At 44.9% G+C, this 110,000-nt stretch overlaps 5 protein-coding genes across 5 annotated transcripts in view; 1 reads left to right on the top strand and 4 right to left on the bottom strand.

Moving 5' to 3' along the window:
- Positions 1 to 10,202, bottom strand: part of usp15 (ubiquitin specific peptidase 15) — a gene marked incomplete at both ends in the record, with an annotated part of 24,902 nt that extends 14,700 nt beyond the window's left edge. Inside the window, 7 exons of the mRNA XM_080537584.1 lie at positions 2,987 to 3,076; positions 3,564 to 3,625; positions 5,257 to 5,402; positions 6,023 to 6,149; positions 8,179 to 8,309; positions 8,953 to 9,080; positions 10,114 to 10,202. Of these exons, the coding sequence (XP_080393710.1) occupies positions 2,987 to 3,076; positions 3,564 to 3,625; positions 5,257 to 5,402; positions 6,023 to 6,149; positions 8,179 to 8,309; positions 8,953 to 9,080; positions 10,114 to 10,202 (773 nt within the window). The remainder of the gene's footprint in view (positions 1 to 2,986; positions 3,077 to 3,563; positions 3,626 to 5,256; positions 5,403 to 6,022; positions 6,150 to 8,178; positions 8,310 to 8,952; positions 9,081 to 10,113) is intronic.
- A 1,975-nt stretch (positions 10,203 to 12,177) lies between these two features.
- LOC308164197 (sodium- and chloride-dependent GABA transporter 2-like) lies at positions 12,178 to 25,103 on the bottom strand (the record flags this gene model as incomplete). The annotated part of the gene is made up of 15 exons (XM_080538340.1): positions 12,178 to 12,342; positions 12,623 to 12,793; positions 12,881 to 12,981; positions 15,849 to 15,951; positions 16,472 to 16,609; positions 17,052 to 17,164; positions 18,925 to 19,049; positions 19,679 to 19,782; positions 21,373 to 21,507; positions 22,024 to 22,156; positions 22,387 to 22,474; positions 22,667 to 22,807; positions 23,109 to 23,243; positions 24,166 to 24,363; positions 25,097 to 25,103. 15 exons carry the CDS (start codon positions 25,101 to 25,103, stop codon positions 12,178 to 12,180), a joined length of 1,857 nt encoding a protein of 618 aa, XP_080394466.1.
- Positions 25,104 to 27,959: 2,856 nt separating this feature from the next.
- On the bottom strand, positions 27,960 to 62,437 carry kdm5a (lysine demethylase 5A). Its single transcript, XM_080537388.1, has 27 exons — positions 62,191 to 62,437; positions 61,112 to 61,189; positions 60,551 to 60,673; positions 60,050 to 60,220; positions 57,905 to 58,093; positions 56,961 to 57,039; positions 56,289 to 56,380; positions 55,777 to 55,944; positions 50,701 to 50,820; positions 49,781 to 49,939; positions 49,239 to 49,420; positions 48,855 to 49,017; positions 48,248 to 48,367; positions 47,688 to 47,882; positions 47,026 to 47,207; positions 46,322 to 46,446; positions 40,872 to 41,022; positions 37,181 to 37,301; positions 36,447 to 36,802; positions 35,320 to 35,458; positions 34,938 to 35,117; positions 33,737 to 34,456; positions 33,078 to 33,206; positions 32,567 to 32,711; positions 32,142 to 32,362; positions 31,391 to 31,864; positions 27,960 to 28,604 (listed from the first exon to the last, which is right to left on the bottom strand). Exons 1-27 carry the CDS (start codon positions 62,335 to 62,337, stop codon positions 28,251 to 28,253), a joined length of 5,283 nt encoding a protein of 1,760 aa, XP_080393514.1. The 5' UTR covers positions 62,338 to 62,437; the 3' UTR covers positions 27,960 to 28,250.
- A 1,978-nt stretch (positions 62,438 to 64,415) lies between these two features.
- Positions 64,416 to 70,032, bottom strand: LOC308164622 (aldo-keto reductase family 1 member D1-like). Its single transcript, XM_080538693.1, has 9 exons — positions 69,804 to 70,032; positions 69,152 to 69,319; positions 68,880 to 68,996; positions 68,693 to 68,770; positions 66,451 to 66,573; positions 66,053 to 66,162; positions 65,463 to 65,628; positions 65,164 to 65,246; positions 64,416 to 65,057 (listed from the first exon to the last, which is right to left on the bottom strand). The coding sequence occupies exons 1-9, from the start codon at positions 69,894 to 69,896 to the stop codon at positions 65,015 to 65,017; spliced, it is 981 nt and encodes a 326-aa protein (XP_080394819.1). The 5' UTR covers positions 69,897 to 70,032; the 3' UTR covers positions 64,416 to 65,014.
- Positions 70,033 to 70,446: 414 nt separating this feature from the next.
- Positions 70,447 to 101,052, top strand: LOC308163766 (transcription intermediary factor 1-alpha-like). The gene is made up of 18 exons (XM_080537954.1): positions 70,447 to 71,167; positions 71,748 to 71,866; positions 74,836 to 74,983; positions 75,463 to 75,595; positions 76,554 to 76,670; positions 77,178 to 77,292; positions 77,591 to 77,737; positions 87,576 to 87,690; positions 87,978 to 88,429; positions 88,930 to 89,067; positions 89,437 to 89,566; positions 89,790 to 89,847; positions 91,181 to 91,322; positions 97,308 to 97,738; positions 97,839 to 97,962; positions 98,187 to 98,261; positions 98,368 to 98,523; positions 99,293 to 101,052. Exons 1-18 carry the CDS (start codon positions 70,897 to 70,899, stop codon positions 100,226 to 100,228), a joined length of 3,807 nt encoding a protein of 1,268 aa, XP_080394080.1. The 5' UTR covers positions 70,447 to 70,896; the 3' UTR covers positions 100,229 to 101,052.
- Positions 101,053 to 110,000: the final 8,948 nt, after the last annotated feature.

Genomic DNA, 110,000 nt, shown 5'->3' on the forward strand with positions numbered 1-110,000 from the left:
AGCTGATCAGTGATTCCAGCTGAGGCTGCAGTCTGCACAAGCAGAAACACCCTAATATCTAATATCTTAATAATGTGATTAGACTGTAAGAATGTAAGCATGGGCGGCAGGCCTAGGACAAGGAAGGAGAGCGTAAATAAGTAAGTGATCTGCATAGGCGACGCGTTGCAGACTTGGTGAGAGAGAGAGAGGGGGGAGAGGGAGCGAGATGAGGGGGGGGCAAATTAAATGTATTCTGAAGGTCATAGGAACCGCAGAATATGCAGCACAATGATCTCCGAGAGATAGAAATAGAGAGAGATAGAGAGAGGCCGAGAGAGAGAGAGAGAGAGATGGAGAGAGAGAGAGATGGAGAGAGAGAGAGAGAGGGAGGGACTGTAGAGAGGAGGACTGCAGAGTCTAGGGACTCTGCCTCAGAACGGATCACATCTCAGAGGCTATGATAGCCTCCGTCCGACCTGCTAGCTAGCTAGCTATCCCACTTGAAAACAAACAAGCCAAAAAGAAACAGCTCTCGTTGCGTAATGCTGAAAACAGTCCACGTTAAAAAACAAGCAACCGACGCACAATTCGATCAAGGGTGATGCCCTGGCGATACAGAGTGGGGAGGACAGGACTGTCCGCAGGGGGATCGAATTCCCCCATCAACCAGGCCTACAGTAAGCTCCACAGATCATCCGTTAGAATCATATGCCATGACAACAGCCCCCCGTGGCAAAACACAACACACAGACAAAAACCGATTGCCCCCAAGAGTAGGAACAATAAAGTTATCTGCATCTGAATCTGTATGACGGTGTCCACAGTGTCCGTGTTTGAGACGCAACTACAATCAGGGGAGGCTGGTGGAGGTCGTAGTCGGGAGGACGGGGTTCATTGTCTAATGCACGGGACGGAATTAGGGATGGTATCAAAACAGGTGTTTTCATACCGTTCCTCGTTCCGTTGCATGCACCCTACGATGAGCCCGTTCTCTCCGATTTCGACCTCCACCAGCCTCCCCTGATTACAACGGTAGTTCCCACCAAAACATTGTGATGCCCACAAGAGGTAGTGCCCAACTAACAGAGTTGAGAATGGTATAGAATTCCATTTCTATATACCTCCCACATCGGATACTTCATGTGTGCTGGGTTGATAACATTTTTTAAATAATAATAACATTTAAAAAAAGCTGAGAGCATGCCCTGACTCTGGTTCAGCCATGAATATTTTATCAATAAAACACTACTCGGGAGGAGCATTAGGCCATGGTAGTTTGAGGGTATCCTTTTTTCCGCATTAGACACTGCAATATTCACACACACACACACACACACACACACACACACACACACACACGTCAATCTAACAGGATTGAGGGGAAAAACAACTGGGGGAAGAGATTTTGACTGAAGGTAACACTCCTGGCATGCAGTGGTTAACAAGCTGTAGTACAGTAGGAGAGAGACAACCACTATCACTCTACTAGACACCACAATCTACACACAGCTAGGGCCGCGGCTCTCTACCGGTGGCCTGGAGGAGCTTCTGGGTGACGCCGTCACCATAACGACAGCTCTTTGTCTTATTTGGATATGGAAAAGGTATGTCAATTGTCGATCAATCGATCGTATATTCAGGGAATAGATTCGGTTTGATTTTGGTTTAACCGTGACAAGTGGCAGTGTCAGCCAGCCTGCAATACCCAGAAGCTCCTGAAGGGCGGGGTTAGAGAACACAGCCCGAAAGTGACAGACGCAAAAGATAAGATCCACCCCCCCCCCCGCCCCACCCCCAAGGTGACCACCTCAAGACCCCCCCAACTCAGAACCATAGATACACACAGCTAGCCATCATCCATGTTGGTACCAAACATTCCAGAATAGAAACAAAATAGAACATAGAATGGAATATATAGAATGTGTTTTTGCTTCTTCTTCTTCTTCGGCGTATGGGTAGTTGTTTTTCCTCTCCACTCCACCAGGCTCGGGGCCGAGGGGCTACCCTTTTACCACCCCGAGACCTGGTTGAGGGGCTCACCCGGGCTATATTTCTGGACACCCCTCCAGAAGCCACGTCATCGTCTCGTCATCTAATACCGACAGACCATGCATCCCGTTGGGTGGGTGGTACACCGGGCAATCCAGGATAATATGGTCTGCGGTTTGGTCCTCTGCGCCACACTCGCACGACGCATTTGGGGCCAAGCCCCATCTGTGCATTGATGAGCGGAAACGCCCGACGCCGGTCCGGAGACGATTGAGCCTCACCCAGGATAGCCTTGGCAAGTCCATCCCGAGGGGCTCAGCGCCGGCGACTGGGATGTGGTCGCGGAGTTTGGAGGTGTTAGCTTCCCACTCCGCGCGCCACATATAATCCGCCCATCCTACCACACTGATGTTGAGATCTCTGCATTGCTGCCTGAGATCCTGTGCGGCAGGCACAAATGGGTGTCTCGACTTGAGACGCCGGGAGGGCTCCGCTGTTATAGTGAGCCTATCATGGAGCAGATGGTTATTAAGCTCCACGGCCCGGCAGGCGAGACGTGCTGTGGCTCCCATGCGGCGGAGGCCTGCGGGCTGGATGCCTGCTAGGATGGGAAGGTTGTCCACGGGGGTAGGACGCAGGCATCCTGTCACAATGCGCAAGGCTTCGTTTATAGGCGAGTCGATGAGGCGGGTGTGGGCACTCACTAGTTGAATAAACGAGGGCTAGGGCTGCCGTGCGCAAGGTCCTTGCGCCGGCGCCCCAGCCCGAGCCAACCAGTCGCCTCATCAACGCCACACGAGCTGTGTTTTTGCTCTAGGACAGAAACAATGTAGTGTTCTATTCACTCTTTAAAATAGATGCAATGGGAATGCGCCGGAATGTTTGGTGCCAAAGTTCTCCAAACATTTGTTTGCAGAACTTTGTCTGCTGCAGTGCAGTGCATATGTATGGCTGGAGCCCAGGGCCAGCCCAGCCCACCGCCCCCGCACGCTACTGGGTGCCCACTAGGCCTTACTTCCTGCTGTTGAAGCTGCTGTTATGATTGTTTGTGAGAGATGAAGGGGAGATCTTTGGCAAAGCAGAGAGATTGGAAGCACCAGATGACCTTCAAAAAGATAAGAATATCATATGAGTTAGAAAACAAAGGCTCTCGAGACTTAGAGAGAGAGAGAGAGAGAGAGAGAGAGAGAGAGAGAGAGAGAGAGAGAGAGAGAGAGAGAGAGAGAGAGGTGTGTGAGCGTTGATTCAGAAACCATTGGTAATGGGTTTAAAATATATATAAAATAAGAGATATGCCAAGCAGGAGGATAGATAGAAGCAATATTGACAAAAAAGGATGGCATAATTAGAGAGATGAAGGACTGAAGCAAAACAGTGGCAAAATGATATTTGTAAAGGCTGCTGAACAGAGAAGTTAGGAGAAGGTATGAATGTAAAACAACCCCAGCAGAACTGGATAAAGAGAGAGCTCAGCCTTAGAAGCCGGTCATCTTTCTATCCCCGGCCAGCGACTTCCGCCCATCAACACACACACACACACACACACACACACACACACACACTTTAACGCCACTGAGTTGCCCGACACTCACTTAGGTGCGGTGGAACCTCTCGGCCAGGACCCGTCCTCGTTCTTCTGTTCTATTACTAGAATCTGCCCAGAGAAAAGAAAAACACACACGATAACACCCGTCGTTTAGGATAAAGAAACACATGGTCGCTGTATTAATTAACCAATGGTTTGACAGTGTTGTACAGTACAATGGATTGTATTTATTTATTTATTTATGTTTTGCTCTAGATAACAGCACATTAAAGGGACACTCCACTGTGTTTTCCGTTTTAACCTACTGGTGCTGGAGATCATGAATTTGAGTTTTTTTTATTATTATTATTATAATTGGGTGAAGTGTCCCTTTAATGTGCTGTTATCTAGAGCAAAACATAAATAAATAAATAAGATAATAGAATAACCCTAACCTCAGGTATGCTACTTGATATTACTGCACTTCGAAAGCCCTGTAGTATGAAACAGAAACACGGGAAGCTGCCTCATCATATCTCTGATCCACTTAATAGGCTTTGTCCAAGGCAGGCTGAAAAGCCACACAGGAGACATGAGAGGCCTGCAAATCCTCTAGAACAGCTGCTGCTCAATGGACTGTCCCCTCCAGCCCACCAGTGAACCACTGAACCATTGTGACCAGTTGTCTAGATAAATCCCACGTTAGCCACCAGCTAACTCCCGGGGGGGGTGGAGGGGGGGGGGGGGGGGCTACGACTCACTCACACTAAGACACTTAAGATGCGGGTTATTCAACTTACGCCGTTTTAATAAAGAAAATGTGGGGGAACCAAAAACACAGTTTAGTTAATCTGGCGGTAACAAACATGCATATCAGTGTTTCCCCTAGGTTTGCTGCCTTGGGGGGGGGTGGCATGGACCCTGCGACATACCAGCGTCAGGTCCAGGGGTGTACTAACTTGTACATTAAGCCGCCTCACGCTACTGAAACAGGAGATAGGCTCCTGCCCTATGGGCCATTAGGCTGGAGAACCATCGGTTCTTAAGGCTACTTACTTATGTGGTCTTGACTACCTGTCCACTTTCTCACCTGGTTCTTGCTCTCTCTCTCTCTCTGGTGCACCATCCTGCTCTCTCTCCCTCTCGCCCTCCCTATCCTCCTCTCTCTCTTTTGCAGTCAACCAAAAAGCAAACATAACAGCCAGAGTATTTATAATCTAATAAGAGGTATACATTGAATTCATATCAAATCATAACATAATTATAATTGAATATTGGATTACTGTGGGCAATGCAGTCAGATAATGTCAGTGTTTCCCCTACCATTGCTGACAAACACTGACAAACGCTGCCCCCCCAACGGAACCACCCGCCCCCGTTAGAAAGAGGAATTATTACGGACGTAATGCGAGACTACTGGCGGACTAACGTTACCAACGAGCACATGGGCTTGCCACTCGCCAGATTCGGGTTGGGTGCATTTTAAAAAACGCGGATATTTTAGCCTACTTGTCAGATGTTTGGTGTCTACGTCTGTAATAGTTCCTCTTTCTTGGGGGGGCGGGGGGTTCCGTTGGGGCCCCAAGGCAATGCTAGGGGAAACACTGCATATAGAAGTAGCACATACAAGCCTATAGCCGTGACCAACTTATTTTTTATTTATTTTTTACCTTTAACATGGGGTGCAATTGAACACCGTGGAGAGAACTCACCAGTGGAGACAGTGGTGGAGGAGATGGATACGAAAGCCTATTCTGTACCTGGCCTTGATAGAGTCCCGCGTCCTGGATGGTGCTGTCCGGCTTGTTCAGAGGCTCAAATGTGTTGCTCATGTACTTGTTCCACAACCGGGTCTCCTTCTCGTCCGGGATACTGAACAGTTTACGCATCGCCTTCTCAATGGTGTCTTCAGCACAGCAGGCATCGGGGACCCCCCAGGAAAGGAAACGTATCAAATAATTAAGTCAGATACACTTTTCTTTTTGTCTTTTTTTTGGATGACTAGAAGCAATTTGATGACTTAATGAAATCTTTGAAGCCTGTTTAGCTTGTGGAATACTCCCAAACACACACTTCTGTAGGTTGTTTGATCACTGAGTAACACAGCCTGCCCCCGGGGTGGGGGGTGTGTGTGTGTGTGTGTGTGTGTGTGTGTGTGTGTGTGTGTGTGTATGTGTATGTGTGTGTGTGTGTGTGTGTGTGTGTGTGTGCCAAGGCGCTTTTGGGGAGCACAATTTTTGGCAGTTCTTGTGGGAACACATTCTTCCTCTGAGGCCAAAGCACAGTTAGTTTACAAGCAAGTGGATAAACATTTTCAGAGAGGACCGAGTTGGTAACAGTAAGCTAACGTTCTCCTTCGCCTTAAGAGTCGAAATCATGCATAACAGTATCTATTACTAACACGGTGAACCTAACCAGCTAGTCTACACAGTCAAAGGAGACGGAACACACGTGAACAGCACAAGTCCCGGCGGTAAAGCAGGTAAGGGAGCATGGAGGCCCTGCGTGGTGAGAGAAGGTGCCTACCTATCGTGTCTGCTTTGCTGAAGCGTCGGGTGACGGCGTTCTCGATGTTGGTGTCTTCGCACAGCTTCAGTTCTGTGAGGTACACCTCCACCTTGCAGTGCTTCACGAACATACCCTGTTCGACAACCTGCAACAACATGGCGACAAACAGCTCGGGTCATTCACGGCACGATAACAAAATGACACGATGTCAAACGAAGGCACAATCGTAATCGCTAGTAGACACTGACTCACTTGAGTCACGGTTTCACAGACAAAGGCTTAAGCCTAGTCCAGGATTAAAATCACACTTGCAATGGAAAATGCTTTTTAGTCGAGGATTAGGCTTAATCTACGTCCATGAAACCCAGCCCTTCATTTATTCATTGTCAAGTATGAACTTGCCTAAACAGAAGCAGTTCCCCAGACATTGAGATTCCCGGATTGAACCTAGTCCTAGATGATTAGGCCATTTTAAATAGAGTCAACATTGAAAGTGTATTTTTGCCCTTTAAAGAGTGAATAGAAAGCCATTCAATTCATGAGAACAAGAATAAAAAGAATAAAAGGCCTGAAAATAAGACATTTGAGATTAACCTATTACCCGTGGTAGCCCAACAAAACAACCAACTACATTAATGTGGCAACAACCAGTTTCTCAACACAGAGTTGCACATTCGACTCATGTGTATCCTTTGATATGAGAGAGTCTCCTAATTTAGCACCAGCACGTAGAGACAGCTGAAGGGTCCCATCCTATTTATTTCACAGCCCCTCCACTCCTGCAGCCCCAGAGCGTTGGGTACAGAACTGCCCCCCCCCCACCCCTACACACACACACACACACACACACACACACACACACAACTCCCTCCCCCATTGCACAGTGTCCCATGTGGTTCAGACAACACAGAGAACAAGACAAGCTCTTCACAAATGCTGACAGAACATTCAAAGTCCTCAAACAGACATATTATAATCCTAACACCCCCCCCTCAGCACCCCCATTACACACCACCACCCGCTTATCTCACCCTCTACCTCTCCCCCCCACCTCTTAAAAACTCTGACGCTATCATTTGACCTCAGCCAGCATTCCTGCGCAGCAAAAAACAAGGACACTCTAGAACCGCTCCCCGAGATGACAGCCTCAACGCAAAGACCCGAGGAGAACCGAAAGTCAGAAAGCCCGGCGACAAGCCCGATCCGATCCTCCGACAGCCTGACAACTCGAGGACAAGATCCCCCCACCAGAACGAAAAAGACTTGAGAAAAGGAAAGGAGAAGAAGAAGAAGAAGAAGCACCTCCTGCATGTTGTGTCTCGTAGATCGCTCCATGTTGCGTTTCGGTCATCCAGAGCCCTCTCTCTGAAAATAGAACCGCCACTGCCATTTGATACCCCCCCACGACATACATGGAGAAAAGGGGAGGATCGATGCGGGACAGAGAGAGAGAGAGAGAGAGAGAGAGAGAGAGAGAGAGAGAGAGAGAGAGAGAGAGAGAGAGAGAACCCACTGACTGCAGTGGCAGCCATGGAGCCATGATGACTGGCTAGATTTGAAAATGCCCCAGCTATGCCCAGGCTTGCGGAAGTACAGTAGGGCCTGTCCAGTCAGAAATAGCCTCCATTAAAACTCATTTGCCGCCGTATGCTACAGCATGTTACAGCCACTCCCATTGACACTGAATTAAGAATATGGACTTATTAGTACCAATGAAGCCCGTGGTAAGAGAAACAGTTGCTATCTGTGAGATCAGTTGCTATCTGTGAGATCAGTTATGCTTGAGATTCAGTTCACAAGCTTGTGGGCAAAGATATCGATCTAGAAAAGGAGCAAACTGACATTCTGATCAGAGTTCTCAGATATCATTTTACACCAATTTACTCCCAAAGTACATTGATCCTCCAACCGCAGCAGAACACAACAAGAATTCTAACATTGAGATTGGATCCTTACATTGAAACTGTCCTATAACATCATCCCAACACGAAACATCAACACCAACCAAATCAACTTGAGCTCAGAGATGCCTCTCTCCATTGGTTTAGACTACAAGTTCCATTAGCAGTACCCACTGCTAATTGGTTCTGCCATTCAAGCAGTGGCCATGTCGGCAGTCTATTGTGAGTCTAGTTGATCCAGTTCTAATCGTATGCGAGTGATGGTACTGTTACCTTGCGCGAGATTGGCTCCTGTCCATCTTCCAGTCCGTACCAGCTGACTAGCTTATTCCAGCCTTCTGTTGGGACCAGGATGTAGTCAAGTTCATCAATGAGGTGTTCTTTGATGGCCAGAACATCAGCATCTAGCAGAGAGAGAGAGAGAGAGAGAGAGAGAGAGAGAGAAGGAGAAAAATAGAGAGAAAAATAGAGAGGGGAGAAATAGAGAGAGAGAGAGAGAAAGAGAGAGAGACAGAAGAGAGAGAGAGAGAGAGAGAGAGAGAGAGAGAGAGAGAGAGAGAGAGAGAGAGAGAGAGAGAGAGAGAGAGAGAGAGAGTCAGTGGGGACAGGGTTCCTAAAGGCACAGTGTGTGAGCGTCCATCTGTCATAATGGCCCTTTCATTAGGGACAGCCTCACTGTTGGTACCCATAATGGCTGTTTCTCATACAAATACACACAAAGACACAGGGACACAGAGAGCTTTCTATGGCCACCAACATAGGTGGGCTAGTACAGATCTCTCTTTACCATTTTCCAGCTATTCCCTTTCTCATATATCGATAGATACATACAACCATCTCAACATTGACATTATTGATTCCTCTGAAATGTACTTGCGAATCAGACATTAAATGTATCAAATAAACACATTGTTCAGCTGTTAACTAACCGCATACGGCATGCAATGGCCAACAAGTTGACTTGTTAGATGTTGTTCTATAGTATAACCTATCTGTACACAGCATGGCAGTTGATTTATCTGCTCGTATGAGTGTAGTCTATCTTACCTTTGAGAAGGCCAGAGTTGTCCACCGATCCTGGGTAGGCACTCTGGTCTCCCATCTGGTGCTTGTCCCAGCTGTCATAGCCCACATATTTCTTCCACTGTTTGAACCAGTGACAGTCCACTAAGTACCTGTGCAGAGAGAGGAAGCACATTGACGGTTCAGAATTGCATCCTGATCTGAAAAGCTTTGCTGCAACAGATGATTTCCGATGAGCGCTTACTCATTGTTACTGGCACTAATGTTGCTTTGATGGTATAATAACAAAGTGAATGGGTTGGGGTTGATTGATTTACCATACAATAACATAGTAAGTATGGCCTAATTGAACATGATCTGGACATATGTGAAGCATATGGAATTGTATTAAAAACATGACTTATTCTGAGCACTACTACCTGTTTGCGTGATTGTTTCGGTTGGGATCAACAGTTGCTATCCACTCACAATGTGCTGACGTTCATTAGTCATAGTGAAAGAAGGTGCCTAGTTAGCTGCCTTGACACGCTGAGACGGAGCTTGGCACTAACAGTGCAGATCTCGTCATATACACCCAAGATGACTCACATGTACTGCATGAATCCAGTACATCTGGTACTTGTCAATTTCACGTCAGTTGACTATCTTACTGACGCGAATGTTGTGAGTGAAGCTCCCTGGTTAGTTAGCTGGCGAAATAATTTTGACAGGTGCTTTTCACGACTCACGCCCTGATACGCCGGATGAGCTCACTGGCAAACCACTTGAAGCCTTACCGTTAGTCAGCCAGCCAGCCGGCCAGATTGACTCGCCAGTCCCATGTAGGCATGTATATTACGTTGGGAACGATCATGGAATCAGTGGACGTGCCCTACAATTAGCTACGTTAACAAGTTAGCGAGGTAATAAATAGAGTGCCATATTGACCATAAACAGCCGATCGCTGAAATATGTGGAATATACAGCTAGCGAGCTAACATTAGCCAGTAGCGGCTAGCTGAGTAGCTGTCACGAGCTGGCTGACTGGAAGAGGTCCCCTGTAACGGCAACTCTCAACTGTCAGTTAGACGTGTTGTCAACACGGCCAGTCACACCAGATTTCCCTTCGTTTGGGACTTTGACAGCCGCGACAGACCAAGCCAGTCGCCGCCTAACAGGTTCAAAAAGTTATTGTCAAACTATTACCAAGTGTCTCCCTTTCGTAGCTGTGTTTTCAGCAGTGCTGCGACCTCTCCTCTCTCGACATCCAGATAATCCGCTCCTCCTTCCGCCATCTTTCCATAGACATCACCCGCTGCATGGTGGGATAGAGGAACGTCACTGACGTCATGCACGCGGAGCAAAGGCAGACTTTTTCAGCCAATCATCGACCCGAACTGCAACACTTGACGGCTCCATGTGAGCATGAGAAGTGTGACCCCTAGCGGTTATACCTTTCTATAACACGTTCCTAAATTGCTTGATCATTGTAGCGTGACACTATGTTTTTTTTCCCTTCAACCTAACGTTGTGCGATGGGAGATGTGAGAAAGCACTGATGATATAGTATGCCATGGATACTATAGTATCCATATCCATATATATCCAACTATATCCATGGATAGTATGCCATGGATACTTCCAAACAATGTTTTGTTTATTTCAAATCACACAGTGTACACGATTCACATTTATTTTGTACAGTCATGCAACACAGAAAATGAAACTAAAATATCATACACTTTGAGTATATTCAATGTTTTGTTTATTTCAAATCACACAGTAGGCTATACATGATTCACATTCATTTTGTACAGTCATGCAACACAGAAAATGAAACTAAAAGATCATACACTTTGAGTATATTCAATGTTTTGTTTATTTCAAATCACACAGTATACATGATTCACATTTATTTTGTACAGTCATGCAACACAGAAAATGAAACTAAAATATCATACACTTTGAGTATATTCAATGTTTTGTTTATTTCAAATCACACAGTAGGCTATACATGATTCACATTCATTTTGTACAGTCATGCAACACAGAAAATGAAACTAAAAGATCATACACTTTGAGTATATTCAATGTTTTGTTTATTTCAAATCACACAGTATACATGATTCACATTTATTTTGTACAGTCATGCAACACAGAAAATGAAACTAAAATATCATACACTTTGAGTATTAGTCCTGCTGTTAGCTTTCGTGTAATTACATTGGCGCAAGGTGATACAATACCTTTTAATCAATTAGCAATGACCCACGTTATAACTAAATCAAAGATTCTTCCTCTCTTGTGTAATGTACATCATTATTTTCACCATAATTCCAGTAAATACAGTAAGGAAAACAGAAACAATTGCTTACCACTTGGCCCTAGACAATATACAAATGCATGTGGTTTAATGTCCATTGAACAAGGAGAGAGACAGTAGTGGAGAGAACTTTGTAATGTAAAAATACAATACACAGTTCTAATCTGTATTGATTGTATTTCACCTGGGTAAAACATCCCCTTTATTTCCCCTACAAAATAAAAAAAGAAACAGTCCGATAAAACCTTCAATTCTCCTGTTTCCAAAAGCACCATGGTACTGTAAATGCCACATTAAAGTGGTCGACTGAACACAAGGCTGAACAAGCTTATTAGGAACGCTGGTTCTGTCCTCGGTGTCACCCTGGACACAGTGGAGGAGGTGGCCAATAGGAGGATGAGGACCAAACTCCTGGCCATCATGGACAATCCCTCCCATCCCCTACATGACACTGTGGCAGAGCAGAGAAGCTCCTTTAGCAACAGACTACTACAACCACGCTGCACTGAGGAGCGCTATAGGAGATATTTTCTGCCTGCCACAATAAGACTGTACAACTCCTCCTCCGGCTGTCTCGATCGGGGTGATCAGAGTCAGGCTGGGGGATGTTAATTCATACTAGACGGTTCTTATTGTATATAATGTTTCAGATGTCTATTTTATTTCATTTTATTCTATTATTCTATTGTCACTTTATTTTGTTGTTATTCTTTGTGAGCTGCTGTAAGGCCATCATTTCCCCTTGGGGATCAACAAAGTATCTATCTATCGGGACTGCATTGTTCCTCTCCATGTCATTGTCTATCAGGCTGCCATAGGAGAGGGAGAGGGACTGTACAGAGGGGCAGAGAAGACACAGACAGGCTGAGGTCACGTGAAAGTGATGTACTGTAGGTGGATGAATTGATAGGTCAAGTCCACTTCCGCGTCATTGGGCTCTCCTTTTTCTAGCAGTTGGTGTCATTGTCGCGCACCGGGAGGTAGCCATCTTTGTTGGGCACCGCTGGGTCCATGGCGATGTGACCCTCGGGGGCGAAGATGGCCAACATCCTCTCCTGCTCTCTCTTGGTCTTGGGTAAGTCATCCGAGGGCGTGGTGAGGATGCGAATGCGCTGTGGGTGCAAAGAGAAACGGGATGAAACTAACTGGTCATAACATCAAAGACTGGGTTGAAATACTTACGTTAGTAACTAAACTGAAGTGATGCGAAAAACCAAACGTTTACAATAACAATGTTTTGTTCGATTCAAATGACTTGCTAGCTTCCACTCTCAATCGGAATGAATGCTTGTCTTACACATCAGCGCTCTCTCCCGTTCACAAGAGGGTACTGTATATGCACTGTAGTACTAAGACAAGAGGGACTTCGGTGTGCTAAAACCCAGTGTTCACCTCTCTCAGTGTTCCCTCGGTGGTTAAGATCTTGTAGAGCATCCACAGAGGGATGCAGACCATGGAGGTGAGTGCCAGTATCCAACCCAGGAAGTAACCCCACCAGGGGTACACATACTCATTATTGTACTTCAGAGGAGTGTACTTGATGAGGGAAAACGCAAAGGTGCCCTAGAGGGAGCAACAAGTATTCAGTCAGCCATGAGGATAGAATCAAATAGAAAATCAATCGAATTCAATAGAATTGAATTCACTCACAATGCATGTGGCTGGGGTAAGGTACTTCCAGCAGTATTTGATGTAAGGTCCTGGCCTGTATCCAATCATGTCTTCAATATTATCATAGAAGCGGTCAGCACCTGGAACAACACAGAGAGAGTGAGAGAGAGTGGGAGAGAGAGGCTCAGCAAAAACAGAGCTGTGACAATAAATGTCAACTACGAGGACAATAAAGCTGAATCGAAATAGTGCTTCTGACCCAGATTACATAATCTAACACATAATTGTATATGGAGAGTCTGACTTACTGACACTACTTAACTATTGGTTCTTTCCATGAAGAATGGGGTGCTGTTTTGATTCATATGTAGTACCCGCATGGCAAGGCAAGGCAAGGCAAGGCAAGTTTATTTGTATAGCACATTTCATACAACAGGGGCAATTCAAAGTGCTTTACATGCATTATTTAACAATACAGCAAGAGGAGCATAAGAAAATAAAAATTACAATGAATAAAAGCAAATATAAGAAGTAAATAGACAATAGTTAATGGAAAAAAGACATTGATAGAAGTGTTTGTGTTCAATCATAACTGGTGCAAAACATGAAGGTTTTTAGCTTAGATTTAAATATTTTAAGGGTTTGGGCCTGTTTGATTTCTTCAGGGAGTTTGTTCCAGGAGCATGCAGCAGCGTGACTGAAAGCTGCTGCACCGTGTTTTGTTTTTACTCTTGGAATTATTAGCTGATTTGTCTCAGCTGACCTTAGGGACCTTGCGGGAATATAGGGTGGGAGGAGATCTGATATGTATTTTGGTCCAAGACCATTTTGTGATTTGTATGTAATTAGGAGGATTTTGAATTCAATTCTCTGAGAGACTGGTAGCCAGTGCAGGGATCTCAGGATTGGTGTAATGTGTTCAAATTTCTTTGTTTTTGTTAGGACCCTAGCAGCGGCGTTTTGGATGAGCTGCAATTTACGAACAGCTCCTTTAGATAGGCCTGTTAGTAGACCATTACAATAATCAAGTCTACTCCAAACAAATGCATGGATGAGTTTTTCAAGGTCTTGCTTGGACATGAAACCTCTCATTCTTGTTATGTTGTTCAGGTGATAGTAGGCTGATTTAGTTATCGAGTTTATGTGGCTGTTGAAGTTTAGATCGGAGTCTAGAATTACACCAAGATTTCTGACCTGTTTTTTAGTGTGAAGAGAGAGAGAATCAAGTTTTGCACTGACTTTCGATCTTTTGTCAGGTGCACCGAATACAATTATCTCTGTTTTGTCCTTGTTTAGTTGGAGGAAGTTTTGTGTCATCCAGGCGTTTATTTGCTCAATGCAATTACAGAGATTGTCAATGGGACTATAGTCGTTCGGTGAGAGGGCTATGTGGATTTGAGTGTCATCCGCATAGTTGTGGTAGGCAATTTTGTTCTTTTTTATGATGTGTCCCAATGGAAGCATGTAGAGATTGAATAGAAGGGGGCCAAGGATTGACCCTTGGGGAACCCCACATGTCATTTTAATTTGGTCAGATACAAAGTTGCCAATGGAGACATAGTAGCTTCTGTCCTGTAGGTAGGATCTAAACCAGTTTAGGGCAGTGCCCGAAAGTCCTACCCATGTTTTTAGTCTATCTATTAGAATGTCATGGTCTACAGTGTCAAAGGCAGCACTAAGATCTAGTAGTATAAAAACTGAGATTTTTCCGGAGTCTGTGTTTACGCGAATGTCATTAAGGACCTTAATAAGGGCAGTTTCAGTGCTATGTAGGGGGCGAAAGCCTGATTGAAAGTCATCAAAGAGATCATTTAGGGTCAAATAATTGCTAAGTTGTTCGTGGGCAACCATTTCAATAATTTGTCCTGTACAGGGAAGGTTTGATATGGGTCTGTAGTTGTTTAGTACAAATGGGTCTAGGCCGTTCTTTTTTAGTAGAGGCTTAATAACTGCAGTTTTCAGGGCTTCAGGGAAGATTCCTGATGAAAGGGAGGTGTTAATTATTTGTATTAGTTCGCCTGCCATGCAGCTAAATATGTTTTTAAAAAAGCTTGTTGGCAGGACATCAAGGGCACAGGTGGATGGTTTAAGACGTGACATGATTTTATCTAGGGTCTTGTAATCAATGGTGTTAAATTGTGACATGGTTGTTATGTCCGCCCTATTTGGGGTTGTTAATGGGGACATGTTTTTCATGCCTGACACAGAAGACCTAATGCCTTGTCTAATGGTTTCTATTTTATTGTTAAAAAAAGATGCAAGCTCATTGCATTTACTAGTTGAGTGAAATTCCTGAGCAATGGGTGTTGGGGAATTTGTTAGTCTGTCAACAGTTCTGAAAAGGATGCGGGCATTATTGATGTTATTGTTTATGATCTTAGAGAAAAATGATTGCCTGGCACTTCTTATTTCTAAGTTATAGTTTTGAAGATTCTCTTTATAGATATCATAGTGGACTTGAAGGTTTGTTTTTCTCCATCTGCGCTCTGCTTTACAACATTCTCTTTTTTGGGTCTTTACGGATGGGGCAGTTCTCCAGGGAGCTTTTTGCTTACCAGAGATGCATTTGGATCTAATGGGTGCAATATCATCAATGGTTTTTGTGATTTTTAAGTTGAAGTCGTGTAGAAGGTCATTTACTGAGGTTGGAATAGAAGTTTGGGGGGGGGCTAGGGAAAAGGCCTGTGTGAACAGTGCACTGGTCTTTTCATTGATATATCGTTTGGAAATAGTTTTAGACATAGTTTGAATAACAGGAAAGATAGATACGTCAAAAAATATGCAATAGTGGTCAGACAGGGCAATGTCAGTTACAACAACATTTGAAATATCTAGGCCTTTGGTGATGATAAGGTCCAGAGTGTGACCTCGATTATGAGTAGGGAGGTTCACATGTTAACAGAACAGAGAGTTCTTTGTCTTTGTTGTCCTCTGAGTTATCTACATGAATATTGAATGTTACTACGGTACTTTGTTTCAATGCCTTCTTAAAAAGAACCAATCTTACCATAGACCCATGCAATGCAGACAGTCTCAAAGATGGCCATGAATAGGAGACACATTCCACTGGCAGCATAGTAGTCCATGAGCTGGAAGACATACATTCCACCCTACAAAAAGACACAAAATCCCAATCAAAATCCAATAAATGACGCAATGGCAACAACATTGTTATTCTGCCGTGAGAAATGTCAAACAAGTAATTAAGGACCATCATTAATCATGTGAATAATATGTCACTAGTTGTGAACCCCAACAGACAGGGTGGTATTGTGTGTGTGTGTGTGTGTGTGTGTGTGTGTGTGTGTGTGTGTGTGTGTGTGTGTGTGTGCGCGTGTGTGTGTGTGTGTGTGTTCCGTTGAGATGGGGGGTGGGGTGGTCGTGGTCCGGGGTGGTCGTTGACCACTCTGATGTGGTTTATTTTCTATAGAACAGACCAGGCTGCGGTGGTTGTGATTGGTCTCCCCAGGTGTGACCCCTGACCCCTACCTCCATCAGCATGACCAGGCCCATGAGGAAAGGTCGTTGACCACTCTGATGTGGTTTGTTTTCTATAGAACAGAGCAGGCTGCGGTGGTTGTGATTGGTCTCCCCATGTGTGACCCCTGACCCCTGACCCCTGACCCCTACCTCCATCAGCATGACCAGGCCCATGAGGAAGGAGACAAAAGCCACGGCCAGCAGGAAGAGCTCCCTGCGGTTCTTGCGGCGGAACGTAGCGGGGTACATGTCCACCATGGCCGTCACCAGGCTCTCTACACACACAAACTGGGAGGGAGGAGGGGGAGGGGACAGAGGGAGGGAAGGGGGGAGGGGGGGAGAAGTGGGGCAGAAAGAGAAAGGGAGGAAGAGAGGGAGAGAGAAGGGGGGATGAAAGAGAAAGGAAGGGAGTGGAGGGGGAAGCGGGGCAGAGAGAAGAGAAAAGGAGGGAGAGAGGGAGAGAGGGAGGGAGGGAGAGAGGAAAGAGAGCCATTACTCTTTTTTTTTTTTACAGACACACGCAAACATCAAAAAAGAGCAAAGATCTATGTTGACTTATGGTTCCATAATGAGCCTGTCTCAGAGAATGTGCTGTCTTGTACACTGTGTAACATTAGGACATAATGGGCCGGTTTCACAGACAAGACCATTGAAGATGCTTTTCGGTCCAGGATTAGGTTGAAGCCTTGTCTGTGAAACTGGCCCCAGGGCTACCATAAGAAGGGCTTACTTGGCTGTCCAGACCCAACAGGACGATCATGATGAAGAAGAAGCAGGCCCAGAGTGGAGAGAAGGGCATCATGGATACAGCCCGAGGGTAGGCGATGAAGGCAAGTCCAGGTCCTGCAGAGAGACACCTAAACATTTAAACAACTCAACAGTGGAACCACAATTTATACACATGACTTAAGAAATCTATCTATCTACAGTTATGTCCAGAAATATTTGGACAGTGACACAATTTCGAGCATTTTGACTCTGTATGCCACCACAATGGATTTGATTTCAATTTGAAATAAAACAATTGAGATGCAATTGAAGATTCAGCTTTAATTTTTTTCAAGGGGGGTGGAACAAAAATGAGTGTGAAACGTTTAGGAATTGCAACCATTTTATACACAGTCCCCTATTTTCAGGGGCTCAAATGTAATTGGACAAATTAACATAATACTAAATAAAATGTTCATGTTTAATACTTTGTCGAGAATCCTTTGCAAATCCTTTGTCTGGAACCCATGGACATCCCAAAATGCTGGGTTTCCTCCTTTGTGATGCTTTGCCAGTTGTTGTTTGTTCGTGGGTCTTTCTACCTTTAGTTTTGTCTTCAGCAAGTGAAATGCATGCTCGTTCGGGTTGAGATCAGGTGATTGACTCGGCCATTGCAGAATATTCCACTTCTTTGCCAGTATGTTTTGGGTCATTGTCCATCTGTACTGTGAAGTGCCGTCCAATAAATGTTGCTGAATTTGGCTGAAATCTGAGCAGACAGTATATCCCTGAACACTTCAGAATTCATCCGTCTACTTCTGTCTTCTGTCACAACATCAATAAAAACTAGTGACCCAGTGCCATTGGAAGCCATGCATGCCCACGCCATCACACTGCCTCCAGATGATGTGGTATGCTTCAGATCATGAGCTATTCCAAGCCTTTTCCATAGTTTTTTTCTTCCCATCATTCTGGTACAAGTTGATCTTAGTTTCATCTGTATGCTGTTCCAGAACTGGGCTGGGTGTTTTTAGATGTTTTTTGGCAAAGTCTAGTCTGGCCTTTCTATTCTTGAGGCTTGCATCTTGTGGTGAACCCTCTGTATTTGCTCTTGTGAAGTCTTCTCTTTATGGTAGACATTGGATAATGATATGTCTACCTCTTGGAGACTGTTCTTCACTTGGCTGGATGTTGTGAAAGTTTTTTTTTCTTTACCATGTAAAGGATCCTACGATCATCCACCACTGCTGTCTTCCATGGACGTCCAGGCCTTTTTGTGGTGCCGAGCTCACCAGTACGTTCTTTTTTTCTCAGAATGTTCCAAACTGTTGGCCACTCCTAATGTTCCTGCTATCTCTCTGATGTTTTTGTTTTTGCAGTTCACAGCAACAGCATCCAAAATTAAATGCAAAATCCACACTTGGAATCAACTCAGAAACAAGAAATAACAAAGGAATAGCTCACACAGGTCAATGAAACAGCTTTTGAGCCAATTGTCCAATTACTTTTGGTCGCTTGAAAAAGTGGGAGCTAAATATTAAAGAGCTATAATTCCTAAACCTTCCTCCAATTTGGATGTGAATACCCTCAAACCCCTAAAGCTGAGGTGCATTAAAGCTGAGCTGCATTTTAAGCCCATATTCATTATATAACTGTAACTTGAATATGTTTTGGTAAAGAGCTATCTATCTATCTATCTATCTACTGTATCTACAGTATCTATCTATCTATCGATCCATCCATCGATCCATCCATCGATCCATCCATCCATCCATCCATCCATCCATCCATCCATCCTACTACTATATGAAGCTTATCAAGAGAACATTCAGTATATGTCACATGATTTTCAAACCACAGTTCACAGTGGATGAACACTATAGTGGCAGACTGACCGGACTCTGCCACCTCAGAGATGGGGACGTTCTGCTCGTAGGACATGAAGCCCAGGATGGAGAAGATGGCGAAGCCGGCGATGAAGCTGGTCCCACTGTTGAGGCAGCACAACGCCAGGCAGTCTCTGTAGCACGACACACACAAACAAAACACATTCAAAAGAGGGTATCAAACTGAAGAAAAAATATGGGGGGGGGGGGGGGGGGCTAAAGGTGGTCTAATAATGGTCTATAATTGTAGTTGTGGTTCATCTTCACCAAATCTCTGTTTTGTGTACGCGTGTAATGCGCGTGTACACAGTGGCGGCCCTGATCTGAAGTAGTCAAATAACTTCTCGTAGCACTTGTTTGAAACCACTCCTCATTCCATTCCATGCATTACAATGAACCCGTCCCCCGATGTTTGCCTCCATCAGCCTCCCCTGATACAGTACTGAGTGAGTGAGTGTGTGTGTGTGTGTGTGTGTGTGTGTGTGTGTGTGTGTAATAATATAATATAACATAATGCCATTTAGCTGACGCAAGTTCATACATTGAGTGAGTGCATACATTTGTCAGTACATATGGTCCCAGTGGGAATCGAATCTACAACTAAGCCACAGAGGACCACAGTGAGCCCATCCTCCGATGTCTGTCTCCTCCAGCCTCCACTGATACAGTACAGTGAGGATGTGTGTGAAGTGTGTCGTCTTTAGTGTACTTGAGTGAGTGTGTGTGTGTGTGTCTGTGTGTGAAGTGTGTCTCTTTAGCGTACTTGTAGCAGTTGTTGTTGTATTTGTTGTAGCTCCCCAGGGCTGTGAGGCAGCCCAAACAGATGGCGTAGGAGAAGAAGATCTGAGTTCCAGCGTCCATCCACACCTACGGTCACACCCAGAGGAGACACAGACGGGCGGTCAGGCACATACAAGGCAGACAGACACAATTCTTGAGAGGTATTTTCCCCCCCTGAAATAAAAAAGGTACCATGTCGCTTATTCCCTGAGATGTTTTTGTGTACTGTAGTTACATCTACACAACACATGAAGAACGAGCTTCTTTTTAAACAAGTAGGAGAGATGATAGAGAGTGTACATTTAATACGTAAGTTGGTTCACTGACTCATACAATATAAAACATGTTGAACACATCCCAACAAGGTATATTGTGGGATGTTTTGCTCAGCTTGTTTGTTCATCAGCCAATCAGGAAGGAAGTTGGAAATGTCTGAACAAGGGGAAAGGCACACGTGCTGATGGATAACAACACACAGCCCATATTCATTATATAACAATATACAGTCGTGTTTGGAGAGGCAAGCTGGTTTTCAGTCCCTCCGGAGTTCAGTACAGTACAGTAATCATTAAGTGAACTGTAAGTGAACTGTAAACCAGTTGGTTAAATGTCTTGTGGTTTCAACATTGATTAACCCCCCCCCCCCCTGCTTGAGGATGGTGATGGGAATGGGGGCAGAGGGTCTCTAGATTCTGCAGAGTACCTGTCCTAGGGGGTGGGTGGGTGGGTTTCGAGGCAAGGTGGGTGGCTGAAACCTGCAGTGTGAGTGCCTTCAGCCCCATACACTCACACGCACTATAGACAACCACTAGACTTTAGACGAGGTCCCTCAGCAGCAAAACAAACAAACAAAAAAGCCCCAGCATGACAAAGAAAGTACAAAGACAAAGACGGGGCTCAATCTGTCAAACCCTGCCATCCGCTTTGCTCTATTAGTCACACAGCATACAGGTATATTGACCCAGAAAGTTCACCCACTGCAATGTATTATTTGTCTCTAAACGTAAAGTTAGTTTCCAAAACGGTTTCTGCAATGACCCATCTTAACCTTATGGAGCTTTTTGTGTGACCCAGAATGTAAACAGACCCAACAAACGATCCCAAAAAACTTGGATTAGTCGCGTCCCCACCGTGCTCTTACCCGCCATTTGGGAAGCATTGCTGCGAGCTGAACCTGAGAAGACCCCTCTGTTCCGGACCGGGCTGAGCCAGTTGGGACTAGAGCTCCGAGGAGGAGCCTGGGCCCCGATGGACAGTGTTTACAGTCTCTGCGGTGTCCTGCCCCTCTGCGTGAACCCAGCACTCACAGACCCTTTCATGGGGTCCAGATGGACCCAGCAGACAATAAACCCTCCAGGCAGTGCACCCTGGGATAGCGCAACTGCACCTGGAGGACCTTCAACCAGGGGCGCAACATCCCAAACCTCCTCTTAATATACAGTATCTATCTCCGATATTACAGATACAGTAGTTTGAAAAGACTCCTAATGCCTGGACTGGACAGTTCCACTTCTTTGTGAAATACTTGAAGAAGGTTTATTTGATGGCCCACAAATGGATCGAAAATACCACTGTACTAACGTCACGCTCACGTGAGAGTGTGTCGTTCGGTCAACGGGGTTTCCCTGTGTGAGGGCCAGGGGAGGGAGGGAGGGAGGGAGGGGTTTGTTGTGGTACCTGTGGGTCTGCGAGGCGTCCCAGGTCAGGGTACAGGTAAAACTTGATGCCTCTGGCTGCTCCAGGCAAAGTGAGCCCACGAACCAGCAGCACCATCAGCATCAGGTATGGGAAGGTAGCCGTGAAGTACACCACCTGTGGGAGCACAATCACATTGAGAACGGTAGCGGCAGTTGGATAGGCTTAGCAAGGATGTGCAATACAACAGATAGACCTATAGAAAGGACATCGGTATGACGTGAGCTTAGAATTATAATTATGATAATAATAATAATAATAATAATAATAATAATAATAACTTTAATTTATATAGCGCCTTTCAAAAAAACCAAGGACGCTTTACAATTCAAGGGAATGATCAGACAGACAAAACAGAAAACAAACAAAGCAAAACGTATAAGGTTCTATCTCCGTTTAGGGTAGTTCAGAGATATTGAGGGTCAAAGTGTTTACATTCCATTATGTTTTGTGAGATGGAACCTTTGTATTTTATGAATTACTAACTCAAAAATGTTAACATTTTTAAAATAACACCACACAGGCATTAATAAACACCTAATGGATCAGATTATGTTAAAAAAAAAAAAATTGGACCAAAATGGAGATAGAACCTTATAATTCTAACGTCACGATGAGGAGATCCAAGCCCACCTTTCCGGTTGATTTGACCCCCTTCCAGATACAGAAGTAACACAGGACCCAGGCAATGAACAGACACAGGGCCAAGTCCCAGTTTAAGGAGCCCATCTGGTCGATGCCTGGGGAGATTCTCAAGGCTCTCCTCCTGTCGAGAAATGAAACACAGGGGGTCAATTCAATTTAATAGATAAAGCTAATCATTGAAAGTGCATCATAAACATTTTCTATAATGCAGTGTTGCATTCCTTGACTGTTTTCAAATGTTTTAATAACTCAAACAATGTTTCAAAGCGTAATGTTTAAAAATGTGTAAAAGTGACAGGATTGGGAGGTGTTGAATAAAAGCTTAAAAAAGGAAGTGGTTTGAAAACGTACTCCCAGAACTCAAGGACAGGGGACGTGGCGTTGACGTGTTGGGTGAGGTTAAGGGAATCATTTCTCCTCTGAAACTCCACACAATTTTCTTAGAAAAAAACAACATTTTGTGTCATTATCATCATCATCATCATCATCATCATCATCATCATAAATCTGGCAGTAAAGTAACATGACACCAGACAAAAAATGTATTACCGGTACACAATAAAGTGTGGTAAATACATTACATGTGATCCATCAGTTTTCCACTGAAACTGACATGGGGCCCAGATCTCACCTGTGTTCCAGGTGTTGTTGCAGAGGGACCAGGGCAGGTCCCAGGAGAAGGAGAAGGACAGGTAGAAGATGCCCCAGGCCAACACGATGATGTAATAGAAATTCAGCAGAGCCACGATCACCTGCGTCCCGTAACCAATACCTGGACCCAGAAACGACAGAAGGAGACAAAGAGAGAGAATCTTGAGTGTGTATCTTACGAGAGACCACTTGCATGCCTTGTCTTACATGCATATACAGTATCACAAGTGTATTAGCCTACTATGCCGAAACAATACATTAGAATCTCATTACAATAGAAAACTGCATACAGATACAGCTATGCTGTACAGATGTGCTATGGGATCAAGACAGACAATTAAACAAAGCTAACAGGCATACTGGTGGCGGATGAAGCATGAAAGACATGACACGTATGATAGAAAAGAGAGGAGTTGGGGTACCCTCAAACAGGGGGCTAATCTTCCGCCAGCAGGTGATGCCGCCCTGGCTGGTGTACTGGCCCAGAGCCGTCTCCAGGAAGAACACAGGAACGCCACAGGTGAACAGAAAGATCAGGTACGGGATGAGGAACGCACCTGTTCAGAGAGGAAAGGGATGGAGAGAGAGAGAGAGACAGAGAGAGAGAGACTACTTAATATACAGTACGTATTGTTATGTAAGTATTATATGTATATGTAAGTATTCATTATATTATGTATCAGTGTTGTGTGGATTATGAGTAATTAATATGGTTTTAGTATGCAAATATAAAACTACTAGTTTGCCGGCTATCCACCATAGAACATTTCATAGTGTTCAGACTAAGTTTCAGAAATCTAGCTGCTGTGTATATCTAAATCAACGTCAGACAATCTTCATTTGGAGTGAATGAGGCATTCCTACGACCTTTGTCTTGGTCCCCCTACATGCGAGGATGTTTGTGGTGCTCAGATTTCCGCAGCACCACAGGGACAGCTGCTGAAGGCTTGTGAGGACGGAGAAACAACAGCTGTCTCATTCTCTGAACTTTGACCCCCTGACCCACCTACCCCACAGGGAGAACCGGCTGATATACCACCTACATAAGCATTTCCCTAAATGCTGTTTCCTTTAAACCCTCCTCTCCTTATCCCAGAGTAAAATAGTCACACTGTCCCAATATATCCCAAGCAGTGTTAGGGGTCAAATTCCATTTAAATTCAGTCAATTCTGGAAGTTAATTGAAATTCCAATTCAAAAATTGTCTCATTGAAAAAATATTGAGAAAATTACGAATTTGAATGTTAGTTTAGTTCCTGAATTGAAACAGAATTTACCATGTATTTTTCTCCAATAACATCAGTTTATTTCCAGTGTTAAGTCCTTCTGTGATCATCATTCCGCTTTGTGAAGCAGACCTGCGTTTGCTGTCTGACCTGTCACATTTCTACTCATCAGGTGTTGCTTTTCATCTAACCATAAAACACCAAGTCAAGGAGAACAGATGTTGCTTTTAAACTAGGGGCCTGGTTTACTGACCTCCTCCGTTCTTGTAACAGAGGTAGGGGAACCGCCACATGTTCCCTAGGCCGATGATGGAGCCTGCCACTGACAGGACGAACTCCAGCTTGTTGCTCCATTGGCCCCTCTCCTCCAGCTTCTCCTCCGAGGGAGGGAGAGCCACCACGTCCGTCGGTCTGCCTTTCCCGTTGGACAGGCCTGCTTTGGAGGCGTCTCCTTCAGGGAGGAACACAGAAAAGAAGGGCTGGGTTCTACAAGCACAGCAGTGATGATGGGAGATTCATTTTGACGATATTTTTAAGATATCCGCCATCTCCAGCACCTGCTGAATGTGTTTCCTTGAACCTGGTACGATCACCTGTATTGGTAAAGACCAATCATTCCCAAACAAAGTGTCGTTGATCACGAATGGGCGACGATAACCATTACTCACTGAGTCTACATGCTTGCATACAGTTCTATAAGGTCTTTGTATAGGTTGACTTGTTCTCCTGCATACAAACACACACACCTTTTAATAACATAAGCATTGATTTAAAAACCATGGCTAGGCCACAGATTCTAAACTTGTAGTACATTCAAGTGTCCACGAATAAATGTGACCAATCAGCTATTAGATCCACAAAAATAAATAAATAAAGTAAATGGAATAAATACACATTTGACTTTGCAATTTAAGTTATTTAACAATGTTTTTGTTCCCCAGTAAATCGGATGAATGTCCAGCAAGTATTCCCACTGTCATAAATGCCCCTGTCTTAGATGCCACTGTCTTAGATGCCCCTGTCTTAGATGCCCCTGTCTCAGATGCCCCAAACACACTACACCAGAAGCCGCTGTGATATTTCATGCAATTGGATACAAAATCAAGACTTAGAACGCTAGTAAAGTCATATACTATAGACCAACATGAACCAACTAAGACATCTCAATGTAATGTTGTACTTACCATTCATTGCTGTGTGAAACTCTCAAAGTCTCCAAGCTGAGGCTGAGTCTGTGGATTTTGAATCGGAAACGTTCAAGTTTGAGTATTTAACGTGGAGTGGAAATAGGGGGCGGGGGTTTATAATGTTAAGCCTCCTCCAAGTAACCCAGCCTCCACTGACTCCCCCATCATGCACAAAGGCCCTTCCTCCCTCAGCGGCTGTGTCTCCATGCTAAGTGACTTGCCTCCTCCTCCTCTTCATCAGCGTTGATCAGATTAAGGTGGATAGGTGAAAGCAATAGGGGAGAGTTGCTTTCTGGGGATTTAGTTTCCCATTATTGAGCTTATCCTAAGATAAGGAGAGGAGGACACTAGAGTCTGTTGAGATATAGACTATTGAGATCCTTTCTGACAGGCTTCATTGAGGAGGAATGTCTCCTGGTGGGGGAGGGAGAGGCATCGAATAGGACATCAGCCTGCAAAATGTCTGCAGAGCCTTGTTAATTAATTATGTAACTCAGACAGCATGACATGGTGAAACTGGATAGAAATCCATGACCAGGTATCTCTTGATTAATTAGGCCGACAGTGCAACACAAACATGAAGATTGAAAGTGGGAGTTTGTGTTCTGCACAAGGGCATCAGATGAGCTGTTGTTTCATAACAATCATTTAAAAATCACCTCAAAAGAATTGCCCCATTAAACAGGACTAGCCTATCAAAGAATCAGAGCAAAATGTTAGGATTATAGGGTTAGGTCAGGGACAGGGACAGGTCACACCAGTCACCACATGTACACATTTACAAACATTCCTGAGTGGAAGGATACATACTTAGCATGAGAGGTCAAAAATGGAATACTATGGCAGGGTGTTTGTTGTTGATTAATCACTGTACTTGGAGCGACAACGATGACACTGAAAGACACTCCATGTTGTAGAGGCAGCAGCTTGCATAATGATTTGATCAGTTTACACATTTGTACCTCTGAAAGCACCCTTTAAACTGAGGGGCCTGTGAAAGCACCCTTTAAACTGGGCCTGTGAATTGAGTAATGGGAATTTTCCCCCTGAACTGTCAGATATTTCCACTTATTGAGTCCTCTTAATATTGATTGATCAGAGTTGAATTGATTTACTGTAATCATTTTTTTACTGAATTGACTGAAATCAATTGAATTGATTTACGGTACTGTAATAATCTGGCATGTAAAAAAAAAGAAGAAAAAAAAAGGGGAAAAAAAAGAAGGGAAGAATAAAAAGAAAGAAAAGGAATTACATAATCTGTAAAAAGATGATTCCAAGTTCCTCTCAGTTAATCATCAAGTGCTCAGCCATGATCTCTGATGTCCCCTGCTTGCATGTTTTCACCTCACGCCTTCCTCTGGTTAGCAGGGACAGGTGCGGGGTCAGATGGATCGGAAGCAGCTGAGGTCAGTTCAGACTGGATTTGGCTTGGCCTGGCCCAAGTGGCTCACCCCCCCCAGCCCCCCCGCTATTACAGCACAGAGGACCGGTTTGGTGTGTTACAGAACGCTGCAGTCAGGTACCGCCGAACAGTAAGCACAAAAACTTGGAGGCCGTGTTTGTGTGTGAGTGTGAGTCGTGCTAGGACACTGTAGGATTTACTACGCCTCTCGTAATGGGTTTAATGAGTGACACCGGAGCTGTGCAACCTGATTAACAGAACGTCAGCCATTTTCTTCTTTTTTTTAAAAAAAATCAAGCTATATATAAAAGACTCCATCACTATCTGCAAGTCATTGTTAACTTAAGACACACTTGTGACGAGACACATCATGTCAAGCACACACACACCTATGTTAGTGTTTCTCACACACACACACACACACACACACACACTCCTATAGGCCAGCGTTTCACACAAAAACAACAGTGCCCCACAGCGTGACTCATTTGACTAGGAATTGTTTATTAAAAGGTGAGAAAACAAAAAAACAGCCAACAGCCAACAACAATCATTTAATTGCTTAAAACCTATATACATTATAAATACGTTCACTACATACAACCATTGTTCCTAGTCCTACATATTGAGCTGTTATTGTACTGGGGCCAGGCAGAGAGGGGGGGGGGGGGAGGACAGTGTCTTAACACCTCCGAGGAGAACCACGATGTTTGACTGAGGAGGGGGGCAGCTGGGGGCTGTGATACTGTAGTAGGACTGAGGTGCGACTGAGAGCTCCACGCTATTTCTGAAGACTTAATTTCTCTTCTTTTTTTTTTTCCTCTTCGTATGGTTGCATTGAAGACAACAGCAGAGGGGAAGGGTGCTATATGTGAGACGTTTAGTTCCGGGAGAGAGAGAGAGAGGGGGGGGGGGGGGGGGGGGGGAGAGAGTGGGAGGTAGGGGGGGGGTGGCGTTAGGTCAGGAGCTGTTAGACCCCAAAACTGAAACTCAGGGGAAAACACAAATATCCCGTAGCATAGTCGCTCCTGTCCGTGCAGTAGAAAGTGTACTCGACCTCTGTCCTTACAGAGAGGCCCTCTGGATAAGGCTGGCACAGCAATTCAGGATTACATAGGAATCCTCAGTCACTTGAGAGAGAGAGAGAGAGAGAGAGAGAGAGAGAGAGAGAGAGAGAGAGAGAGAGAGAGAGAGAGAGAGAGAGAGAGAGAGAGAAGGAGGGAAAGCGGTCCACCTTGTGGCATATTGTGTCCATCCCCACGTCCCTTCGTCTATCCACACTCCAGTCGTCGGTCTGAAGCTTAAGTCTGTGATGGGAGCGAAGACATCGCTCTCCTCTCTCCTGCCCCGAAAACCGCCTCAAGCTTTTTTAGCTTGTTTGGTTCACTACCCTCTTTGCTTTTCACTACCCACCCCCACCACCTCCCACCACCCCCCCCACATGTGTATCATCCAGGCAAACTTGGGAGAAAGGACTCCCAAATCCCATGATGCCCCCTTTCATGCCCCCCTCAACCCCAATCAGGAGACGGTCAAGTCAGGGGTTTGAGGTTAGCCTAGAGGACGACTGGCTGTGTGTGTGTGTGTGTGTGTGTGTGTGTGAGTGTGCGTGTGGTACAGCTGGCTGACTGTATGCAGTCTCTGTCCATGAACATGGACGAACATGGACGTCATATGTCCAAACAAAACATGTCAAAACAAAACATGTCAAAACAAAACAAAACATGTAAAAACATGCCCTCTCTGTTAGCTGCTCTGCTGAGGGTCCTGCTGCTGGGAGGTGAGGGGGATGGTGATGGTCGGTAGGGAGATGGTCGGCAGGGAGATGGTCGGCAGGGAGATGGTCGGTAGGGAGATGGTCGGTAGGGAGATGGAGAGGGAGGGTAAGCTCTGCACGCCGCAGAGGGGAGACGCCATGACGACCGTCTCCACGCCGACCTCCACCTTCACCGGCACGGCCACGCTCACGCTCATGGCGGCCGTCTTGCGGGTGCAGAGGATGCAGACGTAGTCCTCGTTCTCCGCCATCTCGCACGTCACGCCCACACACACCTGGTGGAACCACTCGTCGCAGCCGCCGTCACACTGAACCCAGTCGACCTGAGGGACGGACGGACACACACACACACGGGTGAGCACATACTTTGGTAGACAACTTTTAAAGAAATGTAGAGCTCGAAAAAGGGGGCACCAATTTCACATCATGTTTAAAAATGTATTTTTCATCATTCAAAAGGTTATAGGTTCGTGTCCGTCTTTCTGTCATGTCATAATTTCCACCTTCACATCGTGTCGAGCTCTCGAACAGAACTGCTTTTGATTGGACAAGCCCCGGGGATGGGTGTGTGAGGTGAAGGTTAATGGTTAGCGTAGCGAATTTACAGTCGCTTCAAAAAGCACATTGTCCTGTTAATACGTGATGTGTAACTCTCCTTAAGGTGTTCCAGTCCTGTTATCAGCTGTTGATATTCAAGTTCCATGATGCCCATTTCGAAAGATGTTTTCTTCCAAGCGTCCATTATTAACTTCATAACTCAGCATACGGGGTTCTGAGTTGATGACCGCGTTTGGCCTACTTTGTGGGCCTAACATTGTGCGACACATATAGGCTTAATACTATTGGCCCTAACTGTATATTAGCATGAACGTTTTTAAATGTCCCGCTACTGTAAAGCCTTAAGATTGTGCTCGACAGCCTTATAGATCCTGCCCCTCCGCGACATTCCGACGATCTGCTCTCCATCTTCAAATGTGAACTTGAAACATGCTTTAGAGACAAGATAACCAATATTAGGTTGAGTATCACTCAGACGAGGACCTGATGATTGGCTTGATGACATGTTACTCAGTGGTCGACCTTGCTCAGCAAAGTGGTGTTACGACTTAAGTCCCTCTCGTCCCATTTTTCGAGACTGTTTTTAACCGTGTGTCTGAGGTCGTTCTAGGACTCCCTGCTGACAGGTCATTTCCTGCACTTCAAACCGCCATGGTTGTATTCAGTCCTTAGCAATGTTAGGCCACTCTTCAACCTCCTCTTTTGAAAAAATTAAGTTGAAACTGTTGACACTGCACACTTTTATTACTAGCAGTCCTGATGACTGTAACACTTTCCTGTCTGTCTGTCTACCAGAGAAAGCTATTGGTCGACCACAAATTATACAGAAGGCAGCAGCACGCATCCTGACTCAGAAGAGACACACATCACACCGGTCTCTGGCACTGGTTACCTGTTACCTGGATATATATATATATATATATATATATATATATATATATATATATATATATATACACATATATATATGTTTTAGGGCATTTCTGCTTTATTGGAATAGAGACAGTAGAGATTGACAGGAAGGATGGGTGAGAGAGAGGAGGGATGACATGCAGGACATGTCGACAGACAGAATCGAACCGGAGACCCTGCGATGATTAGGCTTAAGCCCTGTCTGTGAAACCGGCCCTTATTTTTAAAAAGAATATTTCCTGTGAAGCGCATCATGTTGCAATGTAATGCAATTGTATGAAATGTGCTCTATAATTACAGTTGGATTTGATGATAGGTTGACATCGGTATACATATTACACTGAGACCCAACTCATGAGATCATGTCGACCTTCAACCCTGAGGAAAAGCCCATTATATTTCAAGATTTTAAAAATAGGCTATTGTATCTAAAAGATATAGTCTTAATGTCTTAACTTGGTTCACCAGCGACTCGTGTTGGATGAGGCCCTCTAAGACCCCCCTGACCTCTGTTGTACCCTGTTAACCAATAAACCTTCCAGGCACCTGTCAATCATCTATGAGTCACCTGTCTGTCAGATTAATCTGGCCTACATCACCACAAACCCCAGTGAAACCAGCCCGAGTTTCTGGTCCAAAACACAAACTATTGGTCAACAGTTCAATTCATCTCTGGACTACAGCTGCAGGAGATGTACTGCCCTCTACTGGCAAGACTCTGAATATGCTTCGGCCCAGTCCTGGTGTGCCTGCTGTGGATCTGATGAGAGCGGCTTGGCCTTCTGCTAGGCGAGGTGGAGCTTCCACACCATAATGTACACTCCCTCCACCGAGGTATTTCAGATCACAGATGTTCATCAAGGGGGTGCAAAATGTTTTATTTCCCCTCTCGGGGCACCTGGGTGGCGTAGCTCACTAAGGCGCATGGCACGAAATCGCAGGATCCATCAACTTATCCTGCATGTCATACCCCCTCACTCTCACCCATCCTTCCTGTCAATCTCTACTGTCTCCATCCCAATAAAGCAGAAATGCTAGGGCGGCTGTGGCTCAGGAGGTGGAGCCGGCGTCTAACGATCGCAAGGTCGGCGGTTTGATCACAACGGCTTCTCCTGTCCAAGTGTCGGGGTGTCCTTGGGCAAGACACTGAACCCCAAACTTCTCCCAACGAGCTGGCCGGCGCCTTGCGTGGTAGCTTGCCGCCATTGGTGTGTGAATGTGTGTGTGAATAGGTGAATGAGAGGCCGTTGTAAAGTGCTTAGGAATAAGGCGCTATATAAGTGCAGTCCATTTACCAACTGCCCTAAAAACATATATATATATATATCGTGAGCTTAGAATTATAAGGTTCTATCTCCGTTTAGGGCAGTTCAGAGATATTGAGCGTCAAAGTTTTTACATTCCATTATGTTTTGTGAGATGGAACCGTTGTATTTTATTCATTACTAACACAAAAATGTCAACATTTAAAAAATAACACCACACAGGCATTAATAAACACCTAATGGATCAGATTATGTAAAGAAACTCAATTTCGACCAAAAACGGAGATAGAACCGTATAATTCTAACGCCACGATATATATATATATATATATACATTTTTTTTTTTTTTAAAGTATATCTTCTTCTTCTCTCACCTTGTCCTTGCAGGGTCTCTGGCAGTTCTTGGCGGCACACACGGCGTTCTCGTCGTTGGAGTCCTCGGCGCCGGACCAGTCGTACTTGGAGGGGATGTCCAGGATCTTCTTCTCCTTCCTCTTCTCCAGCCCCTCCCGGACGGCCTCGGCCTTGGCCATGGCCTTCTCCTTCCTCTTCCTCTCCTTCTCCTCCTTGGCCAGGCGCTTGGCCAGCTGCTTCAGCTCCCGGTTCTTGTCCGGGTTCAGCTTCAGTTTCTTCTTCTTGGGCTTCCCCCCCCCCAGCTCCACCAGGCCCCGCTTCAGGTCTTTGACCTTGGGGGGCCGCACGTCGCTCATCCCCCCCGCCCCGCCCGCCACCGCCGCCGCCAGGAGCATCTGGTGGTGCTCCGCCGCCCGCTCCAGCTTCCTCTTCCTCTTCTTCTCAGAGTCCTTCAGCTTCAGCTTCACCGGCTTGTCCATCATGGAGTCCTCGGGCTGGCGGAGGAAGGTGGAGAGGAAGGAGGGAGAGAGAGGGGGGGGGGGGGGGGGTAGGAATTGGGGATGTTAAAAAGGAGAAGATGCTAAAAGTAAGATGCGACCACCAGTCATATAAACCGGGGGGATTCAAGACAACGACACCAACCTCCATCCAACTGAACGTTACGTTCAGTAAACACAATTCAGATTCCCCCCCGCCCCCCACCTCGCTGTTCAATTTGGTCTCGTCCAGCATGTGTGTGTGTGTGTGTGTGTAACGAATACCCTGCCCTACCTCCATGACCTGCAGGAACCTCTCCTCGGAGGGGGGGTGCGTGGCCTGGAGGATCCTCCAGATGTGCTGGGTCTCGTCCAGGGACACCTCCAGCAGGTCCCCCACCATCATCAGCTCCTCCAGCTGGGCCTTGGCCGGGGGGGACAGCTCCAACACGGGGGGCTCCAGACTCCGGGGCACCAGGGGGGTCTTCCTTGGCTGCTTCCTGGGAGTACTTACGTCTGGATGGGGGGTGAGAGGGGGGGGACGGGGACGAGAACATACAGGATCAGAGTCCGCAAAAATTAACAACGAACTGTCTGTCTGTTCATGGGAGAGGGAGGGATAGAGAGAGAGAGAGAGAGCGTGAGAGAGTAAGTGTGTGTTTGTGTGTGTGTGTGTGCGCGCGTGTATGGCGCAAGAATAGTGTTGGCGGGCCCTCTTACTCGGGGGGCAGGACTTGGAGGCAGACGAGTAGGCGTGCTCGGCGCAGAAGGAGGGCGGAGCCGGCCACATGTGACTGACCACCTCCTCCGACTTGACGGGGATCTCATCGTCACAGAACAGGTACGGCTTCACCTCGCCAGGGTCCTGACACACACACAGACACACACACACACACACATCAATACACTGGGCTAAAACAGGGCCATTTGGAATGTTCTTTAGAAGCTGGCCAGAATGACAGTTGGATATACTGTTTGAATTCATAGCTTGGGCTAGACAGACAGAAAAACACCACCACGTTGTCAGGTGAAAAAACACACAGCTATACATCTTGAAAGACAGTATTTGGTTGAATTTAACTGAATTAAGCCAACCAGTATTTTTGAATTTCTGGGGGGAAATAATTCTTAGCCACTGCAAACTGGAGACCTAACTATCCCACAGTTAACCAAGTGAACCCTATATTCTGAACTACTTTCTTCCTCAGGACTTCCACAGGGTTTCCTGTACCTTCATGTCGTAGCCGTACGTCTCCCTGAGCTCCTCGTCAGAGTCGGTCTCCTCGTCGTCATAATCGACGGACTGGCGCGGCGACGCGGCCCTGCTGAAACCAGCCTGCTGGAACGTCTGGATGTGACCCTGAGGGAGAGGGAGGAGGAGGAGGAGGGGGAGGACGACACACACAGTCTTGTTCATCTGGACGGTCACAAGAAACACACTCACTGAGTAAAACAGCCACCGTGTGCTGTAGAATGCTGTAGTAACTCAACAAATACAACACAAATAAAAACAGCCCAGTGACAGAGATGGACGAGGAGTGCGAAAAGACAGATGAGCTGTGACATGAGATGGCCTATAATCTGGTTTCATATTCCTGAACCTGAGGGGGAACTTTGCCCAACTTGTCAACATTCTAGAGTGCCCACGGGTGAATTTGCTCACCAGAAAGGCCTAAAATTACGATGCTTCATTTTGTGAATAGCCAATGAGAGTATTGTTGCTAGGTAAACACAGCATCCAAAACTTTGGCACTCTATGTGGGTGAGTGTTCCGGAAAACACTTTGGCAGTTAGTGAGTCAATCACCCATGACAGACGGTATTGTCTGAGTTACAACCGTACGCACGGCGGCGGCGGCGGGGGGCACAGCGGCGTCCCCGTTCCTCTCACCTGCAGGTCGGGGTTGGCCGCCGCCTTCTGCAGCTCGGCGTTGATGATCTTCTCCGTCTTCTCCCGGGCCGCCTGCTCCACCATGCGCTGGCTGAGCACCGACAGCTTGGCCAGGGCCGAGGAGAGCTCGTCGGTGGCCAGGGCCTGCCTGGCGCGGTCCTGCCAGCCCATGGCCCGCTCCGTCAGGCACTGGAGGGCCTCGCCCTCGGGCAGACGCACAGGGAGCTTCTGCAGCGACACCAGCAGGGACAGGATGGTCTCCAGGCGGGGGCGCCGCGAGCGCTGGCACAGCGGGCACAGGAACTTGGCCTCCTTGCTGTTGCTCTGCCAGCCGGCCACCAGCTTCTTCTGGGAGCCCGTCTTGGGCAGCGGCACGCAGGCCCCGTGGAACCAGTCCTTGCACAGCTCGCACTGGAGCATGAAGCCGCTGGCCGTCTTGCGGCACAGGCAGAACTTGACCTCCTCGATGCGGTCCGCCATGGCCATCTTGGCCAGGTTGGCGGCGCGGAGCGAGTGGATGGCCTCCACCTCCTTCTGCTCCTTGGCCTTGAAGGCGGCCACCACCGAAGCGGGGTCGCGGGCGTCCTCCAGGCTCTCGTCCAGGTCGCTCAGCCCCTCCAGGTCGTAGCCCCCCCGCTCCTTCTCCAGGAGCTCCTTCACGCGCTTGCGCTTGCTCTTGCTGTTGCCGTAGACGCCGATGTCCCCCCGCGGACTGAGGACCTGGGGTTGGAGCACACGCGGGGTTAAAGAAGTGGTCTAAAGCAACTGTGATACGAGTCCTACAGTAAGTGAATTATGCTGCCAGCACTCTCAAATTGGACACTGTTCGGCGTCAAGCCTTCATCAGCGGGGGGTGTTCTTTCTCACTAGTCCATCACAATAATTAGCCTTTCCTGCCAGATATCATTAGAGAGAGAGAGAGAGAGAGAGAGAGAGAGAGAGAGAGTGAGTGTGTGTCTGCGTCTCTCTGCCTGTCTCCCTGCTTGCCTGTCTGCCTGTCTGCCTGTCTGTCTGTCTGCCTGTCTGCCTGCCTGTCTGTCTGCCTGTCTGCCTGTCTGCCTGTCTGCCTGTCTGCCTGTCTGCCTGTCTGTCTCCCTGCTTGCCTGTCTGTCTCTTGTCAGTCTCTGCCAGTCTCTCTGTCAGTCTCTCTGCCTGCCTGTCTCTCTCTCTGCCAGCCTGCCTGCCTGCCTGTCTGTCTGACCTGCAGCAGGGTGTAGGTGGAGTTCTTCTTGAGGAAGGTGCGGGCGGTGCGCTCCCTCCAGGCCCGGGCGGAGGCCACCTGGGACTCCACCTGGGGGAGGGGGTCCAGGCGCACGGGGATGGAGCGGCCCCGGGCCAGCAGGCTCTCCAGCTGCTCCAGGTAGGCGTAGTTGCTGCCGTTCTGACAGAGGGACAAACACAGAACAGAGGCTGTGAACACCCGCGTAAAAAACACTATCGATCGTGATCCAACGAGGACCGATTGAAAATAATCCCCATTTCCACCAACACAAATCATTATATAATATTATTATTATTATATATTACAACCTGATGCCCTGACACAGGTGTCCTATCAGTAGTTGTGTGTGAGGTGACTCTACCTGAATGGCCTCCACCTTGGCCGTCCATTCCTTGGCCTTGTGCAGGGCGTCTCTGAGGGCCAGGACGTTGGGCAGGTAGGCGGGGATGTTCCTCGCCTCCACCACGATGCTCTCCAGAGTCACCAGGCTGTGGCGAGGCCTGGGAGGACGGGACGGTTAAAACATTTTTTTTTAATTGGGCATTTAGCACACGCTTTTATCCAAAGCGACTGACAACAAATGCATTTTGTCTAGGTAAGTGAATCATCTATCCATCAGACATAGCAAGACAAACGTCATGTGTTCTCGGGCCAGGGGCCGTTGGCAGTCATAATGTTAGATTCCAGAAGTAGGAGAATTACTGCATTTCGTGGTACTTCTCCTCTGCAATGACAATAAAGTTGAATCTAATCTAATGTAATCTAACATTCAATTCAATTTAATATTATTTATTCATCCCCAATGGGCAGTTAGACAGGCATAGTCAGTGCCGACATGACTCATCCATAGAGTATATTCCCCTCCAAGCCATTCCCTTAGATAACGATGATGAAAATGTGTTTCACAGTGATTGTGTTTCCCAATCCCAGTGATTGTCATAGGTGTGTTAGGAAGAGCAGGTGAGGAGGGTTGGTCTGCCTGGCCTGCAGACAGACGTGTGAGGGTGAGGACAGTAGATGTGTGTTATTACCTGGCCTGGCATGCAGGTGTGTGTTAGGATAGGTATGATTACCTGGCCTAATAGACAGGTGTGTGTTTGAAACAGCACAGTCATTAAAACAGTTTACAGAAGTGTGTTAGTTTGTGTGTGTGTGTGTGTGCGTACACATGTGTGTACATGTGTGTGTGTGTGTGTGTGTGTGTGTGTGTGTACATGTGTGCGTGTGTGTACATGTGTGTATACGTGTGTGTGTGTACACGTGCGTACGTGCGTGTGTACGTGTGTGTACCTGTGTGTGTGTGTGTGTGTATGTACATGTGTGTGTGTATGAACATGTGTGTGTGTATGTACATGTGTGTGGTTACATGTGTGTGTGTGTATGAACATGTGTGTGTGTATGTACATGTGTATGTGTGTGTGTGTACATGTGTGTGTATGTACATGTGTGTGTATGTACATGTGTGTGTGTGTGTGTGTGTGAGCTCACCTGGCCTGCAGGCAGGCGCGGGCCTTGTCCTCCCAGCGCTCCGACACGGTCAGGATCTCCTGCAGCTCGGCCATGGCCTTCTCCACGGCGTGGTGCGGCGCCAGGCCCACCCCGGAGTCGATCAGCCTCTTCATCAGCTCCAGGGTGACCCGGTGGGGCTCGGCCAGGGTGAGGCGCACCTCGTCCAGCCAGCGGGCCTGCTGCAGCTCCTGCTTCAGCCGGGGCAGCTCCGGGAGCTCCACGTCCAGCCCTCCGCCCAGGTCCAGCAGGGCCTGCAGCTTGGAGGAGTCCGGCAGCTCGTCGGCCAGGGCCACCTGGGCCCGCTCGTGGAAGTCCTCCACGTTCTCCAGCAACTCCTGGAGGGAGGGAGGGAGGGATGGACAGACAGAGAGAGAGAGAGAGAGAGTGAGAGAGAGGTTGGTTGGATGGATGGACAGAGGGAGAGAGATAGAGAGAGAGAGATTGGAGGGTTGGATGGACAGAGAGAGAGAGAGAGAGAGACACAGAGAGAGAGAGAGAGAGAGAGAGAGAGAGAGAGAGAGAGAGAGACAGAGAGAGAGAGAGAGAGAGAGAGAGAGAGAGAGAGACAAAGGGGGGTTAATGAACATGAACATGGCCAGATAGAATTGCCAGTAATTTGTGGTTTTAGCTAATGGGGATACTAATAAATCAAATCAAATCAAATGGCTGATCATGTCTTTGGGGGTTTGGGGGTGGGGAGGGGGGGGACTCACCTTGACCTGGCGTGCCTGGCCGATCACACAGGGCAGGCGGAACAGCTGCTCCACGAAGGCCTTCAGCTCCTCCACGGTCAGCTTGTTACGCGTCCGGCTGTTCTCTGGGCGCTGTCTCGTACTACACCCCCGACACAGGACGTTACATTAAGTTATCACGTACAGACAGGAGGATACGGATGGATGGATGGATGGATGGATGCGTACTGACCTGTTTGTGTGTACTGACCTGTGTGTGTGTGTGTGTGTGTGTGCCTGCGTACTGACCCGTGTGTGTGTGTGTGTGTGTGTGCCTGCGTACTGACCCGTGTGTGTGTGTGTGTGTGTGTGTGTGTGTGTGTGGGTCTGTGTGTGTGTGCCTGCGTACTGACCCGTGTGTGTGTGTGTGTGTGTGTGCCTGCGTACTGACCCGTGTGTGTGTGTGTACTGACCCGTGTGTGTGTGTGTGTGCGCGTGTGCGTGTGTGTACGTGTGTGTGTATGTGTCTCGAGGGTTCCGAGTTGAATGGAAAGAACATTTCCCCTGGCTGCGTTTAGATGGGGAAGGAAAAATGTTCTGCTCACCGTGCAAAAAATCGGGGAGGAATAACGGATTCACGAGAGGAGCAACGAATATGAGAATGTCGGCTCTCACTGATCACAGTCGGTGCAGTGACCACATATCGGCGGTCAGTTTGAGGCAACAGCAAACCGCTATGAAAGGCCACTGTGAGCAGGCTAATGAAACGGCTAACAATAAGCTACACTCTCAGCTACAAGTTGCATTTCACATGGCAAAAAATGGCATCGCATGTCATCAGTATGTGGGACTGACTGAGCTACTGAAAGCAGTTAAGGCTCCAGATTTTGTCTTGAGTGAGGGCATTTACCGCCACAGTGACTCCGTTGATGACATGGAAAGGGCACTGGAAGACGTTGTGATGAATCAGCTGGATGAAAAGCTAAAGGGGAGTGACTTCATTGGAATTATCATTGATGAGACAGTAAATATCACCGTGGACAAGAAGCTGATTATATACGTGAAGTTGGAAATAAAAGGAAGAGTTGAGACATGTTTTCTGGGCAATTATGATGTGCACTCCGGGACCGCACAGTGTATATTTGACAAAGTGGTGGAGGTGCTCCGCGAGAGAGGTGTGGAGCTGTCCCGCGTCATTGGCCTGGGCTCGGATGGGGCCAGTGTAATGATGGGGAAGCGTGCTGGAGTTGGTGCTCTTCTGAAGAGAGAGAGTGCGTTTTCCATTCAGGTGCACTGTGGTGCCCACCGAGTTGCGCTGACCGCGCTAGATGCTGCAAAGGCTGTTGACCAGGTAGGAGCCTACAAGCGCACAACTGCTTCTGTGTACTCCTTTTACAAGCACTCAGCCAGCAGGACCAATCGCCTCCGTCAGGTGACAGCAGCTCTCAGCGACGAAGACATGACGAGCCTAAAGCAGCCGTGCGCTGTCCGCTGGCTATCCTTGCACAGGGCAGTGGAGGGTATCAAACGTAACTGGCCTGCTCTGGTGATGGAGCTAAATGAAGAGGCTGTGGGAGGAAATGCCCAAGCCCAAGGCCTCCTAGGTCAAATCCAGCCGTATAGCTTTATCGCCTGGACTCACGCACTGGCTGATGTGCTACCGGTGATGACCAAACTGAACTTGGTTTTCCAGAAAGACGACGTCAATCTGGCCATGATCCGACCAATGGTTCACGCATCCGTAGCGGCACTAACACAGCTACGAGATGCCCCAGGCCCAGAAGAAGTTAAGTTCCAGGCGGACTGCCAAGACGGCCTGTACAATGATGTCAGAGTGACGCATGTAGGTGATCGGTCCGTTCAGGCGTTTAAAAATGCCCGAGCACGCTACATCCAGCATCTAGTAGATGCACTACACGAGCGATTCCCCGAAGATTCCCTAGATGTACTGAACAGCTTCGACATCCTTCTGAACCCCTCCCAATACCCACAGACGCAGGATGGTAAGTAGAAGCTAGGCCTATTTAATTAAGTTGGTTGCAAAATGCATTGTATAATTCTTTAAATAGGCCTATCCTTTTTGAATAACCTAAAATGCTTGTCTAAATTGCGAAATGTAGACTATGGCCGCCGCCCATCATAGGCTAATAATAATTATCATCATCATAATAACAATAATAATTATTAGGCTATAATAACAACAATGATGAAAACAACAGGATAACATTTAAACCTTCCTACTTTTCAGTTAATCTGGCTGTTGATGTCATTTTGTCATAAAAAAAAATAGGCCATCACTGATTCATTATCACTCATTCCGTCCCCTCAGCGCTTGAAGAATATGCCGAACCGGCCATCCAGACCATCATTGGTCATTTTGGCCAAGAAATGACCAGCGATGATGACTCAGCACCAGCCACAGCCCCGGTCATCGATGCCACAAACGTGCAACGAGATGCCATCGGTGTCATGACAGCGCTTCGTGGTTATTGGGGCTTGCGTTTCTCAACAGCCTGCGAAGTCCTCATCCGAGACTTCAGAGAAATGTACCCAGAGTGGGCCACACTGGCCAAGATAGCCTGCTTGATTCCCGTCTCCAGTGTGCCTGCAGAGAGAGGATTCTCTCTGCAGAACCGAATTAAAACTGCGCACCGAAGTCGCCTTGGGGAGGGCAAGGTCACACGGCTAATGCGCATTGCAAGTTGCGGAGAGACACTTTGCACCTTTGATTTCAAGTCCGCAGCTGCACGCTTCAATGCTGCCAAAAAGCGACGTAATAAGTAGCTGAATGATATGAGCAGCCATTTTTATTTTTTTGTTTATTTTCAGAGTTTTTACTCTAGGCTATTTTATTTAAGGCTATCCCCTATCTGAGAAAAGGCATAGGCTACTATAGGCCTATTAACATCGAACGGAAATTTGCCTATGCGCATTGCAAGTTCATTTAAAGCCTATTTATTTTCAAAGAGTTTTATTCTATTTTATTGTATCTGATAAAAGGCATATGAACGGAAATTAGGCTAGCCTATGTGTCACGCCAGAAGTCTACAATGTAACCTCTTGCACTTTTCAATAAAACGTTATAAATCTAGACATTGTGGTATTTCTTTATATACGTATCCCAGCCTGCCTATCAATTGTTTCTCAATAAACAGTTATGTTCTCCTCATTGTCATACTCCCGAGTCCGATTAAGTATGATTTGACAGGCAGCTAAACTAAATGCCTTCCCAACTAGCGAGACCTGGTTATAGAAATTACGTTGTTTTATTGATAAAAAAGGGTAAACTGGAAAGAGAAAATAGAAAACTCACATTAATCCCAAACAATTTAACAGACTTCAGTTAACGTAATGTGGAGTCCGTTCATTGATCGATGCAGTCTGTTCAGTTCCCAGTGTGGCGCTCGTTCAGCGCTGGACATATGGCATAGCGCATGCGAATCATGAAAGCCTATATTATTATATTTATTATATAGCTCGCATCTAATCGTATCGGATGAGAAATAGACATTAAACGGCATATATAGGCTACACAACAGTAATCACCGCGACAAACAGCTATATTATATTTTAATATGATGACCGGAATATCTCACGTTTGTCTGGTAAATTGAAATCTTCCCGGACACGTTGACCGGCACTAATTTTTTCTAACGGAAACCCTGATGTGTGTGTGTGTGTGTGTGTGTGTGTATGTGTGTGTGTGTGTGTGTGTGTATGTGTGTGTACTGACCTGTGCCTCTGCTTGCGGCTGAGCAACAGCTGGGCCACGGAGGAGCAGGTCTCGGCCTCCTTCACCATCTCCCTGAGCCGCCGGAACAGACTGTTCTCTGGGTACTTCCTGTCCTCCGCGTCCTCCAGCAGAACCTTCAGCTCTATCAGGTCTGGAGAGGGAGGGAGGGAGGGAGAGGGAGGGATGGAGAGAGAGAGAGAAAGAGAGGGACAGAGGAATGAAGAGAGAGAAATGGAGAGAAATAGAGGGAGAGAGAGGGAGAGGGAGGGACGGAGAGAGGGAGAGGGAGGGACGGAGAGAGGGAGGGATGGAGAGAGAGAGAAAGAGAGGGACAGAGGAATGAAGAGAGAGGAATGGAGAGAAATAGAGGGAGAGAGAGGGAGGAATGGAGGGGGAGAGAGAGAGAGAGAGAGAGAGAGAGAGAGAGAGAGAGAGAGAGAGAGAGAGAGAGAGAGGTTAGACAGAAGAAAAAGATGGCGGGATGGGAGATTTGGGAGAGCATTAGAGAGAGAGAGAGAGAGAGAGAGAGAGAGAGAGCAGTGTTTCCCCTAGGTTTGCTGCCTTGGGGGGGTGGCATGGACCGTGGCATGGACCCCCCCCCCCCAGGGGGTAAGACCCTGCCTCATACCATCGTCATGTCCAGGGGTGTACTTGTACATTAAGCCGCCTCACGCTACGGAAACAGGAGATAGGCTCCTGCCCTATGGGCCATTAGGCTCCAGAACCATCGGTTCTCAAGGCTACTTACTTATGTGGTCTTGACTACCTGTCCACTTTCTCACCTGGTTCTTGCTCGCTCTCTCTCTGGTGTGCCGAGCCGACACCATCCTGCTCTCTCTCCTTATCCTCCCTATCCTCCTCTCTTCCATTTGCTGTCAACCAAAAGGTATACATACATACATGTATACATACATAACATAATCTACACTCAAACATTAGGCTACATATTAAACAGAAACACATTCAACTTAAATGATGCAGTAGGAGAGAGGGAGGAGGCACCTGGTTGCAGCAGTGAATCACTGGGCTCTTTAAAGCAGACAAATAAACATGTTTTATGCCACTTTTAACTAAATAATAAAGTGAAACCTTACTTTAAATATGGTATGAAAACATTGGCTACATTATCAGAGGTTGTCAAGCTGCCTTTTTCGTGCCTCCCGTCAACACACCAGGGTGATGTCACGGCAAATGTGTGGCCATGCTCGTACGACTTTCTCGTTGCACAACGCTTAAACACCGTAACTTTTTTATCGACCACACTTTGTCCGTCATTGTTATAATTGACAGAAAAGCCAAAGTGCTCCCATACATGGGATTTAAATGACGAGGGAGGCATTTCGAGTTCTTCTCTGTCGCCAACATTAGCAGCACTACTCTACTCGCCATGAAACACTTGGGCTGCGTTCGTAAATTTGGTCTGAGAGCGCCGGAGAGCACACTGGGTCCGACGTCATAAAGGGACCAAGTAATTTGATTGGACAAGAGGCGTTCCATGAATGCTGATCAGATTCCAGAGCGAATTTACGAACGCAGCCTTGTTCTGGATTTTTTTCTTTCATTATCATTGCGCTTTAGAGTAAAACAAAGCACGCAACTGTCGCGTCTATCTTTTCATGGCAACTCTACATTGTGATTTACAAGGGATATTGACTAATATTAAGTAATATTATTACTTGGTTACATTTTGCAATTGATCCGCGGTACACATGCGTGCCGAACCGTGGGGGGCGATCCGTTACACCCCTAATTTACACTATGGAACTATAGTCAGACACTTTCTAGTCACGATAATAACGACCAATTTTAACCAACTTTCTCTGTCAGAACACTCAGCAATTACATTTGCAGGGCTTAAAGTGGGAAAAAATCCTGTGCCTGAAACTTTTTCTTGGGGAGGGGGGTCACAGTTTGAGATATTGGGAGAGCGGGTACAGAAGACAGCTTCTTGTCTCAATGTTTAAATGCATTAATACTATTTTATAGTCAATACAAAATATATGTCTCAATGTTCAAATGCATTAATACTTTAAATGAATGTGCAACAATACTATGTGCAATATGACAACCCTTGTGTACATAAGGTTCAGATATAGGAAAAGTTAGGATATTTATAGCATAGCATAGAGTACAGCACAGTGTTTTATTGTATAGTATAGTAGTATAGTAGATAGTGTACATAGCCTTTATTTATGTAAACCAGCTCTTTTCCCTTTTTTATTTTACCCTTGGCCCTCGTGTTTTTAGTCTTTTTCCAAGCACCAGGGGAGCCCCCCCTCCTAAATTTCGTTGTATGGTACCTGTACTGTATTACAGTTTTTCTCAATTGCTAAAACACATTTCACAAAACTTTCCTCCATTTTCCCAAAACTCTAAACACAACACACTTTTCTAAACTCAAACCCTACCCCTAATCCTAACCCTAACCTTACTGTAACCCTAGCACCTAACCCTAACCCTAGTTTTCCCACATGTATGATAGTCATGCATAAAAATAAATCTGCGCTCCCTGTCTAACGTTATATCTAACATTACATATTTTACATTACAGTAAGGCTGATTTTGCATGATAGTCATGCATTTTTAGATATCTATTTCCCCCCTTTAAATGGCATATGATGTCCGAAATTTTACTAAAGTTCAGCCGCGAAGTTGTTGCACTGTTGTCCTATCGAGTTTTACGTAAATAAAGGTTTGAAAAATGTTACCGTATTCCCACATGTACCGTAACAATGTACAATACTGTACTGTATCACAACTCAATGCAAACACTACAGAGGATCCATTACACACAACAATACTCACTGAAAACAATGTTCAGGGTGTGATGTTTTTTAATTTATTTATGGAACTATACCACACACACACACACACACACACACACACACACCAAAATAATTTGCAACAAGTGTCTTACATTTTGAGTCGTTATGTTTAATGAATGAAGCCAGGTGTGTTCATTGTGTTAAAATGTTGCTGACTGTGGCAAGCATTTTGCATCACATGAGCTTTAATTTGAGAATTTGACATTTTGACGTTTAGATTTATGAGAAAAGGAGGATTGTGTTTTGTGAATTGTGTCTTCATGTGAAATGTGTTTATGGTTTTGGCAAATGGGAGCTAGTTTTATTAAATGTGTTTAGAGAACTGGTCATTTGCAGTGGCGGGCGGTGCATTTCACACCTAGGCCTTCAGTGATGTCCGACACATTCCTACCTGAATTATTCTACCTCTTAATACCATCGTTATGACGCCATGGCTCTAGAAACTAGACAGAAACACAGTATAACCGGGCGTTGCATCACCTTAACATAGTCAGACAAGTACAACAGAGTTATATTAATATTTCCGAAGCATTTTTAATCAATAAATCCGCATTTACAATGAAGAGTGTTAAACTAACATCTTCGCTACATTACCCACGTCTGTCGTCTCGTCCACCATAATAGCGACAAAGGGTGCCTTTTTAATCTCCATTTTGATCTCTTCTCCCATCACTTCAGCAATAGCAAAAATCAGGTCGTTTTGTATTTTGCCTGACGTCCCAGTAAACACTTTGTTTGTGGACAGGTGGTAATGTAAATCTGGGTTGTTTTCAGCCAGAAAAGAAAGAAGCTCAACGTAGTTTCCTCTGTTTGTGGACTCGGTGCTTTCATCGTGTCCCCTAAATGAAAGTTATTGTTTACCCAAAAACAGGACACAATCGATCAGTATTATCGATCAGTCAACGAAAGCTTTCGTTGTGGATCTCCGTTTCCCTGCGCACTTTCAAAAGTTTCACATCTACCGGCATAGTTACGCATCTCAATAGTGAATATCAATAGTGCGTATCAATAGTGCGTATCAATAGTGCGTATCCAATCAAAAGACGTGCTGGGTGCTGACATCATTGAGCCTTACAGCAGGCGCCGTTGTTGCTTTTGCTCGCATCTACGTAGGTTTACTAGGTACGCCACAGGTTTTCTCGTTCCAACGTTAAGTTACAGGTCGAATTCGCGGCACCGTTTATTGTGCAGGCAGGCAGATTTTGGAGCCCCCTAGCAACACATTTTGATTGGATAAAAGCTCTAACATAAAGGCCAGCCCTCCAAATCTCAATCGGAGACTGGAAGCAGCGCAACCAAGAGGAAAGCTATGAAATGAAGAGAATAGACTATGGGGAATCATTAATACATATTTGTGGAAAAAATATATTAAAATAAAATGTATATTCTGATGATGTTTAGGCCAGCAGAGAAGGCCTTGCTGGCCCTGACGGCACACCACTGGTCATTTGGTTTAGAGAATTGGCTTTTGTGTTTTAGCAATTGGGAAAAACTGTAATGACAATAAAGACCATTCATTCATTCATTCATAATACTGTTTTATACTTAATAAAAAATAAATAAAAATAGATGTCTTTAAAAGGCCAAACTGATTGCATCACTTATTAAGCCACTATCACTATAACAATACAGAATAAAATATATACATGTCTTTAAAAGAACAAACTGATTACTTATTAAGCCACTATCACTTATATTCTCCTTCTTGGCACCACGTCACATAAGGCTTCCCGTCACTACTCAGGGTTTTTCCTGGCTCAAAATGAGGCGGAGGTGGTACCAGTGGTGTTTGACATCGGGGGGGACCCATGAAGCAGGGCTGTCTGGGGGTCCTTAAACGAGCATCAAACACTTAATTTCTTGCATTCTGGTGAATTGATATGCACCAATTTGTGCCCTTTCGCCATCAATTTATGGTGGAAATGTCATTATATATGTAAAGGAAAAAACTATATTCAGGCACCAGATGGCCATTCAAAATATAATGTAATATAATGCAATATAAGGCTCTCAGGCATTCTGTACTTTCAAATATGTATTCTCCTTGAGCAGTCAACATCAACTATCAGCTGTTTCGCTAGCAAACACGAAAGCTAAGTTATTTGTGAAACAGCGCCCCCGCCACCACGTCGGCGCAATGCCGCAATTGCAGTTTTTTTTTGTTTTTTTATTCTCCCGCGCCGGAAATCCGGCACTGTGCCGGAGTACTTTAAGCCCTGTATTTGCTAACGTTTCAACTTGCTTACTTTCAATCTGCAGACATCACAGCCGGCAAAAAGTCTCGCGTCTCGCGCGCACACTTGCGCAAAATCTTGTATTATTCTCCAGCGCTGGCACAGCGCGAAGTGTGGAGAGATAGGTCTGGCTATGCGAGACTACGGCGGACTAACGTTACCAACGAGCCTATGGGCTTGCCACTCGCCAGATTCGGGTTGGGTGCGTTTAAAAAACGCTGATATTTTAGCCTGCTTGTCAGATGTTTGGTGTCTACGTCCGTAATAATTCCTCTTTCTTGGGGGGGCGGGGGGTTCCGTTGGGAGGGCGGCCCGCCCCCCCAAGGCAATGGTAGGGGAAACACTGGAGAGTGATATCTTTCCTAAGAGCCACAGGCGACGGGCCTCCTACCTTTCTTGTTCTTGTGGTCTGCAGCCAGGGCCTCGCTGACCCGCTTCACCCAGGTGTCATAGGACTGGGCCCGGGACTTCACCCCGTACAGCATGGACGGGAACTCCTCCAGGTCATACCTGTAGCTGAGAACACACACACACAGGAGAACATCAGCACCGGTCTCTCTCTCTCTCTCTCTCTGTCTCTCTCTGTCTCTCTCTGTCTGTCTCTGTCTGTCTCTGTCTGTCTCTGTCTGTCTCTGTCTGTCTCTGTCTGTCTCTGTCTGTCTCTGTCTGTCTCTGTCTGTCTCTCTCTCTGTCTCTCTCTGTCTCTCTCTGTCTGTCTCTGTCTGTCTCTGTCTGTCTCTGTCTGTCTGTCTCTGTCTGTCTCTGTCTGTCTCTGTCTGTCTCTCTCTCTGTCTCTCTCTCTGTCTCTCTCTCTCTCTCTTTCTCTTTCTGTCTCTCTCTCTCTCTCTCTCTCTGTCACTCTCTGTCTCTCTCTGTCTCTCTCTGTCTCTCTCTGTCTCTCTCTGTCTCTCTCTGTCTGTCTCTGTCTGTCTCTGTCTGTGTCACTCTCTGTCTCTCTCTGTCTGTCACTCTCTGTCTCTCTTTGTCTCTCTCTGTCTGTCTTTAAGTTGCTTTGGATAAAAGAGTCTGCTAGATGGTTCAAATGCAATTCTATCCATCCATCCATCCATCCATCCATCCATCCTAGGGACTGACCGGAGACACTTGTTGTCGAGGGGGCAGTCGCAGAGCTCGGCGGCGTGGTGCAGACAGACCAGGCGGTCAGGGTTGCAGGAGCAGGTCAAGGCGGACAGGAAACACGTGGTCTTACACTTCTGACACTGCCGCTCGTCGTCGGGGACCAGCTCAAACACCTCCTGCTCAGAGGAGAGCACCCCCTACGGGCACGGAGGGAAATAACACATCAAGGGACAGTCAGTACACTAGTCAACTAGACTGGGGCCGATTCTCATCTGCTGTTGTGGGTGCTGTCCCTCAGTAATCTAGGTAGAATTAAGTTGGTACTGGTACTGGTATTGGTTGAATGGGGAAAAACCGACGAGAAGCGTGACACAATTCTCTGCCCGTGTCATCATTATTCCACAACAAACATGTTTATCTGTTTAACTTTTAGTACCAAGGGTGAATAAAGTCTCTGTCAACATTCTAGAGCGCCACGGGTGACTTCACTTACCAAACATTTTTTAAAAAACAACGTCGCTTCATTTGGTAGCCAATCAAACTGTCGCTGCTGTGGTAAACACCATATGAAACACTTGGAACACTCAAGGTGGTGGTGAGTGTTTTCCAGAATTCTTTGGCAGTTGGTGATTTAAAAACAACAAGTTTGACCCCCCCATCCCCCCCACCCCCCTCACCATCTCCAGTATGGCCTGTCTGAGTCGGGTCTCCTCCTCCATCATCACTCCCATCTCCTTGAAGACGGAGGCGGCCAGCTCCACGTCCAGGCTCTCCGGGTCGGCGGCCATTTTGCACAGCAGCTCCTCATGGGAGAAGACGCAGTAGCGGTGCAGCCGGCGGTAGTGGGCCACGCACTGACGGCCCATGGGCAGCTAAGTTCACACACACACACACACACACACACACACAATGAAACAAGGACCCACACACAAACACACACAGGGAAACATAAACGCATGTGCGCACACACACACACACACACACAGTGGAGGAGACAGTTATCCTTGAGTGGGTGAGACCGCTAAACCTTCACATTCCTCCCATTCTTCCCCAGCAGAAGGGCCCTCAGCAGGGAAGGCGTCTCAGGCAGGATTCAATACCTCGCCACCTGCTATTGTTCCCTCACATGAATAAGGCATGAAGGACACACTCACACAGTACGCCTCAGGACCCAGTGCATACAACAGTGAAGAAGGGGGGGGGGGAAAAACCCAAGATTGGTTGTGTTTAAACTCACCCAATCAGCCGTGCAGAAGTTGACAGCTTCTGCAAAGTTGTAGCCCTGGTTGAAGCCACTGTGGTAGGCCCTGGGGAAGGTCACGATGAACTCTCCTGCACACTGGTTCGTCCGGAACACCTGAAGCCACACACACACACACAAGTTCAGGACTAGAAGCTTCTATGAAGACCAGGTCTGCATGAATATAACATACGCTAGGGAACTATCCAACAAGACCAGTGTTTGTTGCAAGTCGCTTTGGATAAAGGCGTCTGCTAAATGGCAAAAAAGTAAACGACCAGATGTAAACAGACTCACACACACATGCAAAACACACATATACAACCCCTCCATCACACGTGCACCCTACACACACACACACACACCCATCCACACCCACAAACACACACTACACACCCACACACAAACACACACTCCACACCCACCCACACCCACACCCACACCCACACCCCCCCCCCCCCCACACACACACACACACACACACACACACTACATACCTACCCACTACACACACACACACACACACACACACACACACACTACACACCCACAACCACAACCACCCCCACCCCTACCCCTACCCCCACCCCACACACACACCCACCGGGACGCCGTGCTCCATGAGGACGTTGGGGTTCATGATGGTGACCAGCTGGTGCAGCAGGTCGGGCTGGGAGTCAAACAGCTCCGGCGCCAGCTTCTTCATCACCGCCTCCAGCTGCTCCGCGGCATGGGCCGGGACCCCATACCACGTCTTAGGCTCTCCCCTAAAGATGAGGGGGGGGGGGGGAAGGAGGTCTATGCATTAAAACCCTTCCCTTAAACCTTGAGTGAATCGTGTGTATCGTTGCATGTAAATGTCTTGTCTGTTTCTACCTATGGAGGAACACGTTAGATGTTTGTGCTATATGATGCCTGTCTGTGTAATCTAGAGTGTGTGTGTGTGTGTGTGTGTGTGTGTGTGTGTGTGTATGTATAGCGGCCTTACCAGTGCAGGAAGTTGATGGAGTAGCTCCAGTGGTCCTCGATGTGCCAGCAGAAGGAAGAGAAGCACATGCCCACGTAGAGCCAGGGCACCTTCATGCCAGAGATGTCCACGTTGACGTGGGTCAGCACCGACTGCTCCAGGACAGGCATGTTGTTCAGGTTCCACCCAGAGTTGGCATACTCCTGGGGAGAGGGGGGGGGGGGGGGGGGGGGGGGGAGTCAAGTGTGGTCAAGTGTCTCTCACAAACAGTAGTATGGTTTTAGTGCGGTTTTAGTGCAGGCCCTACAGCAAGACAAAGAACGCCCTTTTATATCAACTTTAAAATGGGATTATCGTTAACATTATTGTAATAACGGTGTGTGTGTGTGTGTGTGGGGGGGGGGGGGGGGGGGGGGGGGGGTGTTTGTGTGAGATCATGAGATAGGAATTTTGGAATTTGGATTCAGCCATGCAGACGGTCACATGATTAGAATGAGGGAGATTTCTTTTATTTTTTTGGGCCACTTCGACATGAAGACGTGCGTGTGGAGCGCTGCCATTACCTCCTCGTCTCCAAGAAGCCTCCTCTTGCCGTCTCTGGCGGGGAAGCCGCTGCCCACCTCCTTGGAGCTGATGTCGGCGCCGTACTCCACGATGACGTCCTCCTCGATGCTGCTCACCAGCCTCCAGAACTCCTTCTCCACCAGCTCCGTGGGCACCATCTGTGGGGAGAGAGGAGAGAGGAAAGGGGAGAGGACAGAGAGAAGAGGGGAGTGGGGGAGAGGACAGAGAGAAGAGGGGAGTGGGGGAGAGGACAGAGAGAAGAGGGGAGTGGGGGAGAGGACAGAGGACAGAGCTGCTCACTGTGTTGTTCCAGCTCATACCCTTAAGACACTTTGGCTTGACACTACATTACCAGAACTTGGAACAAAACTAAAGAAAGTCATCCTTTCTCTGGCACTGTGCCTATGGCAGTTGTTCTTTGTTTACTTACAATGACTGATGTATAGTTGACTCACTTGACAAATGTACGTATTGGAAGTCGCTTTGGATAAGTGTCTGCTAAATGACTTAGATGTACAGTTCTATCTCTGTGGTAAAGACACTCCCGTTTTGAAATGTTAGCTATGTTTTAGTTAGTTTTAGTTAAAAATAAAGTAAGAGAGTGAAATGTTTGCAATGTTATGGCTTCTTCAGGCTTGACTGGGACTGGACAGTCAGGGTGAGTGGGGTTGAAGGCCACGCGATGAGGAAATAACCAAAGAGAGTACTCGTTAGAACTTTAATGTGGTTCTACCAAACACCAACTTCACCCTGCACTTCAGTGACCTTTCCCTGGCGCTCTATGATCAACGGTATATAATGCAGTCACCGTTGTTTAAGTGGATTGCAGTAGTGCAAAATGTGAAGTAAAAAACTATTATTATTATTATAGTATTTTGACATTCAAGGTTGTGATACTGGACCACAGAGCAACACCTACGTGCACGGGCATGTTGAAGTAGTCAGACTTGAAGTGATCGGCCATCTCCCCAAAGCTCTGGAGGGAGTACTCCCTGACGGCCTGCTCGAAGCCAAACGCCTCCCGTGGCTTACTGCACTCCTGTGGTGGACACACACACACACACACAGACACACAGACACAGACAGCATGTATGAACAAACCTGTTCCCAACAGATATGAGACTGGGTGTGGCAGATGGCACTATTATCTCATGGAAAGACAATCCAAACTATGGTTGTAAACAAATCTCACTCTCACTGTACACTCAAACCTCACTGTACACTCAAATCTTATGCCAAATCTACCCCATAGCTCTTGCATAGACATAGACCATAGATCTAAAATGATTGGATATCCAAAACAGACTGCATGGTGGAGCTATAAGCATATTACTGACGCCTATCCCGGCACTTTCAGATCTACATGAAGTGCCCAGGAGTAGGGAGTAGAAAGAGTGTCTAGGGGTTAGGAGGTAGTGTCTAGGGGGTAGAGGTAGTGTCTAGGGCAGCGATACTCAACCCGCGGTTCGCGAGCCGCATGCGGCTCCTTTAAGACGAGTTGCGGCTCTTTTAAGTCCCACTCCAAAAAATTAAAAAAAAAATAAAAAAAAATTAAAAAACGAAAAACAAAAACATTGTCAGCAGAATTCATCAACATTTCATTATCACTCACAAGTCACACATCAGTCTATCCGCTTGTTAAGTCTGACGTCAAAAGTGACGTTTAACTATTTCCGAGTCCAAACCAGAAATTCTCCGCACCAGAGTACCTCTGAACTACAGCGGTAGTATGACAGTTTAATCGTTTTTTAGACTCGGATCTATTCATTCAACAAGGGACACAGCACTTTCCCATTTTCTCCATATTGTCAGGGTATTTGAGCCTCGGAAAAGCGCTATATAAATATAATTCATTATTATTATTATTTCTCCATTTCGAAGACAGCGCCTCAGCCAACGTTGGACCCGGAAACACGTCACGATTTAACAAGCGGATTAAGCCGCCCCCCCCATCCCTCTGAACAACCAATCACACATTAGTTCAGGTTTCGCGCTCTGATTGCAGGTGCGCGAGATAATTGCTCCGTCACACTGGGAAAACTAGCTAACAGCACTATGCAAAAATGGCAAAGGAATATAGGAAACGAAAATATGAAGAGGAATATCGAACATTTAAAGAGGACTGGGAACTCGAGTTTTTCTTCGTCTCCACCGGTTCGGGAAAATGCATCTGCCTGCTTTGTGACAACGTCATTTCACAATTTAAAAGGTCCAATTTGCAGCGCCATCACGACACAAAACACCCGAAGTTCAGTACCGACTTTCCGAAAGGTGGAGAGCTGAGGGCGGAAAAGCTGGCGAGACTCAAACAGAACCGAACTGCTCAAAAAAACGTATTCCACACTAATACGAGTGAAAGAGCGACAGAGGCATCCTACAAAATCACACATGAACTGATGAAAAAGATGAAGCTATATACTGATGGAGAAATGGTGAAGGATTGCGTACTGCTGGCTTTTTCAACGTTGTATCCTGAGAAAAAAGACCTGGAACGACCAGGCGAGAGGCCAAAAAAATTCAACTGTCGGATTCTACTGTACCTAGGAGGGCATCAGACATTTCAGAGAACATTGCACGCACACACACACACACACACACACACACGCACGCGCACACGCACACGCACACGCACACGCACACGCACACGCACGCACACGCACACAACTCTTAAGGACAAACTGTCATCCGCTGAGTTTGTCAGCCTTGCAATGGACGAAAGCTTGGATATCAATGACACGCCACAATTACTCATCTTTATCCGAGCGATCAACAGTAAGTTTGACATTACAGAAGAACTGCTTGACATGGTTTCACTGGAAAATGGAACAACGGGCATTGAAATAAAAAACGCAGTGCTGGAAACATTAGAAAAGTTTAACATTGGACCAGAAAAAATCGCAGCATTCACAACAGATGGCGCACCGGCGATGCTAGGTAAGAGGAACGGAGCCGAGGCTTTGCTGAAAGAAACGCTGAAAAACGGCAGGGTTGCTGCTGAGGGTATTTTCTCATACCATTGTATTGTGCATCAACAAGCCTTGTTTGCTAAGTTCAAATGTCTGAATGAAGTGATGGCAAATGTAATCGAATTGGTTAATTATATCAGGGCCCGTGCAAGAAACCACTTAAATGTTAAACTGCTGTGTGAGGAGTTTGACACTCACTATGGAGATTTGGTGTTACACACCGAGATCAGATGGCTGTCTAAAGGACGTATGCTTGCACATTTCATGGACCTGCTTGAACCCCTGAAATCCTTCATTGTCGGCCAAGGGGAGACTTCCCGATTTTCCTTTTTGGATGATAAAGAGTGGGGGCTGTCTGTTGCGTTCCTGTGTGACATTACGCAGCACTTGAACGAACTTAATCTCAAGATGCAGGGAAGAAACAAGACCGTGTATGAGCTCTACACGGCTGTCAAGAGTATTTTCTGACAAACTGGATGTACTCGAACGAAGTGTCCGTGGTTCTGATTACCATTTCTTCCCCACCGTGCAGAAAGTGATGGCGACGCATGCGGACGCTCTCCCGCCCTGTCAATCACAATTCTGTGACGTGCTAACTGAGCTCAAGCAAAACTACACATCAAGATTCCACGACTTCAAGGATCATAGCAATATTTTTCTACTTGTGAAAAACCCATTCCTGATTGAGGTCAGTGAAATGAAGCAAATAAGCGACCAGCTCGGACTTGTGCAGCTTCAAATGGAGTTTGTGGAGTTAAAGAGCTCAGATGAACTTCAGCGTCAGTTTCGGATTACAGATGTCGTGGACTTTTGGAAACTGGTGGGGCATCTAGCCATCTACCACATACAAGACGCATCATCTCAATGTTTCCGTCCACATACCGGTGTGAAGCAGCATTCTCTGCGCTCTCAAAAATTAAATGTCGCAACCGAAACAGATTGAGTCTGCAGCACACAACAGAGGCCCTTCGGATCGCCGTTTCCAGCGCAGAGCCCGACTTCAAATCACTTGTGCGGCAGAAGGAGTGTCAGAAATCACATTGAGTGTGAAGTAAGTACAACATTACTCTTCTGACAACCCCTGCTGTCTATAATCTGCTGTTATATGGGCAGTGATGATCAGTAAACATGCTGTCTGTTATCTGTTGTTATGGGCAGTGATGATCAGCAAACATGCTGTCTGTTATCTGTTGTTATGGGCAGTGGTGATCAGTAAACATGCTGTCTGTTATCTGTTGTTATGGGCAGTGGTGATCAGTAAACATGCTGTCTGTTATCTGTTGTTATGGGCAGTGGTGATCAGTAAACATGCTGTCTGTTATCTGTTGTTATGGGCAGTGGTGATCAGTAAACATGCTGTCTGTTATCTGTTGTTATGGGCAGTGGTGATCAGTAAACATGCTGTCTGTTATCTGTTGTTATGGGCAGTGGTGATCAGTAAACATGCTGTCTGTTATCTGTTGTTATGGGCAGTGGTGATCAGTAAACATGCTGTCTGTTATCTGTTGTTATGGGCAGTGGTGATCAGTAAACATGCTGTCTGTTATCTGTTGTTATGGGCAGTGATGATCAGCAATGTGTGTTTTGTGGTTGCAGTGAAAATAATAAATCACAGTTATTGCACTGTACATTATGCTTTTCATTCCTTAGTAACATATTACTATTATCCATATTCTCAAATGCATAATGGTTTCAGGGAGGAAAGGAGCGTTTTTGGATTGTGGCTCTTGCAAAAATATTTTTTCGTCAATGTGGCTCCTGATTAGGACAAGGTTGAGTACCACTAGGGGGTAGGAGGTAGTGTCTAGGGGGTAGAGGTAGTGTCTAGGCAAGGCAAGTTTATTTGTATAGCACATTTCATACAACAGGGGCAATTCAAAGTGTTTTACCTTTACATACATTATTAAAAAATACAGCAAGAGGAGGATAGTAAGAAAATAAAAATTACAATGAATAAAAGCAAATATAAGATGTAAATAGATAAAACATTTAATAAGACAATAGTTAATGGATACAATACATTGATAGAAGTGTTTAATCATAACTGCTGCAAAACATGAAGGTTTTTTAGCTTAGATTGAAATATTTTTTAAGGGTTTAGGCCTGTTTGATTTCTTCCAGGAGCATGCGGCAGCGTAACTGAAAGCGGGAACATGGGGTGGGAGATCTGATATGTATTTTGGTCCAAGACCATTTTGTGATTTGTATTTGATTAGAAAGACTTTGAATTCAATTCTCTGATAGACTGGTAGCCAGTGCAGGGCTCTCAGGATTGGTGTAATGTGTTAAAACGTCTTTGTTTTTGTTAGGACCCTAGCAGCGGCATTTTGGATGAGCTGCAATTTACGAACAGCTCCTTTAGATAGGCCTGTTAGTAGACCATTACAATAATCAAGTCTACTCGAAACAAATGCATGGATGAGTTTTTCATCTTGGACATGAAACCTCTCATTCTTGTTATGTTTTTCAGGTGATAGTAGGCTGATTTAGTTAGAGTTTATGTGGCTGTTGAAGTTTAGATCGGAGTCTAGAATTACACCAAGATTTCTGACCAGTTTTTTTGTTTGAAGAGAGAGAGAATCAAGTTTTGCACTGACTTTCGATCTTTTGTCAGGTGCACCGAATACAATTATCTCTGTTTTGTCCTTGTTTAGTTGGAGGAAGTTTTGTGTCATCCAGGCATTTATTTGCTCAATGCAATTACAGAGATTGTCAATGGGACTATAGTCATTCGGTGAGAGGGCTATGTAGATTTGAAGGAGGTAGGAGTAGTGTCTAGGATGTAGAGGTAGTGTCTAGGATGTAGAGGTAGTGTCTAGGATGTAGAGGTAGTGTCTAGGGGGTAGAGGTAGTGCCTAGGGGGTAGAGGTAATGTCTAGGATGTAGAGGTAGTGTCTAGGGGGTAGAGGTAGTGTCTAGGGGGTAGAGGTAGTATCTAGGGGGTAGAGGTAGTATCTAGGGAGTAGGGGGTAAGAGTAGTGGCCAAGGAAGGTTCATTACAGGGTTTGGTCATCAGTGTTTTTACGTACCTCTGCGACACACTTGGGGCAGCGCCAGTCCCCCTTGGGCACGTCCTGGAGGGGCGGGATCAGGCAGAAGGTGTGGTAGCTGTCGTCACAGCCGTCACACAGCAGGAGGCGGTCCTCCTCGTCGCCGCGGCCACACATCTGGCACATGTACATGTCAATCTGCGGGATCTACCAATCAGAACACACAACACACAAGCCACAGTGAGTACAGGCAGCTACACGGGCTAGTGTAGAGATCTGGTGGTGTGTCCCAATAGTCTCAAGTGGCCTCCTCTCCTTGTCTCCTCTTCATCATCATCATCATCATCCAGGGTGATGTTAAGAGAAGTGGACAGGTGAATGTACATGTCCAGGTATAGTTCGTCCACCATGTTGCTTCATTAACCTCTCCTGAGTGACTTCAGGTGAGTCTAAAATTAAGCAAAAGGGGACTTACTAGGAGAGGGGACCACCGTAGACTATCGGGACGCACGCCCACAGCAGAGTGCAGCGGCGGGTCGTCGGGTACTCACAAAGTTGACCTCGAGGGTCTCCTTGCGCGGCCGCATCTTAATGGCGAAGGCTTGAGCCTTGAGGTGACGCTGCTTCTTATTAAATCCGTCGTCTTCTCGTGTGGGGAAAGAAGAAAAAAAACGCTATTAATATGGCAAAGAGAGGGGGGGGGTAGCCTAGTGATTAGCGAGAGGCCGGCTAGCAATTAGAAGGTTGCTGGTTCGATCGCCGCCTCAGGAGGGAGTTTGCATGTGCCCTTAAGCAAGGCACCTAATCGGTGCCGGAGATGGCTGACTCTGTGCCTAGAGCAAAAAATCCAACAATTGACTGACAAGTTGATTGCATGGCAATATAAATCAGTATAAAAAACGAGTTTCTAAAACTGTAGAACATTTTGCAGCCTCTGAAACTAAGACTATAATAAGGGCTGAGTGTCGAGAGTCTCTTTTACGAAACATCGTTGAACGAACGGCGTTGCTTCGCTTGGCTACAGCTCTGCTTGGAGAAAAACTGTGTTTTCACAGCAGCATCAGGGGGGGTATTCCATCAACGTTGCTAAAGGAAAATCCAGGCTTGTTTTTTTTTATCCGTCTCGTGAAACTTAAATCAAAATAAACCTGGACTTTCCTTTAGCAACGTCGATGGAATACCCGTCTGTTGAGTCAAAGTGGAGTAAATGGAGTGGTCCTCACCAGCTGGCACAATCTCCAACCCCACCATCTTGGGGCCGCTGCCAAAGATCTGCAGCCTTTTCGGCTCTTTGTTTTCCCTCTGGAAGGAGACAGGAACATAACACAACATCAGGGAAAAGTCCTGAAAGATGAAAACGTCTCCAGGAAACAGTTAGATCCTGTAGGAATGACAAACACCATCCACCCCCCCTGGTGAGATCGCTGCAGCTGGAAATCTAGGACATGCTGCGGGGGGGGGGGGGGGGGGACAGAGTAATGATTTCTAGTAACTCCCTACACACCGTAATCTCCTACACACACAAGTAGTGCAGAACCTCTGGGTATCTCCATCCATACCAGCATGCTTCATTGACCATTCCATCAGTGTGATGTACTGTAAGTTATAGAAGCATGTTAAAAAACTACACACAAAAAACTACACTACCCACAGTAACATATCCTCAGGGAACTGATGAGAAATAAGCCGTGCTACTGGGAGAGATAATGCTATTACCACAGTCATGTGACCCGATGACACACAGGGTGACGGGCAGATTTACCCACAGTTCTCTGGCGAGGGAGGGAGAGAGATCTCTCGCTGATCTCTCCAAACGCACAGGCTGCAAAGGCCCCATTGTGGACAATCGCGAGACACAACCTAAATAATGAAAACTCCTAACTGCCTAACAATGTTTTTCTACAAAAATGACACCATGGCTTATTAACATATAATATGGCTGCCCGATGCAACTCTATGAAAAACTGGCTGGTCATTTTTTATCATTTATGCTACATACAGCATACCACTGTGCTACATACCACTGTACACGAAATTCCCAAGTGTGTTTACAACTGGCAAATCACAATATAAAAAAAAAAAGAAATCATGTAACATTAACACATTACATAATGCATTATATACTTTCTCCTATGCTGTAATTTCATATTTCCTCCTCGTCGCTCACCTCCGACTTCAGCCGGCGAGAGCGTCTCTCCGGGAGGGGGCGGTCCTTGTTCTGCGTGGACTCGTTCAGGCCCTCCCTGTCCCTCTCTCGTTCCTCTTCCTCGTCCTCCTCCTCTTCCTCTCCACAGTCCTCCATGCCCTCGTCCGGCTCTTCCCCGTCGTCTCCCTCCTCGTAGAGACGATGGATGCCCTACACACACACACACACACACACACACACACACACACACACACACACACACACAGTTAGACCACCTGACATCTGAGGTTAGGGTCTGAGGTGGTTGCTAGGCTTTTTGAGAGGGTTGGAATCGAGCAGACCGTAGTATAATATGCTGTGCTTTTTTCTGCTTCAGTACAGTGTGAAAAGGAGAGGGAGAGAGAGAGAGAGAGAAACACAGGAACAGGAATTGACACCAGTTGAAGAGGGGTAGCAGTGTTTCCCCTAGGTTTGCTGCCTTGGGGGGGTGGCATGGACCGTGGCATGGACCCCCCCCCCCCAGGGGTAAGACCCTGCCTCATACCAGCGTCATGTCCAGGGGTGTACTTGTACATTAAGCCGCCTCACGCTACGGAAACAGGAGATAGGCTCCTGCCCTATGGGCCATTAGGCTCCAGAACCATCGGTTCTCAAGGCTACTTACCTATGTGGTCTTGACTACCTGTCCACTTTCTCACCTGGTTCTTGCTGGTTCTTGCTTCCATCCTGCTCTCTCTCCTTATCCTCCCTATCCTCCTCTCTTCCATTTGCTGTCAACCAAAAGGTATTATACATACATGTATACACATACATAACATATTCTACACTCAAACATTAGGCTACATATTAAACAGAAACACATTCAACTTAAATGATGCAGTAGGAGAGAGGGAGGAGGCACCTGGTTGCAGCAGTGAATCACTGGGCTCTTTAAAGCAGACAAATAAACATGTTTTATGCCACTTTTAACTAAATAATAAAGTGAAACCTTACTTTAAACATGGTATGAAAAAATTGGCTACATTATCAGAAGTTGTCAAGCTGCCTTTTTCGTGCCTCCCGTCAACACACCAGGGTGATGACGCGGCAAATGTGTGGCCATGCTCGTACGACTTTCTCGTTGCACAACGCTTAAACACCGTAACTTTGTTATCGACCACACTTCCAATGACACTGTCCGTCATTGTTATAATTGACAGAGAAGCGAAAGTGCTCCCATACATGGGATTTAAATGACGAGGGAGGCATTTCGAGTTCTTCTCTGTCGCCAGCACTCGCCATGATATACTTGGGCTGCGTTCGTAAATTTGCTCTGAGAGCGCCGGAGAGCACACTGGGTCCGACGTCATAAAGGGACCAAGTAATTTGATTGGACAAGAGGCGTTCCATGAATGCTGATCAGATTCCAGAGCGAATTTACGAACGCAGCCTTGTTGTTCTGGATTTTTTTTCTCCATTATCAACCTATCATTGCGCTTTAGAGTAAAACAAAGCACGCAACTGTCGCGTCTATCTTTTCATGGCAACTCTACATTGTGATTTACAAGGGATATTAACTAATATTAAGTAATATTATTACTTGGTTACATTTTGCAATTGATCCGCGGTACACATGCGTGCCGAACCGTGGGGGGTGATCTGTACGGATCACGGATTATCCGTGATCCGTTACACCCCTAATAACGACCAATTTTAACCAACTTTCTCTGTCGGAACACTCAGCAATTATATTTGCTAACGTTTCAACTTGCTTACTTTCAATCTGCAGACATCACAGCCGGCAAAAACTCAAGCGTCTCGCGCGCACACTTGCGCAAAATCTTGTATTATTCTCCAGTGCGGCACAGCGCGAAGTGTGGAGATAGGTCTGGCTATGCAAGACTACGGCGGACTAACGTTACCAACGAGCCTATGGGCTTGCCACTCGCCAGATTCGGGTTGGGTGCGTTTAAAAAACGCTGATATTTTAGCCTGCTTGTCAGATGTTTGGTGTCTCCGTCAGTAATAATTCCTCTTTCTTGGGGGGGCGGGGGGTTCCGTTGGGAGGGCGGCCCGCCCCCCCAAGGCAATGGTAGGGGAAACACTGGGGGTAGCATCTCAAAAACATCTAAGAAGCCCAAATGTGTGTGTGTGTGTGTGTGTGTATGTACGACCAATGCTACGCACAGTGAGTGAGGCTCCAGACTGGAAGAGCTCGTAGGGGTATAGGATCCTCTCGAAGTGGGATCGCAGCAGCGAACCGGTGCCTTTCCCAGGGGGGAAACCCATCCTGCCGGCCACCTTGGACCATCTCTTCTCCTTGCACACTGTGTCAAAGCCGCCCTCAGCAGAGACAATCTGAAGGAACACAAATAAAACATTTTAAATAAAAAGGTTGTTTTTCCAAAAGAACTGATCCGTAACCAATGACACACAATATTAGCAATAGTAAAAGACAGCATAGAATGGCCAGGCGTGTGTGTGTGTGTGTGTGTGTGTGTGGAGTCCACACTGCAAGCTTAGCAGTAGATAACATCAAATCTGTCTGAATCTGGACAGGCTTGGCATTTACATCAAGCGACCCCAACCTTGTAAAACACCATACAATGTATTTTGGAATATGAACCTCCTGACATTGAATAGCACATGAATCCTGTCCAGAAGAGTTAACGGGTCAGGCCGCCTTACCTTGCTGAGTCTGTACAAGTCCAGAATCTTCCTCTCCACGTGAGGGAAGCGTAACCTGGACCCCTGCAGCTCCCAGAATTTGGCAATCTGATCTAGGAAGTTGAGCTTAACTCGAGTGAGGGCCTAGGAGTAAGGGGGGGGGGGGGGGGGGGGAATAAGTATACAGGACATACAGATGTCAGACACTGCTGTGAATTTTTCTAACACCTCAGGCCAGGCTGTGGAGTGAGTTTTCTCACGCTGTACGACCCTATGCGAGTACTGCCTCTGAGCTGAAGAACACTGCCCATGATATCATGTTAGCTACGAATGCGCTACAATGTCCACATCGTAGGGTAAAACCAATGTTTATGTCCACCCAGCCACAGACTACAAGTACATCAAAGACATAACATTAAGAACATGACAAATAACATTATGTAGCCCAATGACTCTTCTACCTCGTGGAAACGTGGGATTGTCAGTGTTATAACAGTACAATAAGTGTTATAAAAGTATAAGTAGTATAACAGTGTAATAGTAACAGTAATGTAACAGTGACAGTGTTAGGCCTGTACCTACCTCCAATTCATTGAGTCTTTGGACCCGAGGAGTAAAGCGGAAGTTGCGCACATCACAGGCAAAGGGAGGCTGCCAATCCTTCAAAAAAGACAGAAAAAACATTGGGTTATTGCAAATTAGCACATAATGATCCACACAGAACCATAACAGTACATGAAAGCAAGAGCAACATGGTACATGTCATAATAACATTAACAATGTTTTGATATATACATACATACAAACAAACATCTAAAACATGTACACAAACATCACATGCTGGTATATATTGCAGTCAGGCATCACAAAACAGTACACCCTTCATATTGTCCCGATACAAATGATTGATACTAAAATAATAAATAATAATAATAAAAAAAATAAAAAAAATAAGTGGAATTGAATAGAAATTAAATAAGTCATACTTGACGCTACAAGTGACGGTTATGTTCAAATTTCATTTCCTGGTGTGGTGTTACACAAGTCAGGCAATGCATAGAAACAATTCGATCAATCATAAAGGATGAATAGCCTAGATCTATAGATCTAGTTCCATTGCGAGCGAGTCATTCTGTGGCATAGTTCTAGGGCTCGGCCATTGACATATTGTAGGGAAGGGGGGGTCATTCAAAAATATTGATAGTTGTAAATGCCCTTTTGTTTCACAAAAGAAACATCCTCGATATGCTTCAGATCCTGATTGTAACAGAGGTGAAACATTATCCTCGATACACAATATTACACAATATTACAGGGTATCAAGGCCAAAAAGAAAACAAAAACAAAAAGAGTCGGACACGGGATTATGGAATTGAGGCCGCGGTGGTAAATTATAAAAAGGCTACTTTGTCGTTACGCCAAATAAAATAAAACATCCGAAAGCATTGCTAAGAAAATGTGGTCAACTAAAACGAAATTAGTCATGTTTGACCTCCACAAGTGAAAAATCCAACGAGTAAGACGTTACCTAACGCAAATGTAACGTAGGCCGAAAATACCATAAATAGATGACAACAGGGGCAAAAGACAATCAATGCAGACGCAAATCTGTAAATGGAAGCAATGTGTTATGTTTTCCAAATTGTATACAGTGAGGTTACCTCTGGGGGTCGAATTTTGCAGATGCCAGTTTTCTCTGCGATGGGTCGAATCTTGTTTATAAATCCTAATGGATCCGAAAAATCTTCCCAACTCGGCTCAAAAACGGGGCACTCGGGAGGGGGTACGAATTCAGCAAACACAGACATAATGACGAATCACAAGTGTTCAATGTTCTTAAAAAGGAAAGACTTGTTAAAAAGGTAATGTGCTGGGATCATCAGTGAATGACATCAAGTTAGTTCTCAATTAATCGCAGAAATTGTTGCTTTGGGAAGTTCTCCTTCATATTCATGACTGATCAAAATCTCCCGAAAAATAATTTCAGAGAAAGACAATGTCTTCATATGATATGGCAACAGCGGTGCAACATGACAATATTTTGACAGAACTGTAGAGCTCAAAATAATGTCCAGTCCGTTTCCATCCTAAGGAAACTGCGGGCCGCAGGGAGTCTGACACCCCCACCACTCCCCTGCGCAGGGCCGGAGAGGAGAGGAGAGGAGAGGAGGGCTACCTGGGGCGAACAACAAGATCACTCCAAATCGCCATCACTCCCCATTAAAACGGGCTTGTAAGATATCGCAAAAAAATCCCAAAAATTATCCACGGAAAGTGGAAATCATACTTCCTCGCTAATCCATATTCGTCGAATAAACATATTTCCGAAATTTGCCGAAAACACTTTGGGAATATCCACTTGACTTGGATCTCTACGTGCCAGAATAATGCATTATTTCACCATGCGTTGGGAAAAAGTGTCCATATAAAGTTGTGCCTGCGAGGTTATCTAATCCAAATGACGTGCTCTTGTCTTGAGTAGTTTTTTTTTGTTTAGATGCAAGCTGAAGCTAAACGAGCCATTCAGTCGATTCACTCAGTCGATTCAGTCCTATGTCTGACCGACAACATTGAACCCAGTCAGCTCAGCCCAGCGCACAGTGTTGATCAACCCGTGTCCACGGGGACTCATTCATCTAAGGAGACGTTAGCTGGCTAGTCAGCGAGCGATTTCCTTGGAGTTGGATGGGCGATATTTCCCAAAGTAGTAGACGTTGTTCGCTCCGCAATCAACCAGACGCCAAGATCATTTAATCCATTCCGACGCATCCAATTGTTCCACTTCGTATGCCTGGAGTACTTTTCTTGCCGTTGCGTTAGAAACGGCTATAGCTAGCTGCTTCCTAGCGGTCTGTCTAGCTTAGCTACGACATGCTACGAGGAGAGCTTGTCGCTAGCTTAGCTTAGGTGGCGAAGAACTTTGCGTTCAATCTTCAGCCAAGTTTCCCCACAGCTCTGTAACAATAGCGGTCCGATCAGGATACAAAATGTATTGTAAAATCGTACAATAGTGTCCTATGTTTCCCAATACTTTAGGATCGTCAAATAACGTTGATATTTGAATATCCTCCTTTCATTTTTAGCAACGGCCGCGTCACGACTATGTAATAACAATGTACCCTTCCGCTCGTTGACGCAAACTAGAGCCCTATTTCAGGGTGATCATTTCTGGATAAACAGCCATTATTCTAAGATTAAATGTTCCCAGTTCTGTACTTTGACGTTGTTAATAGATTAAGCATGCTTTTGAAAGATACTTAGCTCAAGGATGAGAAGAAATTGTAAACCGTTTAATATAAGGTCAAAGGTAACCCTTCCTGAAAGAAGATCAGGCACTTTTTTTTTTAATATGCGTAGGAATCTAGCTGCTGTTTGCTTGGCTTCTTCATATTTGTGAAATGTAGCTTCCGTCACAATTGTTGTGTTTTGATATTATCACAAGTTTGATATTATTTTGATATTATTATTATTTATTTATTATGATTATTATTTATTTGATATTATCTCGAGCTAAACGTCTGCTCCACATAAAGCTTTGAGATTATTTATGTAACCTGCGGGAGTAGCTGTGGCTCGACTAACTGGCATATCGAGCCACAGCTACTCCCGCAGGTTACATAAATAATCTCAAAGCTTTACTTTTGTATTGTATAAAACACAGGACTAGAAACTGCTCTTCTGTCTCGCAACTGTAACAATACTTGACTGTAATTAGTATTTATAACATATTTACGTTTCCCGAAGATCAACAGACTAGTAACAGATAAAATTCACCTAAATTCCTGCCCCTCATAAATTGGATGGTAGTAGTCCGACCTCTAGTGGACACTTCCAATATTGCAAACATGCAAAAACAAGTGAAATGTAATAGAGAAGCATGGTGTAATCATCTTTATTTGAGCACGTATAAGTAGCACCTTGAGGAGTATACTGCTGCGGCTTGCAGCAGGCTGGTTGCAGTGACTTGATGATAATGAGACAGGCTGTGATACTGTAGCTCTGCTGCAGGCCAGTGGCTGATGTATTGGTGATGAGGGTCTTGGAGCAGTGGGCCAGTCCAGATGTGTGCTGCTGTGTGACTTCTCTGGCTGTAGCTGGGCATTCCTAGCTGCTGATGCTGCTTGTGGACTTGTCTCAGCCAAAGACTAGACATATCGCAAATTAGCATTTTCCCTGGAGAATCATGTTCGATTCTTCTGAAAGGTCTTGACAACATTGTAAAGTGACGGTAGCCCAACAATAGTTATATGTTTCTTTATTGTTCTCTATTTTCTCTACAGTTTCTCTATGGTAAATATTTTTTTCAAAGTAGGCCTAATTCTTCCTTCTAGCATTGTGACTGCCAATGGCCTGGTCCTAGCACAGATGAGTTGTTCTTATGATGACTGATGTATAGATGATTTACTTAGACAAATGTACTTTGGATAAAGGTGTCAGCTAAATGTCTAAAATGTAAATGAGTATACAGTTAGAGTTGGTGAGGGTCTAGTAATCATCATGGAATGGGTACTCTGGATGGTCACTCCACCTGTTGAATAAGAATATTGTTAGATCAATAATATCTGGAAGACTATGCAGTATTTAATATAAAACAGTGTTGCTGTGCAATCAGCAAAAGTCCTCTGTATACTGACATGAGAAGCTCCACGAATCGAACGTTCTTGTTTAGTCCCTCAATCTCCTTCATTTCAGTCTCAGAAAGGGAGAAGTCAAATATCTGCCAGAGGTGAGAGTATAGGAGAAACAAAGGATCCATTGTAAGCCTCTTGTTGTGCTTTGACAGATGTACAGTTGATACTTGATACTCGAGTGAACTACATTACTGTATAGATTGTACATATCTCAAAACACAAATAGTTCATCCTCCGAATTTTGCCACAGTTTATACATGACTACAGTCCAATGCATGTCCACTGCATAGCTTGACACAGACCTGAAAGTTCTCCTTTATGCGTTGGGGACTGAAGCTCTTAGGAATGACCACAACACCTCTCTGGGCATTGAATCGCAAGGCTACTTGAGCGGTACTCTTCTTGTACCTTTTGGCGATGGAAACCAAGAGCTCATCCTCTAACAAGGGGGGGCATGTCAGATTCACCCTGTTGAATTGGATGAAAATTATTTGTAGATGAACTGATGGTCATATGGGGTAGTGGTGGCCTAGTGGATATTGAGTTGGACTGGTGATCAGACGGTCATGAGTTCAAATTCCACCTGGGAACACCACTACTAGTGTTCCCTTGAGTAAGGCATTTAGCCCTAAATTACTCCAGGGAGACTGTCCCTGTAATCTCTAAGTGTAAGTTGCTTTGAATAGAAGCGTCTGCTAAATGGTTACAATGTAAATCTGCACACTGTAATGATCTATAGTCTATAGCCTGAATTGAATCCATGGAAGAATCCATTAGTTAGGCTATATGAGTTTTTAACTATGACTAGACTTGTTCTCATTCAAACAATAAGTGTTGTGTGATAGTTTCCCTCCTGTTCTCCATTAGTCTAAGAGTATCAAGAACGCTATACCAGGATGCATCTCTCGATGTTCCTATGGGACTGTATCCAACAATGACAATGTCATTCTGTCGACAGTATTCAAGCAACTTCGGCTGAGTGAAATATGGATGACATTCAACCTGTGTTGAGAGAAGGAAAAAAGTACATGAATACAAAGCTGTCCATTTCTCTTTGCTTCTAACACATACTTGAAAGTGATGCTTTTTTTTATTACTGAAATTCATAAATAGTCTACCTATTAGGCATAGAGTATAATATAGCTGGTTGGTGTAGCTACAAGTCAAGGTTGACATGGATAGTTGACTTGTAGCTACACCAAGTCTTTTTATTTTTTTATTTGCAAGAGCAGAGGACAATTGTAAGCAGGGTTAATACTATACTATATTATATTATAATATATTATTTACCTGATTTGAGACAGGTCTGTGTTTCAGGCCAGGCTTTTTCAGGATCTGTTCTAGCTGTCTCTTGTTGAAGTTAGATACTCCAAGAGATTTGGTTAGCCCGGCATCTTTGCAAGCCTCCAAAGCCTGTTTTGTGTTAGACAAGAAGAAACATCAACTCAAAGCACACACACTGTGACAAACACATCAAATTCATGACAACGTCGGGAAAAGAAAACAATTAAAAAAACTGACAAAGGTCAGGAAATAGACTTTAGCCTTCACAGCGAAGCAAACGGAGGTCAATTGATCTTATCACCCTTTATGAGTTTGGCCGTGACTTGAACGATGAATTCTGATGATGAAACATGAAACAAGGTAGAGTCATGTGAAAGAATTAGGACACCTCATGAGATATAGTTCTTTTTAAGACATATGGACATAACAATATTTGATCTTCTTTCAAAACAATCTAACAATAAATGAACAAAGATGCCAATTCCTACTGAGGAAAAAGTTAGGACACATTATGCCTTAATAGCTGGTATTGCCCCCTTTGGCTGAAATAACCTAAATTCAACGTTTCCTATAACTGTCTACCAGTCTCTGACATCAACTGGGAGAACGTTTTTCCCACTCCTCCATGCAGAATTCTTTCAGCTGTGTGATGTTTGAGGGATGTCTTGCATGCACAGCCCAATTCAAATCACCCCACAGCATCTCAATAGGATTGAAATCCAGGCTTTGACTTGGTCATTCTATCATTTAAAACTATCATTTGTCCCATTCTCCATTAAACTAATCAATTCGCTCAAGCAGAAACGATGATTAGGACATGATCACCAGCACCTGCACTTTATCTTAGACACCACTTGAAGGGCCATGTGCAATATTCGAAAACACCACTTGAAGGGTTATGTGCAATATATATTTATACCAAATGATGCCATGTCCAGGTGGAAACCGCTGCCAATGTCACTCAATGTTTGTTGCTGTCCTGTTGTTTACTTTGTCTACTGTATGTATCGTCTCTGTTGCTCTTGAAGCATGAAAGTACCATGCCCAAGACAAATTTCCCCTCGGGGACAATAAAGTATAATCAATCAATCAATCAATCAATCAATCAATCAATTCCAGAACTCTCCATTTCTTTCTTTTGAGACATTCCTTGGTGGATTTATTGAAATGTTTTGGGTCACTTTCATGTTGCATGGTCCACATCTGCTTCAGCTTCAATTTTTGGACAGATGGTCTCACATTTCCCTCAAGCACCCTCTGATACGATAAAGAATTCATAGTGGATTCTATAATGGTGAGCTGGCCAAGCCCTGCTGCAACAAAGCTGTCCCAAACCATGACGTTTCCACCCCCATGCTTCGCAGTTGGTATGAGGTTCTTGTGCTCAAATGGTTTGCGCCAAACATAAACTTTGAATTCATCTGTCCCAAGCACATTGTTTCAGAAGTCCTAATTTTGTCTAGATGTTCTCTGGCCAACTTTAGTTTTGCCCTGATAGGCTTTTTTTACAGCAAGGGTTTCCTCCTTGCACTCCTATGAAAATCAAACGTGTGCAGTCTCTTACTTTAACATCAACTGTGGCAAGAGCTACCTGTAGGTCCCATGATTACATTTTCAGATGTTTGAAGACTTCTTTAATCATCTTGTGGTCTGCTGCTCTTGGGCTGAACTTGCTAGGTCAGCCTGACCTGACCATGTTGACAGTTGTTTTAAATGTTCTCCACTTGGCTCTAATTTGGCATTCTAATTGTTTGGAGATCTTTTAAAATCCCTTCCCACACACATACACATCTACAACCTTCTTTCTGAAGACCTCAGAGAGCTTTTTTGATCTTTGATCATAGTGATACCACTTACTACAACAATCAAGAACTAAATGTCTGAGGTTTAAATAAGACAGGCTCCTCCAAAATACTAAAAGAAATGTTTTCAGTTTTAGTTGTTTAGTTATATTACCTCTATCTCTCAATATTGTTCAAATGAAGATCAAATGTCCATATGTTTAAATATGTTAATATGCAAACGGTTTCATCATGGGGTGTCCTATCTTTTTCACAAGACTGTATATCAGTGATAGCGATGATGAACTATTGAACTACTGAACTATTGCCCCCCCCCCCCCCCCCCCCACACACACACACACACATGACTATGACTATGACTCTCAGTACCCCCCCCGCCACCTTGGGATACTAAGGACTATACTTGATACCATCACTCTATTGCACTACTGATCAACTTGGCATACCTCCCATGTGGCACAGAGGTCTGTCTTGTGGTAGATGTACTTCCCATCTTCATCCTTGGGGTAGAATGTGTCTCCTGGCTACAGGATATGATCAACGTAATACACAGTACATGGTAAACAATGGCAGATACTGTTAGCTCTGTCATAACCGTTTCTTTTTCACCTTTCAATAAGAACACGGCTTTACCTTGAATGCAGTGGGAAGTTCAACAATGTAAAGGTCCACATAGTCAAGTTGTAAGGCCTGTAAGGTTCTCTCTAGAGCAGGTCTGACCAGCTCTGGAGGATGGAAGGTATTCCAAAGCTGCAGAGATTAAAATAATACAAAAACAATCTAGGCTGTGGTTTCAAATGGATGTTCAAACACTGACCTATTTAATTATATTGTCATTGTACATTGTACCAGTAGAACAAATGTGTCTGTCTCCCAAAAAAGGACACACGCACACACATACACACCTTTCCACAGTAGAAAATATCCTCTCTCTTCACAGTTCCATCTGCAATCTTCTCTCGAATAGCCTGCCCCACTTCGTGTTCATTGAAATACACCAAAGCGCCATCAATGTGTCTGTATCCAACTTCAATAGCGAGCTTCACTGCCTCACATGACGTTCCTTTGGCAGTCTAACAAAAAACACAATAAGTACTTAATAAATACTGGATACAGTTAAACTAAAATACTTGCACAAATTGTAGAAAACATTATTATTATTAAAAAATAAAATAAAGTAATGCACATACACTTATTTAGTAAGATATTTGATAGTCTTTGTTTGTTATCTGCTTGAGTTATTCTACTGTAAATCACAGAGGTTGTAGTTGATAATGCCTAAATAAAGAGTGTGCTACTGATAAATGGAAGAGGGTGCTGTAATATTAAAATGGTAATGCAACTCATTTCATATCAAAACCAGTGACTTTTGACCATCTCTTTTATTTCCTGGGTCACTATAACCCTAACTCCGATTTGATTAAGCTGCCATAACAGTAAAGTTGGCAAAACTTTTGGTTAGCATGTCAGTCTGTATATTTTAGATATGCATGTATATCGTTGAATACATATCTGCAGGACCCTGACATTGATACAAAAACATGCTAATAGGCTTACCGTGCGGGGATCCCCGTAGGTCCCAATTCCCATTAAAGGCATTGTGTTGCCATCACTAAGGGGGGTGGAATGTTTCTCAGCTGTCAACTCCATTCTTCACAATATGTGGGAAAAGCTTTGCTTTCACGTTCCTAAATATAGCCAGATAGAAGAGAGGGCAAAGACACCTATGCAAAATGCAGTTTGTTCTGTTCCGATCTCAAGGCCAAATGCGTTGTATTCCATACAATTGCTGTCGCTGACAAAGTTAATGGGTAATGTATTGTATCCCGCACAGCTACCTTTGGTCCAAGCCCAAAGTGTCCATAAACTCCTCTTATGACTTTCTGGTATTTGCTGGGAGTGACTTCTCGGTAGGGAGGATTCAGGATTCATCTTTTTATTTATTTATTTTATTATTTTTAAAAAATAATACACAAGTATTTTTTAAATCTATCTATTCTATTCTACCATTTCTCCCGCTATGTCGCATACCCTGAAACAATCAGAAACGCCTTTCTGAAAACAAATCTTGTTTGGTCTTACCTTGTTGCTGTACCGTATATACCGCAATGCTGTCTGGGTAATGTGTGTGTTTTGGCAAAAGAATGCATAGATGGTGGCCTTTTACACAGACAGACCAATATTGAGGTTGGTAGTACAGTGTGTCCATTATGACTTACTACTACGTGAATAGTAACATCGTTCACTTTAGGTGACACTATAGCCAATTTATTCGACGTCTTCCGAAATTCGCGTTCTCCTTTTGTAGCAAATGTGTCAAGCCAAGTTAGCCAGCGGGGAGAGTTCAACAGCAACACTCCAATGAATGCTTGTGGACCTTAGCTAACTAGCTAGCTGATGCTACCCAACTTAGCTATTATGATAGCACGTACGCTCTTTTCCTCAGGTAGAACTATGTAGCTATGCACTGTACCATGAATATTCTGTCTGTGTTTTTGGGCCATCTGATATCGTGAGTTAGTTGGCTATAGACTGTTAGACAAGACTCCGTATAGATAGTCTGCTGCTATAGCGTGGCTGAGTCTGTTGTCCACATTTACACTCTCTGAAACACTTAAGTCCAGTTAAATAAGCACATTAACTGAGGAAAATGGAGGAAAGTCCAGAAAACCTAGACGACGACATTGTTATTATAGTGGAGAACGAGGCGGAGAGCCTGCCTGCGGAGGAGGAGCGAGCCAAGCAGCAGGCTACTCTGGGGCTCATGGACAGTTGCCCCGTCTGCAAGTTGAATTTCCACAACCGAGAGCCGAAACTTCTGCCATGTCTCCACTCTTTCTGCAAGAAGTGTCTGCCACCCCCTTCCAGAAACACCGACCCGAGGCGCGACCCGCAACTTCCAGTGGACACCACGAAATCACGTGAGAGACGTCTGTTTGTTTACATTGTGGCATCTGGACTCAATAACCCTTCATATTCCCTATTATTGACGCTATTGTATATAGCTATTGTTGATTATTGACTGTTGTTCATATCCTGCGTATTCTATGATTGATTTTGTATTTCTGCTGCAATGCCAATGTCTAATGAACCCGAACCCAAGAATTCTACTCTTTGTATTTGTACATGGATGTAATAAAAGCAATTCTGATCTGATTCTGATCTGGTTCATAGTTGTAGAGACAATAAATGCAGGATTATTGGCCTCAGGAATTGTAGGGCCTAATAGCTTGGCAGTTCCATGCGAACTTGGCTATAATCTAGCTATATATTGTTAACACCAAAGCATATCTTAATATTAATAATTTGACTCACAAGTCATTGACATAGTGATATACTGTCAACTGTCATGATGCATGGCAGGTCCCTAGACCTATACATTTAAATGTGTCATTATAACAGGGTACTTACTTGATGACAATGCAATAACAGTGGTATCGTCATAGGTTACGTTCTGAGAGAAATGACTGAATGTGTGTTTTCTTTCATGTCCTCTCCTAGTCAATGCGATCCGCTGCCCAGTTTGCAGACAAGAATGTTGGGAGGTAGAGGTGCTGGACAACTTCTTTGTGAAGGACTCGGTGGAGGTGCCGAGCAGTACAGTGGAGAAGACCAGTCAGGTGGGTTACCTCTCTTCACCAGAATATACTGTGATATCGTCGGTTCATTGGATCACAGTGGTTCATTAGAACCCGACAGATGTGTCAGAGTACCGATATTGGCCTTTTACAGAAATATCTGTATCGGCCCATATTCCTCCAGAAATGCCCTGATTAAGCACCAAAGATGTGTGTCAGCCACACGTTCTGAGATGATAGGATATCAGTAGTAGGGTTTTAAAACTATAAAATGTAGGCTAACTCGGTTACAGCCCTGGCTATTAGGCTACTAATCTAGAATCAACGCAAATTAACTGTTGAGGAACAAGATAAGGCTGAAAGCCTGTCATGATAACATTGGTCTTCATTGTCAGGCACATGGGTCGGCGCTTCTTGAGTATATGAAATTGAATTGCCTGACCTAGTTTATGATCTGGGTGAGGTAAGCTTTTACCAGGCCACTTGTCTTTTCATTTGCACTTTTATCGTATTGCGTAGCTATGGGAAGGTATGTCTGTGCATTAGGGATGGACGGTTTCCAATTATTGAAACCGAAAAACCGTCAAAGACTAAAACCGGGGTTTTCCGGTTAACGGAAAAAAAAGGGGAAAAAAAGAGCGCCAATTTCAAATAATTGAGCCCTACTGCTACACTACACTCATGTCGAACACCATTAAAACACCGTAAGCACAGTCGCAACACATTTAGGCTACTTAGTTTCACAAATATAAGTGGAAAGGCAGACTTTTGTAAGCTACACCATACATGAAAACACATGAACACTTAACACACCAGCTCCGCTGATCCAGGGTGCACGCCTGCACGGAAGATCATCTCTTGGAACAGCGTCTTCATTGAATGAACTGCTTTCTCAATATCTTGGTTCTTAGACAAAGTTTCAGCTGCTGCTCAATGTATTTAAATATTTGAATACTGCTCAATAATCACTGAAATATTAGACTTAGAATTATGCAGTGAACATACTTAAAGCTTTTCATAAAAACCACATGCCGCGAGACTGACTCGTCCTGAACTGTCGTAAGTCAATCAACAAAGAATGCCCCATCAAAATAAAAGTGCCCATGGTAGAGCTGTCAAAATAGAGCTTTCAAAATAAATGTACTAATACAGATAGAGATAAATACAGAACTACCTTTGCGTCACTAAGTGACCGCGTATCTTCTGAGACGTTCTGTCATCACTTTCAGTAGCGCCTCCACACACAGTGGCGCTGTGCACAAACACTCTTGATCCGTATAGCTCTTGTTTTATTATATTGTGGTTAAGTAAATACTGCACTTGGAGTTACATTCAATGCATGATTTGTGCTATAGAACATAAATAAAGTTTGATTGATTGATATCAAATCAAATCACATTTTATTTCTATAGCGCATTTCTCACAAAAGTGACCCAATGCGCTTTACAGAGAGCAGCGAAAATGATCTTATTAAATGTAAGCGAGTAATTGTAAAAAAACTTTCCTATCTACCAATAACTGAAGGCAACTATCTTTCCCATAGAGTGATTCGTTACCCTTAAATATAATCCCAATTAGATATTAATCCTCAGTTATTCTTCACAACTGACCAAACCTCTCACTCATTGCGCGGCAGATTCAGACTGTATCATTGTTATTTTCACACACGACAAACATGTGACATGTTCCAGTTTTATTCTTTGAACAACATAGAATATACAATAGAATAGAAAAAAAAAATGAAAAAAAAATGATACATCCGGTTTCAGACGGTTTTGATAAAAAACTGTTTCTATTTTTATAAACCCCGGTTTTCGGTATAACCGAAAAACCGTCCATCCCTACTGTGCATGCACGTGTGGTGGGCAAACAACCTGGCTACCGCAGTCTATTCTAGATGCAACCGAAGCAGAACCTCCTATGAAAGGCAAGCTTATTGAAAAACTGTGTTGTCTCAATAATTTCCTGGACGCAAGTGTTGCTATCGATTCTTTTGCCTCCCTCTCAATGTTGATGGCGCCAGCCTGTGGCTGGAGTAAACCATTATTGGAGATAACAGTGGTTGGCAACAATAGAGTGCAGGAGGTATTCTAACAGTGTGTTTTAAGACATTTGCATTTCACAGTGTGTAAAAACAGTGTTTTTGGGCCTGTTTCACAGACATGGCTTAAGACTAGTCCAGGATGAAGTCACACTTGCCATGGAAAATCTACATTAAGGATGCCTTTTTTTTATTTATTTTTATTAGATTTAGATACACAACATAACACTACATGTTATATTAATGCACTTACTGTAACGCCAAAGCAAATTCCTATATGTGTATGCATAATGGCAATAAACGTTATCTGAATCTGAATATATACATACATATACACAACATTTTAAAAAAGATAAAAGAAAAAAGAAATGGGGGTCAATATGCACCTTTCGCAAGCTCATCAGTCAGCACAACACACTAATCTATACACAGACTCGCAACGTCACGTGGCAGGTGGTCAAATAAGGGTTTCCATATTCTAATAAAGAGCTGTTCGTTGCCCTTTACTCTAGCACTCAGTCTTTCCATCGGTAAGATTTTGAAGATCTCACGATACCATTGAGTGATTGTTGGGGGCTTTTCCATAATCCAGTTGAATAGAATAGGATGCCTTTTAGTTAAGTTTGTTCTCTGTTGGTCCTGTTTGGACTTGTGATATATTGTGAAAAACAAAATTAAAAAACCTTGATAAAAAAGGAGGCCTTTTAGTCTAGCATTAGGCTTAATCTGCATCAATGAAACCAGCCCTGTGAATTAAATACAGGCCTAATTGAATATACTGTAATTCCTGTTAATCCTGTGCTAATAAGGAATTCTGTTTTTCATTTCACCACAAAAAAGAAAAACGGCAATATATCGGGTATCGTTGAAACCCCCCCCCTCCCCCCGTAAAAACGGCATCGGACCCAAACGTCCAGTATTGGTCAGGCTCTGATGTTCATACAGGCAACTGTTTCTCTCCCGTTCCCAGGTGTGTATGAGCTGTGAGGACAACACAGAGGTGACAGGGTTCTGTGTGGAGTGTGTGGAGTTCCTCTGTGTGACGTGCATCGAGGCCCACCAGAGGGTGAAGTTCACCAGGGATCACACCATACGCCAGAAGGAGGAGATGTCCCCAGGTACATCTCTCAAAACATATATTCCTTCCTACATAGATACACATCTATGTGACTAACAGATGCATTTATTTACATCCTAGTCAAATGTCAATGGAGTTTTCTCACTTATATTTCACACACGGTAAACGGACTGACATATAGCGCCTTATTCCAAAGCGCTTTACAATGCCCAAGGACACCTCGACCACTGATCTGCCGACCTTGCGATCATTAGACGCCGGCTCTACATCCTGCGCCACATTTCGCACTTACAAGTCATTTCACACTTACAAGTCATTTCACACTTACCTTTTTGCATTAGCAGTCTGAGTTGCAAATGTTGTGTCTGTGTTACTACGGTGCAGTAGTACATTAATTCAAACAAACAGTTCATGGGTTGTTTTCATGGATCATCTTTTACTGAATGATTCTTTGTTGGTGATGACGTGGTGCCAGTTTCCCTTTGTGTTGGCTAAACTCCCCCCTGTATCTGTCTCCAGAGGCTGTAGGCGCGTCCACACAGAAGCCAGTCTTCTGTGACGTCCACAAGCAGGAGCCTCTGAAGCTGTTCTGCGAGACCTGTGACCGTCTCACCTGTCGAGACTGTCAGCTGCTCAAGCACAAGGACCACAAGTAACTGTATTTTTTTATTTAGCCTTTATTTAACCAGGGTCGGTCCCATTGAGACACAATGGTCTCTTTTTCAAGGGAAGCCTGGCCAAGACAGCAGCTCAACATCAAGTTTCAACAGCCAAAACAAACAGCACAATTACACAATAAAACAACACCAGATCAACAACAAAAAATACACTAAATACAATTTGATCAGAGCAATAGGATAAAACAATGGGACTTTCATCTAAAATATTAAATATAAAACGGGAGCAAGAACGATATGAATAAATAGAATAAAATAATGGGACTTTCATACAAAACAGGGGCAAGAACGATACGAGGCTGATTCCAAGTTACTCACAAGGTTTTTAAATGTTCCAAGAGAAATTAGTTCTTTCAAGTTTAGAGTGCTCTGTAATGAATACTGTTGACTGTTTACCACAGCTACAGTACCACTGATGGGCTGCGTCCCAATTCTCCATCCTCTCCCCCTGAAGTGTTTCCACCGTGTCTTTTTTACCAGGGCATTGTATTGTAAGTGCCAATGGCCCTTGGTTTTGTCATAGGTTACTTTTTCTTATGATGTCTGATGGATAGATGATTCACTTACTAATGTATTTGTTGTAAGTCGCTTTGGATAAAGGCGTCTGCCAAATGTCCAAAATGTAAATGTAAGGTCTACGCTATGGGGAAAAGTGGTGAATTGGGAAGCGGAAACTGTCAAAGGAGTTGGCTAAAGCACAGAATGTTCTGGAGGCTGGCAAGAGAGTATGGTGACATCAACTCACCAGCTGCCAAATAATTCCGCAACACTCGCCACCTAGAATGAGTGTTTTATGTGGTATTTACGCTATCAACAATCATTTGATTGGCTACAAAAAGAAGCATCAGAATGTATACGTGTTTTTGCTGATTTTTGGTTCACCCAATCTCGTCACTAAATGAGTTAAGGCTCTCTGCTTCTCTTCTCTTCCAGTTACCAGTTTCTGGAAGATGCTTACAGGAACCACAGAGAGCACCTGGAGAACATGACCCGTCAGCTACAGGAGAAGAGGAAGGCCATTGAGGAGGTGTCTAATTGCATCAACAGCGGGTAATGGATATGAGAACACAACAAAGCCAGCTGACAAATCGTCTCATGAGGGACAGACGTTGCCTCCCACGAATAGCATGCTCCCGGGATACCGTCTGAGGGGCTGCATTGTCTTACGTCGTTCTATAGACAGATGGAAGGCACATGCACACGTGGGAAATCCCCTTTCATCTAATCTGCCAATTGTTCTTTGTCTTCTGAATCTGGTTGTGCCTTATCGTCAACACCCCCCCCCCCCCCCCCGACACAAAAATCAAGTAGTTAACTTCTAGAGGCTGAATGCCACCTACCCACATTTGTGATTTGTCGGTAGAGGTGTCTATCTGTCCCCAGAAGACTTTTTTCTCAAAGTTCTGGCAGCTTAACTAAAGTGCCATGAAAAAAGCATTACGTTATTATGGCTATGCATTCAGCCAATAGAATGATTTGACAATAAGCAACTCATTCATGACTTTTCCCTTCTTCTCTACCCCCCCCACCCCCTCGCTCCATCTCTACCTTTTTCAGACTGCAGCAAGTCGACGAAAACCGAAAGTCTGTCACCAATGAAATCAAGAAGTCAATTTGCAATCTGATCATGGAGATCAACAGAAAGGGAAAGATCTTGGTCAATCAACTCGAGGTACACTTGTAAACAAACAATTAAACCACAGAATTGATACTGGGTTCTAAGTCTACAGATGTACACTTGTAAACAAACATTTAAACCACAAAATGTATACTGGGTTCTAAGACTACAGACGTACATTTGTAAACAAACAATGAAATTATCTGTTGAAGTACAATGAAGTATGCTGTTGGTTGTGTCCTCCCACAACATTGGTGCCTGGTTCTAAATCTGTGCACGTACTGTACAATTGTAAACAAACAATTCAATGATCGATGAAACAATTCAATGACCTGTCAAGGATCCTTCGCAGGCTCTGACCAAGGACCATGAGGTCGGACTGAAGAAACAACAGGAGGATGTCAGCCACCTATCCAGGCACCTGGACCATGTGATCAACTTCACCAAGTGGGCCACAGCCAGCCACAGTGGCACTGCCCTCCTCTACTGCAAGAGACTGGTGGGTACCATGAGAGGGATGACTGTTGAGAGAGAAAAAAAATCTTCCTTCTTCCAGCACGACGACTGCCAATGGCTCCAGGCCTGAGCATAGATTACTTTTTTCCTGCTCTGACTGACGGATAGATGATTCACTTACTTAGTCAAATGTATTTGTTGTGACTTCCGGTAATGGCGGCGTGCTGAGAAGACTGGTTTTCTCACCTCCACTAAAATCTTCAAACAAATTCTGTTACAAACCTAGCGTAAAAGATGTCGTCTATACAAGGGAAACCGAGTACCCGAAAGAACCCACAAGTACAATCTAAAATTATGGACTTCAGCTCTCCTAAAAACAAGGACGATGCAGTGTTTCCTCCAGGATTTATTCCAATGGTGGCGGATGGCCCTGACCGCGCGCTACGATTTTTTTTCCCGCGTGCACGCGCATGAAACGTGCACGCGTTTTTTTTTTTTTTTTTTTTTTTTTCTTTCCTAACACCAGGGGAGCCACCCCTCCTAAATTTCGTTGTTTGGTACCTGTACTGTAGCAATGACAATAAAGTCCATTCATTCATTCATTCATTCAAACAACGATCTAATCACAGCCAAAACTAGAGGATGGCCCCCAAAAAATATATGAATATCAAATGACAAAGCTAAACGTTTAATGAAGGACATGAACGATTGTCAACAACACACTCAAGCAGTAAATAGGACAGTCTAAACAACTTGGGTACTACGCAATCAACTGCGGACGGAACAATACTCTCAACCTATAGTTCCGTGCGTGAATTATGTCAACCCACCACATTACAGAAGTAAAATCACAGTCAGATGGAGCATTCGGTAAACAGCTGAGTATCAGCTGAGTTAAAGAAAACAAACTCTTACCTTTGATGAGACCCACATGAGCCCTGTTTTCCCGTACTTCTCCCGTGTGTCTCTGAAGGTCCAAATGTTCCCTGAATTTTAGCTGCATGTTTTTCCAGCATGTAATTCCGTTGTCAATAAAAAAAATCGTCTCCCCTTCTTTTCCCCTTGACAATACTGTGTCGTTGCTAAAGTGACGGCACATAAGAATCGTTTTTTGACTTGCTAATGTCTGCTAATGTAGCACTTGAAACTGGCGCCGTTCTCTGGACTGCAGCTGCTCCCGCGTTAGCATTAGCATCCATCTTTTCTTCTCCCTTCTCACCGTCACGAGCTCAAATGACACTTGTCGGCCGATCTAACTCTTAACACTCACTTACAGGACTTCTGACACCATGTCGTGTTATTCTATTAAACATACACGTGAGTCCTTCTGTATTTCAATGTAAGTGTCTTTATTTTAACTCGCTCTGTAAGCTCTACAATACCGGTCTCTTGTTGTCTCGTCGTAACCTGCCCACCTGACCTGGGGGGTATTCCATCAACGTCGCTAAAGGAAAATCCTGGCTTATTTTTGATAACTCTCGCGAGACCTATCAGAATATGCCTGGATATTTTTAAGAACTCTCGCGAGATTTATCAGACTAAACCTGGATTTTCCCTTTAGCGATGTTGATGGAATACCCCCCTGATGTCACTACGGTGGCCTGTACACAATAACAATAATACCACAGTTCACATTTAGACCAATCAGGAGCCCTTGTGTCACGTCGTCAACTGAATGTCATTAATCTGATTTTGGATCAGCGGTTAGAGAGAGATGGGCGTGGATTTAGGTGCACTTTTAGTCAACATCCATTATAGCGCTGATCTAGGATCAGATATATTTTAATCAGCTAAAAAAAAAAATACTTTTTTTTTTTTTTGTGGACTGAATCAATTCGTGGCGGAGGAAATTCATTCGTGGCGGCCCGCCACCAATAAATGCATGTAGAGGAAACACTGCGATGCTAAAGCTAACGCGGGCAGCGCGGGGATCACAGAAACTGCCGAGGAAGAAGGGGGAAAATATGACAGGATTCTGGAAGCTATCGGAGAATTGAGGTCCGAGTCTGCAAACCGACATGAAGAAATGTTGGTCGCAATTGATGGACTGAGGAAAGATATGGGAGAATGTACGGAACGAATTACACATGCAGAGGTCCGTATTTCCAACACGGAGGATGAGGTGAATGTCCTCCAGGCAAAGGTCCACTCTCTGGAGGGAAAGAAACAAGAGCTGGAAGACAAGGTGACAGACCTAGAATCAAGAGCCAGGCGGTCTAATCTGAGACTCGTTGGCCTGCGGGAGGGAGAGGAGGGAGACGACGCCTGCACCTTTCTCGAGAGTTGGATACCGGAGACACTGGGGCTCGCAGCACTAAGATCCAAACTCACACTGGAGAGAGCTCATCGCATTGGTCAGAGACGGGAGCGCAACGCGCCTCCGAGAACGATGATCATGAAATTCCTGAACGACAGAGATAAGGTGACTGTATTAAGAGCAGCCAGAGCCCAAAAACAAATCCTACACAAGGACAAACCAGTACGTTTCTACCCCGACCTAGCGACAGGAGAACACAAGAAGCAGAAGGAATTCGACTCGGCCAGACAGAAATTACGTAGCATGGGGATAAAACATGGCATGTTGATCCCGGCTAGATTGCTGGTGACACACAAGGACAAAACACAAACTTTTGGCACACCGACAGAAGTGGAAAGTTTCATCAAACGAATCCAAGAAGAGAACGGGAGTGGATGAGTATATGAGACACTAGTACTATTGGCTTTGATAACGAGCAACGTCATGTTAGACCTCTAACACTGGTTTATATTGTTCTTTTTTCTTATATGTTTATTTGCAAACCAGTTAAACTGTGTGTGTCTAGGTGATTTAACATACTATTATGTTTTCGGAGAAAATATTGGGGTCATTCAGTTGAGAGTAGCTCAGAAATTAGCACGTTAAGACTCAATGTCCCAAAATGCACTACTCGAACGCAGTTCACCGTCAACAATGATTCAATGCTACGCTAGACCCATGATACGGGTTTACAATGTTATTTCACAGTTATTCGTTTTTTCAAGTTACATGAAACAAGTTGAATTGTGTCTATTTAAGCGATTAATATGGCAATGTGTTTCCCTTGAGGATATTAGAGTAGATCGGTAGGTCAGAAAGTAACAAAAAAAGTACACTAAAACTCATAATCCCACAATGCCCTATTCGAGCAGCACTGTTTCCTGAACAACGGAGATAGAATGGAGAGAAAACAGCCCCGAACGAACCTCAGATCAGATTGGCAACATATCGTTATTGAAGTGGTGAATCTAAATGATAAATTACATAATACATAATGTCAATTATATAATACATTATATGCCAATGTATTCTTCTACTTTTTATTTTGGTTACTAAATTCAACCAGGGGGCCAGGAAACTTTCACAATAGGGCATGTTAAGTACTGTGTATGTGGGTGGGTGTGTGTGTATGTATGTGTGTGTGTGTGTGTGTGTGTGTGTGTGTGTTAGGGCTGCACGATTAATCGATTTTAAATCGAAATCGCGATTTGAAATGATGCGATTAGCTAATCGCAAAGCCTGCGATTTGCCTGCGATTTTTTTTAAATTTTATTTATTTTTTTTTATTTTTTTTTTACTTACCAGGAAGTCACATTGAGATTAAAACCTCTTTTGGAAATTTGATCAGCACTCATGGAATGCCTCTTGTCCAATCAAATTACTTGGTCTCTTTATGACTTTGAACCCGGCGCTCTCAGAGCGAATTTACGAACGCAGGCATAGGTTGTGTCACGACAGTCAGTCCAATTATTATGAGACTTTGGGCTAACGTAACGGAGACAATTAGACACCACATGGCTTACTGGACGTATGATAAACGTTAGTATGTTATAATTGCGACAGGTAAGTGTACAATTTCACTATACTAACTGTACCAGCCAAGTGCATGTCGGTGCTGTTAGTCCAGCCTTAAACTTAGCTTAGCTAACTTGTAGTCTTCGAGACGGTAGCTTAGCTTAGCTACTCATGCTAACCCGGCGTTAAAGTACAGACACAGAGTTGACAGTCTCAGCAACCTGCGGGTTGGTGTTTATATAGTATAGCAGGCTTATGGATACATGGAAGTTAACTGTTCTGTTGTCAAACATGAATGTGTCCTGTATGCATAACCTCATACCATTCGTTCATACCAGCCGGCTTTAAAGACGCAGAGGTTAGCCTAGCCTAGCCTTGGGCTGAAGTATGTCACAGATTCCTAAGTCAAGGTGACGTGTGTCTGTGCTCCATAGTCAGAGACCACCATTCTATCATTCATCAGTTCGACTGTTGACCGAGTCATCTAGATGTGGTCCTTTCAGTTATAGTCACAGTGTATCCCCAAATGATCATTTTAATAGCTGGATCATCTTAGAAAGTAGCCACCTGTCTAGATGAGATGAGGTTATCATATATACAATTCATATCTTTTAAGTTCTCATCCTTGCATTAGAATTAGAGCAGTTAATAGTTTGATGGTATCATGTGGTAATGCTCTCTGAAAATAGGTGATAGACAGATTCATCCAATCACCTGCCAAGTATTTTTTGAAAGTACCTGCCCTTTTCCAAACAGCTTCCAATTAAGCTTTCCTAGATGGTTGTGTGAAACAAACCACCTGAGTCAGGTTAGTAATGCTCCATCACATGTTTTAATCTGAAGCTTGATTTTAAAGCAACCCAACTTTAAAGCAACCCAATGTAAGTTTAGTTCTTTCACTCGTAGCTCGGGCTGTGGGGGTGCTAGAGGAGGGAGCCTCTAAGTCCCCTGAAGACGTACAAACAAACTGCACGTTGATACGACCTTCCTAGCCGGAGATATGGCCACACTTTACAAACACTCCCCCTTTTTTTTTTTTTTTTTTTTTTTTTTGCTATTTAAAAAAATAATAATCGCAAATTAATCGCAATCGCGATATCTGTCCAACTAATCGCAATTCGATTTTTCCCCCAAATCGTGCAGCCCTAGTGTGTGTGTGTGTGTGTGTGTGTGTGTGTGTGTGTGTGTATGTATGTATGTGTGTATGTACTATAACAGCAACACCCCATAACATGCCGCTCAAACTCAGTTTGGGCTCAGTTATTTTCAGGGTGTCAACTGCTGATCCACATTCTTTAGTTATTCTAATATACAATTCACAATGGGCTTCTATACTTAACATTTAGTGGTGGTTGACCAATATACCAACTTTGTTAATTAGGTTTTTATTTCACATTTAGTGGAGGGAGAAGGTTACTCTTTATAAGGAGATTAATCAGTTCAGCCTCACTACTCCTCACTCGGTGTGGAGTAGTTTTCAGCGTTATGGGAGTGAACAGGTGGGTGGGGGGAATGCTCAGTTCTGGAGCATTGGGGGGGTCTCGGTTAGTTTGTTGAGAGACCCAGTTTGTTTGTTTGTTTTTCTTCGTTTTTCTCTTTTGACCTCTTTTTTTTTCTTCTTTACATTATTGCACAATGATACAAGGAATTTACAAATGTATTGCTATCTATGACTGGTAAATTAGACATCAAGTTCACATCCTGGAACTGCAGAGGGCTACAAAAAATAAAAAAGGTAAAGCAGGTGATGGGGAGATTAAAAAGTATTAATTCCCAAATAATTTTTCTTCAAGAAACACATCTTTCAAAAGACAAAGACATTGGGATTAGGAGGAGGTAGCAGGGTAAGGTATTCTCAGCGCCCTTTAACACTCAAGCAAGAGGGGTCATGACTCTTGTACATAAATCTATTCCTCTTAATGTCACAAAGATAATTGCTGATACGGCAGGTAGATACCTAATAATTCAAGGCATGCTTCTGACAGAACTTCTCAACCTGGTCAACATTTATGCGCCAAATAATGATGACCCTGAATTTTTCAGTAATTTGTTTTTCACTCTATCAACCCTCAAAGGTCAATATATAATAGCAGGAGATTTCAACTGTACACTAGATCCCTCTAAAGATAGGTTAACACATATTGATAAGTCCCATAATAAAAGCAGAGGAATTATACATCAGTTTATCAAGACATTAAATCTTAGAGATATATGGAGAGACAGAAACCCTGAGGTATTATTCTATTCGTGTTTTTCCAGTACACATAAAACATACTCCCGAATTGATTATTTCTTAATTTCTGCAGGCCTGGTGTCTAGAATCAAGGAATGTAATTATGACAGTATTCTGATATCAGATCATGCCCCAAATAATTTGTGTTATGTAGACCCAGGCTTGAAAAAGGATCCACCAAAATGGAGATTGCAGCAAAGTTGGCTACGGGACCCAGATCTAATCTCTTTCCTTGAGGTACAAATTGATGTATTTTTCATAATCAACACAGATGAGACTTCTGCAAGCACCAGATGGGAAGCTTTTAAAGCTTACATTAGGGGCCAGATTATTAGTTTTACAAGTTCTAAATCTAAAAGAGCTAAACAAAAATTTACATTGTTAGAGTCAAAAATCAAAGTCTTGGAGAGAAATTATTATCAAAATCCCGATCCAAAAACTCACCAGGAATTGTTATTGTTGAGAACACAGTATAATGAAATGTCAACTGCAAAAGCTACAGATAATCTCTTAAAACTTAAACAAACTATATTTGACCAAGGGGAAAAATCAGGAAAAATCTTGGCATGGCGCTTAAAACAACTTCAAACCGAAAGAGCTATTACCAACCTCAAGACTCATAATGATGACTCTATTATAGATCCTATTAAAATTAATGAGGCATTTAGAGAATATTATGGAAAACTATATAGTTCCGAAAGAGCTCCAGAATTACCAGACCAAAAGCTATTCCTAAATAATATTGATATCCCTAGTATATCAGAGGAAGAAAGGATGGAACTGGGTGACGACTTATCCTTAGAAGACATCACTATGGCAATAAAGAGCATGAAATCTGGGAAGGTGGCAGGACCAGACGGCCTACCCATCGATTTGTATAAGAAATTTGAATCTAAATTAAGGAAACCTCTTCTTGAGATGTTTAATGAATCATTTCGGGAAGGGATCCTCCCTCCCTCCTTGAGAGGGGCTTTGATTACTCTCCTTCCTAAACCTGGAAAATCAAATGATAAATGCCAAAACATGAGGCCAATCAGCCTCCTCAACTCAGATTTAAAAGTACTCTGCCAAATTCTAGCAAAAAGATTAGAGATTATTCTACCAGATATCATAAAGGGAGACCAAAATGGGTTCATTGTGGGTCGTCAGGGATTTCATAACGTAAGAAGGGTTTTAAATATCTTACATTCCCAAAGAGAGTTACCAGATACAGCTTTCCTGTCATTGGATGCTGAGAAAGCATTTGACAGGGTGGAATGGGCATACCTGTTTGAGCTTCTCGAACGATTTGGGCTGGGAGAAAACTTTTGTAAATGGGTGAAATTATTATATAAAGAACCATATGCAGAAATAATTACTAACAACAATATATCTATGCCAATTAAAATCAACAGGGGATGCAGACAGGGGTGTCCATTGAGCCCTCTCATATTTACGATGGCAATTGAGCCCTTAGCAATTGCAATACGAAATCACACATCAATATCAGGCATACCTATAGGTCAACTTGAACATCGCATAGCTCTCTATGCGGATGACGTAATCCTGTTCCTTAAAAATCTGGGAGAATCGATCCCGGCTCTTATGGACCTCATTAAAAGATTCGGCAATATTTCTGGGTACAAAGTTAATAGCCATAAATCTGCCATATTACTGCTTAATTCGAATGAGAGAGAGAACCCACCCAATTATATTGGTCACTTTAAGTCAGTTGACAGCTTTACATATTTAGGAATACAAATTACTCACAGGTTAGAAGAAGTGGTACAGACTAATTATAGCCCTATTGTAAATTCTATTTGCGAATCAATTGATAGATGGTCATCTCTTCCTATTTCCCAGATAGGCAGAATTAATATATTGAAAATGAACACTCTCCCAAAGCTATTATATCTCTTTCAAAACATCCCCTTGCCGCCTCCCCCAAACTTATTTCCTAGACTAAGGACATTATTCACGAACTTTATATGGAAAAATAGACGCCCCAGACTTCGCCTGTCTCTTCTGTATTTACCTTATGACAGAGGTGGCCTACAATGCCCAAACATGTTGTGGTATTACTGGGCAACTCAAATCAGAACTATGAGGTTTTACTACTCGACAGAAGGACTACTTTCACCAGCATGGAAAGACATTGAGTGTAACTCTATAGGGCTCCAACTGCCGACATATATATACTCTGATAATCCGAAAAACCTTAAAAGGAAAACATCGAACCCTATATTGAGAAACATGATTTCTGTATGGTACGAGGTACAAAAATACTTGTCGGAAACACCTGTTCTCTCTCGCTATAGTCCCATTTGGGGCAATAATTACTTTGTGCCAGGTAGGGCAGACGGGGGCTTTAAATTATGGGCTGACAAAGGAATAACACAAATTAATGACATATTCGACTCAAAGGATGAGCATATGGAATCATTTGAAATTCTAGTAAACAAACATTCTATCCCTCGCAAGCATTTCTTTAAGTACTTACAGCTCAGGAACTTTATTTATTCTAATCAAAATCACTCCCTGGCCATACCCGCTCTATCCTCATTGGAGAAAGTTTTAATTAAAAATCCTTTCGGAAAGGGAATTATTTCGGATGTATATGATTTGTTGATTGCTAGATCACTAGAATCTTCAGAACCCAAATTGAAAGCATGGAGGAGTGACCTTCAAGAGGAAATAACAGTGGAAAAATGGAACAAGGCATGCAAAAGAGCTCAAACCCAGACCGCTAACACTCGTTTAAAGCTTCTACAGTACAATTGGATAATGAGAGTATATATAACACCAGAAAAACTCAATAAATTTAACCCCAACATTCCAGACTTATGTAACAGGTGTAGAGAGGACAAGGGTACATTCTTTCATTGTATATGGGAATGTCCAAGAATTCAAGAATTCTGGGAAGAACTTGGAATAATAATACAGGACATTCTGTCAATTAAAATTACTGTTGAGCCTAAGCTGTTTATTCTTGGCATTTATCCAGAGGGACACAGGATGAAATGCAGTGAACAGATCTTTATGGATATGTGTATTTTACAGGCCAAAAGATCAATAGCACTAACGTGGAAAAGCACAGGTAAACCAAGTATTGTGCAATGGTTTAGGGAGATGTCTCGGTGTCTACCATTAGAGAAAATTTCATACACACTCAAAGACAGGCAGGAAAGATTCCAAAGTATTTGGGGCCCATTCACAAAATATCTGGAGGACAAGGACTTATCACACTGGATGGACGAACCTGGGCGTGAACAAATGTAAACTCTGCAATAAACCATTTGAACAGGTGTGTGAATTGACCAGGAGTAGAGTAGGAGTTGGATATAATTAATGTATCTGTTGCAATGTACCCTTTTCTTTATTATATATATATATATATATTTTTTTTTTTTTTTTTTTTTTTTTTTTACAGTTTTCATGTTTTTATTATTACCTTTATTTTATTTTTTCTCTCCCTTTTATTTTGTATGTGTATATATGAGCTCAGTTATATGATTGCCTCTCCATCAATGTACGTACTATATATAGGCCTACATGTGTATGGCAATTCTGGTGAGTTATCTGCTTGTATGTACAGTATATACATATATCATTATTACTAATTATTTATTTTCAAGATTTGTTTTATCTTTTTCAAAAAACTCAATAAATATATTGTTGAAAAAAAAAATGTATTTGTTGTAAGTTGATTTGGATAAAGGGCGTCTGCTAAATGGCAAACATTTAAATGGATGACTGTTGGCTTCGTTGTTCAACTGTGAAATAAGATTACCGTAGTATATCAAACATGACCTTCTATGTAATTTGTAAATCCAAATGCTATTTTCCTCTGCCTTTCAGATCCTCTGCCAGATCCATTATCTGATGAGGGCCAACTGTACCGCCTCCATCGTCCCTCAGAGCTTAGTACGCTTCCAGTGTCGCTCCAGTTTCTGGGCTTCAAATGTGGATCTTGGTGAGGGTTACAAAATGGCAGACTTATAGAATGAAGACATTAATGACAAGTTACTGTATTCTAGACACTGTTACAGCTAAACTGTATGTGTCTGTGTGTCTGTGTGTCTGTGTGTCTGTGTGTGTCTGTGTCTGTCTGTGTGTGTGTGTGTGTCTGTCTCTGTGTGTGTGTGTGTGTGTGTGTGTGTGTGTGTGTATCTGTGTGTGTATATCTGTGTGTGTGTGTGTGTGTGTGTGTGTATATCTGCGTGTGTGTGTGTGTGTGTTTGTGTGTATCTGTGTCTGTAGGGTCTCTGGTGGTGGAGAGAATCCCAGGCCGCCAGCCCAGCTCCATGCAGGGCTTCCCCCAGCATCCTAACCAGCCCGGCCCCAGAGGTGAGGGCCCTTCTGGGGCACACTTCCCTGCCGGGTCCACCCAGCAACAGCGCCAGAGCACTCTGGCCCAGCTCCAGATGCAGGTGGAGAAGCTGGCCCAGCAGCCCAACCGACAGCCCCCACCCAACCACTGGTCCTGGTACCAGAACGTGAGGCTTCCAGGCCCCGGGGGCCCCCAGCCCCCCACCAGGCCCCTCCAGGGGGGCTCTCCGTCTCAAGGTCACCCCAGCATCGTGCAGCAGCAGCAGCAGCAGCAACAGCAACAGCAGCAGCAACAGAGCCGGAGATACGGGGCCCACCCACACCCCAACCCCAACACCAGGAGCCCCACGTCTATACTTCACAACGCAGGCTTCCCCCCTCAGGTGTGTGTGTGTGTGTGTGTGTGTGTGTGTCTGTGTGTGTGTGTGTGTGTCTGTCTGTGTGTATGTGTGTGGGTGTAAACATATTTTACAGAATGTCTCTAAATTGTGTCTAACATTAACCGTTGAGAAGTTTGAAGCCTTTCTTTCATGGATATTTGTCTTGGTTGTTTAGTGCCCCTCCTGCAGTAGTTTGCTGAAGCGTGAAAACCTCCATGAACTCTGGCTCTCAATTCCTCGTCTCTTTTTAGAAGTTGTTTTAGATACAGTATTGTTCTTATCAAAGAGAATGTACTATAATAACCAAACATTGTATTTCAGTTGTGATAAAATATAGTCACAGACCGCTATGACGGCACCAAATGTTATGTTGTCCGATTTTTGTTATTGTGTCTGCAGTACTTGTTATCGATGTTGAGGAGAATAGGTAAAAAATGTTTTAATGTTCTCTCATGTCTGTCTGTTTCTCTCCACCCCCCCCACCCCCCCAAATCCCATTCTAGTCACTGAGGGATCTCATACACAACTCTAGCTTCCCCCCCAAACCAATGGACCCCATGCTACAGGGTGCATCACGCTACTCCCACAATGCAACAATCTCTAACACAGGACCTGTCAGCACCCAAAGCTCTTTACACCAGGTGGGTGTGGTCAAATATGTACCTGTGGGTGTGGTCAGATATGCACCTGTGGGTGTGGACAAATATGTACCTGTGTACCAGCTGTGCTTGAGGATCAAACTGGGTCAAATACTTGAATTTAGTTTGGTCTATTTTATTAGTCCACTGTTCAAGGCAAACTAAATCAATGGCCGGTTTCACAGACAGGGCTTAAACCTAGTCCTACACTAAAAAGCATCTTCAATGGAGATTTTACATTAAAAGTGTGATTTAGTCAAGGACTAGGCTTAAGCCTAAACTTAAGTATTTGAAAGTGTTTGACAGTGTAATTGACTACTCTGCATTGCGTGATGATCAGCAAGACTTTGGTTGTGTGTGTGTGTTTCTCAGCGAAACATGATGGAGGGGTCCTACATGAAGAGGAGTGAGGCGGGTGGTTCTGCCCAGCCCACCGTCTCCATCTCCATCCCCAGGCCCAGCTTCTCCCAGGGCCTGCCCACCACCGCCCCAGACAGAACCGGTACGCCTCTCCCTACAGGATAGATAGATAGATAAATAGATATATAGGTAGATAAATAGACAGAGATGGAGATAAAGATAGATAGATAGATAGATAGATAGATGAATTTAAAAATAAATAAATAATAAACTTGGTTGACATTTCAAACATAACTGAATGACAATAAGTCCACAACCATCAAGCCAATAAGTAGTCTATGAATAACACCTCTTTCTCTCCCAAGCACAAGGAAGACAGAATTCACCCATGGCCAAACCCTCCTCTACAGAAACAAGTACAGGGTAGGTGAACACATTTACATTCACATTTACAAAAAAAAAAAAATTGTTTTGTTTTTTTGTTTGTTGATTTTATCCCCTTTTTCACCCAATTTGGTAGCCAATTGAACCCAACCTAGCATCCAATTATCCCCTGCCTATTGCGAAGGATCCGCCGCACGACCCCGTGGCCGGCAGTCCCAGAGGAGGCCGCCAGGCAGACTAGCTGACTGGCTCCTCGAGCCCAGCACCGTTATTCCGGCACCCCGGGGGCGCTGTTGCGCGACGGATCCTTGTCCGGAAATACTCCTATACCGCCCTCGGGAGCGGCCGCCCAATATGCCGCTCCCCGTGTGTGCCCCAGCCATATCCGGATCTGGCGAGCTGGGATTCGATCCCAGTCCCCGGTGGGCAGCTTGCACTAGTGGCCAGTGCTTAGACCGCTACACCACCGCGGGGCACTACATTTACATTTCTGGAATTTAGCAGACGCCTTTATCCAAAGCGACTTACAACAAATACATGTGTCTAAATAAGTGAATCATCTATCCATCAGTCATCGTAAGAAAAGGTAATCTATGCTATGACCAGGGGCCATTTGCAGTTACAATGCTAGAAGAACAAATAATTAGTTTTTTTTAATAGAGAAACTCTACAGGGGGGTAGTGGGGATGAGGAGGTCTTTAGGAGGGACAAATAAGATGTAGCCTGAAGGGATCGGTCTTCAATCTACGGCGGATTGCAGCAAATTGCCAGTATAATGCCGGAATTATGTATATATATTTTTTGTTTTGTTTAGGTTAGGGGCAAGTTACATGCCCACAGCAAGGGGTAGAAGCATTTTGCAGACACAAACATTTAGAAAAAGGAAATTCCGGCAGAAAGGCAGGGTCTTGGCAGCTGGCAGTCACAGACTACCAATGCATCATAACTAATGATTCAGCATTGTTATTTAGTGACTTAGTTGATTTAGTTATTTTGTTTCCCCATTTTCAAGTAGGAAAAGTTACATATTGCACCTTTAACTATTCAGTTGTGAACACCTGAAATCTACAATGTTTTACCCCGGGACTGAACCCCCGTTTTACACAGCAGGACTTGCGCTGTGCATGCCGGTGCGTGCCAAGGCCAATTGCTTTTCCACAGTCACTCCCGGCCTTGGAGCAAGACAAGACTAAGCTTGACAAGACTAAGCTTGAAGCGCCGGGCATTGAGTCTGAGCTGGCTGCTGCTACCAAAGCCTTGGCACACACTGGGCATGGCTATTGAAAGGCAGCTAACGTGTGTCACAATGTGTCTCACTGCCCCCACCCCCCCTCTCCCCTCTGTAATCTCTCCCGTGGTTGTCCTCCTGAAGGACTGTCTCCTGGAAGCGGGTGGAGCATCCGGCAGGTGGAGCATCAGGGTCCTCAGCCAAGCGGAGACGGAGGTCGTCCCCCGGGCCCATCATCGTCATCAAGGACGAGCCGGAGGATGACGACGATGTGCACTTTGTCAGGGTCAGTTTGGCCGTTGTGACCTGACGTCCCGGTGTTCTGTATGTGACAAAGAGTCTGTATGTATACCAGGGTTTCCGTTAGAAAAATTTGCCGTCGGACATCGTGTCCGGGAAGAATTCGATTTACCGGACAAACGTGATATATTCCGGTCATCATATTAAAATATAATAAAAAAAAAAAAAAAAAAAAACATATTTTTTTTCTCCAAATCTAATATAGCTGTTTGCCGCGGTGATTACTGTTGTGTAGCGGCCTATATATGCCATTTAATGTCTATTTCTCATCCGATACGATTAGATGCGAGCTATATAATAATATAACATGATTTGACGCATGCGCGCTATGCCATGCGTCAAATCCAGCGCTGAACGGGTCCAGCGCTGAACGGGCGCCTCACTGGGAACTGAACAGACAGCATCGATCAATGAACGGACTCCACATTACGTTAACTGAAGTTTGTTAAATTGTTTGGGATTAATGTGAGTTCTCTATTTTCTCTTTCCAGTTTTACCCTTTTTTTTTTAAATCAATAAAACAACGTCATTTCTATAACCAGGTCTCGCTGTTTGGGAAGGCATTTCGTTTAGCTCGGGAGTATGACAATGGGGAGAACATAACTGTTTATTGAGAAACAATTGATAGGCAGTCTGGGATACGTATATAAAGAAATACCACAATGTCTAGATGTATAACATTTTATTGAACAGTAACAGTGGAAGCATGTAGGCTTCTGGCGTGACACGGCTAGCCTAATTTCCGTTCATATGCCTTTTATCAGATAAAATAAAATAGAATAAAACTCTTTGAAAATAAATAGGCTTTAAATTAACTTGCAATGCGTATGTATAGGCTAATTTCCGTTCGATGTTACAGCCTAGGCCTATCGCCTATGCCTTTTCTCAGATAGATAGGGGATAGCCTTAAATAAAATAGCCTAGAGTAAAAACTCTGAAAATAACAATGGCTGCTCATATAATTCAGCTAGTACTTATTAGGCCTACGTCGCTTTTTGGCAGCATTGAAGCGTGCAGCTGCGGACTTGAAATCAAAGCTGCAAAGTGTCTCTCCGCAACTTGCAATGCGCATTAGCCGTGTGACCTTGCCCTCCCCAAGGCGACTTCGGTCCGCAGTTTTAATTCGGTTCTGCAGAGAGAATCCTCTCTCTGCAGGCACACTGGAGACGGGAATCAAGCAGGCTATCTTGGCCAGTGTGGCCCACTCTGGGTAAATTTCGCTGAAGTCTCGGATGAGGACTTCGCAGGCTGTTGAGAAACGCAAGCCCCCATAACCACGAAGCGCTGTCATGACACCGATGGCATCTCGTTGCACGTTTGTGGCATCGATGACCGGGGCTGTGGCTGGTGCTGAGTCATCATCGCTGGTCATTTCTTGGCCAAAATGACCAATGATGGTCTGGATGGCCGGTTTAGCATATTCTTCAAGCGCTGAGGGGACGGAATGAGTGATAATGAATCAGTGATGGCCTATTTTTTTTTATGACAAAATGACATCAACAGCCAGATTAACTGAAAAGTAGGAAGGTTTAAATGTTATCCTGTTGTTTTCATCATTGTTGTTATTATAGCCTAATAATTATTATTGTTATTATGATGATGATAATTATTATTAGCCTATGATGGGCGGCGGCCATAGTCTACATTTCGCAATTTAGACAAGCATTTTAGGTTATTCAAAAAGGATAGGCCTAAGAATTATACTATGCATTTTGCAACCAACTTAATTAAACAGGCTAGCTTCTACTTACCATCCTGCGTCTGTGGGTATTGGGAGGGGTTCAGAAGGATGTCGAAGCTGTTCAGTACATCTAGGGAATCTTCGGGGAATCGCTCGTGTAGTGCATCTACTAGATGCTGGATGTAGCGTGCTCGGGCATTTTTAAACGCCTGAACGGACCGGTCACCTGCATGTGTCACTCTGACATCATTGTACAGGCCGTCTTGGCAGTCCGCCTGGAACTTCACTTCTTCTGGGCCTGGGGCATCTCGTAGCTGTGTTAGTGCCGCTACGGATGCGTGAACCATTGGTCGGATCATGGCCAGATTGACGTCGTCTTTCTGGAAAACCAAGTTCAGTTTGGTCATCACCGGTAGCACATCAGCCAGTGCGTGAGTCCAGGCGATAAAGCTATACGGCTGGATTTGACCTAGGATGCCTTGGGCTTGGGCATTTCCTCCCACAGCCTCTTGATTTAGCTCCATCACCAGAGCAGGCCAGTTGCGTTTTATACCCTCCACTGCCCTGTGCAAGGATAGCCAGCGGACAGCGCACGGCTGCTTTAGGCTCGTCATGTCTTCGTCGCTGAGATCTGCTGTCACCTGACGGAGGCGATTGGTCCTGCTGGCTGAGTGCTTGTAAAAGGAGTACACAGAAGCAGCTGTGCGCTTGTAGGCTCCTACCTGGTCAACAGCCTTTGCCGCATCTAGCGTGGCCAGCGCAACTCGGTGGGCACCACAGTGCACCTGAATGGAAAACGCACTCTGTTTCTTCAGAAGAGCACCAACTCCAGCACGCTTTCCCATCATTACACTGGCCCCATCCGAGCCCAGGCCAATGACGCGGGACAGCTCCACACCTCTCTCGCGGAGCACCTCCACCACTTTGTCAAATATACACTGTGCGGTCCCGGAGTGCACATCATAATTGCCCAGAAAACATGTCTCAACTCTTCCTTTTATTTCCAACTTCACGTATATAATCAGCTTCTTGTCCACGGTGATATTTACTGTCTCATCAATGATAATGCCAATGAAGTCACTCCCCTTTAGCTTTTCATCCAGCTGATCCATCACAACGTCTTCCAGTGCCCTTTCCATGTCATCAACAGAGTCGCTGTGGCGGTAAATGCCCTCACTCGAGACAAAATCTGGAGCCTTAACTGCTTTCAGTAGCTCAGTCAGACCCACATACTGATGACATGCGATGCCATTTTTTGCCATGTGAAAGGCAACTTGTAGCTGAGAGTGCAGCTTATTGTTAGCCGTTGCATTAGCCTGCTCACAGTGGCCTTGCATAGCGGTTTGCTGTTGCCTCAAACTGACCGCCGATATGTGGTCACTGCACCGACTGTGATCAGTGAGAGCCGACATTCTCATATTAGTTGCTCCTCTCGTGAATCCATTATTCCTCCCCGATGTTTCGCACAGAGAGCAGAACATTTTTCCGGCTTCCTCATCTAAACGCAGCCAGGGGAACGTTTTTTTCCATTCAACTCTGAATCCACGAGACTTCTTGGCTGGAGGAGCCACGACGGCGTCAGCCGCCGCGGCCGCCGCGGCCTCCGTCTCTTCAGAGTCAGACTTCTCCTCAGGCTCAGACTCATTGTTGCTTGGCTTCATGAAATAATTCCTAAGCTTACTTTGTTTTGCCATCTTTCCATTAATGTAATCGCTCGCTATGGTGCACTTTGAGCTGCAACGTTTGCGTATTACTATGGTGGACGGGTTGGCAGGGTTGCCAGATAGGCATGGGTTACCGCCGAATGGGCTACTGTGTTTAAGCGGTAATAGACTGGTTAAGCTGTAATCCCATCTGGCATCAATCCCATGTGGCACCTGTGCGCTGTTTCGCATAGGCCGGCCTACACATTAGGAGTCATCATCATGCCGGTGTCAAATCATATCATAATAAAAGAAATACATAGCCTATATATTCGTCTTTTTTAAAATAGAAGGAATCAGAATGTGAACTTTAGCGAATTGTATTCAAAGGGAATTATTTTCACCGGACAATATGTCCGGACAATATGTCCGGACAATATGTCCGACGACTTTTCAATTTGTCGGACTTCAAAAAAAAATACCGGACAAAGTCCGGCAATTACCGGTTAATGGAAACCCAGATGTATACTTGAGATTGAGATTGAGATTGAGATAACGTTTATTGCCACTATGCATTACACATATAGGAATTTGCTTCGTCACCACAGCAAGTGCGTTTATACTTTTTTCACATATCAAAAAACAGGACAACACAACAACAACACAGGACAGACAACAGTGCATTGGATAGTGCGGTATAAAGTAAAGTGCAGTGCAGAGTTTTTTACAGTGAGTCCAGTTCAGTCCTGGGCAGACTTGGGGGCGGGGGGGGGGGGGAAGCCAGAGTCATTTAACAGCCTGGCGGCTGAGGGGTAGAAGCTGAGCCTGTGGCGGGCCTTAAGTGCCTTAGGCAGCCGCAACCTTCTTCCAGAGGGAAGCAGGGTGAGGAGGCCGTGACCGGGGTGGAAGGGGTCAGCCATGATCTTCCTTGCCCTCCTCAGAGCCCTGGTGTCATGCAGGGAGTTGAGGGAGGGCAAGGGACAGCCGATCACCCTCTCTGCTGAACGTCGCACCCGCTGCAACTTGGCCTTGTCCTTGGTCGTTGCAGCAGGGAACCAGGTGATGATGGAGTGGGTGAGGATGGATTCTATGATGGCCGTGTAGAACTGGACCATCATGGACCTCGGCAGCCTGAGTTTCCTCAGCTGCCGGAGGAAGAACATCCTCTTCTGGGCCTTCTTTGTGAGGACCTCGGTGTTCTGCTCCCACTTTAGGTCCCGGGAGATGGTCATGCCTAGAAAGCGGCATGACTCCACGGAGGCCACCGGGGTACCTCCCAGCGTGATGGGAGGGGGCAGGGCTGCTTTCCTTCGGAAGTCCACCACCATCTCCACTGTTTTTAGAGCATTTAGCTCCAGATTGTTTAAACTGCACCATCTCTGCAGCCCCTCGATCTCACCCCTGTAGGCAGATTCGTCCCCCCCGGAGATGAGGCCCACCAGGGTGGTGTCGTCTGCAAACTTCAGGAGCTTGACCGAGGGGTGGCGGGAGACACAGCTGTTGGTGTAGAGGGAGAATAGTGCTGGAGACAGGACGCAGCCCTGCGGGGAGCCCGTGCTGGTGGTCCTGGAGCTGGAAATGCTCTTCCCCAGCTTCACCCGCTGAGACCTGTCAGTCAGGAAGTCCGTGATCCACCTGCAGGTGGAGACCGGCACCTGCAGCAGGGATAGCTGGTGCTCCAGGATGTGTGGGAGGATCGTGTTGAAGGCCGAGCTGAAGTCCACGAACAGGATCCTGGCGTAGTTGCCTGCAGTGTCTAGGTGTTCTAGTACGTAGTGCAGAGCCATGTTCACGGCGTCCTCCGTGGATCTATTGGCTCTGTACGCGAACTGCAGGGGGTCCAGCACAGGATCCGTGATGAGCTTCAGGTAGGCCAGGACAAGGCGCTCCAGGACCTTCATGACGACGGAGGTCAGAGCGACGGGTCTGTAGTCGTTGAGGCCTGTGACCTTGGCCTTCTTGGGGACGGGGATGATGGTTGATGCCTTGAAGCACGCTGGGACGTGACACAGCTCCAGCGAGGCGTTGAAGATGTTGGTGAACACCGGGGCCAGCTGGTCGGCGCAGTGCTTCAAGACAGAGGGAGAGACGGAATCCGGACCAGCTGCCTTCCGGGGATTCTGCCTCTTAAACAGTCTGTTTACCTCTCGCACTGTGACAGAGAGAGGGGGTGGGGAAAGGGGGGTGGGGGTGGGCGGGGCGGGTGAGGAGGGGGGAGGGAGGGGGGGGGGAGCGGGGAGGGTGGGGGTAGCAGGAGGGACATTGGCCCCCCTGGGGGACGGGGGTGGTGGTTGTAGCCGGGGGGTGTGGAGGGAGAGGGCGGGGGTGGGCGGGAACCTCTCTTTCTCAAACCTACAATAGAACTCGTTCAGCTCGTTAGCGAGGGGGAGGTTGTCGGACATCAGCGGGGACCTGGGTTTGTAGTTGGTGATGGTCTTTAGGCCTTTCCAGACGGAGGCGGAATCCCCCTCAGAGAGCTGTTTCTGCAGCTTCTCCGAAAAGCGATGCTTCGCCTCCTTCACCGCTTTGGCGAACCTGTACTTGGCCTGCTTGACCCGGTCCACGTCCCCACTGCGCCTAGCCACCTCCTTCTCTGACCTCAGACGCCTGAGTATACGAATGTCTCGTGTGTCTTTTGCCATCCCAGATACAGTCCTACGTTGGGGCCAGCCTTCCAGACAGCAGTACAGGGGTGCAGTCCCAGCCCCCCCCTCGAGAGTCTCCCCCCGCCCCAGGGCCCCTTCCCCACCTAGTCCCCGTCCCCGTCCCCGTCCCTGTCCCTGACCCGGCCCCAGAGCAGCAGCAGCAGAAGCAGCAGGCAGAGCACCCCCAGATCGAGGTCCAGGTGGAGGCCCAGCCGCCCCAATTCCAACCCAAGATTCAGGTGCAGGTCGAAGTGCAGCCCGTGGTGCAGATCCAGGTCCAGCTCCAGCCAGAGAAGACCCCGGGGCCTGACGAGGACCCTAACGAGGACTGGTGCGCTGTGTGTCAGAACGGAGGAGAGCTGCTCTGCTGTGACAAGTGTCCCAAAGTCTTCCATCTTAACTGTCACATCCCCACCCTGAAAGAGTCTCCCAGGTAATGGGAAAACACACACACACACACACACACACACACAAAGTAGCCACGCTAGCATAGCGTTTTAGCAAGCTAATGCTAACTCCTCATGTGTTCCCAGTGGAGCGTGGTTCTGCTCCTTCTGCCGTGACCTGAGCTCTGAGGTGGCGTACGACAGCAAAGGGGTGTCTCAGCCTGTGAAGGAGGAACCGGGCTCCGAAGGCTTCCCATCGATTGATAGACTGGTATGCTCACTTCATTCCCCTCCTTTTTATGAGAATGATCCATCATTTTACAGTTTGTCTCTTATTTTATACACACAATATACTTTTTTTCCCACAATTTATACGTGAAACTTGAAACTTGAAACAAGAAATGGAACTATGCACACAAGTCTCCAGAGATCTCATGTGTCAACAACAAGACTCCAGACTACTAAACTTCTCAGTTGTTTTCCTACAACCTGCAGAAATGTGAGAGAAGTTTATTACGCCTCTACTGCAACGAGCTCAGCACAGACTTCCAGGAGGCGTCTTCACGATCGGTAAGACTTGACCTGCTCATCAACACTGCCCCTCGTTGATGTTTGCTTGGTAAACCCTAACCCTAACTGTGAACTCAATGTCCTCCTCTTGTCGCTGTACGTACAGGGGACGCGTGACTACAAGGAGCTGATCGAGACCCCCATGGACCTGTCGATGGTGAAGAGCAAGCTGGAGAGCACGGAGAGGCGCCGCTACGCCAGCGCGGAGGAGTTTGTGTCGGACATCAGGCTGATATTCAAGAACTGTGCCAAGTTTTATAAGGTATGGCGACACAAAACAACACACATGCTATGAGACTGTTAAACCAAGACATCAACATATACAGTTGTGTTACTGTAGAGGAAGGAAAGGGGAAAGTTTATACCCACACAACAACACTGTTGTGTTTTGAGCTTGAACAAAAATGTATTTATAATATAATATGCCATTTAGATTATGCTTTTCTCCAAATGCAGCGAGTGCATACATTTTCCAGAATATATGTGTGGTGGCCTGGGAAAACCCGTCGGATGTCGCTGGCGTTCGTTCGTGGCAAAGAGCAAAAATAGACGGAAATCGCGATTTTGGCGATTTTGATATTATGTGGTATTCTAGTACTTTGAACTCCATACTACATTATGGTGAATAAACATTTTAAGAAAACAAAAGAGAAAGTACTTATTTTTATGTTTTTGTGGTGGGTAGTTTGTCTGCATCACAAGCAGACAAACGAGACCAGCCGATCTGCATAGGCTCCTCCCCCGACCCGGAGGAGAAAGGGGTCGGGGGCAGCATTTCTCATCTTTCACTTTTTTTGACATGATACATTAAAATGCTCATAACTTTTTAAAATAAAGGGCTATCTCAGTCAACCAGTTATGAATAGCTGAGAACTTCTAATTTATGGAAATATAAAAAAATGAAAATGTCAAAATGCCACCATGTGAAGGGTTTTCCCAGGCCACCACACATATAGTCCCAGTGGGAATGATTAAATCGTTATTGATCGGACGGGCGTCTTAATCCCTCTACTTTCTATTCCCTGTGGCAGGCGGACACAGAGGTGGGAGGAGCAGGTCTTTACCTGGAGGAGTACTTTGAGGAACAGCTGAGGATCCTTTTCCCAGGCAGGATATTTCCCGGAGGCAAGGAAGAGGGGATGATACCCCCTGTGGAAGACGAGAATGAAGAAGGGTTGCAGCCGATGGAAGGGGATATGCCCCCTGTGGAGGACGACTTACTGTTAACCCCGGTCGAGGAAGGAATGCCGCCCGCTATTGAGGAAGATACACCCGCTATTGAGGAAGGGACTGCACCTGTGGAGGAGGAGATGGAAGAGGGAATACCTCCGGTGGAAGAAGAGATGGAAGAGGAGAAAGCTCCTGAGGAAGAAGCGATAGAAGAGGAGAAAGCTCCTGAGGAAGAAGAGATGGAAGAGGAGAAAGCTCCTGAGGAAGAAGCGATAGAAGAGGAGAAAGCTCCTGAGGAAGAGGAGAAAGAAGAGGAGAAGGCTCCCGTGGAAGAAGAGAGAGAAGAGGAGAAGGCTCCCGTGGAAGAAGAGAGAGAAGAGGAGACACCGGTGGAAGAAGAGAGAGAAGAGGAGACACCTGTGGAAGAAGAGAGAGAAGAGGAGACACCTGTGGAAAAAGAGAGAGAAGAGGAGACACCTGTGGAAAAAGAGAGAGAAGAGGGGAAACCTCCAGTGGATGGAGGGATGGAGGACGAAGGAATACCACCCTTAGAAGAGAGTTTTGAAGAAGAAACGTCTCCTGTGGAAGATGATCTGCCTCCCGATGTTCTTGCTGAAGCTCTAGATCCTTCGAGTCCTCCTCCACCCGACCCCCCCAGCGAGGAGCCCCCCCAACCCCCCCCAGACAGCTCAGACGACCCCCCTCCTGAAACGAAGGGGACTTCTAGCCCCGAAGTCTCAACCAAAGAAGATGAGGGGAAGGAGGAAGAGGAGGCAGCCAACGTCGAAGAAGGATGAATCCGTTTCTTCCACTTTTTTTCTATACAGGAAATGTCCTCGGAAAAACAGGGAACGCTGTTTTCTGCATTAGACACTTTTATATCATTTGCAATAATGAAAACAGCTAGCTGTGTTACATGGTCGTGTACATAGTTGAACGATGCAGTGTACAAACCTTTTTTGTTGTTGTTTTTTTCCCTGGAGGGAAGTAGCAACTGTGCTGATGACTTTCTACAGTAACTCTTAAAGCACAAAAGTGATGCCCATTACGAATATGTTGTCCTCCAATATCCACTTATCTTCATGTTGTCGGCCTCTGTATAGATTAAGTGTATTTACAGTATTTATAATAGGTGCTGCAATAGTATTCAATACCAACTTTTAAATAGATGAACTGAATAGAATCCGAAAGAAATGCATGAAAAGCAAACATATTGTCTTCATATTCGATCGAGCTTCTGGATTTAGGTTTTACCGTGTTATATTATCTTAAGACTTTTTTTACTGTTAGTTATTTTTTTGTGATGCTGTGCTATTTAGTCGAATACTACTCTAGTACAGTACAATTGTAAAAGAAAGTACTCTCAAGAATGTATTCATTGCATAGGGGTCCAAAAGGTTTCAATTATTCCCAAGCATTGAAAGATGGTGTTCTCTGGTGGTGCTGCTTGCTTTCTGGCATGTAAAAAAGAATTGTCGCTCCCACGTGTCCTTGTTGTCATGTTTCATTTGTTGTTTCGTGTCGAACCTTGGTACCGTAAGTACCTTTTGGAGGCTTAATCCACCGACTTCCCATCGTCTGTTAATTAGTTTAAGACGGCCTTATTGTTTAAAAAAAAAAATAGCATCACTTTCAACCTTGTCCATGTCAATACTGCAGTCCTGCCTTATCAGGGCAAAGATAACACCAAGACATGCTGAGAATCCAAATTTGAACTCTCTCACACACACACACACACACACACACACACACACAGCACACTAAGCACATTACTCATGAGAGTAATGATATAATGAATGAGTGTATTTCACATGCATTGTCTGTACTGTGATTAGGCTCCTCATTCCACAGACAGACAGAAAAGTCGTATTGGTCAATGCAAACACTTCTGTATCTCCGTTAGGCACAATCCAGAGATAAAGAGGAGTGCGTCAAATTACGCACAGTGGCTTTGGCGATCTAGTGAACGCAGTTCCCTCTATCTCCCCCTCTCGCTGTGTTTTACATGACTGGGAAAAATGACATCGTTAACCTCAGTGTTGGCCCTATGCACGCCCCCAAAACTCAAGGCGAGATTGTTCGAGCTGTCTTGCTACACAACCGCAATCAATGAAATTCCCACAGCTCCCGTCCTCACTGTCTCCGCTCGTCCCTCTCTTGACGGTATACACTCGGGAGGACCCGTTTAGGACTCACTGTATATGCTATAATAAATTATTTAAATCGGGAATAAACAGAGTGGAAAGGCGCTTTCAAGGAATCCAATGGCGCCGTGGATATTGATATTGTTTTCTTTATATGGAGTTCTGAATGGGGAAGGTAGGAAATGGAACGAATGGGTTATTGCCCTATTGTTACTGATTCATTTGAATCGAGTGGGAATTATGGGTATACGGTGAGCAAATATATAGGTGATTAGTATTGGGACTGTTGGATTAAAATTTACATATCTACAAAATATTTTCTGTTTGATTATTTTGTGTAACACATGACCTATGTGGGTTATTTTAAGGAATCTAAAATGTATTACTTTCATGCATCATGTGAAATGTGCCTATAGCTTGACTCATTCAGCCACTTTGTCCACTTGTGAGAGTATAACAGGTCTACTTTCCAATCCCACCTTCACAAGTATTACCTCTGTCTCACTCTTTTGTCCAAACCCATCTCATCCTATATCAACGGGTTCAGAGCCTGAGCAGCCCACACTGATGGCCTGCTGTACGGATGGGAGGGACTGGGCGCTCGGAGGACAAGAATGTACAGCCCTCCCCCTCATTTCATCTTCCCACATCTGCAGGTGAGGGAAGGAACACCTGGTTTTAGAGACAGCATGATGGGTCTTCAGGAGGTGACGGTTCACAAGGGGCCCCTGCCTTTGTAGCTAGAGCAACACAGCCCAGAAATGAGGACATGCTGTACTTCAAACAGTTTGATCTTGCCATAATGATTATATACGACAAGTGGAGGTGACGTTTTTACATATATTCCAACGTCAATCGTGAATAAAGGCTGCGTTTACAATGGTGAAGAAAGAGGTGGTATGTCTATGGAGAGGTGATGGTGTCATTAAATACAGGAAATACTGTTGTATATTTCTAACCTGTTGGCTACTAAAATGAAGAATAGTTATTGAGCAGGTTAGGACCATTTATTCAAAATACAAAAGTATACAGACATCAAAGCTGGACGCTGGTCTGGCAGAGAGAGAGAAAGAGAGGAGAGAGAGGGGGAGGGGGACAGAGAGAGAGAGAGAGAGCTGCTTGGTCAAGAGGTGAGAGAGAAGAGAGGCAGGGCCAGAGCCCACACCCTTACTTATAAACAAAGTCAAAATGCAGTCACAGCCAGTGGTCCTATCAGGTCAGGGGGAGAGGCTGATCGATCGTTCCTCAACCTCTGTGTGTGTGTGTGTGTATGTGTGTGCGTGTGCGTGTGCGTGCCTGTGTGTGTGTGTGTGTGTGTTTGACCATGTGGTCTGTCGTAAGACCCCCTTGTTTCAGAGAAAGGGAGCGGTCAGGCAAGTATTGCAAGTATTTACAAGAAAGTTGCCTTGGGACAAGGCGTCTGCCAAATGCCAACAATGTAAATGTAAATATTACAAAGCCTTATACAAATTCATGGTATGTGTGTGTTTCAAGTAATTTAAACTTAGTCAGGAGGGGTGAGACTCAAAGTATGTGTGTGTGTGTGTGGTTGCTTACAATCGGTCTCAACCCCCCTGGGCGCCTTGCGTTCTCTGGCTGCCATAAAACCCCCATTTGTTAGAGGTCAGACTTTTACAAAGCCTTACATATAATCCATGTTATGTGTGTGTGTTTCATGTAACTTAAAATATACCACATATTCCCAGAGGGTGTTCCGAAACTAAATGACCACAAAACAAAAACAAAAACACAAAACCCCACAGACTGCAACTAAGAAACCAAAGAAAAAAAATTTAAAAAAAAAACAACAACAGCAGACAGAAAAACTACACCAACACACAACACAAGAAACATAATAACACAGACCAACCCAGCACCAGTACCAGCAACCAAAGATATCATATAAACCAAATACAAAACAATCAACAATAAAAAAGAATCCTAAAAATAACAATACAAATTAATCTAAACACAGTACATCATACATATTTCAACACTAAAACTTCCAACGACCAACGTCTTCTTGTTACCCGCATCTTCAGAACAACCTTTACCGCTGTCTCAGATTGATAACCTTTCCTAGTCAGGAGCTTATTCTTCGTTGCGCTAGGAACAGAACTTCTTTCCTATCTTTGTATAACCACCACATCACTTCTCAACTGACCTCAATCACATACGATATAGAAACAAACAAACAATACACAAATAATGACATTCAGTTATCATAACACATAATTCTCTAACAGTAAGCATAGGACAAAGGGAATGCATTAATGCATAGATCTTCACCTCAGGTGAGGACTAGTCTTCTGAAAAGTTCATCAACGTGGACTGAGTGACTGATTTTCCAAAAACAGTCAATGAGGCCCTGTCTCCTAAGAAAGTCAAAAATCATGTCTGCTATAATAGGTGCTCCTATCTTAGCAAAATAAGTTTCCCATGCCCCTAAGACCGTTTCCAGCCATGCTATCATCTGCTGTCCATTCCCGTCGTTCCCTTTGATCTGCTGCTTCACTACCCTATTCATAGTCTTTAATCTTTTCCTAACCGGTCGTCGTCCGTCAGTGTCATTGAGGTTCAAGCAGCCGTCTGGTCCCCTCCCACGCTGATCAAGGTCTGGGGAGTCGCCCTCAGCATCATCTGAAGCATGATGCAGGCACTCGTCAGCATCCCCAGTAGCACAGGTGTCCAGGCTTTGGACGCTCCCAGGCTGGACCTCCAGACTGTCAACACTCTCTGCTTCGTTGGTTTCTGGTTCATTGGCATCTGGACAGCTTTCCACTGTCCCCTCGGCTTCAGGCATTGCCGGTAATGTCACTGGCTGTAACTCTGGCATTGCCACTGGCAATTCCACTGGCACTGCCACTGGCTCTGGCAACACCACAGCATCTCCTCGTAGCTCCTCCTTCTCAGGTTCTCTGGGAACCTCGGCACCTGTTGGCACAACATCCTGCCTACTCTGTACATCCACCCCCCTGTCCACCACCCGTGGCCCTATTGGGGTAGGGATATGCCCGGACACCACTGGTGTACCCACTCTGATGTTGTTTCTCCAACAGACCCCACATTGACCCAAAGCATGGTCAATCTGTTCCATCAAATATGAACTCCAAAACCCATATTCCTTGGTGAACTTGCGTCTTACCTCCCCCCTTGCCACATGTGCTAATCCATGAGCTTCCCGTATTAACATGCCTAATAAATCTGAGGGTGCTACAACCAACCCCTCATGATTCCTCCATAGACCTGTGTCATCCTGACTTGCCCCCCTTGCTAGCCAAACGTTCTTGTCTAACGTAGTTACTCTACTCTGTAACATCAATAAATCCTCAAGTGTGACCATGCCCTGTAATTGCATTTCATGTGCGACCAGAAGACCTTTACCTGCCTTGTCTGCTCCTGTAATGGATTTGGCTGCATCCTCTGCAGCCCTGTTACCTTGTGTGACATGTGATGAGTCAGACCTGTGTGTGGCACACTTCACTATGGCTAATTCCTTTGGCTTCATCATGGCCTGTAACAGCTTCATGATCTGTGCGTGGTGCTGTATAGGCGTACCATCAGTTCTCTTAAAACCCCGCCCCCTCCATACAGCTCCATTAAAATGACAAACATTATGTGCATAGGCAGAGTCGGTGTACACTGTCACTCTCTGTCCGGTTCCTAAGTTGCATGCTTCTGTGAGGGCAATCAACTCAGCCAACTGAGCTGAGCAGGGCTGAGGAACTGCCTCAGCCTGTTCTACAATAAACTTTGAATTCTGTGCTTTAACTAAGGAATACCCAGCGCACAAAGTTTCTCCTACCCGGTAACAAGACCCATCAACCCAATATTCTATATCAGCTCCCTTTAAAGGCAAAGCTTGTAGGTCTGTTCTATGCTTAATCACTCTGGCTGTCGATGGAATCTGAGCACCGGATGGCATCGTCACCTGACAGCCGTCAGGTGTGCATTTTACTGTATAGTTCAATTGGCATAGAGCATCTCTCCCTAGCAGCCCTGTTGGCGTATGTTCTGACACAAGTATTGGCAGAGTTGCTCTCTGTCCCTTGTACTCTAAGTCTACAAGCTCAGTTGTAGGAATCAGCTGTTTAATTCCCTCAAATCCGATTGTCTTCACATATTCTCCAGACATAGGAAGGTGCATGGCGCCTTCAGGTTTCTTTGTCACCACCAGCTGGCACCTCCCACTCGGATCTTCCGGGCACCCCTATAGGCCAGCTGCTGGGCCTCCGTAAGGGTTCATCACTCCTGGAGCAGGTGTAGCAGGAGGCCAATATCCTCCTCCTTGGCTCCCCCCTGCGCCCCCCTGGGGCCTGTTGTAGCAGGTACAGGCTAGATGTCCATTCTGGTCGCATTGGTAACACGGTTCTAGCATCTTCTTCCCTGCTGCTGTCCATCCCCCTGGTGGTGGTCCTTGGCCAGGCTGTGTGTACGGCTGGTATGGAACCGCTTGCACCCCTGGTGGCCCTTGTGGGTATGGATACCCCCCTTGTGGCCCCTGTGGGTAGGACTGGTAAGTAGCAGGATACCCCCCTTGTGGCCCCTGTGAGTAGGACTGGTAAGTAGCAGTCTGCACTCCAGGTGGCTGTTGCTGTGGGGCTAAAGCCTGCACTCCCTCTATGTTCCTCTCGCTTTCAGTCAATTGCGCTTGAGTCAATATTCTGAGTGACTCTTCGTCTTGTGTCTTCTGTATCTGAATATTCTTTCGATATAACTCAACTTGATGAGCTACGTGGTCTATATAAACAGCTTTGTTCATGTGTCGTAGCCCCACCACTTCTGCCAGCTTATCCTTAACTGGGGTAGGAAGCCCTTCCTGTATTTTTTCCCTGATTATGGATTTTTCTAAGGGGTTATCTTCAGCGTCCTTCCCTGTCACACTTCTCCATTGAGAGTGCACACGGGCAACAAAACCCCTGGGATTCTCATCTCCCCCCAGTGGCTTCACAATGATATTGTCTGGGTGAATGTGAGTAGGGTAAGTCTCTCTGATTGCCTTCCACAGCCTGCCTCTGTTTGCTGCGAAGAGCTCTGGATCATAAACTGATGTATTGATATATCTATGAAGTCCTGCCTTCATCAATATTTCCTGCATTGTATCCAATCCTGCAATAAAAGCTAAGAGTCTTTTCAGGTCTCCCATCGCGGCCTGCGTTCCTGTCAGTCTCACGTCCACCTCAGTAGTCCATGCAAATCCACCATCCTGGAGAACGGGGAGTTTCTCTATCACTTCAGACAGATCTGTATGATTCCATGGATGATATTCCATCTTGTTACCCCGAATCAGCACTGGACAGTTCTTTAATGTATTTGATGTCATTCGATGACAATCTTCCTCTTTCTCCCTTTCTCGTTGCTCCTTCAGCCATCTGTGGTGTCTTTCTTCCTCTCTTTCCGCTTTCTCCCGGTGTCTTCTCCCACCTTTCCTTTCGGCTGTGGCTATCATCTTCCTGACCTGAGCGTTGTAGCCTTCATCTGCACTGTCGTCATCTCTTGAGTCTTCACTGCCATCTTCGCTGTCATCTTCCTCGTCACTCCTGTCGTCCCCTTTTCCCCTTGGCTCCTTCTTCTTCTTCTTCTGGGAATGGTCCTCCAGTGCCTTAGCATATGGAGGGGGACTGGAGACTGGACACATGTTTGTGAATGGAATGTTCAATTTCTGTTCCAGTGTTCTGGCCAATTCATTTTTCTTTTCCGTTTCCATTTTTGCTGTTGTCTCATTCCAAGCTGTTGCTATTTTCTGCCCCTCTACCTTAAATAGCTCTAAAATGGCTAATTCTAACTTGCGTTTCTCTGATCTATTCTTTGCCTTTTTCTGGTTTGCTTTATAGGTTTTAATAAGTACCTCTAAAGTTGCAATAACTCGTAAGTTGAAGGTGCCCTCTTTCGGCCACGGCTGTTCAATGTCTGCCCAACGGCTATTCCATTTCGTAGACATTTTGCTAATTTCCCTAACAAGAGGATTCCTTTTTTCCACTACAGCCATAGGGGATAAAGTAGCCAATATTCCACTATGTTCACTAATATCTTTTAACACCTTCGTTGAATTTGCTCCCATCTTAAGCTGATTGATTTATACTGCTCAATATGCTGAAAATATTCTATAAGGTGTACTTTTCTTACAACCCACCTTATTTTGCCGTATCTGCTAAACAGATGCTAGTCTAACTTTTAACTGTGTCAACTGTCCACACAGAACACTACAATTCAGAACAACGGATTGTTTCAGTGGTATTGTGTATTATTGACTTAAATGTAATCTATGTGTGTGTGTTTTAATCTAAATGTAATTTATGTGTGTGTTTTTTCACTTAAATGTTTTTTCCTTATTGTGTATGAATATGTGTCACTTAATTGCTCATTCAATACTAATTATAGTTCAGGTCAACTTAATTATTAAACTACAAAGGCTGGTCAACACACTTATCAAATCACAAAGGCTGGTCACACCCTAAGCATTCACTGATCTACAAAAACCTTCTACTGCTTAATTATCAATACAAACTATTCTGCTATTCCTAATCAAAAGCTGTGGACATGACCCAACTAAAATAAGAGATGTAAAATACGAATATTAATTATAACCTGTAAAGAAATCGACTTGTTATTTGGAAGGAATGAATGATTAATTACAATTATTCATTATATAATCATATACATTGATTTAAAACCTGTGGAGTCAATTATCTGCTATCAAAATATTAAACAAAATGAATGGTTATTCAGAATGGTTTTCATTAGACAGTCACAGACATTTGACCAAACCTGTGGAATCAATCAATTGTTTTGTGAAACAGACAATGAAATGATCTGAATAATTAATTCAATCAATTAGTATTTAAACAAGTAATGTAATATTCAACAGTCATTTACAAACATCAGTCACGAACGATCTCTATAGATCCCTTTCATTTTATGCAAGCAGGCAGACAGAGAGTCACAGAGCCGTTTTATTGAGGGTAACGACTGGCCTATTCGCTTCGCGTGCTCTCTGTGTGTGTGAAATGTGCCTGCGCGCGTCTCCGTGTGTGTTACACATGCGCGCACTTCTACTAGGGGCTCGTGAATGAATCCTAACAAATATCTTTAAACTACTTTAAAATACCCCAATGATCAATTCACTATCTTTATATCTTTATATTACTACAGTCTATGTGAATGGATTTAACCTTATCTTATGAGATGAGTAATGTAATCGATCAAATTCAGCTTCCCTGTGTGTCTGAAGCCTAAAGGCCAGAGGGCAGAAAGCAGGGGGGTCAATTTAACAACCCTTTGTCTAACCTCTGGGGAAAACCGCGCCCTCTGTTTTCGCTTTAATCAATAACTTAACACAACTTTGTTTTCACAAACAAATTACATTCTCCACGACACAACAATTTCAAGATTATCTTTCAATGCAGTTAACTATTAGTTACCAAACCAATTCTCATTCAAATACTCATACAATGTATATGCTTTTTACACAGTCTCTTCACAGAGATATCTACAGGCCTCTTTGTGCCCGCGTATCCGCGCGTGCCTGAGCGTGACAAAGGACAATGGCGTCTAAGAATGGATTCTATGACACAGTTCTGAAGAATTGATTTCTTAATCTACTTCAAATAATGCTCTTACTTACAAAACAGACTTCATAATCCAGTTACACTTTATCAAATTAGAAATACGTATCCCCTTAACATTAACACATTAATACACTCATCAGAATTTTCTCTGATCTAATACACGTATATCAGTAATATACCAGTCCACTTCAAAATGCCTTTATCAGTTTGTTTCTGGCAGTCTACACTTTTTCATATAGACACTATTAGAGTACGTCTTCCTCTAATACCGAATTTTACACACAAACACGATATTCCATAACACCATGCAAATCAAATCACTCATTTACAAATACCTTACAAATCAAATCGTATATTTTCAAATACGGGCTTCTTAACCCGGCTCTCACCCCCAGTTTAAAGAATATGAAAGATGTGTTTCCTTTTCCAACAAGTTACTTTACTTTAAACCTTAAAGTTGAAGGTTGTTTTAGTCTCAAAGAAAATGCTTGAAAACCCAGCTGTTGCACACGCGCCCCTAGCGGTTTAAACAGAAAATAGCGCTATTTTAATTCTTACCGTCTTCAGAGCCGTGGTTTCAGCTTAAGTTTTCAAACGTAGATTCCACTTTATAGACCTCCGGGATTCAGGCTCGCCATCTGTTGTATATTTCTAACCTGTTGGCTACTAAAATGAAGAATAGTTATTGAGCAGGTTAAGACCATTTATTCAAAATACAAAAGTATACAGACATCAAAGCTGGACGCTGGTCTGGCAGAGAGAGAGAAAGAGAGGAGAGAGAGGGGGAGGGGGACAGAGAGAGAGAGAGAGAGCTGCTTGGTCAAGAGGTGAGAGAGAAGAGAGGCAGGGCCAGAGCC

The sequence above is a fragment of the Nansenia antarctica genome (genome assembly GCF_963989245.1).
Source record: "Nansenia antarctica genome assembly, chromosome: 8".
NCBI lineage: Eukaryota > Metazoa > Chordata > Actinopteri > Argentiniformes > Microstomatidae > Nansenia > Nansenia antarctica.

Coding starts and splice junctions, on each gene's coding strand:
- LOC308164622 (XM_080538693.1), bottom strand. CDS start 69,896: ATGGAGTTGACAGCTGAGAAACATTCCACCCCCCTTAGTGATGGCAAC. Junction 69,320..69,803: donor CCTACGGGGATCCCCGCACG/GTAAGCCTATTA, acceptor GTTTTTTGTTAG/ACTGCCAAAGGAACGTCATG. Junction 66,163..66,450: donor ACAGACCTGTCTCAAATCAG/GTAAATAATATA, acceptor CTCTCAACACAG/GTTGAATGTCATCCATATTT.
- LOC308163766 (XM_080537954.1), top strand. CDS start 70,897: ATGGAGGAAAGTCCAGAAAACCTAGACGACGACATTGTTATTATAGTG. Junction 71,867..74,835: donor CAGTGGAGAAGACCAGTCAG/GTGGGTTACCTC, acceptor TCCCGTTCCCAG/GTGTGTATGAGCTGTGAGGA. Junction 88,430..88,929: donor ACGCAGGCTTCCCCCCTCAG/GTGTGTGTGTGT, acceptor ATCCCATTCTAG/TCACTGAGGGATCTCATACA.
- kdm5a (XM_080537388.1), bottom strand. CDS start 62,337: ATGTCTGTGTTTGCTGAATTCGTACCCCCTCCCGAGTGCCCCGTTTTT. Junction 58,094..60,049: donor AGTCTGGAGCCTCACTCACT/GTGCGTAGCATT, acceptor GTGTGTGTGTAG/GGCATCCATCGTCTCTACGA. Junction 28,605..31,390: donor AGAGACCCTGCAAGGACAAG/GTGAGAGAAGAA, acceptor TCCGTCCCTCAG/GTCGACTGGGTTCAGTGTGA.